Raw genomic sequence first — 135,886 nt, forward strand, 5'->3', positions numbered from 1 at the left:
ACTGCTGGCTCCCAGTTAACTTGTCTACCAGAACTCACAGACCCTTCTGCACAGAACTGCTTTCCAGCAGGTCACCCCCTAACCTGTACTGGTGCAATTCCTCTGCCTGTCTTTACCTTGGCATGAGGTGCTAGAAAAGCCCTCTAACTAACTAGGATGTGAATAACCAAGAGGTGTGGGGTAGCAGCAAAGATAATTTGTCACGTGAAATCAGCCTGCCTTTTCTGACAGGGCAGAACTTCTGCACTGAATGCAGTGTGCTCACAAATTATCTGTGGGACGTTCTTCCAAGCAAGCTCGAGAGACACAGCAGCACGTTCATTCAAAGGCAGAGATTGTCAGACTGGAAGTGTGGGGCAAGCAAGTGCCAGCTGCTTGGCTATACTAAATATTTCAGTAAAGTCAGTGTAAGGTTGACTTCATCTGTTTGACTTGCTGCTGATAAACACTGAGAGCAAGCTGAGTGAGAGGGTTAAGTTAACCCATCCTATTGCCTTCTTGGGCGTGACTCAGATTTGCAATGGCAGGAACTGAGCTTTCCCTTTTGAAAGTCTGCTGTGGAGAAATAGGTAAATGTTGGAGAGAGGAGTGTCACTTAACTGCTTGCACTGGAAACTCCCACTGCTTCAAAAGCTGAGCTCATCACAAGTCCCCCTTCACACCAGAGATTATTTTCTTTACAGTAGAGCTACAAGCTGTGCTTCTCCCAGTAGCTGGATCACATCACATCAGCCTTTCAGTTGTGTCTGTCCCTGTATGGCAGCTTGGCAGCAGAGCTGTACTGCCAGGGGGGTGTGAGCCACTCCACTGTGCACCTATCACTCAGGAGGAAAAAGCATGCTTGGAAACAACTTAGAATTGTCAGGGTTGGAAGGGACCCCAAGGCTCAGTCAGTTCCAACCCCCCTGCCATGGGCAGGGACACCTCACACTACAGCAGGTTGCTCACAGCCACATCCAGCCTGGCTGCAAACACCTCCAGGCAGGAGGCTTCCACCACCTCCCTGGGCAACCTGTGCTAGGCTCTCACCACCCTCATGGGGAACAACTTCTTCCTCACAGCCAATCTCAATCTACCCATTTATTTTTTTTCCAATCCCCTCAGTCCTGTCCCTCCCTGACACCCTCAAAAGTCCCTCCCCAGCTTTCTTGTAGCCCCCTTCAGATCCTGGAAGGCCACAATGAGTTCTCCTTGGAGTTTTCTCTTCTCCAGACTGCACAACCCCACCTCTCTCAGTCTGTCCTCATAGCAGAGCAGCTCCAGCCCTCTGCTCCTCCTCCTGGCCCTTCTCTGGACACCTTCCAGCACCTCCAGATCCTTCCTGGCACAGAGGCTCCAGAACTGGCCCCAGAGCTCCAGCTGTGGTCTCAGCAGAGTGGAGCAGAGGGGCAGAATCCCCTCCCTGGCCCTGCTGGCCACACTTCTCTTGCTGCAGCCCAGGCTCTGCTTGGCTCTCTGGGCTGCAAGTGCTCCCTGCTGGCTCCTGCTGAGCTTCTCCTCCCCCAGCACCCCCAAGGCCTTTTCTTCAGGGCTGCTCTCCAGCCAGTCCCTGCCCAGCCTGTAGCAGTGCTTGGGACTGCCCTGCCCCTGCTGCAGGACCTTGCCCTTGGTCTTGTTGAACCTCATGAGGTAGTCCTGGGCCCAGCTCTGCAGCCTGTCCAGGTCCCTCTGGATGGATCCTTCTGCCCAGCTGTCAGCAGCATCACACAGCTTGGTGTCACCAGCAACCCTGCTGAGGGTGCCTCAGTGCCACTGTCCATGGCACCAACAAGCTTGAACAGTGTCAGCTGAGATTTCTCTCAGTGTTTTTCTTGGTACAATCAATGTGCAGAAGGTCAGGAAGGAGAGGGGAGAGAGAATGGAGAAATTTAATCTGATTTATTTGCAAGATTTTGTTATGGTAATTTGAGCCAAGAAGAAAATAATATCTTGGCTCAGTTTCCTACAGCTTTTACCACAAAAGGGCTTTTCTGTTAGAACAATGAAGCTACTTGTTAGCCTGATTAGCTAGCAGCTCATCATGTTACACTTCACTGGAGTCTGGAGAAGTCTAGCAGGGAGGTATCCCTCTATCCCTTCCTCTGCTTTTAAATCTGCTCCCTAGGCATTCACTGGTGGCTGCTGTCAGAATAAAAGGGCATTGGGCTAATGAGATTTTTGGATCTGGGTCTGTACAGCCACCTCTATGGTTCCTTTCTAACAGATCATTAGCAAGAAGTGTGTGCAGCTAAATCCTGTGAACAAACCTAACAGACACGACAGCGTGAACTGGGAACTGCTGATCCGGGTGACAAGTTGTATGTCAGTGCAGTGACTTAGTGACATGATGTGGTGGGTTGTAATCCCCCCACCCCCAACATTCCCTTTGCCAGCCCAGCTCAGCTGGAAGCAAATGGAAGCTGGATTGACAGGCAGAACTACAACCTGCAATGGAATGCAAGGAAGATGTACAAAATATACAGGGGTTACAGGATTTACAGGGATTTGCAATCAATAAACAGCACAAGAAGGTTGGGAGGGGAGGGGAGAGGGGAGGGGAGGGGAGAGGGGAGGGGAGAGGGGAGGGGAGGGGAGAGGGGAGGGGAGAGGAGAGGTTCAGTTCAGGGGAGGGGAGGGGAGGGGAGGGGAGGGGAGAGGAGAGGAGAGGAGAGGAGAGGAGAGGAGAGGAGAGGAGAGGAGAGGAGAGGAGAGGAGAGGAGAGGAGAGGAGAGGAGAGGAGAGGAGAGGAGAGGAGAGGAGAGGAGAGGAGAGGAGAGGAGAGGAGAGGAGAGGAGAGGAGAGGAGAGGAGAGGAGAGGAGAGGAGAGGGGAGGGGAGGGGAGGGGAGGGGAGGGGAGGGGAGGTTTGGAGAGGAGAGGAGATGGATTGTTTTGGTACAACGAGTTTCAGTTCCTTATCTCTCCAATGGGATTGTTTAGAATTCTCTTGATTTTCCTTTTTCTGCCCAGTAGTGATTTATTTCCATTTTACTCCTTTTCTGCTCAAGATCTGTGGAAAAAAATGTGAAGGCATAGCCTCAAACTACCACAGATGATTATCAGATGGGTTGAAGAAAGCTTCTGATAAATAATGGCTGAAAGATACAAGTGGTTGAGCTGCGTGGGGTCGTAAGGACAGTGGCAGGTTATGGTTTTATCCAGGAGCTATGGGTCTTGTCATGGTGAAACAGCAATTGATTTCAAAGCCAGTCTCCTGCTAGCCCTCTTCATGGCTCTGTATCAGTGTAATGACACTGTTCTAGTTCCAGCTCATTTAAGTTTGTGTTGCTTAGTGTTTGAAAAACATGCTGGGGGAGGGACAATGAGGTTGGGGGTAGAAAAATACCTCTGAGGGCATGCTGCCTGTTTTTCTTGCCGTGTTTCCTAGGGCAAGTGATGTGTTGGGTGGGTTTTCAAGAGTGGTTTGAGTTCAACTGTGAGAAAGAAGTTTCTAGCAGGCTTACAGATGACGTGCAGCATATCCAGAAAGCTCAGACTCTATTTCTAGCCTTTCCAAAGCAACTTTCACTGTTATTTAATGAAGTCTCTTAGCCAGGCACAACAAATCTTTCTTGTCCCACTCCCAATTTGTGAAAAACAAAACAGTAGCAGAGTTGCCTAGGCAGGCAGCAGGGGGTTGTATATTATTTGCCCCCCCAGATGTTGCCTGTGCAGTGTTACTGCAGTATTTGGGGTCTCTCTTTTTGTCATGTGCCTCTCATGGCTTTTCTTCTGATTGTTTTTAATTTGATGCCTGTGTGGCAGTTTTAGGCTATGCCTTTACAATTGCGTTACACATTTCGAGCGGAAAAGCAGAAGAATGTCAATCAGTCACTGCTGGCTGTGCAAAGGGGAAACAGAGACAATTCTAAACGATTCCATTGGAGAGATATCTACCATAAGACTGTTTGTACTAAAACAATCTTCCCTCCCCTCCCCTCCCCTCCCCTTCTCTCCTCTCTCCTCTCCTCTCCTCTCCGAACCTCTCCTCTCCTCCCTTCCCAACCCTTCCCAACCCTTCCCAAACCTTCCCTTCTCTTCTCTTCTTTGCTCTGCTCATATTAACCTGCTTCTGCCTGACCTTGGCTGCATTGTTTTGGTGAAGTCTAACAGCTACTTTTTCTCTGCTCCTTTCTTCCCTTTGGACAGGGGGTAGGGGGGGCAGAGAGACAGCTTCCCTGCTCTCTTGACCAGGGGGGTTCTTGTGTTGTTTGCCAATTGTAACTCCTGTATATTTTGTACATCCTCTTTGCATTCCATTGCAGGTTGTAGTTCTGCCTGTCAATCCAGCTTCCATTTGCTTCCAACTGAGCTGGGCTGGCAAAGTGAATGTAGGGGGGTGGATTTCAACCCAGCACAGCCTGTAACTGATACTCCTGTGTGCACTACCTGCCAGTTTCTCTTAAACTTTTGAAATGCACTGAATTCTTACAACATTCTGAACATGTTTTCTAACCATCTCAGACAAATGAAACCATGAGGCCCCCTGAAGACATGAATCTCAATCTGAAAGGTGCAGCACACCTCCTGAGAAACTCTGCAAGCTTGGAGCCTCTCGCCCCGAGCAGGAAGCCCAACACCCACCAGCTGAGCCAGCAGCAAGCATCCAGGTTTTCACTCGGGCCCACTGACAATGCAGTCACTGGCTCTCACAACCTGGCATTCTCTGATTATTTCTTTCCATCCAAGCTTACTCAGCCAGCTCTAATCCGAGGTGGAGAGGGCTGAAAGAGCCTACAGTGCTATTGATAGTTTGTGTACCTTTCTTTTTCCTGTTAACCCAAATGCACACTCTTCTTGTTTTGATGGTAAGGTCAAGGAATAGAATAGAAGGAGTGCTTTAGAAAATACTTGCCTAACATTTCCATTCTCTGAGCTTTAATTGTCTCTTATTTCTGTTTTGATACTTAGAATGTCAAACATGAATTTTTTAAGACACAAGATTTCCACCCCAAGTGTCTCAGGCACATTTTCTCTGCATTCCCAGCTTCAATAGCACTGCTCTTCCAGGAATGAGAGCAGAGGGACAGCTGCTTCCTTGTGCTCAAATCAAAACACAAAGCCATAAAACGCCAGCTGTCCCTGCCCCATGCTTTGGAGCAGTTTGGCAGGATCAGATATTGATAGACATTGATCAGATCCCTCTCAGCCTTCTCTCCTCCAGACTAAACAGCCCCAGGGCTCTCAGTCTCTCTTCACAGGGGAGATGCTCAAGTGCCCTAATCATCCTCATGGCTCTCCCTTGGACTCTCTCCAGCAGGTCTCTGTCTCTCTGCACCTGGGGAGTATTGCAGATGTGGTCTCAGCAGGGCAGAGCAGAGGGGAAGAAGACCCTCCCTAGCCCTGCTGGCCACACTTTGCTTGGTGCACCCCAGGATGCCATTGGCTCTCCTGGCCACCAGGGCACATTGCTGTCCCATGCAGAACTTGCTGCCCACCAGCACTCCAAGGTCTTTGTGGAGCTGCTTTCCAGCAGGGCAGCTTCTAACCTGTCCTGGTGCCTGCTGTTATTCCTCCCCAGATGCAGGACCCTACACTTGTCCTTATTGAACTTCATGAGGTTTGCCTGCACCCAAATTTAATGTTATGATTGCCTGAAGTGGACACTAGGAAACTAGTGGAGCTAAGCAGAGCTGTTAAAAACCCATGCAGAGTACAAAGCAATAAAATAAAACATGAAGCAAACCAAAATAAAGTAAAGTAAAATGAGAGCCTGCAATAAGGCAGCTAAATTTCCCCTCAGAGATCTGGCTCTCACAACAAGAAGAAAGTAAGTTTCTTGTCATTGTTATGCATTAATCTCTTTCTAAGTTGGTGTGCAGTCAGCCCTCTTTATAGCCCTGACAGGGCTGATGGAACACAGCACTGCGTGCATCACCATCTGCCTGCTGCTTTACCCACTCCTAACAGAACTGGCCTCCAATACAGATATTTGATTCTGATTAGAACAAACCCAAAGTGTTGGTGGCTTTGCATGCTGCTGAGCAGGGCAGCTGCTGCAGGTTTCCTGAAAAATCATTAGAGTTTGAATTTCTATTCAAAATACCTCCAGCTTTGCTGCAAAAGCCCTGTCACCAATATCAGAGGTGACAGGCAGTAGACTTCATTGACTGGTGGCCTTGCAGCAGACAAAGAGGTTTTGCAACTGGCAGCAGTGAGAAGAATCACAGAATTGTTTAGGGCTGGAAGGGACCTCAAGGCTCAGCCAGTTCCAACCCCCCCCTGCCATGGGCAGGGACACCTCACACTACAGCAGGTTGCTCACAGCCACATCCAGCCTGGCTGCAAACACCTCCAGGGATGACACAGCCTTGCAAATGTGGGGTTTCTCCAGACAGGGAAAACCAGAATTGGAGCATCATAGAATCATAGATTATTTTTTTTTAAACACCCTTCTTGTGTGTTTTTATACCTGCTCAGGGTCAGAGACACACTGAATTGTGGATAATTACATCCCAGAAGAGGCTGATTTGATCTGGGAGACTGGAATGCTGAAATCATGGCTGCATGAATTTAGTGAAAGTTTTGGACTTCTTTTTTGCCTGGGTTTGAGCCAGAGTTCCACCTGCTCTTGGTGTAGATTCCTCTGCTCTGAGTTCTCACATTTGATACATCTGTCATAGCTGGATTGCAAGACTTAAAAAGCATAGAATCATAGATTGCTCTGGGTTGGAAGGCACCTCCAAAGGTCATCCAGCCCAACCCCCTCTGCAGTCAGCAGGGACATCCTCCACTAGATCAGGTTGCCCAGAGCCCTGTTGAGCCTCACCTTGAACTTTCTGTGCCCAGGTGGCCAAGAAGACCAATGGCATCCTGGCCTGCATCAGGAACAGTGTGGCCAGCAGGAGCAGGGAGGTCATTCTGCCCTGTACTCAGAACTGGTCAGGCCACACCTTGAGTCCTGTGTCCAGTTCTGGGCTCCTCAGGTTAGGAAAGATGTTGAGTTGCTGGAAGGTGTCCAGAGAAGGGCAACAAAGCTGGGGAGGGGTCTGGAGCACAGCCCTGTGAGGAGAGGCTGAGGGAGCTGGGGTTGCTTAGCCTGGAGAAGAGGAGGCTCAGGGGAGACCTTATTGCTGTCTCCAACTCCCTGAAGGGAGGTTGTAGCCAGGAGGGGGTTGGTCTTGATGGGATGCTTGGTGCCATGGTTTAGTTGATCAGATGGTGTTGGGTGATAGGTTGGACTCGATGATCTCAAAGGTCTCTTCCAACCTGGTTAATTCTGTTCTGTCTCCAGGGATGGGCCCTCAGCCACCTCCCTGGGCAACCTGTTCCAGTGTTTCACTACCTACATGGTGCAGAACTTGTTCCTAACATCCAATCTAAATCTGCTCTGCTCTAGTTTGAAGCCATTGTCTCTTGTCCTGTCACTGCAGGCCTTTCTAAACAGTCTCTCTCCATCCTTCTTGTAGCCCCCTTCAAAATGTAACATAGCAGCTAGAATCAACCCTCAGGTGTACCAGACTACTGTCCCTGACTTTGCAAGGGCAGAAGTGGCACAGCCATGAGGTTATCCAGTTCTGTGGTCCCATCTCTATGTTACAGTTCTGTACCTGCATCTGTGGCAGGAAGGTCAGCAAGACTGCTTTATGCAGATTACCACAGTAAAAGTTAGGGACAATACACATTTTTTTGTCTTCACTTTTGTTTTAAAGTGAAACACAGAAGACATAATCTGTTAAACAGAGTGGGTTTAAACCAGTGTAATTAAACCAGAACAAAACCATTCTGCAGCCCTCCTGTTTCAATGTCATTGAAAACAAACATTTAGTGCAATTGTCTTGAAAACAAATAACCCAATGAAACACCTGTTGGGGTTGGGCTTTTTGTATAAATCCAAAGTGACAGCCTGGGATTTGTCTCATTTGGGGAGCCTGTAAATGAAAGCTTCCCAAAGCTTCCTTCCTGGTGAATTACACAAAGATTATTGCTGCCTCCTCAGAAAAACTGCAAAATTCCGCTTGGCATTCAGCAGGGAGCAGACAGAGCAGGTCAGGAGTGTGGAGAGCTCAGAGCCACGCTCCAGTGCCTCTGGGGGAAGCTGTGCTTCTGTCACGCACAGAGCCTGGCGCTGCGGGGGGCGACACTGCCCTTCTCTGCACCAGAGATGGAGCTGGCTGGGGCACGAGCTGCCCATTAGCACAGTGACAGCGCCAAGAATTCCAGCACTGACAGAACAGGCAGCATTAGCCTACCACAGTTCATACTCTCAGCTGGTTTTTCATACAGCATTAAGAGTAGTGGATTGTTTCCAAGAGCGATTTGCTTTCTGAGAACAGGCAGAGGAAGAGGAAAAGGATAAGATGTACAATTTCAGTGTTTATATTTGTGAAGTTGAATTTATTTCCCTACTAGGATTATCTGCTTTGGGTTTCACACTTGTAAGTGCAGAGGCTGGCTGAGCCACAACAGCTTGAATGGAATTTTCAAGTAACAGCAGATCCTAATCTTGGCTTGAAGGAAAGCTGTGGTGTGAGCTGATTTAATGAGCTATTTATGTGAGCTGATTGAACCCTAAGTTTCCTCTTTTGTTATTGTTTCTGGAATCTTTGTCATTCTTCTCATCTATAATCTTTCCTGGATTGATGAGGAATATATGCTTTAATTAATATAGGCATTTCTTGCTCTTTGATACTTTTTTGCTAGAGGGATGTTCATAAGAGGAACATCCTCTCTGACCATTCTCCAAGTAATACTCTCTCTGGTTACCTCTCTCTCATGTCCAGAGAAGGGCAATGAGGCTAGTGAGAGGCCTCGAGCACAAGCCCCGTGAGGAGAGGCTGAGGGAGCTGGGGTTGTTTAGCCTGGAGAACAGGAGGCTCAGGGGAGACCTTCTTGCTCTCTACAACTACCTGAAGGGAGGTTGTAGCCAGGCGGGGGTTGGTCTCTTCTCCCAGGCAACCAGCACCAGAACAAGAGGACACAGTCTCAAGCTGTGCCAGGGGAGGTTTAGGCTGGAGGTGAGGAGAAAGTTCTTCACAGAGAGAGCTGTTGGCCATTGGAATGTGCTGACCAAGGAGGTGGTGCAGTCACTGTCCCTGGAGGTGTTCAAGAGGGGATTGGATGTGGCACCTGGAGCCATGGTTTAGTCATGGGGGCTGTGGTGACAGGTTGGACTTGATGATCTTTGAGGTCTTTTCCAAGCTTATTGATCCTATGATTCTCTGTAACATTTTCTGTTCAGTACAAGGATATGGCAGCGTTTCGGGGATGGCCACGTTGCCAGGTCGCTTGGATTCAAGAGTTAGGATTTACTTATCTTGCAAGAAATGGTGTTGCTGATCAGACACTGATACCACTGGAGCCCTTGGAAGTTGCTTTTCAGGAGTGAGATCAGACTGAACAACAACTTCCTGACCCAGGGAAAACATGCTTAATGTTCAGAGTAGGACAGTGACATCCATCTTCAGCCTCCAAACCCGCTCTGGTTGAGGGCTGCTGCAGCAGCTCACAGAATGATTTCTCAAGGAAACTGCTGCCCTACATACAGACTTCTGTGGAGAATGGCTGAGAAGACTCCTTCCAAAGCATCAACTTCTTAATTGCCTTTGTGCTTAATTAAAAATTGGATTAAAAACTAATTAAATCTGAAAACAAGTTATGTGTGTTGATTAATCATTGCAGAATCATAGAATGGCTTAGGCTGGGAGGGACTGCAGAGATCACCTACTCAACCCTCCCCACCATGGGCAGGGAGGCCTCTTAACTAGACTCAGCTGCTCAAGGCCTTATCCAACCTGCCCTTGAACACCTCCAGGGAGGAGGCATCCACAGCCTCCTGGGCAGCCTATTTCAGGGTCTCACCACCCTCATACTGAAGAACTTCTTCCTAAGATCCAGTTTAAACCTAGTCTCCCTCAGCTTAAAACCTTTAAACTGCAGTTAGCATGCTCTTACAAAGACTATTCCAGAAAGGTTCAGGTTTCTCATAAACCTTGGGTTTAAGTGCCAGTGGCAGCTGAAAGCATGACAAGAGAAACACTGGCCTGGAAACCTTTCTTGCTTGGACAGCCTTTGAGGAAAAATGTCACTTTCCCTGCATCTTACATAAAGAGACTTTAAATTGCACACTGCTCTGACTATGCCTGGAGAAGAGGAGGCTCAGGGGAGACCTTAGTGCTTTCTACAACTACCTGAGGGGAGGTTGTAGCCAGGTGGGGGTTGGTCTCATCTCCCAGGCAACCAGCACCAGAACAAGAGGACACAGTCTCAAGCTGCACCAGGGGAGGTTTGGGCTGCTGGTGAGGAGAAAGTTCTTCTCGGAGAGAGTTGTTAGCCGTTGGGATGTGCTGCCCAGGGAGGTGGTGGAGTCCCCATCCCTGGAGGTGTTCAAGAGGGGATTGGATGTGGCACTTGGTGCCATGGTCTAGTCATGAGGTCTGTGGTGACAGGCTGGACTCGATGATCTTTGAGGTCTCTTCCAACCTTGGTGTTTCGGACAACGGAGGTGATTGGAATCAATACAGCTGACCAATATGATTGGGTATTGATCCTTTATTGTTCCAGTATTGCAGGCCTATGGTGCAGGCCTAAGGTGAGAGTATAGCACAGTAAAGCAGGGAAGGAGAAGGGATAGGACAGGCAGAAGTGCGTAGCAAGGGAACTGCTACAACTGATATAAACTGGGAGTGCCTTGCTGGCATGGACTCATTGGTTCCCTATGGGTGACCACACATCACACTATTGTAGAGTATTGGTCCAACTACTGGTGATGCAGGTGCATGTCCTGTTGTCCCAAGATAACTTGCTGTGTTTATAGCTACCAGTGTCCTGCTTTAGTTCCATGCTGCAGGCACAGCACTGTTTGGTGCACTGCTAGCTGGCTCTGCATGCTGAGCATGGCCTAGCACCATGTCAGGCTCCGGGCCTGCGCTGCCAGACTGCTCACACCGCTCGGCGCTGGCAGTGCCACAGTGGTGATTCTGTGATTCTATCTTAAACACTAAATCTCAATTAAAGCTTTTTGTTAAAGTATTAATCACCAACACTTATTATTCCAAATTTAAAACCCCCAACTTGCAAATACAAGCTGTGGTAGAGAGACAGAATGTACTGGTATCATTTTTTTCCAGACCAAGTCATATTAATACTCTGCCCTGGTGAAGCTGCATCTGGAATACTGTGTCCAGTTCTGGGCCCTTCAGATCCAGAAGGACCTCAGGGAACTGCTTGAGAGTCCAGTGCACAGCCACAAAAATTATTAAGGAAGTAGGACATCTTCCTGATGAGGAGAGCCTGAGGGAGCTGAGCCTCTTTAGCTTGAGAGCAGAGGAGACTACGGAATGACCTCATTCATGTTGATAAAGATGTTCAGGGTGAGTGCCAAGAGAATGGAGCCAGGCTCTGCTGGGTGATGCCTAAGGACAGCACACAGGGCAGTGGTGGAAGCTGAGGCAGAGGAAGTTCCATGGAAACAGGAGGAAGAATTATTTCACTGTGAGGGTGACAGAGCCCTGGAGCAGGCTGCCCATGGGGGTTGTGGAGTCTCCCTCTCTGGAGATATTCAAGACGTGCCTGGATGTGTTCCTGTGTGAGCTGCTCTAGGTGACCCTGCTCTGGCAGGGGGGTTGCACTGGATGAGCTTTCCAGGTCCCTTCCATCCCCCAACATTCTTTGATTCTGTGATACTTTTAAAGCCCTTGAAAGTAAGACTCATAAATGAAAACAAAGGAATGAGCTGCAGCTACTGTGTGTGGCCAAACACCTCTGTGAGGCATGCTCAGAGACTGGTTATCAAACAGCATTTCCTACACAGAAATGAGGACTTGATCTGATGAGGTTTCTTTGATGTTCCCTTTTTATTTTAGCAAGATAAATTGAAAGCCCTTCAGGTATTTTTGCCTGTCTGGGGCTGCATTCTGTGCTTGTTCTCAGTAATGCCAGAGTGCCACTGTTCAGTTTGCAGGCAGTGAATGCTCTTCCAGTCTGCAGACTGAAAAAAAGAGACTTTCAAAAAACCAAATCAATTTTAATTCTTGGGTTGCTTGCAGGGCTTCAGCTCCAAAATAGGGTTTGTAAGGACTATTTTTGATGGGGATTTGTGATTTGGGTTTTGTGGGGTTTTTTGTTTGGTTTGGGGTTTTAATTAAGCCTGTGTTTGGTTAACAAAAGCCTTAACTCCTTTGTTTCTGGCCTGCTTGTGTTCCTTATTCTCATTTGCTGTTTGGTGACCTTTGCTTTTTCCCTACCTTTGCCAGTGTTTAAGACACTCAGTGAACTGCAAGGTAAGATCCAGAGCATCTGGGTGAGAGAAGAGGCCTTGGCCAGAACAGCCTGCAGGTCCAAGGCAGGTAAAGAGCTGAGGCTTGATGGGTCCATCGCTGCAGGGAGGTGGCAAGCTCAGATAGATGAAAGTAAACCATGGAGCATAAGCTGCAGAGTTTCTGTTTGAGCAGGGTAATCTCCAGCAGGCAATGCCAAACCAAGGCCCACAGCTTTTCCTTGGTGTATGCCAGTGCAAAACTTCACTTGCCAAAGCCTTCCTGCTCCTGGCATGAAGCTGCTACTGCAAGGAGCCCCTGCTCAGGCAGGAGTTCTGCTCTTTCTGGCAGAGGAAAGGCAGGCACTGAGTGCACTGAAGACACTGCCAGTGCTAGACTTGTGCCTGGATTCCTCTTAACTGCTATATCTCAGATCACTGCACTCTCTTAGTTCTCTCATGCTAGTTAGCATGGCAAGAAATGGCAGTTCCACAAAGCAGAGAAGTGTGTGCTTACACATCCAGTCTGCAACACCAGCCACATCATCCCCATGCTATAGGTAGGGGCATGCTCCAGACTCTGTTCTAGGACAAGAATGAGGCTCTTCCTGTGCCTCTTCCTTTCCTTACTCCCAGAGTGAATGAGGAGTGGGAACTGCACAGAGGCTGCAGTTCTCCCTGTCCTTCTCTACCACCATCACATCTGCTGGACAGTCCATGAAGCATTCTCTGTCCTGCAGTATGTGTACAGGTGCAAGGACAGAAAGGGCTGTAAAGCACACCTGCTGTACAGCGCTTCTCAAACACTCCCACACAGAAACACACACAGTGCTCACTACCAGAACGGGACACTACCACCTAGCACAGGGTGAACTGACTTAAGACTGACACTAACTTAAAAGCTAGAGAAATATTAATCTCTTTCCCTTGTCAGTATAATTGCAGTGGTACTGTAAGAAACTTTATTCTGATTCCTTAGAAATCAGCCATACCTCACCTTTAGAACAAGTTAAATGAGGTCAGAATGATTCCATTCCAACATTTGGGAATTTAGCAATTTTACAACAACATAATTCAAGGTGACAAAGCAAATCTGATTTTCTAGGGTGCATCACAGTATCATCAAGGTTGGAAGAGACCTCAAAGATCATCGAGTCCAACCTGTCACCACAGACCTCATGACTAGACCATGGCACCAAGTGCCACATCCAATCCCCTCTTGAAACCTCCAGGGATGGGGACTCCACCACCTCCCTGGGCAGCACATTCCAATGGCTAATGACTCTCTCGGTGAAGAACTTTCTCCTCACCTCCAGCCTAAACTTACCCTGGTGCAGCTTGAGACTGTGTCCTCTTGTTCTGCTGCTGGTTGCCTGGGAGAAGAGACCAACCCCCACCTGGCTACTGCCACCTTTCAGGTAGTTGTAGAGAGCAATGAGGTCTCCCCTGAGCCTCCTCTTCTCCAGGCTAAGCAACCCCAGCTCCCTCAGCCTCTCCTCACAGGGCTGTGCTCCAGACCCCTCCCCAGCTTTGTTGCCCTTCTCTGGACACCTTCCAGCATCTCAACATCTTTCCTAAACTGAGGGGCCCAGAACTGGACACAGGACTCAAGGTGTGGCCTGAGCAGTGCTGAGTACATGACAGGATGACCTCCCTGCTCCTGCTGGCCACACTGTTCCTGATGCAGGCCAGGATGCCATTGGCCTTCTTGGCCACCTGGGCACACTGCTGGCTCATGTTTAGGCGGCTGTCAATCAGCACCCCCAGGTCCCTCTCTGTTTGGCAGCTCTCAGCCACTCTGACCCCAGCCTGTAGCTCTGCATGGGGTTGCTGTGGCCAAAGTGCAGCCCCTGGCACTTGGATTTGTTGAATGCCATCCTGTTGGCCTCTGCCCATCTGTCCAGTTGGTCGAGGTCCCTCTGTAGAGCCCTTCTGCCCTCTAACTGATCAACTCCTGCCCCCAGCTTGGTGTCATCATCAAACTTGCTGATGACTGTCTCAACCCCCTCATCCAGATCATCAATGAAGATATTAAAGAGGCTGGGGCCCAGCACTGATCCCTGGGGGACACCACTGGTTGCCTGGCTGCCAGCTGGCTGTGGCACCATTCACCACCACTCTCTGGGCTCAGCCTCCAGCCAGTTCCTAACCCAGCTCAGAGAGCTGCTGTCCAAGCCAGGGGCTGACAGCTTGGCCAGCATTTTGCTGTGGGGGATGGTGTCAAAGGCAGTGAGAATGGATTCAGTTACAAAGGATCCGTTTTTATTTAGGTGATTCTTACTCTCACATAGAATCATAGAACCACAGAATTGTTAGGGTTGGAAAGGACCTCAAGGCTCAGCCAGTTCCAACCCCCCTGCCATGGGCAGGGACACCTCACACTACAGCAGGTTGCTCACAGCCACATCCAGCCTGGCTGCAAACACCTCCAGGCAGGAGGCTTCCAGCACCTCCCTGGGCAGCCCGTGCCAGTGTCTCACATGTGCATACACACTTCTGACCACATGACAGTTTTATTACCTTGAAATCACACTTCCTGTTCAGCATGTAACCTAAAATTGTCAGCTGTTTTGGTATCCATTTTCTCTCCACAGCCCTGACCTAAAGAGATTATTATCTCAACCCAGGAAAAGATGAATGCATAGTTTTAATGTGTGTCACTTTTCTAATCACTACCCTTTTGCACAGCTAATGTGCTTCCTTCTGTCACATTCCAAACTTGCCTTTTCCCCTCCCACCCCCTGTTATGCTCTTGGTCCTGCCTCTTCTCTCCCCATTTTACTGTCTCTTTAGCAGCACAGGTTGTGGTGGCATTTGCTGAATCATGCTGATATAATCTGAATCAAAAGGTAGCAATGTCTTACTCCTAAGACACTACACATAACTCCTGGTATTAAAAGCTGTATCAACAATCTCAGTGTAAGAACTAAACCCAATTCCCATGACTCAAATACTGGAAAGCAAAATGCTGCATTCTAGTGGAAAATGAGCTGATTTCTTCTGAAGTTTCTTTTCAGATTGAGAGGCTAACTCCAGCATATAGAAAGATTTTGGAGTGGGTCCAGAGAAGGGCCAGGAAAATGCTCAGGGGGTTGGAGCACCTCTGCTACGAGGACAGGCTGAGGGAGCTGGGGGTGTTCAGACTGGAGAAGAGAAGGCTCTGGGGAGACCTAATAGCAGCCTGCCAGTACCTGAAGGGAGCTACAGGAAGGATGGAGAGAGATTGTTTGCAAAAGCCTTCAGTGACAGGACAAGAGGCAATGGCTTCAAACTAGAGCAGAACAGATTTAGACTGGATGTTAGGAACAAGTTCTGCACCAGTAGTGAAACACTGGAGCAGGTTGCCCAGGGAGGTGGTTGAGGCTCCATCCCTGGAGATATTCAAGGTGAGGCTCAACAGGGCTCTGGGCAACCTGATCTAGTTGGGGATGTCCCTGTTGACTGCAGAGGGGGTTGGGCTGGATGACCTTTGGAGGTGCCTTCCAACCCAGAGCAATCTATGATTCTATGCTTTTTAAGTCTTGCAATCCAGCTATGACAGATGTATCAAATGTGAGAACTCAGAGCAGAGGAATCTACACCAAGAGCAGGTGGAACTCTGGCTCAAACCCAGGCAAAAAAGAAGTCCAAAACTTTCACTAAATTCATGCAGCCATAACTTCATAATTCCAGTCTCCCAGATCAAATCAGCCTCTTCTGGGATGTAATTATCCACAATTCAGTGTGTCTCTGACCCTGAGCAGGTATAAAAACACACAAGAAGGGTGTTTAAAACAAAATAAACCTGTCTGCTAGTAAGTGTCTGTGCACACAGATAACAAAGCTTTGTTGTTCTGTACAATGATAGATGTGGATGAATTTTCATTGATTGTTCCATGCAGGAGCACAGATCTTTTCTAAAGTCTTTCCTTTATGCTTTTGGTAATACCAAAAAAATAACTAAAGAGCAGATATCTTCACACTTTCTAACATCCCCTCCTTCATATACAAAATTAGCAGATCAAGCCATTAGCTGCAATCTAGCAACTTGCCTTCTCTAGGGATCAACTGTCCCATGGCATCTTCTTCCACTATCCAGTGCAATCAAGGCAAAACAAAGCTCTGCATTTGAGACATGCCCAAGAGAGACACCATTTAGCCAGCCAGAATTAAAAGGGCAGCCTGAGGAGTGTGCAGGTGCAGGCAGTAAGAGCAGGCTCTGGTATCCAGGTAAAACTCTTGTGAGGTAACACATCCTTCAGGTTCCATGGGTGTCACTGCCTTCTAATCCTCCTGCCAGCAGCTTTGGGGATCCCATTTGGGAAGCAGGACATGCAGGTGGCTTTTCAGCACCATCAAGTAAGGTCAGTTGAAATTTTGTTGTGCAGGGTCTGCAGTTACTGAGAATATTCTGTTCACACATCACAAGCACCTCATTGGAATGGGCTGCCCGAGGAGGCGGTGGGGTCACTGTCGCTGGGGGTGTTCAGGATGAGGCTTGACAGGATGCTTGGTGCCATGGGTTAGTTGATTGGGTGGTGTTGGATGATAGGTTGGACACGATGATCATGAAGGTCTCTTCCAACCTGGTCTATTCTATTCTATTCTATTCTATTCTATTCTATTCTATTCTATTCTATTCTATTCTATTCTATTCTATTCCATTCCATTCAGCTTAGGTGCAGTAATTAACCTCTGCCACTCAGTGCTGCCATCTCTCAGTGATGAGAGCTGAGCAAGGCAGAGAATGCTTAATCTGGAGATGTCTTGTAAGTATATATGAATAAAAATCCTTTTGTTTGCCATTGGGGGATTTTGGGGGTACTCTTATGGAGCTTTTGAGCCAAGATTTCTCATTGCATTCAGAGAAAAAAGAGATTTTGAAGAAAAATGTGGAGGGTCTGTTGTAATTAATGATCCCAGAATGTGAATTGAAAGAAAACTACAAAATCCTAATCCAAGAGAAGCATGACAGCTGACAGAAGTAAAAGGTTTCTATGTGAAGAAAATCTATTTGCATGTATCAATGGACCTAGTGTTATATGCTGATCAGAAACATTTAAACCTCTTTTTACTTAAACCTGGTAAGCACTAAATGAAGCAATAGCTTCCCACTTTCAATCCAACTCTCTAGTCACAGTATCACAGTCTCACAGTATAACTAAGGTTGGAAGAGACCCCAAGGATCATTGAGTCCAACCTATCTTGGCAGAGCTCACGACTAGACCATGGCACCAAGTGCCACATCCAATCTCCTCGTGAACACCTCCAGGGACGGTGACTCCACCACCTCCCTGGGCAGCACATCCCAATGGCAAATGACTCTCTCTGGGAAGAACTTTCTCCTCACCTCCACCCTAAACTTCCCCTGGTGCAGCTTGAGACTGTGTCCTCTTGTTCTGGTGCTGGTTGCTAGAGAGAAGAGACCAACCCCTTCCTGGCCACAACCACCTTTGGTGAACGACTCGCTCGGTGAAGAACTTTCTCCTCACTTCAAGTCTAAACCTCCCCTGGCACAGCTTGAGTCAAAAAGAACAAGCTTAATACTCATGATTAATAGCCTGAATTGTTGCATCTATTGAAAGAACAGCATCAATATAGTGCATAGTTCAGCTGAAGGAACAGGCACTCTTTCCCTGGGCTGCCAGCACAGGACATGTCACTAGTTTAGCTGGAGCAGCCACCTCACAAATGTACAAGTGAAATATTCATATACATATCTACTTACATGTACATTCTGTTCTCTAAGTGTTCTATGAGCTGACTAATCAAATACATAACAGTGGAAATAATGTTTTGGGGGGTTTTGGCTTTGTCATGACATTGCTTTCAAGGTGGTTTTAGGGAAAAAACCAACAACTCCTGTAAAAGCACTGCTGAATGGAATAGAATAGAATAGAATAGAATAGAATAGAATAGAATAGAATAGAATAGAATAGAATAGAATAGAATAGAATTAACCAGGTTGGAAAAGATCTTCGAGACCATCAAGTCCAACCTGTCACCCAACACCATCTAATCAACTAAACCATGGCACCAAGTGCCTCATCCAGGCTCTTTCTAAACACCTCCAGTGATGGTGACTCCACCACCTCCCTGGGCAGCACATTCCAGTGGCCAATCTCTTTCTCTGAAGAATTTCTTTCTAACATCCAGCCTAAACCTCCCCTGCTGCAGCCTGAGACTGTGTCCTCTTGTTCTGGTGCTGGTTGCCTGGGAGAAGGCATTGCACAGGCAAATAGGCTAACTACATTTGACTGCACAAGAGACTGACAAATTGCACTGAAAATGCCTTTTTAAACTTGCAGCTACAAGTCTGCCCCAAGGCTGACCCAGGAGTCCTTTAATTTCAGCACCAAGCCATTACTTTGCCATCCAGTGCCATCCATTACCAAACTCAAATCACATGCACTTACAATTACACGCTCATTGAGGTGTGCAATTGCACATCTAAATCTCGTGGGCAACACTGATACTGTCTTTCATAAATCTTTTATGCTCTCCTGAAACCCACCTAGTAAAGGAAGCAACTGTGAGTGGGTGGCTTCCTGCAATCTACAGCCTTAGGAGCACAAGCACTGTGTTAAAAATAAGGGAATTAATCCCTCTGATTAATTCACCAAGTCAAAAAAGCTAGTTAGTGTTGGGGTGGCAACTGAACCTTGAATATTGTGCTATATATAATCTCTCTTGGCTAGACCTGCCATTGGCTCTTCTAATTAATTATTGTTCATGTCGGGTATTGGAGAGAACATGAGATTATCATCAAGTCAGGTAAGAACACACACAATAGCAAATGAAGCAGAAATTTCCAGCAGGGTAATTACCAGCACCAGACAAACTGGGAGGCAATTGATAAAGTGGGAAAAAACATTAGCCCATGTTTTCATTTCCTACAGTCAGAAGCAGGATTCCTTCTAGGCATAAGCAAAGTTGCTTAAGACAGCAGGTTGCTGGGATCTGGGAAATGGCTGCAGTCCAGTGCTCCCTCTGCCCAGGCCAGCCTGCAGGAAAGCTGGCCCCGCTGCTGCTGTTGGCAGTGCCAGCTCAGGGGTGGCAGTGTGGGAGGTGATAACTATGCCTGCTGGGACAGCCAGTGCCTTGAAAACCTGCCATTACCAGCCCTAATATTCCCATCTTCCCAGCAGGCCCAGGAGCAACAAGCTTTCAAAATATCTGGCATGCTCTATTTCTTTCCTCTTGCCCTGTTTCTGCTCCTGCCCCTTCTCTTGCCCTTGTACATTAAAAGCAGCAGCCCAGTCTACAGTCCCTGTGAAATAAACAAGTGAGGGGTTGTTTAGTTTACTTCATCCTTAACATTGCAAAATGTACTGGAAGGACATGCATTTTATCTGACTGTACATGATCCCACGCTGATGTGCCAGCCACAGAAAGAGTTGTGTTGATCCTGCGCAAGTCTGGTCTGCAGCACCTGCCACACTTGAAAGCCCCATGAGAAATTGTGCCTTTATCTTAGTTGCCCTATTGACCTTCCCATCAATCACTGTTCTGGAGTAGCAGCTGACATTCAATATTTATGTGCACTCTCCTACTAAGAATTAGTCTGATTTAGCTATTGGGAATGGTTGGCATGAATGGAGTTTTACCTGACCACTGTTTTACCTGACCATCTTGTGAGACTAGACGGTGGGTCTGAAGAAATAAGTCTGAGTACAAACTAATTCATTCAGGAGAAATTACTTCAAACCAGATTCTACGTGGCACCACGTGGGTTAGTCAGTATGCAGATGTGAGCATGCAGCAGCATCTGCAGAAAGAATGTGATGGTGCATCACGTGCAAACAGCTCAGGAAACTAACTGGCAGATGATGTGTTACGAGAGAAGGCTGTAGGAGCATGAAAGACATTGAGGTCCTGGAGTGTGTCCAGAGAAGAGCAATGAGGCTGGTGAGGGGTTTGGAGGGCACAGCATACAAGGACCAGCTGAGGGAGCTGGGGTTGTTTAGTCTGGAGAAGAGAATGCTAAGGAAAGATCTTACTGCTCTCTAACAGCTACCTGAAAGGAGGTTGGAGTGAGGCTGATGCTGGTCTCTTCTCCCAAGTAACCAGCAACAGGACAAGAGGAAATGGATTTAAGTTATGCCAGGGGAGGCTTAGATTGGACATTAGGGAAAAAACTTCTTTACCAAGGGAGTGGTGAGGGGCTGAAACAGGCTGCCCAGGGAGGTGGTGGAGTCACCATCCCTGGAGGTATTCCAGAGACATGCAGCTGTGGTGCTTCAGGATACAGTTTAGTGCTCATGGTAGATGGGTTTGACTAGATGATCTTAAAGGTCTGTTCCAACCTTAAATATGCTATAATTCTATGATCTATGTATGTTCTGCTTTCAGCTGGGGTAGAGTTTATTTTCTTCCTAGAAGCTGGTACAGTGCTATGGTTTGGATTTAGTATGGGAATAATGTTGCTAATACACTGATGTTTTAGTTGTTTAAGTAGCATTTATCCTTGCTTAGGGATTGTTCAGTTTCCTATGCTCTGCCAGCCAGCAGGTGCACAAGAAGCTGGGAGGGACCATGGCCAGGACAGCTGAAGGGATATTCCATACCACAGGATGCCATGCCCAGTATAGAAACTGGGGGAGCTGGCTGGGAGAGGCAAATTGCTGCTTAGGCATCAGTCAGTGGGTGGTGAGAAATTGCTTCACTGGTCTTTCTGGGGGGTTATTTGTATCTCTTTTTGTTATACTAATTTAATTACCATTATTGTTACTATTACAATCACTAGAATTTATTATTCTTATTATTGTATTGCATTTCATTTTAGTTATTAAATTGTTCTTATATCAACCCACGGGTTTTGCTGGTTTCTCCAATTCTCTTCTCCATCCCACTGGGAGCAGGGAGGAGTCAGTGAGCAGCTGCGTGGTGCTGAGCTGCTGGCGGGGGTTAAACCATGGCAATATATTAGTCTCTCTTTCAGGGTAAGTATTCACCTCTCCACACCTGGCTGAAGAAAAAAAAAGACCAGAAATTTAGAATAGAATAGAATAGAATAGAATAGAATAGAATAGAATAGAATAGAATAGAATAGAATAGAATAGAATAGAATAGAATAGAATAGAATTAACCAGTTTGGAAGAGACCTTTGAGATCATCAAGTCCAACCTATCATCCAACACCACCTAATCAACTAAACCATGGCACCAAGTGCCTCATCCAGTCTCTTCTTAAACACCTTCAGGGATGGTGACTCCACCACCTCCCTGGGCAGCACATTCCCATGGCCAATCATTCTTTCTATGAAGTTCTTCCTCACCTCCAGCCTAAACCTCCCCTGGCACAGCTTGAGACTGTGGCCTCTTGTTCTGGTGCTGCTTGCCTGGGAGAAGAGACCAACCCCCACCTGGCTCCAACCTCCCTTCAGGGAGCTGCAGAGAGCAAGAAGGTCTCCCCTGAGCCTCCTCTTCTCCAGGCTAAGCAACCCCAGCTCCCTCAGCCTCTCCTCACAGGGCTGTGCTCCAGACCCCTCCCCAGCTTTGTTGCCCTCCTCTGGACACCTTCCAGCATCTCAACATCTTTCCTAAACTGAGGGGCCCAGAACTGGACACAGGACTCAAGGTGTGGCCTAAGCAGTGCTGAGTACAGGGCACAATGACCTCCCTGCTCCTGCTGGCCACACTGTTCCTGATGCAGGCCAGGATGCCATTGGCCTTCTTGGCCACCTGGGCACACTGCTGGCTCATGTTTAGGCAGCTGTCAACCAGCACCCCCAGGTCCCTTTCTGCCTGGCTGCTCTCCACCATTCTGACCCCAGCCTGTAGCACTGCCTGGGGTTGTTGTGGCCAGTGTGTAGAACCCAGCACTTGGAAGTGTTCAATCTCCTGCCCTTGGCCTTTGCCCATCTGTCCAGCCTGCCAAGGTCCCTCTGCAGAGCTCTCTGACCCTCTAACAGATCAACTCCTGCCCCCAGCTTGCTGTCATCTGCAGATCTACTGATGATGGACTCAATCTCCTGTCCAGATCATCAATGAAGAGTGCAGCAAAGGAAAACCAGAGTGCTTGGTGGAATGGAATTAAAACCAAAACAACAAAACCACCACGTAGTTCTATTCAGCAGCCCAGGATGTAAATCTTAATGTTGGCTATGAATAATTAAATGCCTAGTGATTCAATACTTGGTGTTTTTATAATTAAGTTACACACTTGATCTCTTCTGAACCTCTGGAGTCAGTTGCTAGGTGCTATGAAATCCTAAACCAAATAAAATAAACACTAAAGCAGATGGGCTCTTCCCCGCACGGTGTAACAGGCAGGTGCCCAGCCGGACCCCAGCCGCTCACACCCGGGCGTTTCACAGCCCGCCCCTGTGGGCAGGTGTCGCAGGGCGTTCTCATTGCTGTGGTGGATGACATGTTGTGAGAAAAAAAACCCACTTTAATTTCCAAAGCATGCAGGAGGCCACCCGAGAGAAAGGCAGAGCCACGGTAAGTGGCTGCTGCGGTTGGGCCGGCTGGCGAGGGCTGCTCTCCCAGCCGCACACCGCGCCGGGCAGTTTACATAGAATACATAGAATAAACCAGGTTGGAAGAGACCTTCAAGATCATCGTGATCCACCCATCAACCAATCCAACACCGCCCAAACAACTAACCCACGGCGCCAAGCACCCCATCAAGTCTTCTCCTGAAAACCTCCAGTGATGGCGACTCCACCACCTCCCCAGGCAGCCCATTCCAATGTGCAATCACTCTCTCTGTATAGAACTTTTTCCTAACATCCAGCCTGAACCTCCCCTGGCGCAGCCTGAGACTGTGTCCTCTTGTTCTGGTACTGCTTGCCTGGGAGAAGAGACCAACATCCGTCTGTCTACAACCTCCCTTCAGGTAGTTGTAGAGAGCAATAAGGTCACCCCTGAGTCTCCTCTTCTCCAGGCTAAGCAACCCCAGCTCCCTCAGCCTCTCCTCACAGGGCTGTGTTCCAAACCCCTCACCAACTTTGTTGCTCTTCTCTGGACTCGTTCCAGCAAGTCAACATCCTTCCTAAACTGAGGGGCCCAGAACTGGACACAGGACTCAAGGTGTGGCCTAACCAGTGCAGTGTACAGGGGCAGAATGACCTCCCTGCTCCTGCTGGCCACACTGTTCCTGATGCAGGCCAGGATGCCATTGGCCCTCTTAGCTGCCTGGGCACACTGCAGGCTCATGTTCAGCTGCTGTCAACCAGCACCCCCAGGTCCCTCTCTGCCTGACTGCTCTCAGCCACTCTGACCCCAGCCTGTAGCTCTGCATGGGGTTGCTGTGGCCAATGTGCAGAACCTGGCACTTGGATGTGTTCAATCTCCTGCCCTTGGCCTCTGCCCATCTGTCCAGCCTGGCAAGGTCCCTCTGCAGAGCCTCTCTACCCTCCAGCAGATCAACTCCTGCCCCCAGCTTGGTGTCAGCTGCAAATTTACTGATGCTGGACTCAATGCCCTCGTCCAGATCATCAATAAAGATGTTAAAGAGCATGGGGCCCAGCACTGCTCCCTGGGGCACACCACTGGTGCCTGGCTGCCAGCTGGATGTGGCACCATTCACCACCACTCTCTGGGCTCAGCCTCCAGCCAGTTCCTAACCCATCGCAGTGTGCTCCCATCCAAGCCATGGGCTGACAGCTTGGCCAGGAGTTTGCTGTGGGGAACGGTTTCCCAGGCACCGGTCTATCCTTCCTGTCCTGATCACGGCGCTTCCCCAAGCCACTTTCTGCTTGTTTCCCCTGTAGGGCCCAAGCCCCAGGCGTCGTTCCCAGCGATACAAACGCCGCCACCTCTCCTCCCGCCCTCCCTCCGCCCCGGCGGCAGCGGCCCCGGCGGCCTCACGCGCCTCCCCTGCCCCCGCGACCGTTAGGCTGCGGGCGGCCGCGGCGGAGCCGTTACGCTGCGGCAGGCTGCGGCCAGTAGCGCGGTGCGAAGGCCGGGCCGGCGCCGTCCCGCCGCCGCTGAGGGAGAGCCGCCCGCGGAGTCCGCGCCGCGCAGGCAGTTAGAGCCGGGCTGCAGCCCTTGGGATCCTCGGCCTAAAGGAAGGTCGGAGGGCAGCCGGGTGGTGAGGGGAAGGGGCCGGCGGGCACTGCTAGGTACTGCGCGGGAAGGGGCAGTGGGCGCCTGCGGGGCAGTGGGCGCCCGGGGGGTCGGAGAGAACCGGTGCTGGGGGGTGGTCAATTTCAGGTCACTCCCAGCCTGCTGGCCGCAGCGGGTTTCTCGCAAAAACGGGGTTAATTCTCGTTAATGTGTCTGGCACGAGTCTCCCAGGGGAGGTTTCTTGTAGGCCTTTTAAAGCTGCCTGCTGTGTCAGGTGTCACTGATGTCACAGATTGCAGTGGGTTGGAAGGGACCCCCAAAGGTCATCTTGCCCAACCCCATCCTGTCCAGTCAGCAGGGACACCTCCAGCTACATCAGGCTGCCCAGGGCCACATCCAGTCTGATTTTGAATGTCTCAACCACATCCCTGGGTAACCTGTTCCAGTATTTTACCACCTTCATTGTAAATGTCCCAACTTGTTGAAGTGCTTGAAGAAAGGAAAGGTTCCCCCCAAAGTCCTGCTGATCTTGTCTGCTGCTGCAGAAGGCTTCTTTTCCTTGGGCAGGTCCCCAGTTGGGAGTAACCAGTGAGAAGAAATATGGTTTTTATAAGAAGGAAGCCCTGGGTTGCAGGAGGTTCCCCTGCAACAGCAGTCTCTCATGGAAATGGTTTATTGCTCAGCCATGAAAACTGATCTTTCTCCACTCTTCTTAATATTAGTCAAACAGAAAGGTGTATTCATCCGGAAGGTTGGGCTGTAGAACTGGAGATCTTTTCTAGCCTGCTCTTTCAGCTTAAAGGAGGAGGAAATAGAGCTGTTCTGTCGGTGCACTCAATTTCACCCCTGCCCAGACTCCCCTCTCTTTGTCATTCTCTGTTACTGGTTTGCTTGCTGTGGGAGTTTCCTCATGGAAATTTGGGGGGGGGCACAGAGGGACGAAGTGTGTTGTTGTGCTGTCACCTCAAGCCACCTTGCTTTCATCAGGAGTGCTGTGCTCTAGAAGTCTAGCCAGGCTCTTCAACAGCTTCTCCTGCTTTTAAAAGGTGTGTGTCTATCATTTACTCTCAGAGTATGGAGGAAAACTTGCTTTTTAATCTTCCAGTGTGGACATTTAGTGTCTAGTATAAATATGATTTAAACAAGTGTTCTGTGTCTGGATAGAACTAAAGACATCTTCTATGGCAGTAGTCTCAGGTCACCCCCTGGCAGGAATTTTCATTGTTGCTGTTGAACTGCAGCTTTCAAGTCTTTAGTTTTTAATGAGAAAGTAGGAAACCCAAGGAATCAAAGCAGAACTTTTTTCCCTGCTTTTCGCTCAAATTCACACAGTAACCATTCAACAGTTGATTTCTAGACCTGAATGTGTTTGGATTGGCTATGTTGGAAAACTGTTACTTGGATATACTAAGAGTTCAGTGTACAGGTTCAAAAGATAGTAACACAGTAAATTGCCAGAGTATTTTGAATTTCATTTTGGGGGGGTGGGTTTATGCTGCACAGATCAGCTAAGATGGAGAGTGATACTGGAAGATATTTTAAACAGCCTAACTTTTCCATGCTGGAATTGGATAATAATCTCTACAAGTCGAGTTTTGATATATGATAGTCTTCTTTTAATCTTTTGTTGATACACCAATTGCACCCTTGTATTGGAAAGTCTCTTAAGGAGATCAGAATTCAGTGCCATTGCTGTTCTGTTGGCTGTTGTTTCTGCTATTATTGTTCTCTAAAAGCAGCTGAAGTGCCTACAAATGATGACATTTCCCAGCCAGCAGTGGAGATGGGGGTGGGAAGAGTTAAAGTATAGATATTGCAAATGAAGATTTTACAACTGATGGTTTACTTACACTGGGAGATTGGGCAGCCCAGCACCACTGCAGCAGTTTTTGCTGCCTTCTGTAGCAGCTAAACTGAGTGGGGAGATGCAAAACTGTATTAGTTTAGCCAAAGTAGGCATTAAAAAACAGTTATGCAAGTTTATGTAGATGGATAGATCTGAAAGTAACTCTTGTGCAGCCAGCAGACTGTGAAGGCTACACTGGTGTTAATTAATTAAAACTTCATTGAGTTAATTATTTAGGCAACACTTTCATTTCCATCACATGTCCCCATCTCCTTTCTTCAAATACACAGAGAAAATACAAGGCTTTTTGAGAAGAAACTTGGGTAGCTCAATTGGAAAGGAAAGTGAGAGCCATGCTGTGAGTCTGTCGTAATGCAAATGTTATCCAGCGTATTCTGCCCTCTAAGCACACTGCTGTGTCAGGCCTTGCTGCCGCTTTGTGCCAGATACTAAAACACAGTGCATCCTCTTGTCAAGTGCAACTAACAAGTGATAGACTGCTCTCCTACATCTGTGCGTGAAACTCAACATTCTGTGTTGGTTTCTGCTGGTTTTTTTAAAGTGTGACTCTTCACAATGTTAAAGAAAACAAGGAAGTTTATTGGCAAATCCCTGCAGCCAGCACGACCTGTGCATCATCTGCCTTCGAAACAAGGTGAGTAGCGTGCCTGAGGTACAGTTCACACTGCCCAAGTTTCAGCTGCTTTTAAGGAGTAACAAGGTCATGTAAGGTGACTTGGACTTTGTTAAAAATTGTTTTTAATGTGTTGGACCAAGCTGAATTTAAACTGCATTAGGTTTATGCAGGGCTCTTAGAATCTTAGAATCATAGAATTGTTAGGGTTGGAAGGGACCCCAAGGATCAGCCAGCTCCAACCCCCCTGCCATGGGCAGGGACACCTCACACTACAGCAGGTTGCTCACAGCCACATCCAGCCTGGACAAAAAAAACTCCAGGCATGAGGCTTCCACCACCTCCCTGGGCAACCTGTGCCAGTCTCTCACCACCCTCATGGGGAGAACTTCTTCCTAACATCCAATCTCAATCTACCCATTTCTATTTTTTTTCCAGTCCCCCCAGTGCTGTCCCTCCCTGACACCCTCAAAAGTCCCTCCCCAGATTTCTTGTAGCCCCCTGCAGATACTGGAAGGCCACAATGAGTTCTCCTTGGAGTCTTCTCCAGACTGAACAGCCCCAACTCCCTCAGTCTGTCCTCATAGCAAAGCAGCTCCAGCCCTCTGCTCCTCCTCGTGGCCCTTCTCTGGACACCTTCCAGCACCTCCACATCCTTCCTGGCACAGAGGCTCCGGAACTGGACCCAGAGCTCCAGCTGTGGTCTCAGCAGAGTGGAGCAGAGGGGCAGAATCCCCTCCCTGGCCCTGCTGGCCACACTTCTCTTGTTGCAGCCCAGGCTCTGCTTGGCTCTCCGGGCTGCAAGTGGTGGCTGCAAGTGGTCTTTTTGGTGGTGTTCTTCTGGCTTGGCATCTAAAATTCTGGCTTCAGAAAGCTGGACTTCCTTACTGTATTTTGGATTTTGGGGGTTAGTTGAATCCTGCTACCAAAGACATCAGGTGCACATAATTTAAAAAGTAGATTGTTGTTTAGATTTTATTGCAAGTGCAGTACACTGCACCATGCCATTCTTATCTAGCCTTTGATCAAAACCATCAAAGCCTAACTGGTTAGGCCACACCTTGAGTACTGTGTTGAGTTCAGGGCCCCTCAGTTTAGGAAGGAGGTTGACTTGCTGGAATGAGTCCAGAGAAGGGTAACAAAGTTGGTGAGGGGTTTGGAACACAGCCCTGTGAGGAGAGGCTGAGGGAGCTGGGGTTGCTTAGCCTGGAGAAGAGGAGCCTCGGAGGAGACCTTCTTGCTCTCTCCAACTCCCTGAAGGGAGGTTGTAGCCAGGTAGGGGCTGGTCTCTTCTCCCAGGCAAGCAGCACCAGAACAAGAGGACACAGTCATAAGCTGTGCCAGGGGAGGTTTATGCTGGATGTTAGGAAGAAATTCTACACAGAGAGAGTGATTGGCCATTGGAATGGGCTAGCCAGGGAGGTGGTGGAATCACCATCATTGGAGGTGTTCAGGAGGAGACTTGATAGGGTGCTTGGTGCCATGGTTTAGTTGATTAGGTGGTGTTGGATGATAGGTTGGACATGATGATCTCAAAGGTCTCTTCCGACCTGTTCTATTCCATTCCATTCCATTCCATTCCATTCCATTCCATTCCATTCCATTCCATTCCATTCCATTCCATTCCATTCCATCTTGCAGTATTTATGTGAGGTGTATGTATTCTATTTTTGTTTTACATCTCCACGTGCCTTCTAGATAGTGCAGTATTGCAGCTATCATTATGGTTGAGTCAGATGGTTTTGGTGGCTGGAGAAGCAGTGCCAGCAGTGATGATCTGCCCAGAAGCTAAGTGCCATGATCAGTTTGCATGTCCTTTAAAGTTCATGGAATTTTGAATGGAAAAATGGTCTGATGGCAATTTAGAGCTTTTGAGTTGTGAGTAAATGCCTGGTTAATCTTTCTGCAGTTGGAGTTCAGGAAGGTTCTTGTGGTAAGTACGACACAATACAAATGTGGAGTCTGTTTATTTGCTCTCAGTGTTCCCTCTCCTCTCCCCACCAGCTGCCATCGCCTTGGACTTTCCGACTGAGCTGCCCAGCAGCACTGAAGTGTGTTTGCCCGGCAAGGTTGACCTGGTGAGTACGGAGTGGTGGATGACAGAGTTGATCGAGTATGTTCTAGAGTGCTATCAACTGGAGGTCAGCTGATCTCTTATGTTCCCAAATCAAAAGTAAACTCTGTTTCCAGCTAGGAGTGTCCTTGAATCCTTAACTTCCAAACCAGCAGTGTTAGAAGCGTTAAAAAGAAGAATGAGTTTCAGGAATGTCTTTCCCTGATAGCTGTGTACCAGTAGTTGAAAAACAAGAGTTACATCTTCAAGAATCTTACAGAAGTCTGTGTGGTTTTTCTTCATTGAATTTAAGACATATTTTAAAGTTCCAAGTGCACATGTTCCATCTTTGCTTATTATGTGTGAAGGACAACATTAGAAGTAATTATTTTTTAAGTATGTTTTAGTTTTGTAGCACAGGCTCAAATTAATCTGAGCCTGCAAACCTCACAAAACCAGATCATTAAACAGCTCCAGTACACTCTGTAGCTCTATTTCATGGACCCTGCTAGACCAGGCAATAAATGGGCCTTGGCACTCAGAAAAAACCTGAAGCGCTGTGGTGTTTTATTGCCTGAAATAACTGTGTTTAGACATGCTGTGATACCGTTGTCAAACTTGACATTGTAGCTGTTAGCTGCAAAGAGATGTTTGTAGGGTTCTGAATGGAAAGCTTAATAATATTTCATAGTCTGAATTTGACTTTTTGTGGATACTGAGTTGAGAAAGGCTTGAAATGTCTCCATCAGTCAGTGTCAGCTTCAATTACTTAACTACCATTGTAAAATGATGTTCAGCTTTAGAAACACATGCCCTAGACAAATGATATTCTTTATAGATGGATTCCACTCTTTGCAGATGGACTTCAGGTAGGGATATGTACAAGAGTATTGTTGTGAGAGATGATACTCAAATGTGAAGTGTTGGACCAAAACCCAAGCATAATAGAACTCTTGATACTTTAAAGCAGTTGGCAGGATGTTGTGATGGGAGATGGTGCAGGAAGAAATGTGAAAATAGTGTGGTGACATTGTTTGGCACATAGCTTTAAATTCTGCTGTCATGTATGTCTTTTTCTGGTGGATCCAACAATGTGTTCTCAGGATCACAGGATGTTAGGGGTTGGAAGTGACCTCTGGAGATCCATTGAGTCCAACCCCCCTGCCAGAGCAGGACCACAGAATCTAGCACAGGTTGCACCCGAATGCATCCACATGGGTGGATGACTTTCAAGTCTCCAGAGAAGGAAACTCCACAACCTCTCTGGGGAGCCTGCTCCAGGGCTTTGTCACCCTTACAGTAAAGAAGTTCTTCCTCATGTCAAGGTGGAACTTCCTGTGCTGTAGTTTACAACCATTGCCCCTTGTCCTTGTCACAGGGCACAAGTGAGCAGAGGCTGTCCCTTCTTGACACCCAGCCCACATGTATTTATAAGTGTTTATTAAATCCTCTCTCAGTCTTCTCCAGACTAAAAAAGCCCCAGGTCTCTTAGCCCCTCCTCATAATGCAGTGCTCCAGTCCCTCAATTATCCTTCTAGCTCTCTGTTGGACTCTCTCGAGTAGATCCCTGACCCTCTTGAACTGGGGAGCCCAGCGCTGGACACTATTCCAGTTGAGGTCTCACTGAGGCAGAGTAGAGGGGTGGGGTAGAGTGTTAAGTCCTTGTTTGTACTTGGAAAGAGCCTTTGAATAGCTAAGACTTGCAGTGAAGGTGAACATCACAAAGGAGTTAGAATTAGCAGCGTGGCTCAGTGTTAACTTCATTCTCTGGAATCCCTGGATTTTTTCTGACTTTTTTCCTCAGAAATTGTAGATAAATGAGGTAAAGATAACTAAATTTCAAGCACAGAAGATGGAAGTGTGAGCAGGGTGGATAATAACCCACAAATGCTTTGCCAGTTTACAATTTGTGGTCTTACTGCACCGTGAAAGCTGATGGTGCAGTTACAGTACAAAGTGTTAGCTGCTGTGTCTGTCCAGAAACTGGGCTCTCTCCAGCTTTCAACAAATGCTTCCCAAAATGTTCAGGTCTTCCTGCCCCACCCACTCTCCCCTAATCTGTCTCAGGATGAGATTAAAGCTCTTCAGCCAAACCTGTGGGGCCTTTAGGGAACCAAGACAAAGCATTGAGAGTGAACTGCTTTCCTACTTTTCAAAACACTCACTTCAGGGCTTTGGCAGCTAGCAGGAGCTCAGTGTGACGCTGTAGAGGATGTCTCTTGGTGCTGAGGAAACCTTTTACTAAGTGAGAGAATCTCTCTTTTGGTCTTAAGGAAAGACCTTCCTGCTTTTATTATTCCCCAGTGTATCAGCTTCTGACTGAATGAATCCTTTATAGTATGTAACCGAGAGCAGCAGACACCCTGGAGGTTCAAATTCAAATGCTTCAGACATCTTACCAGTATTCCCCTTTTCAGTTTTCTGCAGTTCATTTGCAGGACCTTCATCTTCCAGGTTAGAGATGCATCAGCTGTTAGAAATAGCTACAGTTCTGACCTTTTGTGCAAGGTGGTTGTTTCTCAGACCCTTCTTACACTGTAAAGAAGATTCAGTTGTGAGGAGTAGAGAACCCGAGCAGAACTCAGTTTCCTTTGTGCACAGAAAGTACTAATTGCTCAGAGTCTTGGTGACTGGTGAAAACAAAACTGCTAACTGAAACTGTGCTGCATCTGTTGTTTTCAACTAAGAAACCCCAAAACATACACCCTTGGTTTAATATGCTTAAAGGAGAGAAGCTTTGGTACAATGTCTTTTAAAAGTTTAACTCTTTCCTTCCTATTTTAGTTATCTGAAGCGACCGAAGCAAAGAGCTTAAGTGAAGCTATGATGGCCTGTCAACCAAAGCAGCACCAATCAGAAGAGAAAAAAGGTGAACTATTGTGTGGAGTTCTGTGTCAGAATTGTATTCTGTGGGTTGAAGACAGCTGAACTGTGTGGCTTTCTCCTGAGAGTTTGCATTCCTTCTGTAGCACAATCTGGGAGGAAGCCTCTCTGGTTTTCACATAATGCTCGAGGAAGTGTAACACTTGGTTATGAAGTGGCAGGTTTCCACTGATAGACTTGCTTGCCTGTGAGAGTGTACCTTGGGAGTTTCTTCTTCTCTCTCTCTTTTTTTTTTCCCTGGGGGAAAAAAGCAAACCAAAACAACCAAAAAAGAAAACAACCCCCCCAACACAACAAACCCCTCAGCATAAAATATTTCTTCACACAGAGCCCCGTTTTGGTGTCGGTTGCTTCTGTGTGAGTATGTGAGTGTCATCCCACAGCCTTTTTCACAGGTTGGTCTTGGTATACAGACTATTGCCTGCAAACAGGTGTGGTGGGTTTAGAGGCAGACCCCCTCCCCACAACAACCATCCTCTGCTACCAGGAATGTGCTGGGTTGCGGGAGGCAGCCCCCTCTCTCCCCACCACGGGCAGGAATAAAACACTCAGACAAACGGATTGCAAAAGTGATGAAAGTTTAAATAGAAAGCAGTGAATGTTACAGAGAACCCAAAGCGCAGTGACAAAGAAAGATCCCAAAGCAAACCCAGAAGCATCCCATCCCCACCTGAGGGTACACCCGAGACCCTCAGGGCTCCTTCTTCCCCCTCCCTCTGCTGGGCTAGTCTCAGCTGGCCAGGCCTGGGACTGCCCATCCCCCCGTGGCCTTGGGCCTAGCCAGGCCCAAAGCCAGGAGACATCTCCCCCAGTTACCGGCTGGCGGAGGAGGAAGAAAAGAGAAAGTGCCAGACCCGCACTGGATCTTATAGTGGTGCAAAGAATCATGGTAGGAAATACACAATTTCCTGTGTCCATCCCTCTGGGCTGGACTTCTGGACACAGGAAGTGAACACACCAGGGGGGCACCCAGCTCAAACTGCAACAACAGGTTAAGAATTTAGTAGTTTAACTTCCTGCTTCTGATGGTTAGAAATAATTTAATTTCACTGATAAGTCCTGGACAGTTTGTTCATCTGTCAACACTGTCTGTAAGGTTTGCTTCTCCTGCTTTTCTTCCTATAATCCCTTTCACTGGCTGCTCATGAAGCATATTTTTTTTTGTCATGGGTTTTCAGTTTAAGTAAGACAAAGTTTTTATTTTCTTCCTATTAAGGGATAATTTCAGATTCCAAGCATGTTCTCACAGTCCTCTGCACTGCTTCCTGCCCAGGTGGATTCTCTTGAACATTTCACAGGATCTGGAACAGTGTTCCAGGTTAGGTCATCAGCTCTTGAGTCAGTTCTTGTTGTTAACGTCTTCCTGTAGTCAGGCATCACAAATCTCTATCAGTAATCTCCAATCCTTGAGGAATCTCTGGATCTTTCATTTCTTCTGTTGCCCTTAGAACTAAAAACTTCAGTTTTGTTGAGCTTTTCTATTTTTCCTTGCTCTGAGGTTAGCATCACCCAGGTTCTTGAGCAGTAATTCTACACTGTGATGTGTTACTGACTTGAAAGTAAGTCTTCTGTGTATCCCATGTTCTTGGTCTTGGTAAGTATAATAACATTCTGTTCTTTCAACCTAGGTCGGTGTCAGGCTTGTCAAGTTCTGTCTGTTTGGTGATGCCTTTCTGATCTTTTCTGTGATTCTGCTTGTGGTGTGGAGACCTTTTTACAGGATCTTCCATGGCTTTTCATCTGATCCTGCTCTCTTGTATAAGCCAGCACTTTTCTAGTGGTTAATTTCTCTGTGATGCCTTCCTGAGTCTACTCCACATTTGTCTAGAACGTCAAACTTTTCCCAGCATTTGTTTTCAAAGAGCTTTTGTTTTTTTGCTGATAGAACAATAGAACAATAGAATAAACCAGGTTGGAAGAGACCTTCAAGATCATCGCATCCAACCCATCAACCAATCCAACCACCTGAACAACTAACCCATGGCACCAAGCACCCCATCAAGTCTCCTCCTGAACACCTCCAATGACGGCGACTCCACCACCTCCCCGGGCAGCCCATCCCAATGGGCAATCACTCTCTCTGTGTAGAACTTCCTCCTAACCTCCAGCCTAAACCTCCCCTGGCGCAGCCTGAGACTGTGTCCTCTTGTTCTGGTACTGGCTGCCTGGGAGAAGAGACCATCATCCATCTGTCCACAACCTCCCTTCAGGTAGTTGTAGAGAGTGATAAGGTCACCCCTGAGTCTCCTTTTCTCCAGGCTAAGCAATCCCAGCTCCCTCAGTCTTCCCTCATAGGGCTGATGTAATCCTTTCCTTCAGGGTAATGGAACTTCAGAGGTCATGTTGTTCAGCTACTGCCTACAAATAAGTATCTTTTTCATTTCCCCACACATACTGTGAAATTTACCCTGGAACTTCATTTTTATCCCCAGCTGCACCTTAAATTCTAGATACCTGTTCAGTGGTGGTATGCCCTCAGTTACCTGTCTCTGCAGTTCTTTCGTTCTACACCCACTGAACAATGCAGCCATCAAATCAGTGCCTCTCCACTTCAGAGAGAAGAATGTTGTGTGGGACTCTGTCAGAGGCCTTAGGAAGTTGTCTTCTTTGTATGTTTTTAAACAAGTGGAAAAACCCCTAGAGCTGTGAGTTTATAAGTATGCTTCTGTTCTTTAAAGTCTTTTAAGGGTATCCTCATGCCTTCTCAGAGTTTTAGCACTTACTGCAAACATTTGTGGTTGAAAGCAATTCATAATTGACTTTGTGACTTCTCATATCAACAGCCTGAGAAGCAGAAAGTGTAGTTATTCAGCTGACTGTGCAACAGTCTTACAGGTGGCTTCTTGTTCCTAAAGGAATAAACTCTGCTCACCAAGGACCAGAGATAAAGTTTGTCCCTTCTTCACCTAATTCCTCTTGTTTAAGACTATTATCTGAGGCTATGCTAGAGAAGAGAGAGTGGTACAAACTCACATGATAATATGCATGTTCTCAGCAAAGCTCTTGACTCATGCTGCCCTCAAAATGAGTTCATTGGTCCTAATCCATTGGACAGTTTACATGCAGCAGATCTCACAATTACGTTTAGCTGTTGAAAAACATTAACTTAATATCTCCAAGGAAAAAGACACTCAGTATTTGTTATCTGTTCCAAGGAAACATATGCTGCTTTGGTGGGAGCTATAAACAGATTTTCTTCTAGGCTTCCAATACCAGTCTGTGGTGGTTCTGTTACTTAGAGCAAGGTGTAAGGAGTCTGTCTGTAATGTAAGTTTTCATTCATAGAATCATAGAATGGTTTAGGTTGGGAGTGACCTCTAAAGCTCATCTGTTCCAGCCCACCTGCAGAGTGCAGGGACATCTTCCACTAGATCAGGTTGCTCAGAGCTCTGTCGAGCCTGACCTTGAGTATCTCCAGGGACAGGGCCTCAACTCCCTCCCTGGGCAACCTGTTCCGGTGTTCCACCACCCTCATGGTGCAGAACTTGTTCCTAACAGCCTGTCTAAATTCAACTGGTTTTGTTCTTTTGCATTGAAACAAAGAACCCTTATTAGCTTGGAACACTCCATATTTACTGTCAGTTTGATGGAGTTAAATGCCTTGAAGTTTACTAGCAATTGTCCTAATGCAAGGTGAGACTTAACATTCCTGCTGTTTTAATACTCCACATGCAGCATTCCTACCCTCCTATAAGAAACCAAATCAGTTCTCTGAATTCCCAGCCTTGTTGTCCTAACAGTGTTGAACTTGGTAATTTTGTCTGTTCACAGAAAGGATCAAATACAGCAGAGATTTCCTTCTGAAACTTTCAAGTGCTTCTCTCTCTCAGAAGAAGCCAGAGTTTCTTTCTGACCATCCAATTATACTTGAAAAGCCAGTAAGTGCATTTTTCATATTAAGTGAAGTGACAAAATCAGTCATGGAGCTTTTGACAACCCTTTTGATAAGGAACATTTTTCTTCAAACTAGCCTGCCAAACTGATAAAACCTTCAAAACCAGACTGTCAGGTTCAGCTCTGTTACTTTTGTACCTAGCTTCCCCAGCTGGTATTTGGCATTTTACCGTGGCAAGTACCATACAAAGGAAAAGGCCTTTCTTTCCCTTCCTCTTGCAGGGAGAGAATCAGGTATGTTTCCAAGTGTCAAGTCAGTATGAAATCATACCAAAGCTTTTCCTTGAAATCACAGTGCACAGGCTTGGTGTCCTGTGTGAATTCCATCTCTGTCTTTTTCAAACAACAGAACAGTCTTGATACATTTATAGCTGGGTGAAAGTCTAATTGCAGTGAGTTGTCCATGCATCAGGGTCCACTTCAAAACTATTAATGAGCCTGGTGCAGTTTGTGTTGCCATTATCTGTGTTGTTGGGGAGGAGTGACTAGAGATGAATGACAAGCTTGAAGGATGTCCAGGAGTGCCACCTTGCCCTTTGAGCTGCACTTCATGTGCAGAGAATTAAAAAGCTCCTAATGGTTCCCACAGCAAGGCTGGGAGGACATCCTTGGGTGTAAGCATTCAAACGTCAAACTGGGCTACACCCTGGGCTGCTTTTGAGGCTGTCAGGCTGTAGTTCTTCTAGACATGGAATTTCTGCCCAGGAGAACTATGGCTACTCTCTAGGCCAGAATTTGACCAGTTTTAAACTTTTAAATTGCATATTCTTTGCAAAGCCAAACTGCTGTGTAACAATCTGCCTGCCCACAGCTTGTCTGTACATCTTTGTCCTCCCTGTGACAGCTTTGAAAGCCTGCATGCAGATAGGGGGTTTCCAATCAGGAATTTCCTAGCTGCTTCCCCCTTCCTCTCGCTTCCTGTTGACTGCATTTCAAAGGAGGACAAATCCTGATAGCACATACAGTGCCACATGGTTATGTTCTGAGGTAGAAATGGAATCAGTGGGCAAAGGAATGCTAAAAGACATGGCTAAATTGTGAAGGGTTTGGGGAGAGGAAGAGAAGGACAGTAAAAACTGCTGCAAGCCAGGATGGGCTGCACGTGTTGGAAGAGATTGATTTGGGGCTGGAGGATCTGTGCCTGTAGAATGATGTCATAAATGTAGCCAGTTTATATATAGTCTTGGAAGGAGGAGTATGTCTCTGGTTCTGAGGACTGCTCTTCAAGTCTTTCCTCTGCTTTGTGTTAGCCATATGTATATAAGGCCCCACCTGCACATGCCACTTCATCATACAGATTGAAAAAGGCATCAAAACAAATTGCATAACGTACATGGAGCAGAGACAGGTTACAAGCAGACTGATGAAAACTGACTGAAATCCTACCTGCAGTGCTTTGGGGGTTTGTCTGTCTTGCAGGAAAAGAGAAACCCTTTTACTGACATGTGTAAGAAGTGACAGATTGTTTGGAAGACGAGGACTCGATCAGTGAAGGAGCTACATACCATGTAGATCTTCCAAGATTTTTGAAGACACTTTGGTGCCTGCAGGTGAAAGCAGGACCATGTGAAACTTACAGAAATGCTGTTTCTTCCTGAAATGGGCTGGATGCTTTCATTTGTATTACCATCTTAGGGGTTATATTTACAGTGAAATAAACAATTTCACATTTTGCTGTGAGAGAATTTTGCCTTAATTGTCTGTGTCATGTAGCCATATAGTTTGACTACAGATTCTAAGCCAACACTTGACTGAAGTGTTTTGCTTGCTACCTTCCCTTTGCATCTCCCTTCCTTGGCAGTGATAATGGAAAACAAATACTGGCTGTGTCAAAAGACCAACCCCCACCTGGCTCCAGCCTCCCTTCAGGGAGTTGTAGAGAGCCAGAAGGCCTCCCCTCAGCCTTCTCTCCTCCAGGCTAAACAAAGCCAGGTCCCTCAGCTGCTCCTCACAGGCCATACCCTTCACCAGCTTTGTTGCCCTCCTTTGGTCACGCTCCAGCATTTCAATGGCTTGGAGTTAGGGCCCCTGGTAGTGCATCCTGGCTGCCTGCCACAAACCAGCCATGCTGTGGTGCCTCCTCAAACAGCAAGGATGCTGCAGGTCTTCTCTCACTGTTGGCAAAGGGTTTGATTCAGTTGCCTAAAGGTAGACATCTGGTGTCATCTGAGATGTGCAGCACAAGTAAAAATACCTGTGTGAGGCTGGCACAAATGACACACAACCTGTAGGTAGCTCCTGTCCTCCCTGGGAGCTGGAGACCGTTTGGGATGCTCCACAGCACCTCCCATGTTCTAGGTGCCTTTGTTCAGGTGACTAATTTGCCTCAGAACTCCATTGCCACAATGGGAGCTAAGATGCCTTGGTCACACACCCAAATGTGACAGCTTTCTGAATCTTGAGCTGCATCCTTTCCTGGTTTCTGGAATATAGAGCCTTACTGCAATGAAGATGCTTGACTGGGGTCTGAATTCACCACTTTTCATTACATAGGGCAATGTGTTGTCATAGTTTGATAGTATCAGTCAGGGTTGGAAGAGACCACAAGGATCATCTAGTTCCACCCCCCCTGCCATGGGCAGGGACACCCTACACTAGATCAGCCTGGCCAGAGCCTCATCCAGCCTGGGCTTAAACACCTCCAGGAACAGCGCCCCAACCACCTCCCTGGACAACCCATTCCAGGGCTTCACCACTCTCATGGGGAAGAACTTCCTCCTCACGTGTTGGTTGACTTGAAATAAAAACAGGTAAGAAGATATTTTACTGAATATGAGTTTGAAGTGACATTTTGGGTGCTGTTTGTAACCTTGGAGTGCTGGAGGAGCGGAGGCAGCAGTCACTTAGCATGTAGAGTTTGTCAGCCTGTCGCAGAGCTGTGACTTGCCTTTCATCCTTGGGCTGGAGGCCACAGCTTGGGCTGGAGACCACACGGACTTAGGGAAGAAACTATTTCCACTTCCCTGGCTATTTCTGCTCTGAAGCAGTTTCTGTAATGACTTTTGAGTGAGCTGTCTGTGATCTAATGAAAGTGTTTTCTGAGGGGGCAGCACAGAGGCTTCAAAGCAGACAGGTTGTGAAATAAGTCTGTGGCCTGACAAGCCCTCTTGTGAGGGGAGGGGCAGAGACTGCGCCTCATCAGGGCAGAAAATGTCACAGAAAGGTAGAGGTTGGAAAGGACCTCTGGAGATCATCTAGTCCAACAGCCCTGCCAGAGGAGTATCACAAGGGCAAGTTTCACAGAATGGCATCCAGGTGGGATTTTAATCACTCCAGAGATGGAGACTCCACCACCTCTCTGGGCAGCCTGCTCCAGTGCTCCACCACTCTCAACCTAAAGAAATTATTCTTCATGTTTAGATGGAACTCCTGTGTTCAAGTTTGTGCCTGCTACCTCTTGTCCTGTCCTGACCCCATCCCTCTGACACCTATCCTTTTAACTATTTGTAAGCACTGGTAAGATCCCCTAGCAGTCCCCTCCAGACTAAAAAGCCCCAAATCCCTCACCCCTTTTTGTAAGAGAGATGTTCTGGTCCCCTGATCTTCACAGCCCTTTGCTGTACCTCTGAAGCAGTTCCCTGTCCTTGAGCTGAGGATCCCAGAACTGGACACAGAACTCCAGATGAAGCCTCACCAGGGCAGAGTAGAAGGGGAAGAGAACCTACCTTGACCTGCTGGCCACACTCTTCTGGACTGATCTTCTTACTCCTGTATATCCTATATGAGTGCAGTTCTGCACTGAAACCTGCAAGGATGTTGTAGACAGATTGGTGCTGGTCTCTTCTCACAGGTTATTAGCAATAGAACAAGAGGAAGCAGCCTCAAACTGCAACAGGGGAGGTTTAGACTGGACATTAGAAAAACTTTTTCACAGAAAGAGTATCAGACATTGGAGCAGGCTGCCCAGGGAGGTGGTTGAGTCTCCATCCCTGGATGTGTTTAAAGGTGGTTTAGAGGTGATGCTTGGGGAGATGGTTTAGGGGTGAACTGTGTAGAGATGGGTTAATGGCTGGACTTGGTGATCCCAAGGGTCTTCTCCAACCTGAATGATTCTGTGAACAAATTACCCTTGTAATCTCCTAATTAGAATAGACTAGACTAGAATTGAATTGAATTGAATTGAATTGAACCAGATTGGAAAAGACCTTCGAGATCACCAAGTCCAACCCATCACCCAACACCATCTAATCAACTAAACCATGGCACCAAGTGCCTCATCCAGTCTCTTCTCAAACACTTCCAGTGATGGTGACTCCACCACCTCCCTGGGCAGCACATTCCAATGGCCAATCTCTCTTTCTGGGAAGAACTTCTTCCTAGCATCCAGCCTGAACCTCCCCTGGCACAGCTTGAGACTGTGTCCTCTTGTTGTGGTGCTGCTTGCCTGGGAGAAGAGACCAACTCCCTTCTGGCCACAATCTCCCTTCATGGAGTTGTAGACAGCAATGAGGTCACCCCTGAGCCTCCTCTTCTCCAGGCTAAGCAACCCCAGCTCCCTCAGCCTCTCCTCACAGGGCTGTGCTCCAAACCCCTCCCCAGCTTTGTTGCCCTTCTCTCTGCCCTTCTCTTCCAGCAACTCAACATCTTTCCTAACCTGAGGAGCCCAGAACTGGACACAGGACTCAGGATGTGGCCTAACCAGTGCTGAGTACAGGGCAGAATGACTTCCCTGCTCCAGAACAGCTCCTCTGAAGCAGAAGATCTTTCTGAAAATGTGTCTCCATGTCCCCCCCTGTTTGATCTCTGAAAGGAGAGAACAGCAGCAGGAAGTAACAATTGTTTATTAACACGAGACTAAAACTTGCACAAGTACTTAGTCACACCACTCGAGATGCACTTTTCTGTGACAGTTTGGGCTGAACATACACAACGAACAATTTAGCACAGTTGTCTTATTTCACCTTTTGGAATGCATCAGCTCACTGAACTAGCCACAGGAGGAGAAGGCAGTGATTGTGCAGTTTTCCTTACTTGAAGGTGGAGAAGCTCACATCCATAACAACAAACGGCACCACATCACAAACCCCTACCCCAGCACACCTCAGGCTGCTGGTGAACATCACTGTAATGAAGAACATTGCAACATTAACATTCACCCACAGCTGCTAGTTGTTGTTGAGGATCCACCAGGAGGCTGAAAGAGAGGAGAATTTATTGGTTTGTTAACATCAATGGTTCTCTTTCTACCTCTTGTCAAACCCCTAAATAAACCAGCTCTGATGTGTATGGAGTAGCTAATGGTACTTATTTGAATGCTTTCAAAGACAAAACCTCTCCATGCAAGGGGGAAAAAAATACTCAGAGAGCTGAGGATAACTGCTGGGGGCATGGCTCCTGTGCAAGATTTCTCTCTCCTGTTGATCTCATCCAAAGAAGCATTAATGTGGAGTAGGGAGGGCTGCATAGAATTAAGGGACTCCAGAGAGCAAACCACATCAATTCTCACTCCTGCTCCGCTGCCTGTGTCAGTGTTTAAGCTGAGTACTGTGTTCCCTCGGTGGTTGTGCTGCCTTTAATGACTTCCTTTCCTGGTGGCATTATTCAAAGCTGGTTTACTTTTGACACAACTCCAGGAATTAAGAGCAGTTTGCCCCCAAAGTAGCTGAATTGATGGAGTTGTAAAATGCCATTCCCCTACCAGAAGAGTTTCATCACCAAATTATAGACAGGGCTGGAGTGATACACATCTGTACTTCCCAACAGTCCCTACCCTTTGGCCTTTTGAACCTCATGCAGGGAGGAACCACAAGGTTTATGGAGAGAGACAGGAAGGAAGGAAAGGAATTGTGAGTGTATCCAAGATGCCAAGTCCCCTTAGCTCAGAAGCTTTTGCACCACACAGTTTGGGGGATTAAAGCACTTGATGCAACTTGTTTCTCTGAATGTCTCCATCTATCCTTCCATTTATGCTTTATTAATGGGAATTACTGTTCTTCAAGAGGAATATTGAGAAGCTGCTTCTGAATCCTCCCTGAATTTGGGCTGTGAAAACCTAGTAGCCTCTGACACATCAGTGGATTCATGAATTTTGGCCCAAAAAAATGCCAGTTTAACAATTGAATTCATGGATTAGGGTGTCCTAAGTGTTTGGTGGGTTGCCATAGCTTTGGTTTCCCTCACCAAGTGGTTCTCCACTGTCCTCAAATCCAGATCTTATATCAGCAGTAGGCATTGACTGCTGAACTGAGTGATTCATGCCACCCTGCTAGATTGGCCTGGAGCTGCCTGGGGGCAGTGGGGGGTGGTTAATAGGTGTGCCCGTGACTCTAGAAGGTTGTGTTTCCTATTAACTGATGCTGAATGACTTTGCTTTAGGAGAACATGGCACCTAACAGTCTCCAAAGCCCTGGTCTTCCTGAACCATTCTTGACCACGGAAGTTTATCCTCAGTCATTTTGATTAATCAGCAGGGTAAAGGCTCTTGGTTGTCATCCTTGGCTCAGACCCAGGCTGCAGTTCAGAGTTGTTTCAGTGAGTTACCTAGATGTGTGAAGCAGGTGGATGTGTCTGAGCTGGGGTAAATTTGTTTTGAGAAGAGAGCCTGGCTGTGTGCTAGTTGCAGGCTGATGTTATTTTTCTGTCCTTATTTTACAGTGATACAACTTTATGGTGCCTGAAAGTCTGTCTAAACCACCCTGGTAAGACTGCAGCCATAGTTTGTTTTTCTACTTCAAGCATGTATGTTGTTGGGGTTTTTTTACTTGAAGAACATTTTCTGTCTTTCAAATACAGATCTGATTTGTGCATGATGTGGGAAGTGCTTTCCATGAAACAAAAGCTGAGATCTCAGCGTTACAGCCAAGCTCTACACCAGTCAGAACACCTGAGAGCGCAGTACTTCCCATTGCCCCCCAGCGAGGAGTGCACAGGGAGAAATGCTGTTTCTATGGCAACTGTCTGCCAGGACAGAGTGCTGCAGACCGAAATCCTCCTTAGCAGGCAGAGTTGATGCATTCTGAATCTAATTTCAGATGCTTCTCTATGTTTAGGGGATCAACAATCGTGCTTACATTTTATTTAATGTTAATTGTGCTCTAGCTGGCAGTAAAGCAGCCCTGGAGCGCTCCTGGGTCACCACACATGGGTCTAGCTCTTAGAAGTTGGGGAAGGCTGCATTGTTTCCTGCAGCCAAGTTCCTCTTACATCCACCCAGTAAGATAAAAGATCTGAAGGGATTCTTGGTTCATTAAGTGCAATCTCCTGATACTGCAGGAATCCCTGACAATATTACTGCGTGCCCAGATCAGGCTCATGAGGTCTGAAAATGTCTTGGCTGGTTTCTGTTAAGGAGAAACCCCAGGTACAGGCTTACATCATTTATTTATGTATTTCCCTACTAGGTAAGGTTTTATTAACTTAAAATCAGCCTCTGCTCAGGCAGAGGGGAACCTGGGCTTTCATTGTCATAGATAAAGCATTTGCAGTCCTCACTCTGTGCACATGGTGCTGAGGCTTGCTTTGTTTCACCCTGCACTGTCTCTTTGAACTGCTGTTTCTAGGAGGAATAAGATCACAGTGTCACAGTATCACCAAGGTTGGAAGAGACCTCAAAGATCATCAAGTCCAACCTGTCACCACAGACCCCATGACTAAACCATGGCACCAAGTGCCACATCCAATCCCCTCTTGAACACCTCCAGGGATGGGGACTCCACCACCTCCCTGGGCAGCACATCCCAATGACGAACGACTCTCTCAGTGAAGAACTTTCTCCTCACCTCCAGCCTAAACTTCCCCTGGTGCAGCTTGAGACTGTGTCCCCTTGTTCTGGTGCTGGTTGCCTGGGAGAAGAGACCAACCCCTTCCTGGCCACAACCACCTTTCAGGTAGTTGTAGAGGGCAATGAGGTCACCCCTGAGCCTCCTCTTCTCCAGACTAAGCAGCCCCAGCTCCCTCAGCCTCTCCTCACAGGGCTGTGCTCAAGGCCTCTCCTCAGCCTTGTTGCCCTTCTCTGGACACCTTCAAGTGTCTCAATGTCTTTCTTAAACTGAGGGGCCCAGAACTGGACACAGGACTCAAAGTGTGGCCTAACCAATGCAGAGTACAGGGCAGAATGACTTCCCTGCTCCTGCTGGCCACACTATTCCTGATCTAGGCCAGGATGCCGTTGGCCCTCTTGGCCCCTGGGCACACTGCTGGCTCATGATGTTGCATACTCAGTGGTTTGTATTAGAAATAATAATTTGGAACCTTTAAATAACTTGTAGTCGTGAACACCTTGCTCTTTCAAAGTGGTTTGTGGGGGTTTGTAACATAGCAGGAAGTATATACAATAAATTGGTTGGTAAATATCAACTGTTAGTAATTAAGGCTCCCTTCAATGATGAAGTTGATGAAGTCTTCACTAGAAAGCAGTTTTTTGCCTGAAAATCTTCAATGAGGTCAGTGTTGCTGTTCACAGATAGTTGTTTATTCTAGATAGATGCTAGCCTGACTTTGCACTATATAAAGTCAAGCATTTTGGGTCTTACTCTTGCTGATGCATTTTACAGTTCTGTGCTTAAAATAAGAACCCTTGGGGTGGTCCCTTTCTCCTCCAGACATTACCAAGGAAGATCTGACTAGAGCTGGTGGTGTGCAGTGGTCCTGCATAAGCAACACACTGGTGCAGCAGAACTCTTCATGCAGAACAAAGCAAATCATGTGAGCAAATGCTATTTACCAGGGACCAGCATTGTTGTGATGAGCTCTGGAGTCTCCAAGAAGTCCACATTGCTTTTTTGGAATGTCTTGCTGTAATTCATTTGAAGGTGGCTAGATAATTGGGGGAAAATAAGAACATATCAATGTTTTTTAAGGGGCTGGTTTGCTTGCTTGTTGTTTGCTTGGGTTTTAATGAGCATTAGAATTTTCACAATTAAAGCTGTAAGACAGACTTTAGTGCCTCAAGGCTTAGGCAATATGGCAGTGGAAGAGGAGACCAGACAGGCTGTGAAGTGCTTGCAGGTCATATTAAGCACAGATTTTCCTTTACTCTGACGGTCATCTCTTGCTTGTGACCCAGCAAAGTGCTGAGATGTGCTGCTGGGGTTCTTGAGCCTGTGCCTGGGCTCTTGAGCTTTGAACTGGGGGGCTGTTCAAAAGGAAAGCAACCAAGCTTCAAGAGAATTCTCCATCTTCCTTCAGTATGGATCCTGTCCACAGATGTAGGATCATAGGGTTTGGTTGGTTGGGGTTTAGTAGTGAAGGTAGCTAAGGAAAATCTTTCTGTCTCAGTTTCTTAGCCATCTGTCTGCCACAGGCTGGAATTTGTTAGGTAGGACTTTTAATGACCATAACTTCTATTTTGGGCTCAAAAGAGATGCTCCTGGAATCCGTCCTTTGGGTTTTCATGATGTGGATTTGGGAAGCTTGGGAAGAGCCCCCCATGATGGCACACAAGTGTAAGTGTGGCCATCTTCTGTCCCACTCATTGGCTGCTTCTTTGTCTTTCATTATCACAACACCGTGGTAGTGCTGCGGTTTCCCTGGCCTTTTGTCTCTGCTGAACTAAGATCCACTGGGGGCCACAGCTTGAACTATTGGCTATCAGACCTCTTATGTTCTATTCAAATTAGTTCTTCTAACATTTTAATGCATATGTTTCAACATGTTTTGGCCTTTGATGATCGAAGTATTGTTCTGAAGTGTGATACAGTGAGCAAGAGATTCATCAGCAGTATTTAAAGCAATTTGCATTCAGCCTTGACACAGTTGCTTCCTAACATTCAAACATTTCTTACAGAAAAAAAACAAAACCAAAATCCCCATAAACAAAAAAACCAAGCCAAACCCCCAATAACAAAGCAAAACCAAACCAAAACCTGAAACTTACCTATTCCAGGCATTGCTGTTCTCCCAGAACTCGTACACAATGAAGCGGGAGTCACTTGGAAGCTTCTGTATGGAAACACTAAGAATTGTAGCATAGAATAGAATAGGGTAGAGTAGAGTAGAGTAGAGTAGAATAGAATAGAATAGAATAGAATAGAATAGAATAGAATAGAATAGAATAGAATAGATTTAACCAGGTTGGAAAAGACCTTTGAGATCATTGTGTCCAACCTATCATCCAACACCATCTAATCAACTAAACCATGGCACAAAAAGCCTCATCCAGTCTCTTCACCTCCAGTGATGGTGACTCCACCACCTCCCTGGGCAGCACCTTCCACAGTCTCACAGTATCACCAAGGTTGGAAGAGACCTCAAAGATCATCGAGTCCAACCTGTCCCAACAGACCTCATGACTAAACCATGGCACCAAGTGCCATGTCCAATCCCCTCCTGAACACCTCCAGGGACGGTGACTCCACCACCTCCCTGGGCAGCACATTCCAATGGCAAACAACTCTCTCAGTGAAGAACTTTCTCCTCACCTCGAGTCTAAACTTCCCCTGGCACAGCTTGAGACTGTGTGCTCTTGTTCTGGTGCTGGTTGCTAGAGAGAAGAGACCAACCCCCACCTGGCTACAACCTCCCTTCAGGTAGTTGTAGAGAGCAATGAGGTCTCCCCTGAGCCTCCTCTTCTCCCGGCTAAACAACCCCAGCTCCCTCAGCCTCTCCTCACAGGGCTGTGCTCAAGGCCTCTCCCCAGCCTTGTTGCCCTTCTCTGGACACCTTCAAGTCTCTCAACCTCCTTCCTAAACTGAGGGGCCCAGAACTGGACACAGGACTCAAGGTGTGGCCTAACCAGTGCTGAGCACAGGGCACAATGACCTCCCTGCTCCTGCTGGCCACACTGTTCCTGATCTAGGCCAGGATGCCATTGGCCTTCTTGGCCACCTGGGCACACTGCTGGCTCATGTTCAGCTGCTGTCAACCAGTACCCCTAGGTCCCTCTCTGCCTGGCTGCTTTCAGCCACTGACCCCAGCCTGTAGCACTGCATGGGGTTGTTGTGGCCAAAGTGCAGCAGCCAGCACTTGGACTTGTTGAATGCCATCATGTTCAACTCTGGCTACCTGCCCAGCCTGTCAAGGTCCCTCTTGGAAGGGGCCTCAAGAATCATCCAGTCCAACCCCCCTGCCATGGGCAGGGACACCTCACACTACAGCAGGTTGCTCACAGCCACATCCAGCCTGGCCTTAAAAACCTACAGACATGAGGCTTCCAACACCTCCCTGGGCAACCTGTGCCAGTGTCTCACCACCCTCATGGGGAAGAACTTCTTCCTAACATCCAGTCTGAACCTACTCATTTCCAGTTTTTTTCTATTCCCCCTAGTCCTATAATTTCCTGACACCCTAAAAAGTCCCTCCCCAGCCTTCTTGCTAATCAGTAATACAGAAAACTAATCAAAGAGCTGTGGTTAAGGGAAAAATCAGTCAATAGTGCACAGAGAGAACAGAAGAAGTTAAGTTTATAGAGCAGCTTGCACTGTTTCATTGAAAAATTACACTGTGAGCAGCTATCTTTTATATATGAGAGATGCATCCGAGTGGCACAGTGGTTAGATGCTGTGAAAGCAAGCACATGATGGAGTCAAAGGCTGACAGGATCAAGCCTGCTGCAGGCACACTGTAAAAATTATCCTCTTGGCTACTGTTTGCTGTTCAGCTAACAATTTAACATGGGTGGCAAATGAACCACTAGGTATCTGCTGATCTCCCTCACAGAATCTCCCTTATTGTAGTGAGCACAAAAGCTTTAGAGCATGTAGGCTGCTTGTGGATTTGAGTACTCAAGCAGGCGTTCAGATGCATAGCACAAAACGTCTCCTTGCACACATTTGTCCTAGTGCCTAAGGGTGAGATCTTACTACTGCTGTGCTTGGAAACTGAGCTGAGGTTATATTGCATGCAGCTAGAAGACAGAAGTTGTATGAGTTATCTGTTTTCTCTTGCTGTGTGTGGAAGCTCACTGTAAGATTGCAAAACCACCAAGAGCTGCGGGGAAAAGCGAGTCTGCGTCAAGAGCTGCAGCAAGCGCCAGCCTGTAGATGGCATCACTGATTTACCGAACCCCTGCAAACTCAGGCGAGAAACCAACTTCGAGCCATCATTCCTGAAGCTGATCACAGTATTACAGTCTCACAGTATTACTAAAGTTGCAAGAGACCCCAAGGATCATCGAGTCCAGCCTGTCACCACAGACCTCATGACTAGACCATGGCACCAAGTGCCACATCCAATCCCCTCTTGAACACCTCCGGGGACGGGGACTCCACCACCTCCCTGGGCAGCACATCCCAATGACAAACGACTCACTCAGTGAAGAACTTTCTCCTCACCTCGAGTCTAAACCTCCCCCGGCACAGCTTGAGACTGTGTCCTCTTGTTCTGGTGCTGGTTGCATGAGAGAAGAGACCAACTCCTTCCCAGCTACAACCCACTTCAGGTAGTTGTAGAGAGCAATGAGGTCTCCCCTGAGCCTCCACTTCTCCAGGCTAAGCAACCCCAGCTCCCTCAGCCTCTCCTCACAGGGCTGTGCTCAAGGCCTCTCCCCAGCCTTGTTGCCCTTCTCTGGACACCTTCAAGTGTCTCGATGTCCTTCTTAAACTGAGGGGCCCAGAACTGGACACAGGACTCAAGGTGTGGCCTAACCAATGCAGTCCTGCAAGCTCTCTCTCCTGACAAGTCTGCAGCCACTACAGTCTTTGGCAGGGGCTGGGGGGGAGCTCTCTTCTTGGTTTTCTCCAGCTAGCTGCTCACAAGAAAAAAATATTCTCCTCATCAGCCTCCCTTTGCAAGTGGAGCACAGCACAAAGGTCACTCTTTCCTTCTCTGACTTTTTCTGGCCTGTGCGAGCACTGCTGGCACTAGTAGAGGGTACTAGTACGGTGTACCTGTGTACCTGTACTAGCACTGCTGTGATGATCATAACTTAGGGGTGTGATAGGCAGCCTGGGGATGTATGGGAAGATCCTGGGCTGGGCACACCTGATAAACGTCTTCATGTCATTATGGGCTGCTGAATTAAGAAATTCAGCCCAGTGGTGAGTCACTGAAATGTGTTCTTAACCCAGTTCTAATGTTTTGTTTAATGCTAAGGGTGGCAAAGCAGACATACACTGTTCCATTGGGGACTTTTGCTTTTCAGTTTTTTCCTGTTGCTTACAATGAATGGCAATTTAAGGATGCCAGCCTGAGGGGGAGATTCTGACAGCTCCCAAACAGAGCACTGGCAGGGGAGTTGATAAACTGATCACCTGCCAGGTGAGCACAGAGGCAGGCTGGCAAGTGAGTTTTCCAATAGGGAGTGTCGGCCTGGGAGCTTCCAGAAGTCATGAACTGATGGCTTGAAGAGCTGAGAAGGCCTAAACGTTTGGTTAGCGTCTCTGAGATAGCTGTATTGTCATTCTGTGCTGCACTTAAAGTCTGCAGTGCAATATCCTGTGACGACTTCTGGTTTTTGTTCTGTTTGAAGAGCTCTGCCTTACACGTGCATAACCAGCTGGGCACAAAGGTGCTCCAGGTACTCTCTTCGCAAATAATCCAACCCCACTTAAATGTAATTCAAGAAATCAGGCTGCATTCCTTCCTGCAGCCCCCGGACAGCAGCTCTGTACTTACTGCAAGCAGCCGGCCTGAGTAGCGGCAGATTCCACGTACTGCTTGAGGGCAACCCGGAATGGCTCTCTTTCTTCTTCTATCACAGACATTTGACGCTGAACGATCAGTATGTGCTGCTACAAAACATGGCAACAGTTACTGCCACAGCAGCTTCTCCTTTCCTTGTGCTTTAAACTCAGAACCGTTCATCATAAAACAATACAACCCACAATCCATCGAGGAATAGAATAGAATAGAATAGAATAGAATAGAATAGAATAGAATAGAATAGAATAGAATAGAATAGAATAGACCAGGCTGGAAAACACCTTTGAGATCATCAAGTCCAACCCATCACCCAACACCATCTAATCAACTAAACCAAGGCACCAAGTGCCTCATCCAGGCTCTTCCTAAACACCTCCAGGGATTGGGACTCCACCACCTCCCTGGGCAGCACATCCCAATGGCCAATCTCTCTTGCTGGGAAGAACTTCTTCCTAGCACCCAGCCTGAACCTCCCCTGGCACAGCTTGAGACTGTGTCCTCTTGTTCTGGTGCTGCTTGCCTGGGAGAAGAGACCAACCCCCACCTGGCTACAACCTCCCTTCAGGGAGTTGTGGAGAGCAGTAAGGTCTCCCCTGAGCCTCCTCTTCTCCAGGCTAAGCAACCCCAGCTCCCTCAGCCTCTCCTCACAGGGCTGTGCTCCAGACCCCTCCCCAGCTTTGTTGCCCTTCTCTGGACACCTTCCAGCAGCTCAACATCTTTCCCAAACTGAGGGGCCCAGAACTGGACACAGGACTCAAGGTGTGGCCTGAGCAGTGCTTAGTACAGGGCAGAATGACTTCCCTGCTCCTGCTCCAGGGATGGGGCATCTCTGGGCAGCCTGGTTCAGTGTTCCACCACCCTCATCATACAAATCATCTTCCTTACATCTGGTCTTTCCTCTTTTAGTTTAAAACCATCAGCCCTTGTCCTGTTGCAACAGGCCTTGCTAAAATGTTTATCCCCAGCTTTCTTACAAGCCCCCTTTTAAGTACTGAAAGTCTGCAATAAGGTCTCCCTGGAGGCTTCTCTTCTCCAGGCTAAATAACCTTAATATCTCTCTCAACCCAAGGGGTTCCAGCCCTCAGATCATTTCATGGACCCTCTCTGGACCAACTCCAGGAGGTCCCTGGCCTTCTTCTACTGAAACAAATTATTGTGTAATCTTATTTCTAAAAAATACTAAAACCTAATGCAACTCCTGTGATGAACTAAGGAATTTGATGGATCATCTGTTAGGGTTATTTTTTGTGTGTGTATTGGATTTGCATTTTGTTAGGTTCAAAGCTCTGAATTTAGGAATCATAGAACCACAGAATGGTCTGGGTTGGAAGGGACCTCCAAAGCCCATCCAGTCCAACTCCCTCTGCAGTCAGCAGGGACATCCTCAACTAGATCAGGCTGCCCAGAGCCCTGTTGAGCCTCACCTTGAAGATCTCCAAGGATGGGGACTCAACTGCCTCCCTGAGCAACCTGCACAGTATTCCACTATCCTCATGGTAAAGAATTTGTTCCTTACATCCAATCTAAATCTGCTCTGCTCTGGTTTGAACCCTAGTGTATTTGAAGAACTGGGGACAATCCTGGGACATGAGTTTATTTCTGATCATGGTTCTGATTTTGTAAGTGGAAACATTGCTTAGCACTAGATGTTCTCCCACCTTTCCTGGGAAGGGTCCCTACAGCAGTTCTGGGAGGGAGGGAGGCTGCACAGCTAGGATTTAAAGCTTGCATACAGCATTAGGTGATGGAGCGCAGAGGACCTACCACCTCATAAAGGCTGCTGCCAAATTGGGTGAGTCTTATTAATGATACCTTATCATAGAACCATAGAATGGTTTGGGTTGGAAGGGACCTCCAAGGTTTTGGCTCAGTCTGTCCTTTGAAAACAGCACAAAAATGAATATAGCATTTTGCCCAGATATTCTAACCCATGGGTTGTTGCCTCTTGCACAATGCATTCTGCTGACTACCAGTGAGGATGGTGATTTTTGTCATGCTCTTGTCTGACAAAAGAGATCAGGTGAGATTGATCATTATGTTGGAAAACACTTACAGGTCTTGCATTTTCTTCCAGAACTTCCTCTTCAAATGGCTCAAGCTTTAGGTCCTTTGAGGCAGTGGAAGGAAATAGAAACAAAAAAAGGTAAATTTCCAGCTGTATTCTGCTCTTAGCTTGCCAACAAACCACTGCAACAGCCAGATCCTGGTTTATCTCCAGAAGCTGTCATTAAATCTCTTCTTTGTTAGCTGTAGGTCAAACACAAGCATTGTTTGCAGAGTCCTGCATGCTGCAGTGGTTAAATCCAACCCAGGCTATTCTCTAAGGTCTTATTTATAGTGCAGAGATTTCTCATTTGTAACAAATCACAGAATCCCAGAATGGTTGGGGGCTGGAAGAGACCTTGAGAGCTCATCCAGTCCAGCCCCAGTGCCAGAGCAGGATGATCCTAGAGCAGATCACACAGGAACACACCCAGGTGGGTTTTGAATATCTCCACAGAGGGAGACTCCACAACCCCCCTGGGCAGCCTGCTCCAGGACTCTGTCACCTTCACAGGGAGAAAATTCATCCTCCTGTTTCCATGGCACTTCCTCTGCCTCAGCTTCCACCACTGCCCCTTGTGCTGGCATTGGGCATCACCCAGCAGAGCCTGGCTCCAGCCTCTGGGCACTCACCCTGCATATCTTTATCAACATGAATGGGGTCACCCCTTCATCTCCTCCTTTCCAAGCTACAGAGCCCTCAGCTCCCTCAGTCTCTCCTTGTAAGGAAGATGTTCCACTCCCTTCATCATTTTTGTGGCTCTGCACTGGACTCTCTCAAGCAGTTCCCTGTCCTTCCTGAACTGAGAGGCCCAGAACTGGAATCCATGTGTTGGACTTCACTGAGGACAGACAGACAGCTTCTCACACTGTCACCTGGGCTCTGGAGATGAGCTGAGTAGTCATTTGAAATCAGCTATCAACTGCTAAGATGCCATCATAAAACTTTACACTGAAGAAACTTTGCAAGGGGGCTGTGTTTGGAAGGAGTTGTTTTCTAGCATTGCAAAAGATGTGTGATGCTCCAAGTCAGGTTTCTGGACTGCTGCACTTGCTGCTGAGGACAGGCTGGGCAGCAGCAAACAGAGGCAGCAATATGTTTCCTTGGCACATGAACTGGCTGCACACTTCATGAATCAGTGATTCATGCAGACAGCATCTAGTGCTGCACACAAAGTGATTGTTTGCATGCCAGGCACATGCAGAACCTCCTAACCCAGTGCCATATGGACATTCTGAAAAATATAGATGTGCCTGAAAGCAAGCAGAGCTCTTGGCAGCAGCAGCAGCAGCTGGAGCAAAATGGTCTCCGTCAGTGGTGCTTTGCTTCTTTCTGCATGCAGATAAATTTTCATCTGCTTCCAGCTGCAAGTGGCTTCATGAACTGCAGGTAGCAGACATTTTGCCAGCACAAATTCTGTACTCACTGAAAAGCCAGCAAGGGGGATGAAGGTAGAATTCAAATGGAGAGGAGACCTCCAGCAGCAGCAGGTGGCAGAGCAAGGCAGGGCTAGGTGGCAATCACACAGCAACTGCTGTGCGGCTGCACCTCTCCTGCAGCATGTGTATAGAAAGGCCTGAAGTGTGTGTGTGGAGGGGAAACCACCCAGCCTCAAGAGCTCATTTGTCGATACAAACACTTCAGATAAAAGCCCTGAAGGAAAATGCATGTTCCTGGGGTGCTTCTGTAGTTTCAGTGCAATGTTTTTCTAAGACAGCATAGAAGAAGAGAAGGAATGATTCAAGTTGCACTGCAAAATTTCTCTTAAGGTAGCCAGAAAAGAAATCTGTTTTTTCTAGTCTATATAAATGTATAACTTTGAGTGGGGGGGGGGGGTGTGTAAGATGAATTATAAGGCTGATTCATGGCTGAATTCACCTTTGGCAGATGGCAGCAGATAAGACAGACAACACTAAACCAGCCCTTCACCAGGTAGTTTTCTGCTAGGAACCACAGAAGGGGAACTTGCTGGCCCACTCAAGAAGTTACAAACAGTCCATAGCAGTTCTTCAGTTATGTCATCAGGCAGGGCATGAGTACACAGGGCAGGGGTAAGTCTGCAAGCCAGCCTGCTGTGACATCAGAGCATGCATGCAGGGCACATGGTCCTACCTGTGCCGAAGGGCTGCCTGAGCATGAGCTGGCTTGGTGTTGAGCGTGAGTGAAGCAGCCCAGCATGGAGAACAGAGCTCCTGCCAGACAGTTACCACACAGCCTGCAACTGCTGCAGCTCAGGCTTGGGGCATTAAAATGCCTCTGCAGTCCTACTTCACCTCAGCTGAGAAGTGGTAGCTTCTGGAGATTGCCCTTTAGCAGGACTGTGTGATCCTTCCCAACCTGTCTCAGGGCAAAGGCAAAAGGAGGAGCTTCAGCAGCTGCCAAAAGACAGCTGATACTTAGCAACTCTCACAGTTACACCTGGCCCTAAGACACAAAACCAGGGGGATGCAAAGGTGGCTGTAGCCTGTCTGCTTGCAAAGGGAAGTTTATTTAATTGCTGGCTTACTCATCAGTCTTGTGTTGGTAAGGAGATAATTGAGGAAGGTCTGTGTCCTGTTTGCCTGTGGCACTGAGCTCCTTTTCAGACTGACGTTCCCTGGCATTTCTCTGTAGCTGATCTGATCATTTCCTAGCATCTGTGTTGTGAGTTTATCTACAACAGAAAGCCTGGCTGTGCTCTGCAACCTTTGCACACTGCCACTGCTGAGTGCCAGCTTTCTTCTTGCAGGAACATTATCTTAAATGTTAAGCTTCCTTAAAGGCTGTTTGGCATCAGCCTGCGTTGGGAGGCAGCTGGGGCAAGGCAGCAAGCTGCTGTTTCCAAAGCAGAGCTGGGAGTAAAGCTGGACCAAAAGCAAGATGCATAGCATGATGGACTCTGACATTTCAAAGTCCAATGTCTATCTATTCAGAAACAAATCAAGTTGCTACTAAAATGTCATTAATGTGGCAGCTGCTGTGAAATTGCTTTTCTCATACAGAAATGACCTCTGGGAGGTGCTGCTGTGTGAGGAGTGTGAGTATGCCCTGGCCAGAGGCTTCATGGACTGGGCAGACCATGAGGAGCTGCCTGAGCATAGCAAGGAGCAGGGTGAAAAGCTGACAGAAGTTACAGACAGTGCCACAAAGAGTGGTCCAGTTTCACAGCTGGTTAAGGACAAGCAGTGTGAGAGATTGGCAGGCCTCATGGATAACCAAAGGGAGTACTAGGCTGCTTTTGGAGATCAGAGTCTAGAGAGGCCACCAGTGCTGGAGGCAACCCAATCAGTAACACAGCTAATGAGCAATAAGGTGGAGAGAACAGAAATATCAAATTTGGCCTCACTCTGGGACCAAAGAGGAGGAGTAATTAGAGGCAGTTTGTTCATTTGGGAGTGAGCAATGTCAAAGAAAGTCGGTGTGCTTGTCTTGCTGAGCCCTGTGCTAGGTCACCATCACTTTGTCTCCTTGTTAAAGCCCTTACTTAGCTATTCTGTGTGCATAATTTGCTGCTGAAGTGGACAAGCAGGTGAGTAGGAGACCCCTGCCTGCCAGAAACCGTCTGAGCTGGTGCCTGGCTAAGGGGCATGGGTTCAACCATACACCATGGACTAAAACCCATGACAGTGTTCAGGAGGCAACATCCATCCTGCTCAGCTGGAATGAAGGAGCAGGAGCAGGCTATTGGTGCTCATGGTTCCACAAGTGCTGCCTGTTTGTGGGTGCTGGTGAAGGCACCAGCACTGGTGCCTGTGAAGGGCATGCACAACCTTGCAGCTGGTGAGCACTCACCTGAAGGGAGGAGCATTGGCCACAATAGGCCTGGAACAACTGCTAGGTATGAGAGCACCTCAACCCAAGACATCACCTCTAGTGGACCAGAATGACTCATGGAATGGCTCAGGTTGGAAGGGAGCTTGGAGATCATCTCCAACCTCCCTGCCATGGGCAGGGGTACCTCACAACTAGACTCAGCTGCTGCAGGCCTCATCCAGCCTGGCCTGGAACACCTCTCTGAAATTGTCTGTGCTTCAGCAGGGACACTTTATGCAGAGAGCAGCTCAGGAATTTATAACCTTTATAACTTTTTCCCTCTGCTCTTCATTCTTCTCCGGAAAAGAAGATAAAAGAACTCATCACAGACAGGCATAAACCAGCTGTCAAAACTTAGGCTGGCAATCTATCTGGCTGAAAAGACAAAAAAGGCATAGCTTTTTCTGTACAGTGAGATGTTACTCAGGTTTTTACAAGCCCTGGGAAGCTTTCTTCTTGTTGGATCCGATGAGTCATTTGTCAGGCTCCTGGAGGGCTCTGCTTTGGTGTGGGAGCTGCAGGTGGGCTCTGGGGCTGGTGCAGTCAGCTCCCAGGGGGATGGTGGGACTCACACCAGCTTTGGGTTGAATTGTACTTATTGGGAAAGTGTTTTAACCTTTATGAATTAGTGTTCTCTGATGGGAAAGAGGAAACTGAACTTTTTGTCAAGGTTTAGCGGGAAAGAGTGGGGAGAAAGAAAAGGAAATCAGATCCTGAAAAGAGAGGCTTGCCCCATGTTCCCCCAAACAAGCATAACTGAATAGAGTTAACATCCTCCAGCCACAGAGTGATGTGACTTGGATCCTTATGAACAACTGGATCTGCAGTGATGGGGAAAGGGAGTGTGGAAAAACCATGTCATGATCTCATGACATACAAAAGAATAAGGTGGAAGGGAAACATTGGCATTTAATCATTGAATCATAGAATGGTCTGGGTTAGAAGGGACCTCCAAAGGTCATCCAGTCCAATGCCCTCTGCACTCAGCAGTGACATCCTGCACTACATCAGGTTGGCAGCGCACTGCCGAGCCTGAGCTTGAGTATCTCCAGGGATGGGGCCTCAACTGCCTCCCTGGACAACCTGTTCCAGTGTTCCACCACCCTCATGGTGCAGAACTTGTTCCTAACATCCAATCTAAATCTGCTCTGCTCTAGTTTCAAACCATTGGCCTTCATCCTATCACTGCAGGCCTTTGTAAACAGTCTCTCTCCATCCTTCTTGTAGGCTCCCTTCAGGTACTCGAAGGCTGCTATTAGATCTCCCCAGACCCTTCTCTTCTCCAGGCTGAAATGAGTGTTAGCTCTCTTAGGTGGTGTCTTATGGATTGGAAAGTCTGTGACCAGGACTTGAAAGCCTTCATGATGTAAGCATTGCTTTACTGAAAGTGAGAGATCAAGCAGGAGAAAAGAAACACACACCTTCTTTTCCAGCCTGTCAATCAGCTTCTGGAGTCTGTTGATCTGGGTCATCCACTGGCTGTCTTCCTCAATCCAGCCTTTGGAAAACAGAAATAACGAACAGTTACACACGTTACTAAATGCTGGAACACAGCTTGTACACTGGTTTTAATTCATAAAGAACTTTAGCCCAGCTTGCCAATCACTTTTGCTTCTGATGTTCACTTAGGTGTAGCTAAAGGGCAGCATGATTTTGACTGGATGAATTGTTTAAGATGCAATTGAAATCCAATACAGAATGAGAACTACATTCTAGATTGATGCCAGTGCTCTTGAAGTCATGCTGGTACTTGAAGAAAGAAATTGCTCTCCTCTGCAGATGGAACCAGCTCATGACCTGAGCAGCTTCTACTCAGAATGCAAAAGCATCTTTGGGGGTGTGTGGGGGTCACACGCGTGCACACGTTTGATTTCCTTACGGCTTGAGCTACTACCCTCTGTATTAAACGGAAGACTGGTTTCTGCCACTAAAGTATCTGAGTTAGTCAGCATGTCTAAATTGAGTTTTTGAGAGGAAGCCAGGTGTGTGTTTGTGTGTATCCGTGTGTTTGAAACGCCTTTACACTATGAGCACCATACCTGTGCTAAACTGAGGGCTGGTTGGCACCAGGCTGTTGTTCCTCTGAAGCCTTCGAGCTGAGCGTTTTCTTGGCCACTCGACCGAGAGCACTTCTGGTTTTGTTGGGCCTTGTCTGCACAGAAACACAGGAGATTGCATGAGGTGAAACACATGGGAGTGCTCCCCTCACGCTGTTCTCACAGCAGTGCTTGCTTGTTCCCTTTTGAAGGATCAAATGAGAAATACCTGTTGAGACCACTGAAGTACTTGACAGGCTTTCACCATTAATAATAAATTGTGTTTGGGTTGGCAGTCATTAGAGAAGTTAAAAAGAGGAATAAGATGGCTTAAACAATCTCAAGGTCCCTGTGTGTCCGTGGTGTGGTTCTGCCCTGAGCTAAGGAACTATTTACACCAGGTCTTCATTTACAGCAGTTTCATAGCATCTCTGCAGAGGAACTGAGGCCACAAGAACAGCTAAAGGTGAGGTATGGACACCAAAAAGTGACTCCTTCAGCCTAAAGATTGACAGGATGAACAGCAACGTGGATCTGCTCATAAGGAAGGAAAATCTATGAGAATTAGCTGGTGTTGGGTGGAGGACAGATGCATTGCTGGGAGCAGTATGGAAACAGAGCAGATACAGAAGTTCTGTTTGTACTGTGATGATGGAGTCACAGGAGCTTGAGGGTTTGTGTGGGGACTGAAGATTGTCTGCAGGGCTCTTCCTCATCATCCAGCTGGAGAGCAATGAAGGAGCAGGACTGCAGTTATATTTGAGCACTTAGTTGGATGAGTGGTTGCAAAGAATATTAGACAGCAGCCTAACCAGTTCAGTAGATAATTCCCAGGTCATTGCTTGGGAAAGCTCTCTAGTCTCCTGAAGCACAGAATGAAGGCTCACCAAAAATTAGAATTTAGAATTAGAATTGGAATTAACCAGGTTGGGAAAGACCTTTGAGATCATCCAGTCCAACCTATCAGCCAACACCATCTGATCAACTAAACCATGGCACCAAGTGCCTCATCCAGTCCCTACTGAAACACCTCCAGTGATGGTGACTCCACCCCACTAAATGAAGATGTTTTAGGGTGGCATTTTCTGCAGCATAAAATCCCTTGGCAGCCAGCCAAATTATGGTCTTTCCCCATGATGAACACTCTTAAATTAGTTCAGGAATGTCTTAATGGGATTCTGATTTGGACAGTTTGCCCCTGAGTTAAGTTAAATACAACTGAAGATGTAAGCTCTGGGGCACCTGCACTAGGGAGTAACTCATTTTCCAATGCTACCTTGGAACAACTGTACTGATAGAAGTGGAGAAAGGACTCTAGACAATGTGCATGCAGAGGAGAGCACTGGCAGCAGAAGAGGTGTTCACATCACCCAGCTCTATGCACCCAAAGTAAACAGACTGTGTTACTCAGCTGGTCTTTCTACACTGTGTTTCTAGAGGGTCTGTCTTAAAAGGCAACTCAGAGAAGAAGTCAGTGATTACTCCAGAGGGTGTAAGAGAACCTAAGTTAGGCTCCCACTCTGAACCCACTCTTCAAGACTTCTTTCTCTCCCATCAGTTGTGTGGGGAACCTGGAGCTGTATGCATGAAGGAGGGGAGGTCTATAATATGCTCACACTCAGAATCCATCCCAAGCCTTTCAAAACCTGCTTGATTCCTGCAGTCAAGTTTCTGGCACAAAATCACAGGGTGTCATTCAGGTGCTTCAGGAGTTCCAGAACCAGCATCCAATAATAACAACAAAAGACATTTCCAAAAGCAAGAATGGGGAAAACAATGCCTTTTACAACAAGCAAGTGCCGAGGTCATCTTTGTCCTTCAAACACAACAGCTTGTGTTTTGCTTTCCCCTTTGTCTTTCACAAGAGCCTACTGAGGAAGAGAAATCCATAAAGCCACTATCTTTTCAAAACTGGTTTCATCCTTCATCCTACAAACTCTTACCTCTGAGGTCATGGTATCAAATCCAGCTTGGAATTTGATATCAAATCAAACTCCTTGGATGGATGTAGGTTACCCTGGTGACTAAGAGTTTATAGTGTTAGATGCTAAGAAACACCATGGCCCTATGTCCTAGGAAGAAGCTGTAACAAGCTAGAGCCTTGCTATTTCTCCTCTTAACCTTGGCATCCTTGTGCAACCAGGAATGGAAACCAATCCTAAAGCCAGAAGAAACAACCAAGGAGATAATAAAACTGTCTTGGTAATTTCAGAGCTTTTCACATTGCAGTGCTCTGGTTTCAGCATTTGATATTAAATAGTCAATGGATTTCAGAAGAAGTCAAAGGAGAAGAGCCTAGGATGTAACAAAATGGTCCTCCTACATACAACCCACCCCAGGATTGTATTGGAACCTGCTTGTATTCAATTTCAATTCCTATCAGTGAGTTCCCATATGGAATAAAAACTGTATCTGTCTTTCTGTTGTTATTCCCTACGTCAGGTTGCTGGGTGAAATGCAAAATGGTTTTGGAGGTCCATGGTGACCCAGCTCCTCCTTCACTGCAGCTGGGCAGCAGGTTTGCTCACCTCTCCTGTCGAGTCTGCTCCTCTGTGGTTTCCATGGCACACTCCAGGGAGCTCTGGAGGGACTGAAGCTGGTTGAGTGTTTCCTTCAAAAGAAAGCGAGTCACAAACTGCTCCAAATTAGAAGCTTCCTGGTAGTCCTAAACCAAACCAAACAAACAACACAAAAACAACACACAAAAACCAAGGATTTGCTTACTGGATTAGAAATATGTCAGGGAAGATTCAGACTTCATTCAGAAAGGAAGCAGCTTGGATGGTTTCATGTTTATACATCGCATAAGCAACCTCTATGTTTCTGGGCAAAGAGCTCTGAATTTCCAGACATAGATCCTGATCCCTTCTCAGATCCCTTCGCTGGAGACTTTCAAAACCTGCTTGGATGCAGTCTGTGCAACCTGCTCTAGGCAAACCTGCTTTAGCTGAGGGGTTGGACTAGACAGTCCCTAGAGGTCCCTCCCAACCCCCACTCTTCTGTGAATCTGGGGTTAAAGATCATCTGGAATGGTCCTTTAGTGCCAGCTTTCAGTGTGTGGGTGCCAGTGACAGAGAGGACACACAGAGATGGTCCTGGCTGGAAAATGCCCCTGTAATGTTGGCAAAAGGGAAGGCGGGAGGCAGAGCATAAGGGTATGCTCTTCAGCTGGTGAGAAAAGCTAACTTCAACTGGGTGTTATGACTGATAAAAGACACTGTGGCATCAGGATAACTCAGAAGCAGCTTTTCCTCTATCAGACAGCTCCTCGCCTGAGAGATACAGGCTGGATGTTAGAAAAAAGTTCTATACAGAAAGAGTGATTGCACATTGGAATGGGCTGCCTGGGGAGGTGGTGGAGTCACCATCACTGGAGGTCTTTAGGAGAAGACTTGACAGGGTACTTGGTGCTGTGGGTTAGTTGCTTGGGCGGAGTTGGATTGGTTGATGGGTTGGACGCGATGATCTTGAAGGTCTCTTCCAACCTGGTTTATTCTATGTATTCTATGTATTCTATGTATTCTCTGGGAAAAAAAAACAACCTCAGAGACTTCAGAGCTATGGAGTCTGATGCCCCACAGACACCCTCCTGGTTTCCAGCTGCTGCCCTAGAAGAGGGTCTCATCCTGCCCCGGGGTCTCCTGGAAGTCCTGCATGCTATTTGCCAGGCCTTAGCAGACATCTTGGGCATCCTTGAATATCCCAGGTTTTCTAAAAGATCACTAGATGCCTGTTGGAACCCCTCAATCCTTCTGTATTGTTGACTTCATTTCATAGGAAAATTCCATTTGGGGTGGTTAAAAGAGCTTTTGCCAGTTTCCTGAGCACTGAGTAGTTCCCAGCCACCAGCAGGTTGCATTTCCAATAAGCTACAGCAAGACTAAAAATAAAAGTGATAGAGCTAAATTGTCCTCACTGAATAGCTAACAAACAGCAACAGTTCCCTGCCTTGATAACTTAAGGAAGGAAACTCAGTCTCTAAGCTTCTGATTTTCAGTATTCACAAGTCAATAGAAGCAAGATGTCAAGCACTTGAAGGGAACTGGTCTGGCTTCATCTATCTGTGCACATCATTCCTCAGTGACAGACTTTATTTCCTGTGCTTCAGGCTGGCAAAGTTTCTCCTCATTGTATTTATGTGTGACTGTAAGCAACAGGCTGCAATAAAAATGCAGCTTGCTGAAAATGTTTTGTTTATTTGGGTAGTAAAAAAGTTGAGATGATGTCTTTTAATTAAATATGCTTCTGTGTTTTGTTCTAAAAGGTGTCAGGAAACAAGCAAACAAAAGGCTCACAGAAACAAGCCTTCTGTAAAGTTCTGCTGAGGTTTTCATTCTTAATGCTTCCTGCACATAAGATGAAGAAGTGAGATGAACAGAACTACCCAGATTGCACTTTGATCAGGAAAGTATCAGCCTGGCAGGTACAAAACACCCAACCCAACTGACACCAATGATTAATTGGTCCTCACCACTCCTGTATAAGCAACTCATGCAGACTCCCTATCTTCAAGAGAGAAATGAGCAAATATCTAATGCCACACATCCCTCTAAAAACCCTCAGATTTGTGCTTCCCTTCCTTGTGCACAGATAAAACACAGGAGAGCAGCTTCAAAACAGACAGGCTGTAGCTCCCCTAGCATCCTCTGGTAAGATGATTTATGTATTAAAAGAGTGCTGCTCACAAATGCAGCTCAGCCTTCCCCCTGCTGAGAGATGCTCCTGGCTGTATCTGGTTTCTCTGTATGTTTAGCTTAGCACCTTCCCGTCAAGCAGCAGAACATGAACCACTCTCATGCCTCCAAAGGCTGCCTTCCCAGGTGCTGTTTGGTTTGGATAAGCTGAAAGGATCTGAATACTGAGAAGAACTGTGGTTTCAAAGCTTCTTGGATGCTCTAACACACTGGAATATTTTCTCCCACAGATGATATTTTCACTTTCAGATAGCACAGGACTAGAAAATGGGAGATTAGGGGGAATGAGTTTAAGCTGAGGGAGAGTAGGTTTAGACTGGACCTTAGGAAGAAGCTCTGCAGTACAAGGGTGGTGAGACTCTGGAAGAGGCTGCCCAGGGAGGTTGTGGATGCCTCCTCTCTGGGGGTGTTCGAGGCCAGGCTGGATGAGGCTTTGAGCAACTGAGTCTAGTTGGGAGGTGTTCCTGCCCATGGTGGGGAGGTTGGAGGAGATGATCTCTGAGCTCCCTTCCAACCTGAGTCATTCTGTGATGCTATGATTTGACTTATAGGCAGCTCTAAGGTCCCTCCACAGTATTCTCTTCTCCAGGCTCAACAACCTCAGCTCCCTCAGCCTCTCCTCATAGCAGAGCTGCCCCATTCCTTGGATCATCTTTCTGGCCCTCCTCTGGACTCTCTCCAACAGCTCTGTGTCCTTCTTCTGCTGAGGACACCAGAACTGGATGCAGCATTCATGGATTAGCACAGGCAAGAAAGGGAAGAAAAGTCTCTTTACTACAAACTCGACATGTTAGGAGATTCTACTGTCTTGTTCTGTATACACAGAGTCAGGAGGGTTTATAACAGAGGGGTTTCAATTTTTCAGACATGCTGTTCAGCTTCTCATTGAAGCCTGGCACATCTGCCTTTTTTGAGGTTTCCTTGGAAACTGAAGCTGAATAATTTTACTAAGGCTCCAACTTCCCAGCTGCCTCCCATGCAAAGTGTCTACTGAGTGTGGGCAGTCTGAATTGGTAGGAAAGGGAAGGACAGGTGGGTGTAGGAAGGGCTGAGTGGTGATGGCTTATCTGCCTCTGATGGACTGGAGAAGTAAAATCCATGAAGTCCCAAGTCCCTGCTTTTCCCCCCAAGGTATTTAAGACTGATGACTCTTGCCTGCCTTATCTAATGGTAGTCATTAATACACTTGAAGGCATTAAAACCTTTTACCAGCATGTTTTCTGCTTCAAAAATTTGGATGATTTTTCCCAATTCAATCTATTCCCCACATTTGGTGTGGGACAGGGAACCCTCTCACAGTATCACAGTATAACTAAGGTTGGAAGAGACCCCAAGGATCATCGAGTCCAACCTGTCTCCACAGACCTCACGACTAGACCGTGGCACCAAGTGCCACAAGTGCCATAGTGTGACACTGTGTAGAACATTCCTGTGGTCGACTGAATTTCCCCCCCAGCATTCACTTTGCCAGCCCAGCTCAGTAGGAAGCAAATGGAAGCTGTGTTTACAGGCAAAACTACAACCTAGAATGGAATGCAATGAAGATGTGCAAAATATACAGGAGTTACAAGATTGACAGGGATTTACAATTAATAAACAACACAAAAAAACCCTGGTCCAAGGGGAGGGAAGCTGTCCCTCTGCCCTCCCCTCCCACCCCTTGTCCAAAAGGGAGAAAGGAGCAGAGAAAAAGTAGCTGTTAGACTTCACCAAAACAATGCAGCCAAGGCCAGGCAGAAGCAGGTTAGCAATCCCTTCAGAGCACAGAGAGAGCAGAGAAGGGATCAGAAGAGGGAAACATTGTTTTGGTACAGCCAACCTTATGGCAGATATCTCTCCAGTGAAATTGTTTAGAATTATCTTTGTTTATTGTTTAGAATTATCTTTATTTTCCTTTTCACACCCAGTAGTGATTGATTAACATTTTTCTACTTTTCTGCTCAAAATCTGTAACCAAATCTTAAAGGCACAGCCTCAAACTGCCACAGGCCCTCACAGCACTGGGAAGAGTCCAATGGGATGGCATGTAATAAGTCCAAGTGCCGGGTGCTGCACTTTGGCCACAGCAACCCCATGCAGAGCTACAGGCTGGGGTCAGAGTGGCTGAGAGCTGCCAAACAGAGAGGGACCTGGGGGTGCTGATTGACACCCGCCTAAACATGAGCCAGCAGTGTGCCCAGGTGGCCAAGAGGGCCAATGGCATCCTGGCCTGTATTAGGAATAGTGTGGCCAGCAGGAGCAGGGAGGTCATTGTGCCCTGTACTCTGCATTGGTTAGGCCACACCTTGAGTACTGTGTCCAGTTCTGGGCCTCTCAGTTTAAGAAGGACATTGAGAGACTTGAAGGTGTCCAGAGAAGGGCAACAAGGCTGGGGAGAGGCCTTGAGCACAGCCCTGTGAGGAGAGGCTGAGGGAGCTGGGGTTGTTTAGCCTGGAGAAGAGAAGGATCAGAGGTGACCTCATTGCCCTCTACAACTACCTGAAAGGTGGTTGTAGACAGGAGGGGGTTGGTCTCTTCTCCCAGGCAAGCAGCACCAGAACAAGAGGACACAGTCTCAAGCTGTGCCAGGGGAGGTTTAGACTCGAGGTGAGGAGAAAGTTCTTCACTGAGCGAGTCGTTCGCCATCGGGATGTGCTGCCCAGGGAGGTGGTGGAGTCACCGTCCCTGGAGGTGTTCAAGGGGAGATTGGACGTGGCACTTGGTGCCATGGTCTAGTTGTGGGGTCTGTTGGGACAGGTTGGACTTGATGATCCTTGGGGTCTCTTCCAACCTTAGTTATACTGTGAGACTGTGAAAGACGATTTTGGTTCTATCTGCCCTGTGAAACTCTGCAGGCTGAGCTTTACCAGCTTCACCGCTTTGGCAGGCCTGGATTGTGCTACAAACACGGATGTGGGGAAGGACTCAAATATGAATTATGACTTTATCTAGACAGGAGAAATGCTGCATGCATGTTCAAGGAGATCAAACATACAATGTACAGAAAATGTCACCATTTTTACTTACTTTCTTTGTCTTGTCCATAGCCTTCAGTATGGTCATGTTTAAGTCTTCCAAGACAGAAAGAACATTTTCATACTCTCCCAAGTGCTGGGAGAAGTATTCTAAAAGAAGGAGAAAACCCACATCACCTATTAATGACCTGAAAAAAATCATCATTATTCCATTAAGCATCAATTCTACCAAGCTGAGCTCAGTCATGGTACTATTAACTATTTACATGTGAAAAACAAAGAAGAGTTACAATGAAAAGGATCTTTTTATATTTAAATGCTGTATTATTTCCTCTCAAAAGCATTCCTGGACTACTTAAAATGCCAAATCACTTTCAAAACATTTTCTTTCAGTAAATGATTTGCCACACTGACAAGGAAAAAAAGTTAAAACAGAAGTCTGAGAGCTGGAACAGACCTGTTTTCAAAATATCTACATTCTCTTTCCAAACTGGACTCCAGTCTCATAGCCAAGTTTATTCTTTTCCCAGTTATTTAGAGGAAATGAAGTTTTCCTGTGTATGTTCTAAATCTGGTTACATTGATACAAAAATGAGCAATTCTGGTAAAGCCCTTGGAGGAGTAAGCTCAAATGGGGAGAGGAGAGGAGAGGAGAGGTTTGGAGAGGTTCGGAGAGGAGAGGTTCGGAGAGGAGAGGAGAGGAGAGGAGAGGAGAGGAGAGGAGAGGAGAGGAGAGGAGAGGAGAGGTTCGGAGAGGAGAGGTTCGGAGAGGAGAGGAGAGGAGAGGAGAGGAGAGGAGAGGAGAGGAGAGGAGAGGAGAGGAGAGGAGAGGAGAGGAGAGGAGAGGAGAGGTTCGGAGAGGAGAGGAGAGGAGAGGAGAGGAGAGGAGAGGTTCAGAGAGGAGAGGTTCGGAGAGGAGAGGTTCGGAGAGGTTCGGAGAGGTTCGGAGAGGAGAGGTTCGGAGAGGAGAGGAGAGGTTCGGAGAGGAGAGGAGAGGAGAGAGAAGAGAATTAACCAGGTTGGAAGGGACCTTTGAGATCATCGCGCCCAACCTATCACCCAACACCATCTAATCAACTAAAGCACCAAGCACCCCATCCAGTCTCTTCCTAAACACCTCCAGTGATGGTGACTCCACCACCTCCCTGGGCAGCACATTCCAATGTGCACTAACTCTTTCTATGAAGAACTTCTTCCTAACATCCAGCCTAACTCTTCTGTGAGTTGGGGTTAGCTGAGACAAGTTGCTTCTCCCTGGGAAATGAGAAGAGCCCAAGCTGGCAGGGTGAGCTTCTAGTCCCAGCTGCTGTGACTGTCTTTTCAACACATGTGGTGCATGCAAAATACCTGTGGCAAAATTCATGGAAATAAGTTGAGATGCAGGATGTCCTTGTGTAGCTGCCCAAAGCAAAGGACATTGTAACAGAAAGAGCTGGCTGGCAAATCAAGGGATTGCAGCCAGATGAGAAGGAAAAGCTGGGGTACCGTGACCTGAGTTCCCATTTGGTTGATGCAGCAAATACAATAGAGGGAGGCAAAGAAAGGAAAAAGTGTGGAAATTAAGGAGGGAGGGAAGGAGGGAGGGAAGGAGGGAGGGAAGAAGGGAGGGAAGGAGGGAGGGAAGGAGGGAGGGAAGGAGGGAGGGAAGGAGGGAGGGAAGGAGGGAGGAAGGGTGAGCATGAAAAACAACATCTAAATGGCAGAGAGGAAGAACAAGAATGGCCAGGAGCTTTTAGAAGTACTGACTAGCGATGCTTTGAGGCTTTTAAGAGGTCATCCCGAGCTTCTCAGGGCAGTCATGAAAGCATAAGGTGTCAGGAACACTGTGATGCAGCTTCTCTTGTTGAGAGGCTGAAGGAAATGATTTAGAATGGAAAAGTATTGTGAAGTGGTATCCTGGAAGTGAAGCTTCATTTCTCGGGGGAACAGAGACACGTGTTGAGCAAACTCAGTGCCAGATTCAGAGAAGAGCCTAGTGGCAGTCTGTGAAAGGTGTAAAAGGCTACTGAAGCAGCCCCTGTTGAATCCAAACAGGCAGTTGAGGGAGCCAGTGCTGGGCTGACCCTCTCCTTTGGCCCGCTTGAGTTAGCTGGCGGGGTCTGAGGTGCAGAGCAAACCTGCCAGCCTCCAGCACAACACTAACAGCAAGAAATCCCTTGTGGAACAAACCCACCCCTCTTCCTTGGCTGCTTTTACACCATTGTGGCCAGGTGCTCGATCAGCACAAGGTGTCAGAGTGCAGTCCACTGCATCTGGGTTCCTTGTTGTGCATTTATGAACCACAGGCTGAGGAGCCTCTCGGTGAGCTCCTGGCCACTGGTGCAGTGATCCCATGGGTAAGTAAATGAGCTGGCATCCAACTTGCCAGTATTTTCAGCTTTTATTGTTGACCATTGGAAAATTCATCAGGCTACCATCAGAAACAGGCTGGGTTTGACAGCTGTAGCTGCTCTTTGGACATTTTGTGGGAGGGCTTGCAGAAACTTACTCTGAATTGCTTCCTGGTGCAAGCAGCACTCTCACTTCAGGTGCTGTAAGATTAGCTGGAGAGCAAAGAGGGTTTCACAGCCCAGAACAGGGTAGTGAAATGGGGACCTGGGCCAAATCCTAAGCCTGGAAGGATTAAGGATGATAGAAGTTGACAACTGCTGGTCTCACTGGCTCAGGTTGGAGAGCAAGGATTTTTCCTCCAGTGGGGGACTAATACGACAATCTCTTTCAAAACTGCCAAAGCACTCACACCTCTGAAAGTGATCAACTAGCTAGAAAAAACCAAACCATCCTTCACATGAAAGGCAAATGAGATAAAAGTGATCTGCCTTTACATCAGAACAGGTCTTGAAGCTCAGAGAATGTAAAATATTGATTAGGAAAAATATTTTCAAAGTAATTTCTGCAGGTAAGGGATGACAGAGCCTGAAAAGATTACCAACCAGCTGCATTTTCCCAGGAGTTCTTTCAATGGGAATTATTTTCTGTCTGAGCTACAGAGATTAAACAGGAAAAAAGTATTAAAACCCCATCCTATCACATGGTGTATCCACTTGCACAGGGCTGCTGCCAGCACAGATTATAGTCTTGCCCCCGAAAGAACTTACCACAGAGCTCTTCTGTGTCGAGATTGCTGAAAAGAGAAGAGTGTGGAAGGTTAGTGAGCTTAGGAATGCTTTTCTGATGAACTGCTACATAGCAGGATTCAAAGATTAGCCTGACTGGGATATGAAGCCTCCTTGCCTGGGCTGTAGCTGGAGCTGTGAATGCCTGGCCCTTGCTGGCTTTGCTCTGCTGCAACATGGAGGCTTGTCCTAAGCCAAAGGCTGCAGTGGGGCTGCAGCCTTTCTGAAGCTGGCTGCTCCCTTCCCAGTCACGTTCCCACTGGCACCTTCCTACTCACCAGCAACCCTCTTTGAAATTCCCTGCCCAGCCTTTGTGCATCATGGTGCAGAGTCAATGCTCCTCAGGCTTTATACATTTGGTCCCAGTGCTAGCAGAAATCCATCTAAACACCAGAAACTGCTTGGTTTGAGGTTTTCTTCCCCCTACCTGTGCTCTTCTGTGGCTGTCATGCTGGACAGCAGGGCTCAGAGAGCTTGGGAAGTTAATGGTCAGCCCAATAGCTTTCTCCTGTTTGCAATCCCCATTGTGCAATAGTGCTTCAAGGGAGAGAGTACAATAGGAGAATAAACCCAGACACAGCCCATCAGCACACTCAGTTTCTAGGACTTGCTGGCCATATAAAAGACTGTTTCAGTGGTATTCATTTCAGCAAAGTAAGTGATGTGGAAAGTATAGCTGTGTTGTCGTAGTCCCAGCTTGTACAGGCAAAAATGTTTTCTATACAACCCAAAACTGTTCACTTCAAAGAGATTTCATCTTGATCAACTTCTAAGCACTATCTTTCTGAGAGTTTAATAGTCAAAAGAAAAAGCATTTGACCTAGAGCTCGATTCTGATGTTAGCACATCGACTTTCTTCCAAGGAGGAGAACAAACTGATTATCAAAGAATCTCAAAAGCATGAATGTCTTATTTTTGTTTGAACCTTGCTGAGGGGGGAATATTGCTCAGCTGCTTGCACTGAGGACTCTTTTCACTTCTCTTCTTAATGGGATTTTTTTAATTGATCTTTTCATGATGCCACAGTGTTATCTGCAAGTCACCTCCACCAACACTGACTGTCATGCATCTGGCTTGTATTTCATGAGAGGCAGACAGAAACTGCAGGATCCTGGTTTGTCACAAATTTGCATACTCAAGGCTATAAAACCTTCTGAACATTTTTAATTGATGATATAGATGACATTTCCCCCACATCTTTTTTTAACTGCAGGTGACCTTGTCTGCATCTGAACAGGCCAGGCTGGATGGCTGCAAACGAGTCTTGCATCTGCTTTGTCCAACAACCTTAGTGGCAGGTGTAATGAAACTGATAGTATCACAGTCTCACAGTCTCACAGTATAACTAAGGTTGGAAGAGACCCCAAGGATCATCAAGTCCAACCTGTCCCAACAGACCTCACAACTAGACCATGGCACCAAGTGCCACATCCAATCTCCCCTTGAACACCTGCAGGGACGGCAACTCCACCACCTCCCTGGGCAGCACATCCCAATGACGAACGACTCACTCAGTGAAGAACTTTCTCCTCACTTCGAGTCTAAACCTCCCCTGGCACAGCTTGAGACTGTGTCCCCTTGTTCTGGTGCTGGTTGCATGGGAGAAGAGACCAACCCCTTCCTGTCTACAACCACCTTTCAGGTAGTTGTAGAGGGCAATGAGGTCACCTCTGATCCTTCTCTTCTCCAGGCTAAACAACCCCAGCTCCCTCAGCCTCTCCTCATAGGGCTGTGCTCAAGGCCTCTCCCCAGCCTTGTTGCCCTTCTCTGGACACCTTCAAGTGTCTCAATGTCCTTCTTAAACTGAGGGGCCCAGAACTGGACACAGGACTCAAGGTGTGGCCTAACCAATGCAGAGTACAGGGCACAATGACTTCCCTGCTCCTGCTGGCCACGCTGTTCCTAATACAGGCCAGGAGACCATTGGCCCTCTTGGCCACCTGGGCACACTGCTGGCTCATGTTTAGGCAGCTGTCAATCAGCACCCCCAGGTCCCTCTCTGTTTGGCAGCTCTCAGCCACTCTGACCCCAGCCTGTAGCTCTGCATGGGGTTGCTGTGGCCAAAGTGCAGCTCCTGGGACTTGGACTTGTTGAATGCCATCCTGTTGGCCTCTGCCCATCTGTCCAGTCGGTCGAGGTCCCTCTGCAGAGCCTTTCTACCCTATAACTGACCAACATCTGCTCCCAGCTTGGTGTCATCTGCAAACTTGCTGATGACTGACTCAACCCCCTCATCCAGATCATCAATGAAGATGTTAAAGAGGATGGGGCCCAGCACTGATCCCTGGGGGACGCCACTGGTGCCTGGCTGCCAGCTGGCTGTGGCACCATTCACCACCACTCTCTGGGCTCAGCCTCCAGCCAGTTCCTAACCCAGCTCAGAGAGCTGCTGTCCAAGCCACGAGCTGACAGCTTAGCCAGCAGTTTGCTGTGGGGGACGGTGTCAAAGGCCTTGCTGAAGTCCAGGCAGACTCCATCCACAGCCTGCCCCACATCCACCAGGCAGTCACCTGGGCATAGAAGGAGATCAGGTTGGAGAGGCAGGACCTGCCCTTCCTAAATCCATGTTGGCTGGGCCTGAGCCCTTGGCCCTCCTTCAGGTGCAGTTATTGCCTCCAGGATAATCTGTTCCATCACTTTCCCTGGCACTGAGGTCAGGCTGCCAGGCCTGGAGTTTCCAGGTTCCTCCATCCGTCCCTTCTTGTGGATGGGCACCACACTGGCCAGTTTCAGTCATCTGGGACCTCTCCAGTGAGCCAGGACTGGAGGAAAATGATGGAGAGCGGCTTGGCAGCTCATCTGCCAGCTCTCTCAGCACCCTAGGATGGATCCCATCCGGTCCCATGGACTTGTGAGTGTCCAGGTGGCTCAGCAGGTCCCCAACCAATTCCTCATGGATTTCTGGGGCATTACACTGTAAGAATAGGTGCTGAAGCTTGAGAAACTTCACTCTTAGATCAACAAACTATGTGATGGGAAAATGTGTCTGTGACCTTAAGGCTGCTCACTGTGGCATCAACTCTCACCTGTGTCAGACCAACCACTTCTGCAATTCAGCACTTTTGGAACATTCCAGATGTTCACTCCTTGAATGTAAACTGCAATACTGAAACTGGAAAATTCCCTGAGGCATAAAAAGCAGTGGCTGGCTAGAATGCTGTTAAACCATGGAATCATGGAATTGGTATGCTTGGAAGGGACCTCAAGGCTCAGCCAGTCCCAACCCCCTGCCATGGGCAGGGACACCTCACACTACAGCAGGTTGCTCACAGCCACCTCCAGCCTGGCTGCAAACACCTCCAGGCAGGAGGCTTCCACCACCTCCCTGGGCAACCTGTGCCAGGCTCTCACCACCCTCATGGGGAACAACTTCTTCCTCACATCCAATCTCAATCTACCCCTTTCTAGTTTTGCTCTATTCCCCCCAGTCCTATCCCTCCCTGGCACCCTCAAAAGTCCTTCCCCAGCTTTCCTGCAGCCCCCTTTGGATACCGGAAGGCCACAATTAGGTCTCCATGGAGCCTTCTCTACTCCAGATTGAACAACCCGATCTCCCACAGTCTGTCCTCACAGCAGAGCAGCTCCAGCCCTCTGCTCCTCCTCGTGGCCCTTCTCTGGACACCTTCCAGCACCTCCAGAGCCTTCCTGGCACAGAGGCTCCAGAACTGGCCCCAGAGCTCCAGCTGTGGTCTCAGCAGAGTGGAGCAGAGGGGCAGAATCCCCTCCCTGCCCTGCTGGCCACACTTCTCTTGCTGCAGCCCAGCCTCTGCTTGGCTCTCTGGGCTGCAAGTGCTCCCTGCTGGCTCCTGTTGAGCTTCTCCTCCCCCAGCCCCCCCAAGGCCTTTTCTTCAGGGCTGCTCTCCAGCCAGTCCCTGCCCAGCCTGTAGCAGTGCCTGGGATTGCCCTGTCCCAGCTGCAGTACCTTGCCCTTGGTCTTGTTGAACCTCATGAGGTAGTCCTGGGCCCAGCTCTGCAGCTTGTCAATGACAGGAGTTTGCTGTTATGATGCCTGCTCCTTGTTCATTGTCTCTACATTTTCTGCCCCTTCACATCCTCTGCCCTAATGCCTTCTCTTTGTCAAAACCATTCCTTCATTTCTCAGTGTGCAGCTGGATAACTGTTGTTTTGGACAGCCTTTCACATTGCCAGCCAGCCAAATTCACCCTCCCTTTTCAAATTTCCTATTGAAATCCTTTCTGGTCATTGTTCTTCTGCAGTGCCCTCAGCATCTTGGTAGCAAAATAGCAAGGGAGTGGCTGGGAGGCTTCCAGCCTTGCTGTCACCAGAGCATTGCTGTTTGTCCTTGTGACAGAGGCAACACAGCTGCAAATGGACTGCGAGTAACAATGGAAACCAATTTGGGGGCTGAATTCATCTTCACTTACAACTGAGCACCCGAACAACAAGAAAGTTACTGTCCAGAGTGATCTGTGCAGCAGCTTTCAGGAAGGCTGTGACAGAAAGAAATGCTATAAAGAGCAGGATTTCCAGCCTAGCATGCTCACAGGATTTCCTTCTCTGTTATAGAGAGCAGCTCCGTTGTCCCTGGCATCCTGTGTGAAGAGAATGCTGTTCTAGGCTGAGAAACTATAATTTAGTGTCACTGATTGTTTCATGCTCTGAGAAGTAATAACATACTGCTTCAAACAACCTGGGAATTCTTTTTCTGTGTACAAACAATTCTGAGCTCCCTGCAGAATGCTCCATAAGCAATTAAAGAGGTTTCAAACACATTCAGTAGTACAGGAGTGAGGTGCACACCAGAGGGCTGCCTCTGCAGCTCTGCACACGTGTTTAGAGGGGGCACCTGCTCATCATTTCTGTGGGTACATATGCCAGGGATGCTTCTGCCAAGACTGATCATCTGGCAACACTGAACATGCTATTTGCAACATTTGTTGGGTGACTCACACCCAGGCACCAGCACCTTGCTCAGGATAGGTACCCACAGCACACAATGTGCATTCACATCATGTCTGCATGATCACCTGTTAAATTCTGCTCTCACTTTGCTTTCTGACTACCAAATCACAGAATCACAGAATGTTAGGGGCTGGAAAGGACCTCAGGAGATCATCCAGTGCAACCCCCTGCCAGAGCAGGGTCACCTAGAGCAGGTCACACAGGAACACATCCAGGCAGGTCTTGAATATCTCCAGAGAGGGAGACTCCACAACCCCCATGGGCAGCCTGCTCCAGGGCTCTGTCACCCTCACAGGGAAATAATTCTTCCTCCTGTTTCCATGGAACTTCCTCTGCCTCAGCTTCCACCACTGCCCCTTGTGCTGGCATTGGGCATCACCCAGCAGAGCCTGGCTCCAGCCCCTTGGCGTTCACCTTTCATGTATTTGTGAGCACTAATGAGGTCACCTCTCAGGCTCCTCCTCTCCAAGCTACAGAGCCTCAGCTCCCTCTGTTTCTCCTCATAAGGAAGATGTTCCACTCCCTTCAGCATTTTCATGGCTCTGCACTGGACCCTCTCAAGAAGGTCCCTGAGGTCCTTCTTGACCTGAGGGGCCCAGGACTGGACACAATATTCCAGATGTGGCCTCACCAGGGCAGGGCAGAGAGGGAGGACACAGGGCTCTTGACACAGCCCTTCTAATCCACCCCAGGATGCCATTGGCCTTGGCCACAAGAGCACATTGCTGGCTCATGGTCAATCTTCCATCCACCAGGACCCCCAAAAGCAGCCCTTTTACCTGTCTGACTTTGTGTCCAAAATGAGCTACATTTAAAGGACTGTTACCAATACTCCAGCTAGCAGTGCTGGTCTCTGCAAAGCTGATGATACCTGATGCTCAGTGGCAGACACACAAGCAAGTTCACTTGAATGAGCTGTGGCAAAAGTGCCTATTTGTGGGACCTCTGAAAATGGTCCAAAATGTAGGGGTGCAAAGTAGCTGTGGTCGTGCTCTTGTTCTGCCCATCCCAGGCAGCTGTGGACTGGGGCCAGCCAGGGAGGAGGGAAGGTTAATGCTATTCTGTCCATCCACTGGTGTGAATCCACTGATCCACAGCCCCCTTCACTGCCCTGGCACACACCATTCTCTGGTATGAAAGGCACCTCAAGGCAGAGGTATCAGCAGGAAACCTGCATGTTTTTGCTGGGCCACAAGAAGCAGTGATGACATCCTTTCAGCACAGCATGGACTCTGGAATCTAAAGCAGGTCTCTTATTGAAGAATTCAACACCACAGGAGAAACCATGAACTAGCTGAATGTAGCAAATTCATTGCCATGACTCTCATAGCTGGAGAAGGGGAACTTTCTTCAGATCTCTCCTCATTCTCAGATATGAGAAAGATTTATTTCAGAGGCTTGGGCCAGCTCTTTTTTTAGGTCACACTTGCACGTCTCATTGCTAAATTTGGATTTAGGGAGGAAAGTTTGAGGCAGCTATCTCCTATTGTTAAGCAGAAGCATATAATTTGTGACTGAAAGAAGTTAAGTGTTACTTAGACTGTGCAAGGATAACTGAATAGTCATCCATGGACAATCTCAGCCAAAAAGCTGTAAGCTCTTTGCACATGAAAGCCTGCACTTCAAGTCATCAAAACAAGGCAAGAGCTCCGACATGACAGAGGGTGTTGTGCAAAGGAGTCTCATGTCTGCACTTCCATTTTAAGGATATTCTGCTTCACAGCTCCTTTGCAACAGCAAAGATCTGTTTTGTCCAGGTTTGTTCAAGGTTTCTTATCAGTGGAGGGAAAACTGCCTTTTGTCATCAGTAGGACGTGGTGCTGGGACAAGCCCAGGCATGGGCTTCCTGCCACAAAAAAAGGGAGAGAAGAAAGGGGCAGAACTGGGACAGAACTCCTAGGGCTGGTCCCTGGGGAGCCAAATTTCCTGCTGCCTTGAGAACACTGCTGCTCTTCAGCCTCAGGGTCAGCTAGGCTGTGCACCCTCTGAGCTCTCCAAGGCAGCAGCCAGCTTGGCTTTCTGGGCTCTGACACGAGCAGGGGGGTCACAGCTGCTTTAATGTGGCACATTTTGCTGCACTAAATAATTGACTAGCTCGCTTATGCTTAGCTCCAGGCCAAGTGATTTACTTCAGAATTGTCACTTACTGCTCTGCATGTGGCAGAGCTACAGCAGAGAACACAGGGCTTTTTCCTGGCTAACAACTCACCTGAAAAAGAAATCCCTAGTCCTTTGCATTAGGCAGTGATTCACAGGGATGCAATGACTACCCAGCTGGCCAGCCACCATACTCACCCCAGCTCTAACAGTCTCCCTGCTGTTAGAAGAGCCTTAAAAATACCATAAAAGGTTGTGGTGCATGCTCAGATCAGTAGAGAACTGTGCAAGAGTTGCAGAGCTACAAGTTTTTAGCAGAGTTTGAATGACACCAGTCTAAACAAGCAGATGAGAGGCAACATCAGGGTGGCTCTTTTGCCACAAGGAGCAAATACCAGTTTTCAGCCTGTTGAAGATGATAACATTTCAGCTGAAGTAGTTTATTCTACTCTGTTCTGTTCTATAGCAATAAAGAAAAAGATTAAAACCCAAACAAAACCAAAACCAAAACCACCTGAGGTTAAATTCTTTATTGTACTGCATCCAGTTCTGGAGCCTCTATGACAGGAAGGATCTGGAGGTGCTGGAACATGTCCAGAGAAGGGCCACAAGGATGGGCAGAGGTCCAACCCTAACAGTCCTATGATTCTATCCTCCTCTGATTGTTACAGAAAATAAAATGTGGGGGGTTGGTTCATTAAACTCCCTGGCACTGCACATGATGAGTTGCCAAACCTGCTGTGGCTCTCTGGGCAACCCAGAATATGGAAGGCCCTCAAACTACACCTACCATTGCTAGGAAGCCAATGTTCTGAAGAACTGACCTGACCTGACCTGGAACATTCTAGGTCAGCTCCATTAGGTGAGTGCAACTGAAACTACTCACTACCAGTTGCTTTTCCCAGTGTGAGTGATTCTCATTATTTCTGCAGAGAATTGAATTTCCCATTAAAAATAACCACTCACATGGAAAATTTCCAAGCAGCTCTCTTTGCAGCTGGCCTGTCTGGCCAGAGGATCAGTTAGCACCAGGACTGTGTAAATCATTTGCAGTGCATTTGTTCTGGTCAGTCATGAAATACTGAACTGCATAACCAACTCATTCTGACCAGCTTCTTGCCTTGTTCTCTGCACTTCATTTCCCAGATGATTTCTGCAGCTATTTTCTTGAAAAGCCTGAGAGTTACAGCCAAGAGCTGCAGTTAAATCTCTTGAGTTGTAGCAACCACACCTTTTTGATGTCAGTGCTGCAGCTTGGGCTTGAAATCCTTACCTAATCTGAAAGGAGTCTGGCAAAAAAGAAAGGGTCCAAGGCCAAGGTGTTGTTTTCCTAGTGCATGTTTTTGCATTTATTAATTCCTTTATAGAGAAAAAAAACCACAACAACTTCTCATTCACTTTTAGTTCACCTAATTAAAGAGCCTGCCTGTATCTCATGCTGGGTCTAATGTCTGGGGTTTTTTCCTCATTGTTCATCTATTCTTTTTCTGTGTGCTTGTACTGAACTGTGATAAGTGATCAATAGCATGAGACTCAAACATGCTTTCCAACTGAAACAAAAGAGAACCACCCAAGGCATAGGTAATGACTGTCCTTAGACTGCTGTTAAACTGCTGAGGATTTGTCACAATTGTCTTTCCAGCCAAAGCCTTGAAGGACAAACCATGGTCCCAGTGTAACATGCATTTCAGGTCTCAGTGCCTGGTACTAGGCTGCAGTTAATGAAGTGGGATGGGTTCCCAGGACTGTAAGGCTAATGCTCACCAACCTCTTGCTCACACACATCAAATTGGCATCCTTTTGGAGCTTGCTGTTAGGGTTGATGATCTCAGCATTTCTTTTTTGACCCAAGGGAGGAACTAGCACTCTGCCTATGAAGATCTGGGCAGGTGGGAGGGAGGTGGATTCACTTGGGGAGAGTCCTGCATGTGCATATTTGCACTGGGTGTCCAACCTCCCCTGCCAGGCAAAGCAGCCATAGAATATTCAGTGGATTTGCTTTGGGTTTTATTTCAGTAGTTCAACTAGCAAGAGGCTGAGTAATTGGATATGACATAGGTGTTTCAGATTCTTTAGCATTTCCTCTACCACCTATGTCCCAACTGCTGCTCCTGTGTCATTCTGTCCACCTTGGGCTGATGTCTCAGATGAGAACATCCTAAATGCCTTATTCCTGGGCAACAGTGCTGGAGCTTATATGATCAGAATTACTTTTTAGGTCCTGGTGACTTCATTGACAGTGAGGGAGCCTTAGACACCCTGCTGCCAGACAGACATGCAAACTGAGTGTCTCTCCATAGTGCCAAGTCCCATTCTTACACGTGCAGCACCAGCGGCATGACAGACTCTGCCACAGGCCTAGCTTAACCTCGGTGCTGCAGGACCTTGGGTCCTCCCCAAGTTAATCTCTGACTTGTGCAGAGTTTTATAGTTTTAACTGGTGCCACACACAAAGGCTTAATGGTCTGACCCTACCTTCGGCAGGCTGCCTGTGCCCTAGGACCAGTTCAATAGTCTAGCATCCCTCCTACCTTGTAGCTGTGGTCCTGGATAAGGACTTCCTTTTGCCAGTGAGACAAATGAGACAAAGAAGTCTGATTCCCCACTGACCCATATGAAACATTTATAGAATCATAGAATCAATAAGATTGGAAAAGACCTCAGAGATCATCAAGTCCAACCTATTACCCAACACCTCATAACAACTAAACCATGCAACCAAATGCCACATCCAATCCCCTCTTGAACACCTCCAGTGATGGTGACTCCACCACATCCCTGGGCAGCACATCCCAATGGCCAATCTCTCTTTCTGGAAAGAACTTTCTCCTCACCTCCAGCCTAAACCTCCCCAGGCACAGCTTGAGACTGTCTTCTTGTTCTGGTGCTGCTTGCCTGGGAGAAGAGACCAACCCCCACCTGGCTACAACCTCCCTTCAGGGAGTTGTAGACAGCAAGAAGGTCTGCCCTGAGCCTCCTCTTCTCCAGGCTAAGCAACCCCAGCTCCCTCAGCCTCTCCTCACAGGGCTGTGCTCCAGACCCCTCCCCAGCTTTGTTGCCCTTCCAGCATCTCAACATCTTTCCTAAACTGAGGAGCCCAGAACTGGACCCAGGACTCAAGGTGTGGCCTGACCAGTACTCAGTACAGGGCACAATGACTTCCCTTCCTCTGCTGGCCACACAGTTCCTGATGCAGGCCAGGATGCCATTGCCTTCTTGGCCACCTGGGCACACTGCTGGCTCATGTTTGGCTTCTGTCAACCAGCAGCCCCAGGTCCCTTTCTGCCTGGCTGCTCTCCAGCCTGTAGCACTGCATGGGGTTGTTGTGGTCATCAGTACTGCAGCCTGAATCCTCTTGAGATCCTCTGCATTTCTCTTAGTTTGTAACTTTGCCAAATCTTCTCATTATCTTCTGACACCTTTTCCCTGAGGATGCCATTAAGCAAAAACAATTTCCAGAAGGTTATGAGTGGGAGGAAGGAAGGGAGAAGGATAAAAAGGGAGGTTTACATTTGCAATGGCTGCTGAAACCTCTTTGCTAAGCCATCAACCATGGCAAGGTTTCCTGCTCTGCTGCACTATGAGCTATTCAGAGTTGACATGAAAATTAAGCAGGGGCAGATGTATCAGGGAAATACATCTGTTGTAAAAGCATTCCCCTCATGAGCCACAAATCTCAAACTTCCTGCATCCCTCTCTCCATGTGCAATCAGACTTGTGCTGCTGATCCTTTACTTCCAGCACAACTACTCAGGCAGTAAGACATGTAAATCATTCAGCTGTTTCTGCAGAACTGCCTTCCCTGCAGCTGAGCTGTGCTGCAATACTGGCTTGCACAGAAGCTGTTCAGCATTCAGTAAAGGCAGATGTGGCAAGGTAATGCAATCTATTCATTGCTTAGAGCATGCTAGCCCCACAAGTAAGTGCCTTCTGAACTGAGACAACTAGGAGTTTACATAGCATCTTCTCCTTATCAATATTACAACCCCCAGGCAGCTGCACCAAACAGGCACACAGATGAGAGCTCACTGAAATGCTGAGACACAAACTAGGCAGCGTTATTAAAGTACTTAAAATATCAAGTTTATGACAAAAATATGACTTCTGTACCTGGTTAGATCCAAGTATGGGAGGAAGAAGATCTTCAGGTTTGGATTTGGTGTATACATTATGACTTAGTGATTCAAAAAGTTAAATAGCAAAGAAAATAACAACAAAACCTGTTCAACGTTTTTCAAGTGGAAAGTCAGCAAAGCCACTCACATTCCACCACTCTTCTTCTCAATCTGCTGAATATTTTTGTGCTCCAATCTGCTCCTAAAAAGTGTGCTTAGGAGAATATGTTAGGCAGCACAATGCTGAAGACTGCAGGAAAGCTGCACTTTTCTCAGCCATAAACTCCTCAGGTACTGCCTTTGGAAGAGCCTGCACTCTTTGAAAACCTTACAAGTCCATCTTCAGGTGGCTTTGAGCCTTTTCCTTGGGCTGTGGCAGTACAACTTGAGACACAGCCAACACTAATGCCACACTCACTTGTTAGAGGAATTGCTAGCCAGAGCATGTGGGCCTTCAGCTTCAGAACTGCTTCAGCTATGACCCGCAGACCATGTCCGTCATGAGCTGTGTGTTTTCACACTCCTTGTGAGCCCTGGAAAACACTTGTGGTACACTTACAGCACCTGCATTTGCCTGCAACACCCTTTCCATTGCTCCCAACAGCCCTACAGAGCCTTGCTGAGCACTGTGTATCTTGGAGCTGAGGTTGTGGAAAGAGGGAGGAGGAAGGAACCACACCGAGTTTCCTTCACCCTCACAACACTCCTCCAAAATGATAGAATGCATTGAGGGGTTTTGAGGTCTCAGGACAAGAACTGACAAGCTTACACACATGATATTACAGATGTATAACACAGATGTTATTGGAAGTATGTGTCAAATCACAGGGCAAAGATAAGCTCTTCCTCTTGTTCATTTCCTGCCCACAGTCATACCCTATTGTTGGTCTAACTCCTACTGTGCTGGCTTGATTCCTACCCAATACACTGTGGAAATCTACCTTGCCTCATGATACGTTCAACAAAGCTTAAGATTCATAGAATGAGTTGGGTTGGAAGATCATCCAGTTCCAACCCCTCTGCCATGGGCAGGGACACCTCACACTAGATCAGGTTGCTCAAAAAGCCTCATCCAACCTGGCCTTCAGCCCTCCAGGGACCTCCCTGGGCAAACCTGTTCCAGTTTACTTCAGGGAAGCCTCCAAATCGACCCCAGACCATGTTTTACTGTACTACACTCCAGCAGCAAAGTTGTCCAGATGCTTATAGTGTGCTTATTTCTGGGCTACCTGCAAAACTCTTAAGCCATTCTGAATAAGGGGAGAAAGATCATTGGATGAACTCTAGGTTGCAGCTTAAAGCTTTACAAAAATCACTGCTCTCGATTGCTTGCCTATACTTTCATGTTTAAGGAGTTTTAAAATGCAAGATACTGCTTTGCTGTACATGTGAGTTCATGCTAGGAAAGAGAACCTGGAGACCTAGATGTCACAGCCCAGACCTAATCACTGCTGCCTCAGCCAAAGCCTTTTGTTACGCTGACACACCAAGGGCACGAGTGGAGATCCTCTGTAACAGCCTGTTTATTGTGTTGAACGGTATGAGACTGAATAGGGATTTCCCAGAGGTTTCATGAGGTCCCATAGAGCACAAATGGAAGTGGCTTTCAGTGAAAGTCAAAAGCCTAATTGGCTGTCAGCTTCAGTCTCAAGGAAGGACAATCCTGGAAACTGTATTTAAGGAAAAACAGTTAGCAGTCCTCTAACGCAGTCACCTTACGCTAATTACATGTCAGGGATGCTAGAGCTAGGGCCTAATTACAGCATTCTGCTGCCTCTCCAGCTTTTGAAGCTCCCTGTCTCTGAACAATCACCAGTTGCTTGTTTTGCTAAAGAATGTTAAAATGAATTGAACATATGAAAACTCTTTGTATTACCTCCCTGCCTTCATTAACCAACAGGAGACAGGCATTCACTGTGTCACCACAGGGGCCCACGAGGGTCCTCTTGTTTCTTTGTGGTCATAGGAAGCTTTTCATAAAGCCACAACTTAGGTTAAGGCCATTTTGATCAGGTCTGATCAAGTCTTTTGGTGGGGAGAATTTCTGTGCAGCTCTGTGTCTCCAGCAGCTGGCCTATAAACTAATTCTTATTTTGGCTTATCATCCAGATTCTGCCACAAGTTGAATTGTTTGCAATTAACCTTTTGATTGCTGGATCTTGCAAATATAATCCCTGTCTCAAAACACCTTCAAGAAAGATAACCCCAATATACTAAAATATGGGGGGAAATAAATGTGGGCACACCACCTGACCTAATTTGGTTGTCTAGATGGTGGTAGGATCATTAACAATCTCTGTTGTGCTTGGTTTATATTAGCTTATGCTTTTGTTCCTGGCTGTATCAAAAGGGAAAAGGAGTGTCAGTTTAAAACTTCAGGCAATTGATTTGCATTGTATTTATTTAGTATTTCAAATGGATTAATGTAGATTTTATGAACTATCTACACTTCAGTACATTCCTAAATTGCAAGTGATATGTTCAAACTATGCACTGAGCAATGATCTTTAGCTAATACAAAGGCTCAGCAAAGGCAGTGATCTGCCCTGCATGAATAACCTGTACTTTAGTGTCTAGACAAATCGGGATTTTAAGTTTATCCTGGCATAATGAACCTTTCTCTTGGAAACTTTGTGCCATGGTAACTAATTCCTACTTAATTCTTGGGGTATTTTGCTGGTAGTTATGGTTACTGCAGTACCTACTCACTCTTCTCTTACTTTGTAGAAAGTTAGCACCTCCTTGCTCAAGGCAGCATGGATCGCAGTCAGTTCGGCAGACGCAGCCTCGATGACTGGGAAGTTAACCCCCCTATTATTTGCCCCATTATCACCCTGAACATGGTAATTGCTCATTTTAGCCTCTCTCCTTTGTAACAGGGAGGTTACATTAGCTTGGCTTGGTCTTCTAAAAAGTGAATAATCTTCCAAATCTCTCTTCAACAAGACTGACTTCAGGACCTGTGTACCATGGAGGGGTTCCATACTTGGTTAATGTAGTTCCCTTAAAAGTGTTTTAACTTTGCATGGTTTTTTGAAAGACTGCTGCAGCAGAGAAGGGAACTCAGATTTCCTGAGCTCCTGGATATCACCTCAAGGGCACGTCTTCTTTTTTATCTTCAGGCTTTGAAGTACAAAGACACACACACAGAGGCAGTGAGGGTTTGAATGCTGGCAGAGCTAAAAGATCTAAAGCAGGTGGCAGGAACCCAAAGTCTGCTCTTCTGTCAAGCCGGCCACGAAATCTTGAGACACTCCAGGAGCTGATCTAGCAGATCACGACCTGCTTCCCTTGCCATCTCTCCCAGGCATTTACATGTAGTGCAAATCACTGCACAATCTCACTGCTTAAGAAATATTTCTGAGAGAGGGAACTACAGTCTGCATTTTGTGAACAGTGGAGTGAAGCAGAGAGAAGATGAATGATTTGCCCAGAGTTCAACAGAGGCTGGATAAGAGAGTCAAAAAATAATCTGTGCAGATCTTATCCTCTAAAATGTGCAACTGCATAGAATTTCTCATCCTCCCCTACTGAAAAGCAGCCATGAGCTACTTGGGAATTATAGGCACAAACCATGATTTAAATGTCATTCCCTTGGGTAATTTGCAAGTGAAAACATCACAAAGTAGGTGGTTCTCAGTACCCAAATCACTTTTACTGGAAGGTGCATTCCTACAAGGTTTATGAACACCTGTGCAATTTACAGCCAGCTGACACAGCCTGGCTTGCCTGAAGCACCTTTCTAATTGACTTGCTTTCTAAAACCAGCCTGATGTCTTTTCTGTTCTTAGGCACAGTGAGTAGCTCTGTAATTGTAAGAGGGGAGCACTTACTCAGTATTGTGCGTATCAATGGTGTGAAAAAGTTCATGCAGCTCTTCTCCACTCAGAACTCCGTCATCAAAGTAAGCCTTGAATTCATCAAAGGACAGCTTTCCGTCGTCTGAAACAATGGAGAAAAGGAAAGTGCCTCAGTTTCATTTATGGATTTGCTTGTTTACTTCATGCAATAGAAGGGAAAACCTATGAAAACCTCTAGCTCTGCAGATTAAATGTAGAGACTTAACATGTTTGATCAAGACACCTAAAGAACATGATGCATCGGCTTTAGTATGAGAGTTCTCAGTTTGCCTACTAACTTATTCTTCCTCCATTTAATCTGTCACACAAATATGAGTTTGGGTTTGGGAGGTCTCTCCTGAAGTACATCAGCACAGTCCTGTCTCTGTCCTGATCCCATTCACTGTGGCTTTTCTTCATCCTACCCCATGCTTCCTCTATGTACTTTCCACTCCCTTGTTTCTGTGCAGATCAGTGATCCCCTGAGACTGAGGACAGAGAAAATGCAGGGAAATGCAAGAGCAAACATTTCTTGAAAGAACAGGTTAGTTCAACTGAAATTTCTTCAGCTCTCTAGAGCTATCTATTTCCTTTCCCTTTTCTTCCTCTTTCTTTCCTCTGCTCCCAGCATCTCACGTGGGAGACTGAGAGTCCAGTGCACAATTCAATAGCAGCAGGGATCTGACCCTGACTCTCCTCTCTAGCTAAGGACACGAATCAACACACTGCACTGATCTGCAGCACTCTGATTTTCTTCATAAAACACACAATTTCTACTTGCCAGCTTGCCATTCATCTGGAGATTACACTAAAATACAGAAATGTGAAAGCTGGTTTGGGCCTAAACCGGAGGTTAGCCAAAATCAGATGGATTTTCAGATGCAGATTGAATTGGCCTTTTAATGCACACTGAAGCTCAATGACAAAGAAGTGAAGTTTACTTTCTAGGTATCTGCTGTCCTCATGTGTTTGGGACAAACCCAATCATCATCACATGGGTGCTGATCATCATCTGTAACATGATCATGTAGTTAGGAAAGTTTGTAGGACTAAGGGGAATCAAAGGAAGGGGAAGTACCATTTAGAAGAACAGTGATGGGATGCACATTAATTCAAGAGGAGAAAGTCCTCATTGCAATTTCTGCTCCATTATTTAGTGGAGTCTGTTTCATCTATTTTTAAAGTTAGCCTTAATTACAGCGAGCCCTTGACTACAAGACAGGTTTCCTGAGATGAAATGTGTTAAGCAGATTAATTCATCTGGAGTTTTCAGGATGTCACCACTGTAGACTGAAACTCTACCCTCCTTTTGTCAGACAAAACTCTGCTCAACACTCAATATCTCTAAAGGGTATTCCAGTAATTCTTACAGCATTTCACCAAAGAAGGGATGATGCTTATATCTTGCCTCACTTTGGCATGTCTGATACTGCCAGAGAAGTCGCTGTACTTCAGATGTTCCTTGCCACAACTTGGACAGCCTGCCCCGCTCACAGGCTGGCTGTGGTTGCAGTGACAGAAGTAGCAGACTTTGACTGTTGTTTGGTTTGGAAAGCAGGCCCAGTGCAAATCAGAGAATACCAAGTTGGAAGGACCTCAAGGATCACCTAGTCACCTAGTTTTGGGAAGAGCCCTAGCCTTTGTTCACTCTGGCCTCTGCTTATAGGCCAAAGACTATTTAAACAACACACAACAGCCAGCACAACTGTCTTTTTCCTGACTATATGATTCAAAGCTGAGGAGAAGGAAGCTTCTGTGTGCTGAAGGGATCCAGAGCCCAGATGGGGATTTGAATGGCACTGTACAGAAAGTGATGTGAGAAACTAACCAGCACTTGTCAGCAGGATGATAAAAAATGAAAGAGGTTTGTGAAGTTGTCCCCACAGAAGGCCACAAGATTTCATCAGGGATCCCTCGAGCAGCAGCTGCCATCTGCTTCTGTCCTGAAGAACAATTTTCACTTCTTCACTCTACAGGCTTCAGAAGTGCACATGTCTGCAGCTGCATGGAAACAGGGCAGCTGGTTCCTCCTTGACCAGCGTAGTGAGCTTTAAATGCAAGACCGATAACCACTAAGCAAAGGTCAAAGCAAGAAGATCCACCTTTTGCATTTACTTACAGGTTTGGTTAAATGGTAGCAAAGTAATCATTTACCTGAGCTGAGCCTTTGCACAAAGCATGAGGAAGAGTTTCAAACCCCAACACTTTTTGGCTCTGTTGTAGCTAGCCCTAAATCTAAATTCACAGGTCTTTCTCTTCTACTAACACAATGAATCACTGTAGGGCAATAAAAACCATAGGGGATAAGACTGAAATGTCCTAAGCACCAGACTGATACACAGCATAGCACGGCCTCGTTTTACAGTGGTGAACAACCTATGACAGAGGCAGGATCTGCATCCCATGACTAGAGGCTGCACTACAGCATGCGGATTTGAAGAGCAGAGCTGAGGAGCTTCCTCACTCTTTTACTTACTGTTGTTTCATCATTTCTTTGACTTGAGTATATGGCTTCAAGTACCTAATCGTAAAGAGGCTTCCAAATTGTATAAATGGCTGCTTCAGCAAAAACATTTTGAAGTGTTTAACGTGAAGAGACAGATTGTAGCTGGAGATAATCATCCTTACTATCAAAATAGAACGTCAAGATCTACAAGAGCTAAACCCCAAGATGGCACAGTGCTGTTGTTGAAGGTAGGCAATTTTCTTTGACAGAGCTGCCATGATTACCTAATTGGGAAGCTAAATACATCTGCCATTTGGCACCAGTTACACAGAAGGAAGAGCAAATACTGAGTGTCGAAGTGGCGTCTTTTCACAGCTCTGCTTCCTTTGGCTCACACAGATGCAATCAATTGTTTCATTAAACTGCCTCTGCAGCTCCAGCCTCTGCTGGGGAGAGTGATTTGCATGGAAGTTAAACACATGCTTAAACCAGTGCTTTTTGGCAGCTTTCCTGAGATAAACATATGATGAGTTTGCTCACAGGACAGGCTGGGTATGACACAAAACCAAACATGTCTGTTCATCTCTCAAGATCATTGTCTTACACCAGTCCAGAAAATCAGTGACCTGCCAATGACCAGACTGGGCACTTTACCTGTTTTCTTTACATTTTATCATCCAGGAGCAGACCTTGCCTTTTGCTTCATTGCTGTTTGCTCCAGGTGACATTTTGAATGCTACTGATATCGACTGACACATCACTGAGCTCGTTGCTGGCAAATCCTGGGGAGGTTTGAACCTGCTTGGTTACCTACAGACTTCGTACAGTTCCATTTACTGAAGAAAGCTCTGACTCTCCAAGGCATTTCTTTGATTTCCTATAACTGTTTTGTTAGTAGAGCTGGGGACTCAGGCACTGGTGGCCCCAGGCTTTCACAGTTCTCAGATGAAGCCCAGACCCAACCCCTGACAAGTGCTCCCTGTGATGTTTAATGGAAGACACATTTGCCAAGCCAGGGCTGTTTTTTTCAAGTGTCAAGAATGACTTTTATTTGAAAGGCTGCATTACACATTCTCAGCACCACCTCTCTGGGGCACACCTCACTGCCCTCAGAGCACCCAGATAAATACCATCTGCTTTAAGTGCTTCAGAGCAGCTGAGCAGAAAGTTCTATTATAGATGCTTCAATCCTTGCCACTGGCAAGGCGAGGGGGATGGATGATTCATGAAAGACAAGCTTCTCTGAAGCCATGCATCCCTCAAAACAACCTTCAGCAGTGTTTGTCTTGACAACATTATCTCCAAGAAGCTGTTTTGCCAGCCTTGCTTGCTTCCCTGTATCTTGTCTGACATCTTTCAAATGCAGGGTTTCTTGAGAAACAGGCACGGCTGCCCACCCTCCCTGAATCCAGAGCATTCCTTGACTGGCAGGCAAAATTACAAACAAAAGCATTTCTCTCCCTGTGTAGCACTCCCCAGTCTAGAAATGTATTTACAGAGTGTTTTAGGAGAGCCTTCCTCTGGGGTTCAATTTCATTCTTTCTGTTTATTTCAGTAAAACTCCTCTCTGTAGATGTTTTTGTGTGTAAAACATGACCAAGCTGTATCCCCTAGCCAGTCCACTCCAGAAAGGGGACACGTTTTGAATATCTTATCAATTCAATAGACAGCAGCATACCTGACAAAGGAAAGGGCTTAGGTTTAAAAGTAGGCTAGTTGGGGACATCTCTACTTACTGCTGGGGGGTTGGACTAGATGGCCTTTAAAGGTCCCCTTCAATTCAATGCATTACATGATTTTGTCTTTATTGGAATAATAATGTTTGGAACTTGGAGCACAGAGTCAAGGAGATGGGGTGGGAAATTAGAGCCTGGACTCTGAAATGTGAGCTGGGCTGCTGGAGGCAGCCCACAGGCTAGCCAAGAACCTCATCAGATGCCAAAGCATGATAGAAAATACTGTCTGAGGGGGAAATGCTGAAATCAAGGCCTTGGCAAGCCTGCCTTTGCTGCAACTAGAATTTTCCTTGCTACAAAGTTTAATCTCCTACACGGGGAGTCACCATCCCTGGAGGTGTTCAAAAAGGGACTGGACGTGGCACTTGGAGCCATGGTTTAGTAGTCATGAGGTCTTGGGTGACAGGCTGGACTTGAGGATCTTTGAGGTCTTTTCCAACCTTATTGATTCTGTGATTCTATGATTCTTTGCCATAAATTTCAGAGAGCATTCAGGCCAGCTCTGGAAGTTCGCTTCAGGGTGATTCAAGAAATCCCCTTCCTGAGGTGCTTCTCCTGCCTCTAGAAGGCATATTCACTCACTGCTCTGGGATGGCTTAAATTGGCACTCTAGGCTACAAGGCATTTTCCCTCAGGAGTCACCACCTGAGGACTGCTCTGGTAAGGCAGCTATAACCCTGCCAAAGCTCACTTGGAGACCTGAGAGCAGATGCAGCTGGTAGAAGAGTCTCCTGCAAAGTCAGTGTTTTTCCTGCAATGGCACTGTCAATAAACAACAAATATGAAAACACTGATTTTGAGCTCTACAAAACTGCCTCTGGAGTGAGCATTGTGAGATTTCCTCTTGATTATCATATAGGTGCAGCTCAGTGGCTTTTTGGTCTTGTTGGATGACTCAAGGGTGCATACTGCGTGAATCAGAGCATTTGGAAGTGAGAGGATGCTGCTGCTCTGTGTGCCTCATTTCAAACAGTTTTGTATCTATAACTTCCAGGGTTTTGTTGGGTGTGTTCACATGGGGGTTTAGAGCTGCACTGAAACTTGCAGAGAAGAGGAGATTTAGGTTGGATGTTATGAACAAATTCTGCACCATGAGGGTGGTGGAACACTGGAACAGGTTGCCCAGAGAGGTACTTGAGGTCCTATCCCTGGAGATAATCTAGGTCAGGCTCAAGGCCCCAAGCAACCTGATCTAGTGGAGGATGCCCCTGCTAATTGCAGGGGGGTTGGACTGCATGAGCTTTGCAGGTCCCTTCCATCCCAACCCATTCTGGGATGCTATATATTCTTAGGGGGATAGAAAAGCTTTCAGTGAGTGTTTGTTTGAAATTGAGAGAAAAAGTGAAACCAGCTATGTGCTGGTTCTGGCATTAATAACATTTTATTGCTGGTCTGTGCTGGGTGTTTGATATTCAGGTTTGGGCATCTCTAGAGCTTTAGTCTTGCTTAGTCAGTTTGAAAAAATTCCCTCATTTAGTTGCAGTCCTTCCTGAGTGCCTGCAGCATGCAGTTTATTGTGCCTTTTCATAACACCTGACTTGTAGTTACAAATCAATGACAGCTTCTGCATATAAACCATCTTTCCCTAACCTGTCATATCAGAGCTGCCCTTTTTAGGGCTCCTGCTTGGAGCTGATCTGAGAGCTTGGGGGCAGGAGCTGTAAGTTTGGAGCAAGGCCCTAACCAAACACCAATTCCAAACTTGTGGAGAGAGGCAGCTGAGAAGTCCTCCTTCTGGAGGCCGTTCTGGGGGTCATTCCCTCCTCCCTCCAGCTTTGACTGGGTGTCTCTTTCCACACTGAAAAGTGCTAAGAGGAGTTTCATACACCAGGACAGGAGGGGAGGCTCTCTCATTTGTTTCCACTATCACCAGAGATTTGCAGCAGCCAGGCTCCCCTCACCAAAAAGCTGGGTAAAGTAGAAAGACTCTGCTAAAAGGAATGAGCAGCCCTCTTCCCATCCTCCCAGGGAAAGGAGCCACACCTTGGTGGAGGCAAAGGCAGGGTACTGCTCTTCAGTTACTCTGTGGTCAGTGTCAAACCATCAGTGTTGGAGCACCTTCCCTCAGATGAGAGAAGACTCACCCTCTCATTCTCAGTAAATCACGACCGTTCTGCATCTCCATTTTGACTTCCAGACTGTTTGTGATCAGATTTCTGCAACGTGGCCCATACCTGGATTTCCATTCCTGTGCTAACAGCAGGGAACTGCAGCATGAGGCTATGGTAATAGAGCACCTGTCAAAGCTGCATGGTCAGGAGAGGCCCTTGAGTGATCCTTGCCAACACCTGCTCTTGTCTCATTTTGCTGCAAATCACTGCAAGGCCAAGGGGGTGCCCTGCATCCTTCTTAGCACACCAAAAGAGAAGATAAAAAGGCCTCCTGCATGCAGGTGCTGCAGTCACACTTACATGGGGCAACCACTGCTGCCTGTGAGATGAGGCAGGTTAAACATTCTCTTGATGAGGAAAGACTGTGTTTGGCAGTACCAGCTCCTCGTGTTTCTTTACTCTCTCTCTTGCAGGCTAGGGACAAGATTTAACTTTCTGAGAGGAATTTAATGAGGTTGATTTTGGTTTCAATTGAATTTCTCCTTGTAGCTGGAGTGTCTCCCTCTGCTTTCCTTTAAACACGTGGAGGTTTGTAAAGCAAATGTGACCAAAACTTCACATTGACATCCAAACCTGAAACTTCTCCTTGCCAAAAGGTCAGTGTGCAACAGCTCACCTTTATGAAATGACTTCTGGGTTTTTTTAGCTCCCTCAGGGTTTTCTGTTGCTTTTGTCAATATTATGAACCATATATATGCCTTGTCCTCCCTCTAATATAATCACACAACCTTTTCAGTTATTAGAGGGGTGTGGATCCACTCCACACAGAGCAGAGCTGCTCAGCCATTAAATAAGAACTACAGACAGAGTTTATGAAGCTGATCCTAACGTGGAAGCTGTGCCTAGCTGCTGTTTCCAGGAACAGAAGGGTAAAAAGATGTGTGCCTGGGCTGGCAAAGGAAAGAGCCAACATTAGTTTGGCTCTTTCAAATGGAGGAATGACTGATGAAAGAGCTCCTCAGTTGAACCCAGCTGCCACAAACCATTGCAGTATTTTCAAGTAACAGCAATGCAGCAGGATCTCTTGGCTTTTTGGATCTCTTATATTTTCCTTGCAAGAATGGTTGCCTTTCCTTGTTGTGGGAGGCTAACCTGAAGTCCCACAGTCCCTAAATTCCCAGTAAGAATGCTGTCTCCTCTAATACTCTTATTTATCAGCTTGATCCACTTGTTGCTTGATGGATTATTTTTCTTGCTGTCAGGGAAGTATCCAGTCAGGTTTTGGGGTGTTTTAATCTCAGAAAGAGAATTCATATGGCAACTTTGAGAGAGTCCAGCTAAAAGTGTATGGGATGAGTTACCAGGGCAGTGCCATGCGCAGTAACTTGGTACTCGTTACTGTAAGCCAGAGCTTGGTTTCCCTTAGCACAGAAGGGTGACACTGACAACGTATCCTAGTCATTAGCAAAAGCTAACCAGTGTTAATAGGTAAGTGTTCACATATTCAATAACCTTTCTGAGAAGGCTCTTAACTTCCCAGCCTGAAAATGGTTCTCCTCCATATGAGTGAAAAGAGCTCGTGCAGTGCTAGGTTTGCCTTCAGATACCTGAGCATACACTTTATTGAACCTGCACCATATCTGTTTTCTGGGGGCTGACTGTAAATATCTTGTCAGGGTTCATTCTGTCTGAGCTGTGGGTTTGACTCTCTTCAGTGCTCTGGGGAAAAGGCTGAAGTCTGGCCTGTGCTTCTGCAAGAAGCTGCACCTCTCTTCTTTGTGCACTTTGGGAATTACAGTGCCAAATAATTGTGAGCTTGTGTTTCCTTCTTGTGCTGCCAGATCTAACTCTGGTTATCTGAGTCAAGTATAAATACTGATATGCCAACTGCAGAGCTACAGCAGCTCTTCTTAGCCCCAGCCATACTGAATCTCACCCTCTGTGTGACCCAGGGATATAGTAGTGGTTTCATTTCCCTCTGGGCTTTGTGGCACAAAGATGACAAGGTAACTTGTCTACAATTGTGCACCGGTTCTGAGACGGGAAAAGCTTTCAAGGCAGACTCAAGACCATGACTATGTACACAAGCAAAAAATACCTAGCTGTTACACTTGTCCCTAGAGCAGGGAGCTGCCCCTGCTGCAGCCAGAATAGAAGCATTTGTGAAGCCTTACAGCATTATGCTTCAACCTGTGGAACAGAAATAAGGGAAAAAATATATGTGGGGAGAAATCAGACAGTATCACGAGGCAAAGCTTTTGATTAATAACAATAAACTCATGACTTTTGTGTTATGAATATGAGTTGAATGCAATGCAGAGTAAACACCTAGCTGCAAAATGTAGGAAAGAAGCCTGATTGCTGGATACAGCCCACAGTGGTTTTAAAAAGTGATCAAATATAGCTACTAACAGGCATTTCAAACCTTCCTGTGAAGACAATGTCACTCACAAAACACGTGCACACCCAAAGTGCCAGTCAAACACACCTGCCAAACCATGATAGCACAAGATCTGCCCATAAAGAACCCACAGGGAGGATCACTGCACAACAAAACACATTGCATTGAACCTGTAGAAAACACAAAATGTCGTGAGGGATGGCTGGCTTTCATGTTAGCATGCTTAGAGAATGACTTGAAGTGTTTCAAGAATGACATAAAATGCTGAATTAATGATGGATTTACTTCTTCCCTGTGAGAGGAGGGAAGACACATGACCAGTCTTACCATTCTTGTCTGCTCTTCTTAGTATCTAAACAAACAAAAAAAGAGAGAGAGAACAGAATCACTGGTTATTTTAAGGGGTAGTAGCACAGAATGTTAGTGGACACTTACAGTCTGAGCTCTACATCATATTTCCACAAGGCTACATAAAATTGAAAAGCCCTCAGCATGTCTCCATTCTTCCCTCACAGGGTATTGCAACTCCTCTTGTGCTGTGTGCACTCAAATCCAAGACCACAATGGGAAACACCTTTGTGTATGGCTTGTAAGGGCACAAGATCTGTGCTACCACAACACTGCATTCAGAGCTGAGATGTGGTTTGAAGAAGCAGAGCAAAGATGATAGCTGGGAGGATGTGCTGAACATCTGAGATGGTGAGACAGGCTTGGGGTACTGTGGGTGGAAGAAGCAAAAGAATAAGTCAAGAGAAGAGCTGGGTAGCATGAAGGCATCAGAGTGGATGTGGGAAGCAGTGAGATGAGATGAGATGTGTAGGAGCATATCTGAGGATTGCTGTGGTAGCAAGTAGAAACCAGATACAGAAGAAAATGGAGAGGGAAACTTAGAGGTTTATAAGCTGAGAAGGTGCCTGCTGTAGATCTTTCCCTGCAATACTTCTGTCACAAACTTCTTGTGGCCCTGGCTTACTCTCATGGTGTGCAGGTCTGCCTGTTCTCCTCACTGGAAAGGGCACCTACTGGCAAAGTTATTTAAATGTAGTTGAGTCTGTAACTCCTTATGCAAAGACCAGGACTGATCCTGGGGGCTGCATCCTGTGAGAAGACGTGGCAGATCCCTCCAGGCTGCCATCGGCAGAGGGACACAGCACCAACCAGAGCTGTATGCAGGCGTACTGGCCCTGTCCTGCTGCCTCCGACATGCCAGCATGCCTGCTGGCCTCTGGTGATGCCTCACCACAGGTATCACCACAGGAGTCCCTAGTTTGGAGAAGAAATTGTGGATACAAACTGGAAACAATGGGGAGGGGGGTCTCCTCCAATTTCTTTGCTTCCTGCTCTCCAGATGAGGTGGTTCTGCTGTGGCACAGATCACAATGTGACACTTCTGACACATGCAATTGCCACCTGCTATTACTCTGCTATGTTTTCATAGCCCCCATTGCTGCTTCAGCCTAAGACACAATTGGGAATCCATGGGCAATGCTATAGCAAGTTTAGGCAAGGGAAGAAAGAAGATATTCCAAATAGAATTTCTGTTGATGCTATGAATCATAGAATCGAACAGGCTGGAAAAGACCCCAGAGATCATCAAGTCCAACCTGCCACCTATCATCTCAATACAACAAAACCATGGCTTCAAGTGCCACAGCCAGTCCTTTTTTGAACACCTATGGGGACAGGGACCCCACCACCTCCCTGGGCAGCACATTCCAATAGCCAATTACTCTTTCTGGGAAGAACTTTCTCCTCACCTCCAGCCTAAACTTGCCCTGGTGCAGCCTGAGACTGTGTCCTCTTGTTCTGGTGCTGGGTGCCTGGGAGAAGAGACCAACCCCCACCTGGCTACAACCTCCCTTCCCTGAGCCTCCTCTTCCCCATGCTAAGCAACCCCAGCTCCCTCAGCCTCTCCTCACAGGGCTGTGCTCCAAACCCCTCCCCAGCCTTGGTGCCCTTCTCTGGACACGTTCAAGTCTCTCAATGTCCTTCTTAAACTGAGGAGCCCAGAACTGGACACAGGACTCAAGGTGTGACCTAACCAGTGCTGAGTACAGGGCAGAATGACTTCCCTGCTCCTGCTGGCCACACTATTCCTAATGCAGGCCAGGATGCCATTGGCCTTCTTGGCCACCTGGGCACACTGCTGGCTCATGTTCAGCCTATTGTCCACCAGTACCCTCAGATCCCTTTCTGCTTGGCTGCTCTCAGCCACTCTGACCCCAGCCTGTAGCACTGCCTGGGGTTGTTGTGGCCAAAGTGCAGAACCTGGCACTTGGACTTGTTAAATGCCAGTAAAGGAAAGAGTTTCAAAATGGGCACATATATTTTTGAGAGCTGACAGTAATGGAAATGTTCTCTGGTTTGGTAAACTTCCTGGAGCATTTAAACAGCTCTTCCAGCACATGCTGTAAGTGCTCCACTCCTAGAGGTGAAACCAAATGAGAAACCTAAGGATGGAGGTGCCAGGCTGTAGCAGAGCATCTTCATGACTGTATTCTGTAGGGTGGGCTTCCCACTCATGGGAACCCACATCCAGGATGGGTCACTAAAGGGTCTCTAACTAAGTTTACAGCACATAAAGTGTGTAATAAACTTGGTAAGATGACACTTTCCCTCCCTGTATATCCAACTAAAATCATAAAATGCAGCTCTGTTTTCAGTATCCAGATTTAGAGGTTTTAAGTGCTCACTCTTCAGCTGGAAATTTTCTCCTAATAAGAGCTCTTAGCAGCACAAAGGAAAGATCATTAGAAGCATTATTAGAATAAAATGCAAGTTCCTACAATCCCTAGCAGGTAAAATACAGTCTTAGGTTTCTGGCAGGTTTGGCTGGGTTTGGGGGGGAGCTGCTGTTTCTCCTATCTCACTGGCAAGGAGCCTGGTTTCGATTTTGTGCCACCTGAAGGAAAGGTCAGCCTGCTTCCCCAGGTACCTGCTTCCATGCTGCCTGTAGGATTTGGTGCTGCTCTGGAATTATTGAGTCTGTTAACAGAGGGCAAAGCCAGTGTGATGAAAGGTTTTAAAGCCTTTCAGCTGGAAGCTGTGTGAGATTTGGAGAAGGTGGAAACCTGTGATGCTCTGAGATTGAATGGCTTTCTTCTGCCCACGAGTGGATACATACCACAGGGGCTAACCCTGAAACCCTGCTCCTCACCTCTCAGGTGCCTGTGAGATGCTGAACCCTTGGCACAGCATCGCTGAGGGGTAGGAGGGTGTGGTGCACAGGAGGGCATCTCTCTGGGCTTTCCCTCAATGGGCTGAGGGGCTCAGGGATGCACCTCAAATCCATCAGGGTTTAATGGGAGTGGAGGGACCCTGCACAGTTTGGGGCACAGAAACTTTTGCAGGATGTGAAACTCTTCAGTGAAAAGGACAGGAAAAAAATGAAAATAGTATCAATCTGAGCAATGCATTGAGGAGTGACAGCATTTCCCCCCAGCCCCTCCCCTCACCACCCCCAGCTGCTAACCTGCTCCCCTCACACATGCATGTCATCGACAGCAAACTCATTCCTCACATTAACGTTTACATGGTAAAGACACTTGGAAGGAAGAAAGAAACGAAAGGGGAAGGAAGGAAGGAAGGAAGAAAGGAAAGGGGATGGGAGAAAGGAAAGGGAAGCCCCATAGCTTTGCTGGACTTCACTGCCTTGCACCCTAAAGAGGAAATCGCCCCTCCGGCGTGGGGAGGGGGATGGAAAAAAAACCCAAACCCAAAGAGGTAAAGGGGCAAGTCAGGGGGAAAAAAGGAAACAAAAATTGAAACCCGAAAGTCTCTCCGGGCCCTGCCGCTTGCACTTGGTGCCTGTGCTGGAAGGGGATGCTCACGCCAGGGTGCCGCGTACTCACATCGCGGAAGATGCGCATCCCCGCTCCCAGCTCCGCCGCCATCCGCCCGCCGCAGCCGCCAACACCTCCCGGGGCGGCGGGGCCGGGACAGCGGCGCAGGGGCTCCGGGGGGTGCGGCAGGACCGCCCCTCCGGCCCCGGGGATGGCTGCTTTGCCGGGGGGCCGAGCCACACGCCCCGCCTCGCATGGCTCTGGAGCAGCAGCGCCGAAGAGGCTGGAAAGGAGGCGATGCTGCTTCCCCTCCTCGGGGGCTGCGGGAATCATCGGTCCCAGCCCGCTCCGCAGCCGCCTTGCCGCATCTCAGTGCCTAAAGTAGCTTTCTCCCCATCAAAGCAGCTCGTTTCTTGCAGCCTGTCTGTTGAGGTTTTCACCTCCATCGTGGCTGCTTTTGCCTTCCGCAGGGTCACTGAGCATGTTGTGGAGTCTGCAGAGCGGAGGGGTGATGGGGCATGGCTGTGCTTTTGCAGGCCTGTGGCCCACACCACGGTAAGCTGGGCTCTGCAGAAGCACTGGAGCTTGAAAAGAAGGTCTTTGAGTATCATGTAGAGCTGCGTAGGTTTAAGTTTGGCGTTAGGAGGAAGTTCTTCACAATGAGAGTGGTGGAATACTGGAACAGGTTACCTAAGAAGGTGGTAGAGGCTCATCCCTGGAGACATTGAAGGTCAAGCTCGATGGGGACCTGAGAACCTGAAGGCATCCCTCCTCAATGCGGGGGCAGTTGGACAAGATGACCTTCAAGGGTCCTCTCCATCGTTCTGTGATTCTACATACCTCTCAAAGTGGCCTGTCTGGAAGAGAGCAGCTGTGAGGGACAACCCCACAGTGTTATTTCAGACATGTGCCAAGCAGTTACTGGGCACTGTGTAAGGGGGGGCTTTGTCCTCTCACCACACACCACCAGGGAATGGCATTGCAGTTATACATTATATACTCCTACAATATTCTCTTACTCCATATGACATATTCATTTCATATTATACTATACATTATGTTGTTGTATGATTATATTCCTTAGAGTGATGTTTTTCACTTTAACACATCTTCAGGTGTGAAAAGCCTCTGCTGTAGTGGGACTTGCTGTGTGTGGATGTTCCTGCTTCTTCCACCTCCTTTTCCACATTTCAAAAGGAAACCTGAGAGAGGATGAAGAGAACTGTCCAAAAGGAAAACCAAAGCATTTCACCAGGTGAGAAATTTTTATCTCACTTCCTAAAGATGGCTTGAAAAGAAAGAGGGGAAAATCATCCCAACCTATTTTTGCTCTTTAATAATTCACAGAGTCACAGATTGCATTGGAAGGGACCCTCAAGGGTCATTTTGTCCATCCCCCCTGCAGTCAGCTGGGACACCTCCAACTAGATCACAGTATCACACACAGTATCACACAGTAACTAAGGTTGGAAGAGACCCCAAGGATCATCAAGTCCAACCTGTCCCAACAGACCTCACAACTAGACCATGGCACCAAGTGCCACGTCCAATCTCCCCTTGAACACCTCCAGGGACAGTGACTCCACCACCTCCCTGGGCAGCACATTCCAATGACGAACGACTCGCTCAGTGAAGAATTTTTTACTCACCTCGAGTCTAAACCTCCCCTGGCACAGCTTGAGACTGTGTCCTCTTGTTCTGGTGCTGGTTGCCTGGGAGAAGAGACCAACCCCCTCCTGTCTACAACCACCTTTCAGGTAGTTGTAGAGGGCAATGAGGTCACCCCTGAGCCTTCTCCTCTCCAGGCTAAACAACCCCAGCTCCCTCAGCCTCTCCTCACAGGGCTGTGCTCAAGGCCTCTCCCCAGCCTTGTTGCCCTTCTCTGGACACGTTCAAGTGTCTCGATGTCCTTCCTAAACTGAGGGGCCCAGAACTGGACACAGGACTCCAGGTGTGGCCTAACCAATGCAGAGCACAGGGCACAATGACCTCCCCGCTCCTGCTGGCCACACTATTCCTAATACAGGCCAGGATGCCATTGGCCCTCTTGGCCACCTGGGCACACTGCTGGCTCATGTTTAGGCGGGTGTCAATCAGCACCCCCAGGTCCCTCTCTGTTTGGCAGCTCTCAGCCACTCTGACCCCAGCCTGTAGCTCTGCATGGGGTTGCTGTGGCCAAAGTGCAGCACCCGGCACTTGGACTTATTAAATGCCATCCCATTGGACTCTGCCCATCTGTCCAGTCGGTCAAGGTCCCTCAGGCTGCCCAGGGCCACATCCAGTCTGATTGTGGATGTCTCCAGGGACAAAGCCTCAGCCACATTTCTGGGCAGCCTGTTCTGAAAGACTCTGATTTTTGAAATCTCATTTTTAGGATGGAAGTGTAGGAACATGTTGCTTTCTAGAGAGAGAAAATAAGAACAAAAGTCCAAAGGTTCTCAAGAGCCAGAAGGTTGGGTGGCAATAAGGAAAATCTTTAGGCTGCAAGGGATTTGTTTTGGTTAACTTTTATAAAACTAACAACAGTAACTCTTTGCATATTTAACTTACAGAAGCATAGAATGCACTGAGTTGGAAGGGACCTCTAGAGGTCATCTTGTCTAACTCATCTGCAGTAAGCAGGGACACCACATCAGGTTGGTTAGAGCCCCATCAAGCCTGGGAGGACTCCACCACCATCCTGGCCAACTTGTTCCAGTGTTCCACCACCCTCATAGTAAAGAAATTCTTCCCAATGTTCCATCATCTAAATCTACCCTTGTCTAGTTTAAAACCATTGCTCCTTGCCCTATCACTACAAGCCCTTGTAAAAAGTCCCTCCTCAGCTCTTTTGTAGGCCTCCTTCAGTGCTGGAAAGCCACTAGAAAGTCTCTCCGGAGCCACCTTTTCTCCAGGCTGAACAGCCCCAACTCTCTCAGCCTTTCAGCCATTATTCAACTTTATTGAACAATTACTATCTTGTAATGAAGACTTCTGTTGAAGCAGCAGAAGCTTTCCCTTTGATTAGTCTTAATCTGAGTATTTTGAGCTTGCCTCAAGAACACAAAAGGGATCATAAAAACAATAATCCTGGAGACAATTAACCTGTACCATCCAGTTCCTGTCAACTGCTGCCAGAGTCATGATGGGGTGAAATTTCCATCATATTTTCCAGGTCCATTAATAAATCCATATTATTAACATCGCTGTCTCACAGAGTGCATTCATTGCCTTGTGGGCTGCTTCACAAAAAGGCTGCTTTCAAAAGGTCAGTGGTACCGGACAGCTAATGAGGGATTGTTCTCAAACTCTTTTGCCATTCCGAAATTGCAAGTGGTTGCCAGTGGAATTGTCTGCAGGATGGAGAGGCTTTGTTGGTGTTAAAGCATTTTCTATCTGAAAAGAAAATAACAAATCACCAAAAAGCTGTTCCATAATCATGGTAACATTTGACTGAAAAAAAAGAAATAAATCTAAAGGCACAAGTTTCTGTTACACCTCAGACAACAGTGGATCTAAAGTCCTTTCTGCTTTGAAATGCTGGGGTGGTTTTTTTTGGCAAATACATAAGCAGTTGGTCATTGTAAATGAAAGATGTCTGCACTGCCTGTGGTTTATAGGCTCAGGGAATGCTGCCCTTCAATGAGGAAGAAGAGCTGTTTCACTGGAATAGGATAGGTTTTGCTCCCCTCTTATCCCTAATGAAATAATCCTTCATATTAGCTGCTCTGTTAATTTTTATTTCTAATGTGCTCAAGCCAGGCTGCTTAGCCAGTTCTGTATAGCCACAACAGCTGTGCCATCTTGTGGTCTGCACAAAGCCTGTCATGTTTTGCAGCTTGGAGATCCATCAGAAGCGTTAACGCCTTGTCGTCAGTCACAGCCAAGGCAGCACCAATCAAAGGGCACCCCCGAAGCAATGGTCCAAGCGCTCTGTCAGCAGAGGATGCCTCACAGACCTGTACACACCCAAGCCTATGGTTCGGGTCTGCAGGCTCCTGGTTTGGTGGATGAGCACAAGCTGTCATTGTGCTGGTTTCCAGAGGGGGCTTTTCACTCTCAAAATGCATGCATGTCCTGCCTTCAGTAAGCCACAGCAAAAGTGTATGTTAGCTTTTCCATAAGATCTTGTCTAGTTGTGAGACATCCCTGCCCATGGCAGGGAGGTTGGAGTAGATGATCTCTAAGGTCCTTTCCAATCTAAGCCATTCTGTGATTCTATAACCAGCCCTCTGCTATTGCAGTTCAGCTCCATTGAATGTTGGCTGAATCTACTTTTTGTGGGCTTGATGCCTTTGCTGCCATTATTCTTGCTCCTTGCTTTTAGGAGCAGCAGCAGATGGCTCTACAAGGACTAGATAGATCTGATTCCAGTTTTCCAGAGGAAAGAAACTGCTTCTTCTGATGTATTGATAAGTTCTGCTTAGAGAGCAGTCTCTACCACGAGAGAAGAGGTGGGTTTGCTTACTGCCACGCAATTTGGTATCCCTTGGGCTTCTTCTTTATGTCCAGCTGCAAATTAGAAATTCCTTATGGTTTCTTTTTCCTGTTGCAGGACAAGTTTTCAAGGTGGCCCTTCCACATATTGATTAGCTACTGTCCTAAATTGCATATGCTTTTGTTTGCTTCTACTGGGAGACAACCTACTCCCTGATGTGTGGTTTTTTTCCCCCCTGCTATTTTCCATCCTGAACATATTCATGATTCCCATGTCTTCCTGTGCTACCTAAAAAGTCCTTTTCCTTCCCTGAGGTTTGGTCTTGATAGCTTTACAGAGAATAATTGCTTTTTGTTTCAGCCTTGATTTTGCAAGATTGACTGAGTTAAACTCTTTGGTGTTTCTCTCATTAAGAGAAGCTGTCTGTTCCCTCATCGTGTCTGCCTTCTCTGCACTGGTTCATGCTTGCTTCTCTTTTTCAAAGTCAAGCACATGGGTTTCTGATGTCTTCTGGATGCCTTCCTTACAAGGAAATTTGTCACTATGTGTTTCCCCTCTTTGCTCAGACTATAATTTCTAGGTACCTTTGTTTCTTTGAAAATAAATCCCTGGTCCATCATCCCCCCAAAATGATGAACTCCCTCCCAGTCTGTAACACAAATCTCATTGTAGGTCCAAAGGGCATAGACTTAAGACGCTTTTGATGGAAACTGATCCCATTGCTGTGAACGCCATGCCATAAGGGCCTTTTGTTTTAGTCTTCTGCATTGTCACATCTGCAACTTCAAATAAAAATAACATTTTAAGGTTACAAGTGAAAGCTTCCCAACACAGGAGCCTGCATTTTTTACCAGTTGAAAGATGACCTGGCAGTGCTATCAACTGGAAATGAGTCCAGAAGGTGTTGTCATGTTTGCGTGGCCCTATGGAACCCTTCTGATAGTGGCCATGCTTGAGGAAAAGTGGGAGGCCATCACCATCTCTGCACTTGCTGGGTTGCAGCCCAGGTGAGGATTTCCCCAGGAAGGAGAGGAGGGACTTGTGGCACAGCCATCCACCAGCTGAGCGATGCAGCTCGGGGTCTGGGGCAGTGTTGTATTCGTTTGCTGAGCATCCTTGGAGCATCTAATAAAAAAACCCTCAGGAACAAAGGGGCTGGGAGAGGAGGAACAGTGTAAGTAGTGTTACAGAAGGTGACTAAACCCACCACAAATCCACAAGGATCTCTACTACCAATCTCCTTCCAGCACAGTAGTTTTCCTTCCAACAAAATCAGATTGTCATCTGCTCTGTTTTGAACCTCATGAACTTTTACAGTTCTTTTATGAGCTCCTTTCTCATTCGTCTAACAGATACACTCTCAAGTGGCAGCACATTAAATGTTTTCCTGAAGTCCAGATAGATGAGATCTGCATTTCCTATTCAGATCTCTTACACATCAAAGAAGCTTAGTCTGGCATGATCTACCAGTGGTAAACACATGCTGCCTTTGATCTCATTTTCTATTAACCTCTGGGAGCTAAAATTCTAACAGAAGCACAGTGTTTCTAATTAGAAATCAGAGTTCCCAGGAGTCTCATTTTTATACTTGCTTTATGAGTTTCCTTTTGTTCCCTTCACATTTGCTTATACATTCATGAGTACCAGTGTGAGTATAAATAAATATAAATATCATGCTTCTGAAAATGGGACATTGACAGCTGGGCTGGCCAAACAGATCAGGCACAGCACAGGCTACAGCTTTAGGAAATGCTGTGCTCACATCTGCTGCAGCTTGCCCTGGAGAAGCAGACAGAAACATGTCACACAGAAGGTTCTAGAACTAGAGTTCTTCCTGTTGGGCTGCTGGTACAGCCACGGGCTGTCCTCTGGCCATAAAAGCAAATGCTCTGCCTCCAGTGGGCCCCACCACCACCTCTGAAGAGCATGTGGCTCTCACATTTTTATTTTAAATGGAATCATGGAATTGTTTTGGTTGGAAAAGCCCTCTAAGATCATTGAGTCCTACCATCGTCCTAACACCACCATGGCCACTAAACCATGTCCCCACATGCCATGTCTACATGTTTCTCAGGGCCAGTGACTCCACCACCTCCCTGGGCAGCCTGCTCCAACTCCTGACCAAATAGTCTACTCTTGTCTTAATGCTCAGAGGACTCTGGTTTTCCTCTTCTCATCTGTTGCACTTATACTGTAAAGAGTGTATGAAACCCAACTTCTTTTTCTTCACCATTTGAGCAAAATGAGCCAGGTTGCAGGCACCCTCTGCTCTCTGAGCTCTAATCTGCCATGAGAGGAGTGCTCCTTCTTTAATTTAGATTTTATTTGTTACACTGCAGCCTAATACTGTCTAGCCAAAAGCCTTAGGGAATTTTCTCCAGTCTCTCCTAATGAAAGGGCTAGAACAGCAAACGTGCCTTCTTCTGGCCCTCAGCCAGCACTGCTTGAATAGAATAATAATCATGTTTGAATAATCTTTCTAGCTTTCTACACTGAAGAGTTTGCTCAGCACTAGACAAGTAAACCATGCTGCTCGTGAACACTGTTTCACAACTTTTGTTGTGAAACATTAACATGACATTGACAAGTACTCTGATTGCTCTCCCTCAAAGCCTAAGAGGAAGTTTGTTTCCTTTTTAGAAACTGGAGTTTATAAATCCCTAATTTGTACTAAAAGTGGTGCCTGTAGTAATTTTCACTCATTTTGAGCTCATTTGATTGAAATAACAATCAGAATTGTGATCTGGTGAAACAGCAGAAAGCTGGTGGGTTTGTTTTCTTGGCTTTGGCATTCCCAGTCGGTTTCTGAACCTAAAATGCTTTATAAATTCTGAATCTTGTCCACCAAATAATTAAAACCAGAGATTTAAAGCTGTGCAAAGCTAGGCTCCCATTCCCCTCTGCATGACACTCAGCAGTTATGTAGAAAGCTGTGGTGCACGGAAAGAAGCGTAGCAGTCATACCTGATTCCCACCTTACATTCTTGTCTTTCCCTCCATTTTGCATTTAAGTGTCCCAGGTTGAAAGGATATGAACAGGTTAGATCAGAGCAGTGGAAATCAGAAGCATACATAGACAAACTGGCTGCACCAAGAGCATTGCCCACGCTCAGCCTTTCTCCCAGATACGAATTTGGGAATTAACAAGGGCTGGTAATATTTGTAATGGATTTGACTAAACTGTGAAAGCAGTCAAGAGGATGATGACCTAAGATACCTAATGGGCTATCAATGCCTACAAACCACAAATTAAAGCTGGGAAAGTGCTTACACAGGGTGTGCTCTCCCCGTGGATCACATTGAGACAAGATTGTGCACCGGCTGCAGAAGCTGGCACGGTCTGCTGGATGCTCTCCTTCCCTCTGTAAGACTGTGTTTCACTGGATCATCTTTAATAACTCAGAGCTGTTGACTTCAGTGACTAAATCATCAGAGAAGTTTATGAGAGGGGAGCTTTAACTCTGGTGAATGTAAGAAGAAAGTCTGTGATGGATACAATGCACAAAAATGTACAAAAGTGCCAGATTTCATCTTTTCTTCTGCCTTTACTGAGCACTTGATTTGTTTCTTGACTGAGAGAGGATTTCATCTCGGAAACTCTCATCTGAATAAGAAAGTCCATGGAGATGTATGGCAGCTGTATTTTCACCCCTTTAATCTTCTACTTTTTAAGTATGCATGGGATGCCAGCTGACATCTCTTTTATCTACAGCAGACAAGATCCTTACAGCCCCAGAGTCTTTGTCCAGAGGAGTCTCTCTCTTCAGCTGCTTCTGCAGCTGTGTTATCCTTATGCCAGCTTCCTTCACAGAATCAGGGAATACTGGGAGTTGGAAAGGACCTTGAGAGATCATCCAGTCCAACCCCACTGCCAGAGCAGGATCACCTAGGGCAGGTCATATGGGAGCACATTCAGGCAGGTTTTGAATGTCTCCAGAGAAGGAGATTCCACAACCTCTCTGGGCAGCCTGTCCAGGACTCTGTCACCCTCACAGTGAAAAAGTTGTTCCTTAAGTTCATGTGGAACCTCCTCTGCTCCAGCTTGCACCCACTGCCCCTTGTCCTATCGCTGGACATCACAAACCTGCCTGCTTTGGACTCTGTGAAGGACTCATGGACCATTCTGGTCTTGCCTACCCTGCCTACCTGCTCAGCAAACACATGTAGAAAACAGGAGTCTGCCCAGGAGCTGGCATGTGCCAGGGGAACATCTACACTGAATTTAAGGCTAGCTGGCATCAGAGTAATATAATCTATCCTTTCCTATTTTGTAGAACACACCTCAATGGTCTGTGCTGTGCTCCTTGTTCCCTGAATGTGTTCAGTAACAGCCATTTATGGTGGAGTCCTTCATGCTTTTTCTCAACAATGAGCTACAGGTAGTTGCATAGTAAACATAAGCAGTTATTGGGTGGATATCACTTGAAAAGGACATAAAGTTTATCTATGACTTTTCCAAGCCACTAAAGCAGCCTCAGCAAAAGAACTTCACCACTGTCTGTGGAAGCCTGGGAATAACTCCTTTGCTAACTCTGGATCTAGAGTAAGGGCTAAGAGGAGTCCACAGAAGCGTAAGACCCTGGGCTTGCAGGAGAGGCTGTGACCAGATCTTCCAAGTCTCACCAACCTGGTGAGGTGCCAGAGCTGCAAAGCGGGTGTGCACTCTCTCCTCCTCCTGAAGCTAGCAGCATTATTTGCTGCCCACGTGGCCCACGCACAGGCTGCCTTGCTCTCCACTTCATAACCCTGGTGTACTTCAGCTGCTCCTAAAGCACTCCTCCAGCGGGAGGAGCCTGCAGGGCACGCACGCTCTAATCCTATCTTCTTGCCAAAGGTCAGGCTTCCATATGTGTGCTCAGTAATGAATATCCCTTATCTCTGGTCAATAAGCCTTGATTCTTCTGTTGGTATTTGGTTTGCATTTGTTTGAGTTTTGTATGTTTGTTTGTTTTTCCTGCCCTTCAGAACAGCTGTTGGGTCCAAAACCAGTCTGGCAAATATTTATCAGTGGTTACCTCTGATGGTTTCCCAACCACAAATCCTTAACTTCGATTCCTTTCAGTCTTTGTTCTTTACCCCGTCTCTGGGAAAACAGACACCCAGCTGAAGCAAATCTCCATCAGCTTCATTTGTAGGAGCAGACAGGGAAATTATGCAAGAGGTCAGCGATGCAGCTCCATCCTCTCTCTAATTCCCTATTAACCTCAGGAGAACCAAATCATTTTTTTCACCAGGCCCCAAGTACATCCGTTCTTTAGAAAGCTTTTGCCTGTCAATTGAGATACTGTCTGTGTGCTTGGCAACTTCAAGCCTTACTCCTCCCTCTAATTATTTTGTTTAAGCTTCTTTTCCTAATCTATCCATTTCTCCCTGATCACCTCTTAAAAACCAGGAGGGCCTCGTTAGCTAGCACTCACTCCCAACATGCAAAACCAGATTTAAAGCTGGGGTGCACTGTAGACTGAGTGTATTTACTAGCACGGTTTGGTGTCTGCATTTAACCCTTAGGCAATCTTCAAACTATGAAATACCATATCCACAGAGCTACAATGCCTGTCTTGTAATACACTTCTGTGCTGGCAGATGGAGTGAAAGACTCATACCTAGAAAAAGTGGTGGTGGCGTTGGTGGTACAAGTGTCTGTCTTCAGCATTTGTCTAACTGAGTGTCGGATGGACAAAGAGGAGAAAACAAAGGATAAAATTTAAAAGGTAAGAAATTTACTGCAGAAATTTTTCTGCTTTGGGAAATGAAGCTTCATTAAAAAATGGACCATCTGAAAAATGCATTTCATGAGATTCTGTGAAAAGCATTTTAACAGGATCAGCGTGATTCATTTTGATCTTTTCTCAGACTACATTGTCACGTTTGGGACTCAGAGCTCATTACTAATTAATTATCTTAGGGTAATGCATTTCAAATTTCCTGAAACAGCATGTCCTCCAGGAACTTGTTGTAAGAAACTCAAAAAAGTTGGTTTTGTTCTCATTCAGAATGAACACAGCTTTCAGAAAGTCAGGATCTTCCCTAGAAATTCTGATTGCTGAGCAGCTGAAAATTATTATCAGGAGTTGATCTGCTGGAGGGTAGAGAGGCTCTGCAGAGGGACCTCGACAGGCTGGGCAGATGGGCAGAGTCCAAGGGCATGAGATTTAACACATCCAAGTGCCGGGTTCTGCACATTGGCCACAGCAACCCCATGCAGAGCTACAGGCTGGGGTCAGAGTGGCTGAGAGCAGCCAGGCAGAGAGGGACCTGGGGGTGCTGGTTGACGGTAGACTGAACATGAGCCTGCAGTGTGCCCAGGCAGCTAAGAGGGCCAATGGCATCCTGGCCTGCATCAGGAACAGTGTGGCCAGCAGGAGCAGGGAGGTCATTCTGCCCCTGTACACTGCACTGGTTAGGCCGCACCTCGAGTACTGTGTCCAGTTCTGGGCCCCTCAGTTTAGGAAGGAGGTTGACTTGCTGGAATGAGTCCAGAGAAGAGCAACAAAGTTGGTGAGGGGTTTGGAACATAAGCCCTACGAGGAGAGGCTGAGGGAGCTGGGGTTGCTTAGCCTGGCGAAGAGGAGACTCAGGGGTGACCTTATTGCTGTCTACAACTACCTGAAGGGAGGTTGTAGACAGACGGATGTTGGTCTCTTCTCCCAGGCGGCCAGTACCAGAACAAGAGGACACAGTCTCAGGCTGCGCCAGGGGAGGTTCAGGCTAGATGTTAGGAAAAAGTTCTATACAGAAAGAGTGATTGCACATTGGAATGGGCTGCCTGGGGAGGTGGTGGAGTCGCCATCACTGGAGGTTTTCAGGAGAAGACTTGACGGGGTGCTTGGTGCCATGGGTTAGTTGTTTGGGTGGTGTTGGATTGGTTGATGGGTTGGATGCGATGATCTTGAAGGTCTCTTCCAACCTGGTTTATTCTATGTATTCTATGAATGCTGTTACAGCAAAATTAACCTGAGAGTCTCAGTGGAGACAATAAAAAAGTTCAGAAATGAAGTCTAAGGGTGGTGAATTAGTAGCCACATTCTCCCATAAATTCTGCCAATGTAAAGTCTTGCAGGAAAGGTAATATTAACAGGTTTTGTTCCAGGACTCTTCAGAAAAGGCCAAGTCCTCTTGGTCTCAGTCTCTTGCTGATGTAAATTTAATACTGATTTTGGAATCATAGAATGGTATGGGTTGGAAGGCACCCCCAAAGGTCATCCAGTCTAATCTAAACTAGATCACATTGCCCAGAGCCCTGCCAAGCCTCACCTTGAATATCTCCAGGGATGGGGCCTCAACCACCTCCCTGGGCAAGGTCTACATGTGTAGTGTCATACAGTGATGTTGTGAGTGATGACTGAACCTGGCTATGTTATCTTCATTTTAATGTGGGGCCTTTCAGGACATCTCACAGGAATGTGCTGGTGTCAAAGGGTAGATATGTGGGACACATCACTGGGACCCATGTCAGAGCTGGTTAGTGCATTGTCAGTCTTACAACTCACACTCACTTGTGGGTCACCAGTTAAAACTTCTGCACCTGGAAATCTGCTGATTCTGGGGAACTTTACTAACAGATCATGAGACTGAGTAAAATCCTGGATGGTTCTGCTGCCTGGGCAGTTTAAACAAATGAAGTTAAAGCTTTGCTTTGTTCCCAAAATAAGCAAATTCAAGCAAACCTATAGAGAAGAAGAGTCTGATTAGTCTCATGATACTTGCACAAACTTCTACTAGAGTTAGCACATCTCCATCTACAGCCATAGACAATTTAGTTTAGACAATTATCTTTTAATTGGGTATTCATTATCACATATTACAAAGCATTTGCTGGTATTAGTGGCAACTGCATTCTGCCTTTTGATGGAGAATTTCTCTCTCCTTCACTCAGTGGCCCTTTCCTTCTGCTCACTTTATTAAGTCACATGAAGAACCAGCAGTATAATTGAGAGTATTGCTCAGTGGCAGTTTTACAAGATGGTCTAATTATTTGGCAGCTGCACTGGTCTCAGCCAGGCTTATGGGTCTAAATGCAAGTTTTCCCTTTGATTTTGTACTTCAGAACTAGCAACCAGAGGTGCTCTTGGTGCATGATTTCCACAAATAACTTTTCTCTTTCTTCCTCTTCCTTCCATCTTCCTCTCCCAGGTTCCACTGGCAAGTAGATTGTACAACTATGACATCTTTATTAATATAATTTATACTAATAATATACTATATAATATAATATAATTTATCATTTATCTCAAATGATGAAAGGGGTTCTTGGTCAGATAAAGCAAATGAGTAAGGATCATCACGGGCAGAAGATAGGGGCTGAGGTTGGGGCTGGGGGAACCCAGGTACAAAGTGCGCTGCATGCACTGCTCTGGAAATGCCATCTTCAGAACCAGGGAGTTTGGGACCCCAGGCCATCAGCAGAATCCCTTGCAGTCATTGCAGCTTTTAAATACTGGAGTTTGGCAGCTGTTGGAACATAAAAGAAAGTGATAAAAGAGCTTATACTTCCTTGTTGTACTGACAATTTTACCATCAAAGCAGGCAAGACAGTTTCATTCCTCTCTTTCTTTTGCTTTTGTGTGTCTATTGCAGGAACTACAGTTTATAGACTCTCAAACCATCTGTAAACACTGAAAGCAAACTTGATTGTATGGTTTGGCAGAGGTTCTGAGGAAAAAGCAGCAGTGGGAAGGCATTTGATGCTCATTTGTTGGCATAGCAGCAAACGAACAAGAACTAGGCATGGAAACATCTTCTGTGAGCAGGGAAACAGCACCAAGACACTCTGTTCCACTTAGAAATTCAATCAGTGTCAAAAATACAGAGAGGTTCAGGCATCCTCACCACTTGGCACTCCCGTGGGACACATTCAGCTCATCATTTCCAGCTGAGCCACTGCTGAGGTCTCTCATGTTCATGGGTGCCAAGGATTTGGGCTGGGCCAGCCACTGGACAAGTGACAGATGCTCTCTATTAACCCCTCTCCCTTCCCAAAGGGAAAAGAATGACGATGAGAGACTTATGGATGGGGAAACCAAACAGTAACAATACAATTAAATGTACACAAATATGTACAACACCAGCACTGAGTCTGTTACGAAGGGGCCACACAAGAAAATGTCTAAGTTTCTTGTGAGAGTTGTTTTATTAAGAAAGGAGAAGCAAGGGAAAGAAGTGACATGCCAGGCTGCAGAGACTGCCCTCCAGCACACCTCCAGTCTCTGCCAAAAAGCACCTTACAATTACCATCTTTTCTTTATATAGCTACATCATCTACATATGCATGCTTATGCTTAATAGAAGGCAGGGACATGATAATGAGTTCTAGCAAATTCCTGGGCTTCTTGAGCATGTGTCTTCCTGGCGGTAAAGGCCTTTCAGGGGTGGCAGATGAAGCAGGGGAGGCCTTTCTCCTGTATCCTTTGAAGAGCCACATCTTCTCACACAGGCACAGCTGTTTAGGACTTACCTAAGGTAAACATTCTGCGGTGTTGGAGAATGGCTCAGAGAGAGAAGACGGGGACCCCTAGAATAGAAGCGCTGCACAACCCAGGCTTTGACGCTGATCAGGCTATTAGCATAAGAATTGGCCGAGCTGGAGGTCGATCAGCACATTGGCCACAGCAACCCCATGCAGAGCTACAGGCTGGGGTCAGAGTGGCTGGAGAGCAGTCAGGCTGAGAGGGACCTGGGGGTGCTAGTCGACGGTAGACTGAACATGAGCCTGCAGTGTGCCCAGGCAGCTAAGAAGGCCAATGGCATCCTGGCCTGCATCAGGAACAGTGTGGCCAGCAGGAGCAGGGAGGTCATTCTGCCCCTGTACACTGCACTGGTTAGGCCGCACCTCGAGTACTGTGTCCAGTTCTGGGCCCCTCAGTTTAGGAAGGAGGTTGACTTGCTGGAACGAGTCCAGAGAAGAGCAACAAAGTTGGTGAGGGGTTTGGAACATAAGCCCTACGAGGAGAGGCTGAGGGAGCTGGGGTTGCTTAGCCTGGAGAGGAGGAGACTCAGGGGTGACCTTATTACTCTCTACAACTACCTGAAGGGAGGTTGTAGAGAGACGGATGTTGGTCTCTTCTCCCAGGCAGCCAGCACCAGAACAAGAGGACACAGTCTCAGGCTGCGTCAGGGGAGGTTCAGGCTGGATGTTAGGAAAAAGTTCTATACAGAGAGAGTGATTGCCCATTGGAATGGGCTGCCTGGGGAGGTGGTGGAGTCGCCATCACTGGAGGTTTTCAGGAGAAGACTTGATGGGGTGCTTGGTGCTGTGGGTTAGTTGTTTGGGCGGTGTTGGATTGGTTGATGGGTTGGATGCGATGATCTTGAAGGTCTCTTCCAACCTGGTTTATTCTATGTATTCTATGTAAGGACAGCCTGCCCTTGAGAACTTGGTAAACAACTTGGGCAAAGCTGAGAGCCAGGTAGAAGAGGAAGTAAACCACAAGTAGGAGGGTATGTGAGCATGACCTTTTGGGTTAGAGCCAATAGGACAATGACGAGTAGGCATACATTATCGTACGGTTACAAAAGACTGAAGCGAACCCAATAAAGTTGAACTTGCTTTATCGCTCATATTGAGTCGGCCGCTTGTTCCGCCGCGGGAAAAGTCCTCCGCACTGCGGTGCTGAGAAAGCTGGCATTTATCCATCATCTTTCAAACCAAAACAGTCTGAACATTTTACCCTCTGTTCTCAAAACAAGCCAACTGTCCTTCCACCCTGAATATTGTAACTTGTAACACAAATCACAAACCACTATTGCATTTATAACAAGTCTTAACTCCCTTCAAGTGTCATCACTGAAACTGTGGACAGGCCCTAGAGGAGCCCCAGACTGGACTTGGTGGCAGAAGTGAACCAGGTTCAAGAGCTTGATTCTGGAACTGGATTTAGGAACACAGATTGGGTCGAAGGGCAAAATGGACACAGTTCTCCTTGGACACTGGCCACGGAGGAGGAGGTTTGGCCCTTGTGATCCCTCAGATTGTACTGAATATGAGGTACATGGAATGCAACACTTTTAGGAAGTGTTCAATGCTGTTTCCAGTTTACATAGAGAAGCTGAGGGTTGGTGTTTTCATGAGTGCAAATTAATTCTCTGTATCTCGGAAGTGTTCATTAATAACACTAATCAGTATTACCATGAGGGTAAGGGAACACTGGAACAGGGTGCCCAGGGAGGTTGTCAAGTCCCCATCCCTGGAGATATTCAAGGTGAGGCTTGACAGGGGTCTGGGAAACCTGATCTAGTTGAGGATGTCCCTACTGACTGCCAAGGGGGTTGGACTAGATCACCTTTGGAGGTGCCTTCTAACCCACACCGTTCTATGATTCTATGACTAGATTGGTAGCCTGAAAAATGGCACTCCAGCCCAGCAGACCCAGTACAGATGCATGCACAGTTTTGCATTAACTCACAAGGGAAATGTAGTGTTTATACTTGTACAGAACACTGATTTGGTCAAGGATTTGGGGGACTCTGTAAAGAACACAGCTCAAAAAAAACAACCCAGAAGTTAGCTTTACATTGCAATGATGTGGGAGTTTCAGGCTGTGCCTTGAAATTTTCCCAGAGATCTTGAACAGAAAGTAGTTGAATGTAAATAAATCACTATTGGATGTGAAAAGGAAAATAATCCCATTGGACAGATAACAAACATAAAAGTTAGGTATGCAAACTAGCTTTCTCTCTCTTTGCTTCCTTATCTCTGGCAGATACTGCTGCTGGTTTTTGCTGCCCTTGGCTTCATTGCTTTGTTGTGGCTAAGTACTAACAAAACTCTCTTCTAACTCATGTACAGGGGGGTAGGGAAGGCAGGAGGGAAGGGGAAGCTGTTAGTAGCCCCCCAGGGGGGGATCTTGTGCTGTTTATAAATTGTAAATGCCTGTAAATATTGTCTATTTTGTACATATTCTTTGCATTTCATTTTAGATTGTAGTTTTGCTTGTAAACACAGCTTCATTTGCTTCCAACTGAGCTGGTCTGGCAATTTGATGTTGGGGGGAATTTTCAACTGTTGTGAATATGCCCTCAGAAATGAGCGGCAGATATATCAATGAAAATATATGTTAAGTTTATCTCTGTATATATATATATCTCTCTCCAAACTCTGTAACGGGGTATTTACAGTCACCCTCCACAGGTATCGGTATTCGGCCAGTGGAACTATCTTTACAGAATGTTTATGTATGGGCACTTGAATCAAATGATTCACAGAACTTAGAATCGAAACTGAGCCAGAGAGCGGCGGGGAAGGGGCTGGTCAGTGACCGGCAACCCCCCACCCAGAGTAATTTAAACGCTACCTTAATTGGAACTCTCTAAAGAAAGGCTTGGCTTACTCACAAGCTAAGAACTTGTGGAGGGTTCTGAAGGAAAACTCTGCTTTCCCTCCCCCACTGAGAAAGAAACAGCAGCTAAAACTCAGTCGGAGAAATGAGAGTATATTGTACAAGGAAACAGATTCTGTGTAACACAACAAATACAGGTATTTTACAATATATACAGGAATATACAGCAAATGAACTCAACCAGAAACCAGACCCCCAACAGAGGGGGCTTCCCCCTGTACCTCTTCACCCCCCTACCTCCTCCCCCAAAGAGGTAGAAGAAGAGAAAAAAGGGGAGTTAGTACAGCAGAGGCCTAAGCACAGTGAGTTAGTTAGTTCTTATCTCTTGGCAAGAAGCCCAGAAGCAGTCCAGCGTGGAAGGGACAGCGAAGGAAGGAAGACTGAGAGAAAGTTCCCAGCTCCCCTGGGTCCAATCTCACCTCCCACAATCCTACCAATGAAATTCGTTTAGAATACCAAAATATTTTATAAACATTTAGCCAGTGTGCCCCTTCCCTAAAGGCACAGCCTCAAACGGTCACAGAACTTCCTGAAGTCTTCCCTTAAGAATGTTTATAGTCCAGAGAACGTGGCACGGATGTGCCGTAAGACGGAGACAGGAAATGGCGCTGGCCGCGTGGCTGCGCCGCGTGGCTGCTGCTTCTCCCAGGATACAAAGGGGGGTGTGCTGTGGCAGGTCAGCGACGCTGGTTCACACGGGCTACCAGGTTTTCTCCTGTGGCGATGGATCACGCAGCAGTTGATCCCACGGGGTACTGTCCAAGCCACCGCATGCAGCTGGGTGATGGTGGCAAAAGACCGTGAGGCCTCTTGGAGCACTGGTTTGAGTCCTGGGCAAGGTGGACAGCACTGGCACGCACACACTCACAGGTTCCAACACGATGTGGGGGGGCTCATTTACCAAACGACCCCTATTTACCCCGGTGAATACTGGCCCAGTGAGCATCTCTTGCTAACGCAGAGATTAACCGATGAACTGACACCTACCAAACAGGGCATAAATATGTGCTATACCCAGGCAAACAAACATACAGCCTGGCCCTTGTGTACCACAGGGGTGAGACCACGCCCAGGTAGGCTGTTACCTGGACTCAGTGGCACCAGGATCCCCCCCCCCCCCCCCCCCCCCGCCACCTCCAGAAAGGAGGGGGAACAAAGTAAGGTTAACGCATAGAGAAGTATATCCTAGAAATGTTTGGGGCACAATCCTGACCATAAGCATCATTCACTACATCAACCCATCACAAATGGCATATCTGGAATGTGCCAGGTGTTTAGGGGGGCAAATTCTGAAGACCTTTGGAATTTAACTTCAAGGGAATGGTTTGGGTTGCAAGTGATCTTAAAGATCATCTAGTTCCAACCCCCCTGCTATGGGACACCTCCCACTACACCAGGCTGCTCAAGGCTTCATCCAACTGGCCTTGAACATCTCCAAAGAGGGGGCATGCACAACCTCCCTGAGCAACCTGTTCCAGTGTCTCACCATCCTCACTGTAAACAATTTTTTCCTAATCTCCAGTCTAAATCTGCCCTCTTCCAGCTTAAAGCCACTCTCCCTCATCCTATAGCTACAAGTCATTGTAAAAAGTCTCCCCCCAGATTTCTCATAGGTCCCCTTCATGTGCTGGAAAGAGTAAGTGATAAAAATTGCCTTGTCTTTGTTCTCCAAGTAAAATAATCCTTGCAGTGTCACTCTGGTGACTGAAAAGCTGTCTGTTGATGCTACTTTTTAGCACTTGCAAATCATTTTGGTAGCAGAAAATACTCTGAAGTACATTGATAGCAGCACATATTTGTGTGAGAGAGCAGTCACATTTATTTAGATTCTCCTTTTTCTTTCCCTGTTCACACTGACACCACCCCTTTTGCCAGCACAGTTGGTTTGCATGGGTAAAGTGCATCCTTAGATGATGTTGGTAAGAAATGAGACCAAATGGGGTGAAGGTAGAGCACATTTAATATTTGATTGTTTTCATCCAGATCTCCTTGCCGGTCCAGGCCAGGAGAGGGAGGGAAGGCCTTTGCTCTAGGACAGCAGAATATCATGAGAATGAATATCATCAGAGTATGTTAATGAAGCAATGCCTTCCCTGAAAATAACTAGTGACTATGGGTTTTGAAAGCACTGTGATTTGACTTTGCTGAACTTACCACTCTTACCCTGCCTGGTCATGCAATGATATCCAGGTATTGTCTACACCCTGCTTGTCCTGAGGTGTGATGTACTCTGTTTGACCTGGCTGTTCTCATGGGACACCAAGGGCATGATACATCTGTTTGCTACTTTGGTCAGGTTTTATATCAACTACAAAACCACACAGTTTTATAATTAGCACTCTTTCCATTCATTAAAGCATCATCTCCTTGGTCTGCAGCAGTGGCAATACAAAAAATAACCATCAAATACTTTAGAGCTAATAAATTAATGACTTTGTCATCACTAAATCAAATTAATGATCTCTTTGCTATATGGCTTGTAAACATAATGACTTTTCATCTGTGCTTATATCCTGATGCTTCAAATCTTTCATCTTGTCTCTTTTGGGTTCTGTTTTCTGTGCTCCCTGATTCAGGGGCCATTGGGTGACAAATGAAGGCACAAACCCTGTTGCCATATAACAATGAGATTCCAGAAATGCAGAGAGCAGAGAAGCTCAGAAGCTCTCCCAGAAGTCCTTTATTATAGTGCTGTAGAATCCCCAGCATTACAGAGTCTTGAGAGTGTCCTTAACAGCAGAAGTCTGGGAAGCCCTTAACAGATGAAGCATCTAGCAGAAGTCCCAAGCATATCCCTAGCAGCATCCCTACACTGAAGCCCTTAACAGAGGAAGTAGCTAACTGACAGAAGGAGAGGTCCCTAGCAGCACTAACCCCCACCCAGCTACCTTGTAGCTCAGAGTGGCTGTTTTTTATACCAATCCCTTAACGAGTATAACCCAACCACATATCTAAGCTAAAATCATTTCCCAGCAAGAGATGCCAGCATGTCAAGGAGGTGGCTCCTGCAGCATGGGTGCCAAGGTGAGGATGCTGTTCTTGGCACCCATGGAATGTGATTGTTTTGCTTTTTGCAGCGTGCAATTGGTCAGCTAAGGAATCCTGCACTCTGCACGTGCCCAGAAGCTGCCCCCAGAACGGTGGCTGCAACAGTTTTCTTGTTGCATAATTTGAGCCTGGCTGTGGCAGAAGGGCAAGCCTGGCCATTTCACCATTTCTCTGGGTGTTCATGCAGCAAATAATTAAAACAAACAAACCAAACCCCACAAACCAACCAAACACACAATCCCCTTTGTTTCAGAAGTTGTATCTCATGTATTTCCTTAAATGTTCAAGAGCTTTGTGTCACACACAGATACTTGTATCACACAGAATCACCAAGGTTGGAAGAGACCTCAAAGATCATCATGTCCAACCTGTCACCACAGACCTCATGACTAAACCATGGCACCATATATAGACATTGATCAGATCCCCTCTCAGTCTTCTATCAAGACTGAACAGCCCCAGGCCTCTCAGCATTTCTTCACACCAGAGGTGTTCAAGTCCCCCAGTCATCCTCATGGCCTCCCTTTGACTCTCTCCAGCAGATCCCTCTCTCTCTCTCCTGAGTTAGGGAGTCCCAAACTGGACACAGATATTGCAGGTGTGGTCTCCCCCAGAGCAGAGCAGAGTGGGAGAACCTCCCCAGCCCTGCTGTACACCTTTTCTTGAGGCACTCCAGGGGGATAACCTGCCCAGGCTATTCAGACTGAAAAACCTCTCTCATACAGAGGATTTGGCATGGGGAAGAATAACCAACACCACAACCTTCTCAGCACTTCCACACACCAGTGCTGAATGCACCTCCATATCCCAACCATATCCCAACCCTCCATATCCCAACCAAAAGCAGCTCTCAGCTTATTCCTTCCCACAGCCTTCAGGTTGAATCCAGCTCACACAACACCCCTTGCTCACTGCTCTGCCACATCAGGAGAAACAAAGACAGTTAAAAGAGGATAAAAGGGAGGAAAAAATCCAAATCCAACTTACTTGTGAAAGCATGCAGCTTCTTGACAATTTATTTCTCTGAGCAGTACTTCTGATTGATTAATTATCTTTATAATTAATGAATGGAAAATAAGACTTGTTGAATAATCTCACTAAAATACAGTTGACAGGCTATACATCAGAGCTTCCTGTTGAATTCTAAGGCAATTGGCAGTCAGCTATGTGGGCTCTATTCAAAATGAAAATGTAAGAATGATTTGTTTTGTTCTTCTGACCCAGGTAACAGGCAGGTGAAGTGATGGAGTGTGGGGCTGCCAATCTGTGGTCAGCACACTTATCTGTAACCATAATTTAGTGTAAATCAAGTGTAATGGGTTGGGGCAAACCCTGCTCCCCACCACGCACAGAAATAACGACTCAGACAAACAGATTGCAAAAGTAGTGGAGAGTTTAAATAGAGAGCAGTGAGTGTGTACAAAAAGGAAACACAGTGACAAGAAAGAAACCAAAATAAACCCAGAAAGACCCCCAACCCCACCTGAGGGTGCACCCAAAACCCCCAGGGCTCCTCCTTCCCCCTCCCCCTCCCCACTATTAGGCTGGTCTCAGCTGGCCAGATCTGAGACTGCCCGTCCCCCCGTGGCCTTGGGCCCAATCAGGCCCATGGCCAGGAGATCTCTCCCCCAGTTACCAAGTCTCGGAGAGGGAAGGAAAGAGGAAGTGCCAGACCCCGCTGTAAAATGTATAGTGGTGCAAGGGATTATGGTAGAAATCCAGAACTGCCTGTGCCCACCCACTGGGCTGGGTGCTGGACACAGGAAACACCCCCGGAGCAGAGGGCACCCAGCCCGAACTACAACATCAAGTTAGTGGGGTTTTGGTTTGGTTTGGTTTACCTTGTCTTTTGTACTATTATTATTCATGTTCTCATGAGTTGTAAGATGGAAAGTCTTAGTTTTCTGTACATTCTGTTTGTGATTTAGTTTTCAGACTGAGAAATATGTAAATAAGGGTGGATCAGGACCCCATAATTCATGACTTGGCATTCAGCTCTGTAACATTTCAAAAGCATCAGCTTTACAACTTATTGCTGTCTACAACAACCTGAAGGGAGGTTGTAGCCAGGTGGGGGTTGGTCTCTTCTCCCAGGCACTCAGCACCAGAACAAGAGGACACAGTCTCAAGCTGTGCCAGGAGAGGGTTAGGCTGGATGTTAGGAAGAAGTTCTTCCCAGCGAGAGAGACTGGCCATTGGGATGTGCTGCCTGGGGAGGTGGTGGAGTCACCATCACTGGAGGTCTTTAGGAGGAGACTGGATGGGGTGCTTGGTGCCATGGTTTAGCTGATTATATGGTGTTGGGTGATAGGTTGGGCTTGATGATCTCAAAGGTCTTTTCCAACCTGGTTTATTCTATTCTATTCTATTCTATTCTATTCTATTCTATTCTATTCTATTCTATTCTATTCTATTCTACTCTATTCTACTCTATTCTACTCTATTCTATTCTATTCTAACTATACAGATCCCCAGGAAAATGTCTTTTTTGTTGTTTGTTTTGCTGTTTAAATTTTTTTTTCTCCTGAGTAAATGGAAATGAACATCAGGAATATTTCAGTTTGGAAACACTGCTCCAGAATTGCAGCAATCCTTTGTTTGTTGTCTTCTCTCACCACCCCATCTTTGAACAATTTATCTTGTTACTAATGAAGATCTCTTCCACTAAGAGAGAAAGGGTCTGACAGGAGCCAGAGAATCAGAGAGAACACAGCTCAGGCTGCAACACACAACCCCTTTGTCAAAAGTTCCACTTCTTGCATTTCCTTATAAAACATGTCCACTTCCTAACACTCATCCCAAGGCACAGAGCAGTATTTCTTCAGGACTTGCCCAGAATTAACCATCCCCGTGGAAATTGCTCATCTATCCTTAGTTTTGCCCCCCAAAAATGTCATTTGAGTATGTTTGATATGTTTCTGCCCAAAAGAATGTCTGCTGTTTCACACAAAGATAATTGATTAGGTACCAAGAAATCAAGATTAAAATTATGTTGCACGGACCTTGGTGTGCATAGAGCCAGCTACACTTCTGGCTGGGTTCTGGAAATAGCATCTACAGTTCCATGGCTCATAGAATGAAGCACTGGGTTGGAAGCGACTTTTAAAGGTCCTCTAGTCCAGCCTTATATTGAACTAAGCAGGGTCAACCACAACTAGACCAGGCTGCTCCAAGCCCTGTCAAGCCTGGCCTTGATGGATCAGTGCTGTTGAAAAGTCACAATTTGTAAATGGATGGCAACAAAGGAGCTGCTTCTGCAGCACTCTGTTGTCTATGGCCTTCTGAAGAGAGTGTAGAACAAAGAAAACCAAGGCACCTCTTGGGTAAGAACTTGGGGTTTACCTCATTCTGCTGAGGCTCAAAGGATACTGTGTAACATCCCACAGAAAACAGCTTTAGTATTTTGAAGCTCTGCCCATTGACCACATTTCAATTGCTCTACAAATATTCATTGCAAGAAGGATGCCTTAGTCTCATGTATGTGCCAGTGTGGTCCCCATCCACAAGAAGGGTTGGATGGAGGAACCTGGAAACTCCAGGCCTGGCAGCCTGACCTCAGTGCCAGGGAAAGTGATGGAGCAGATTATCCTGGCAGCAATAACTGCACCTGAAGGATGGCCAAGGGCTCAGGCCCAGCCAGCATGGATTTAGGAAGGGCAGGTCCTGCCTCTCCAACCTGATCTCCTTCTATGCCCAGGTGACTGCCTGGTGGACGTGGGGCAGGCTGTGGATGTGGTCTGCCCGGACTTCAGCAAGGCCTTTGACACCGTCCCCCACAGCAAACTGCTGGCCAAGCTGTCAGCCCCTGGCTTGGACAGCAGCACTCTGAGCTGGGTTAGGAACTGGCTGGAGGCTGAGCCCAGAGAGTGGTGGTGAATGGTGCCACAGCCAGCTGGCAGCCAGGCACCAGTGGCATCCCCCAGGGATCAGTGCTGGGCCCCATCCTCTTTAACATCTTCATTGATGATCTGGATGAGGGGGTTGAGTCAGTCATCAGCAAGTTTGCAGATGACACCAAGTTGGGAGCAGATGTTGGTCAGTTAGAGGGCAGAAGGGCTCTGCAGAGGGACCTCGACTGACTGGACAGATGGGCAGAGTCCAATGGGATGGCATTGAACAAGTCCAAGTGCCAGGGGCTGCACTTTGGCCACAACAACCCCATGCAGAGCTACAGGCTGGGGTCAGAGTGGCTGAGAGCTGCCAAACAGAGAGGGACCTGGGGGTGCTGATTGACAGCTGCCTAAACATGAGCCAGCAGTGTGCCCAGGTGGCCAAGAAGGCCAATGGCCTCCTGGCCTGCATTAGGAATAGTGTGGCCAGCAGGAGCAGGGAAGTCATTGTGCCCCTGTGCTCAGCACTGGTTAGGCCACACTTTGAGTCCTCTGTCCAGTTCTAGGGCCCTCAGTTTAGGAAGGACATTGAGATACTTGAACGGAGAAGGGCAACAAGGCTGGGGAGGGACCTTGCACACAGCCCTGTGAGGAGAGGCTGAGGGAGCTGGGGTTGTTTAGCCTGGAGAAGAGGAGGCTCAGGGGAGACCTCATTGCTCTCTACAACTACCTGAAGGGAGGTTGTAGCCAGGTGAGAGTTGGTCTCTTCTCCCAGGCAACCAGCACCAGAACAAGAGGACACAGTGTCAGGCTGTGCCAGGGGAGGTTTAGACTGGAGGTGAGGAGAAAGTTCTTCCCCGAGAGAGTCATTTGTCATTGGAATGTGCTGCCCAGGGAGGTGGTGGAGTCACCATCCCTGGAGGGGTTCAAGACGGGGTTGGATGTGGCACTTGGTGCCATGGTCTAGTCATGAGGTCTGTTGGGACAGGCTGGACTTGATGATCTTTGAGGTCTCTTCCAACCTTGGTGATACTGTGGTACTGTGATGTTATCTTTGAGATGACTGTCACAGATGAGAGATGAATCACAAATGAACCCAGCAGCCTGCAAGCTAAGTTTTGCATTTAGGTGCAGCGTGTCTGACTACCCTCACTGGTAAGAATTTCTTCCTCATTTCCAGTCTCAATCTGCCCTCTCCCAGCTCAAAGCCATCGCCCCTCATCCTGGCACTGCAAGCCCTTGTCAGAAGTCCCTCCCCAGCTCTTCTTCAGCCCCGTTCAGATACCAAAAGGCTGCTCTAAGGCCTCCCTGGAGCCTTCCCCATGCTGAGCAGCCCCAGGCTGGCAGCCTATCCCCACGGGGGCGGTGCTCGAGCCCCCCGATCGGTGATGATCTTTTGCAGCCTTGACGATCCGTGGCTCAGCAGGTGAGCGGGTTTGTCTGATTGGTGCTTTCCTCCCTTCCTTCTAGAAAGCAATGATGAGTTTGTCCCTCAAAGAGCGCCCTCACTCACCCCAGCTACCTGTAACACCTGCTACGCACAAAAACCCAACGGGGGCTGAAGGGCAGCGCCCCCCCCGACCCCGCCCCGCCCCGCCCCGCCCCTGCCGGCTCTCGCCGCCGCCCCCGCCCCGGGCTCCTCACGCGCTGTCGGAGCGGCCCAGAAAGGCGGGAAGGCGCTGGCCCCGCCCCCCGCCGCCGGCCCCGCCCCCCCGCCGGCCCCGGCGCGGAAGGCGAGCGCGAAGCCGCGCAGGGAGGCGCTGCGGGGCGCGGTGAGGCAGAGGTCGGGCTGCCACGGAGAGTCGAAGCACCTTAACTACGGAGAGAGGATGCTTTCGGTTAAAATCTGAGCTACTCGCCTGTGTGAGTCAGTACAGTCCAGCACTCAATGGACTTCCGTGAGGGAGAAGACTGGTGGCGATGGCGGGACGGAGGAAGAAACTGAGAGGCGTTTGGAGGGACGGAGCCGACGTTGTTTGAGCCTGAGGTTGAGGTAGTGTATAGGGCACAGAAGGATGATTTTTGGAGGGAAATTCCCAGGTAAATTAGGAGCCAGGTGATAGGCAAAAGCTCAGGTGGTGTTAAGGCGCAGATTTTTGGCGGGAAAAGCGGCGTGGGGGCAGGGTGTGTGTGGCTTAGCATGGGCTCCTCCCTGTCACTTGGGGCTGGGGCTGCTCCCCTGCCAAGCTGCTGAGGCTCCTTCCTATAGCTGCGGGACCAGGGCAAGCTCCCTACCCGCTGGGTGTCACCCTGCCCGTAGGCGCGGTCGGGGTCCGAGTGCCTTTGCGCTCAGCTGGCAGCCCGTGTGGGGTGCCCGCCCCGTCAGCAGGGTGGGGGCAGAGATGCTCCTGAAGCGAAGGAGCCTCTGTGGGCTTTGGGGCCAGGGCTGCCTTGTAAGTAAGGATCATCACGGGCAGAAGATAGGGGCTGAGGTTGGGGCTGGGGGAACCCAGGTACAAAGTGCGCTGCATGCACTGCTCTGGAAATGCCATCTTCAGAACCAGGGAGTTTGGGACCCCAGGCCATCAGCAGAATCCCTTGCAGTCATTGCAGCTTTTAAATACTGGAGTTTGGCAGCTGTTGGAACATAAAAGAAAGTGATAAAAGAGCTTATACTTCCTTGTTGTACTGACAATTTTACCATCAAAGCAGGCAAGACAGTTTCATTCCTCTCTTTCTTTTGCTTTTGTGTGTCTATTGCAGGAACTACAGTTTATAGACTCTCAACACTGTAAACACTGAAAGCAAACTTGATTGTATGGTTTGGCAGAGGTTCTGAGGAAAAAGCAGCAGCAGGAAGGCATTTGATGCTCATTTGTTGGCATAGCAGCAAACATGAACAAGAACTATGCATGGAAACGTCTTCTGTGAGCAGGGAAACAGCACCAAGACACTCTGTTCCACTCTAGAAGTGCATGCCTAAACAGTGTCAAAAATACAGAAATACTAATTTTCTCCACTACTAAGGATATGAGAGAGGTTCAGGCATCCTCACCACTTGGCACTCCCGTGGGACAAGTTCAGCTCATCATTTCCAGCTGAGCCACTGCTGAGGTCTCTCATGTTCATGGGTGCCAAGGATTTGGGGTGGGCCAGCCACTGGACAAGTGACAGATGCTCTCTATTAACCCCTCTCCCTTCCCAAAGGGAAAAGAATGACGATGAGAGACTTACAGATTAGAAGAGAAAACAGAAACAATACAGTACACAAATATGTATAACCCCAGTGCTGAGTCCAGCCCCCTTGCAGTGTCATCACTGAAACTGTGGGCAGGCTGGAGACTGGACTTGGTGGCAGAAGTGAACCAGGTTCAAGAGCTTGATTCTGGAACTGGATTTAGGAACACAGATTAGATTTAAGGGGAGAATGGGCAGAGTCCTCCTTGGACACTGGCCATGGAGGAAGAGGTTTGACCCTTGTGACCCCTCAGATTATACTGAATATGAGGTACATGGAATGCAATGCTTTCTTGGTCAGTTTAGGGTTACCTGTCCTGTCTGCTCCTCCTTGCAGGTGTGACCTCTGAATCACCCCCAACTCGGTACACAAGATGTAATGGTGACCTTGTTCCCCACAGCATCAAGTATAAGCTTTTCTGCATGCCAGTTCTTGGTAATACCTGTAAACATCAAGTGTTACCACTCCTAGAAACAGACACTGCCAAAACATGATATTAACCTCAGACTAACTTCAGAAAGCGCAGGCACTTAGAAGAGCCTGGGCTGAAAAGTAAAATCACTGAACAGAACTGGTTCTGTCCTAACTCAAAGCAAGACAGTGGGCCAGAAATCCTGGCCTCTTGACTTAGAAATGCTTAAGACTCCATTGCTGGGTAGGCCTACTCTCCTGTCTTTCTGTCTTCCCTTTCCAGTTTCCTTTGTCACAGAGAACAAGGCGCTCATGATTTGTTTTTGGCAAGCAGTGGTCAGAATATTCCAGGTGCTGAATAGCCGGAACCCCTGGCGTTATTGTAGGCAGCAGCGGCAGGGATCGAGATAAAACACAGGCACCTCTTAACGGATGGCCTTTGTTTGCACTGCTCTTCCTCTCAGGCTCTCCAGCTCTGAGCTCAGCTGTTTTGTTTTCTGTCAGTGCCCAGGGCTGAAGCTGGATGGGTAAAGCGACACAGCCCATACAGAGCTGCAATTCTGCACAATCACTGCAGCTTCAACTTCCTTTCTATAAAGTGCCCGGTGATGGGCCAGTGTGGTAGTTTCAGCCTGTGCCTTCAAAATTTTTCACAGATCTTGAGCATAAAGTAGTAAAATGTAAACAAATCACTATTGAGTGTGAAAAGGAAAAAAATAATTCTAAGCAATTCCATTGGAGAGATAAGGAGCTTAAACTGGTTGTACCAAAACTCTCTGAACCCCTCCCCTCCCCTCCCCTCCCCTCCCCTCCCCTCCCCTCCCCTCCCCTCCCCTCCCCTCCCCTCCCCTCCCCTCCCCTCCCCTCCCCTCCCCTCCCCTCCCCTCCCCTCCCCTCCCCTCCCCTCCCCTCCCCTCCCCTCCCCTCCCCTCCCCTCCCCTCCCCTCCCCTCCCCTCCCCTCCCCTCCCCTCCCCTCCCCTCTTTCCCTTCCCATCTCCCTCTTCATTCTGGCGTGATACTAACTTGCTTCTGCTTGACCTTGGCTGCATTGGTTTTGGTATTAACATCCCTCTGCTCTTCTCTCCTTTCTTTTGTACAGGGCAGTGGGGAGGGGAGCAGAAAAGCAGAAGCTAGTAGCTTCCCCTGGTTTTTGAGCAGGGGGATCCTTGTGCTGTTTATCAATTGTAAATATCTGTAGATACTGTAACCCCTGTATATTTTGTACATCTTCATTGCATTCCATTGCAGGTTGTAGTTCTGCCTGTCAATCCAGCTTCCATTTGCTTCCAGCTGAGCTGGGCTGGCAAAGGGAATGTTGGGGGGGAAATTTCAACCCACCACAGCAAGACACCAAGAGTTTGTTTCAAGGTCTCATTCGTGGTTGTCTCTGCTCACCATAGCCAAAATCTCTCTTGATAATGCAATTAGAGATGCTAACTGCTGGAGCTTTTCCCAAGAGGGGATCTGGCCCCATTCAGGGCATGATTGAAGTGCATGTGTGTCCCCACCTGTGGCAGTGTGTGCAGTCAGCTGGCGCAGGGCTGGTCACACGCAGGGGCCTGTAATCTGTGCCACTTACTCTTCTTCCTGCATAGTCAGCAGCGTTTTCCCTTTCCTCCTACTCATGTGCTACAGGAAATCACAAAAGACATATTTTTTGGTCTCAGAAGAGTCCTTGTTGCTGGGCTGTGGGAGATCCATAGGGCACAAGTCCCTGAGAGGACCCTGGGCTCCTACTGTGTACAATACAGCTAAACCCAAGACTTTATTACAAAGGGCAAAGATTAATAATAGGCTCTCTGGCAAAATCTGATTGGCATGCTGATATTCTGAATATCAGATGGGGATGGGCAGTATAAATTATTGCGGGGTCACAATGGCTCTGAGCCGATTAGTTTCACTTTGAACCTCTCCCAAGAGGAAGTCGGTACCTTTTACTGACTGCTCTTTAACATTTCAAAGGAGTCTTACTGCAGGGTGAAGAGAGCCTGTTGTGAGAGCTGCCGTGGAGGTGGCCTTCAAATGTAGCTGTTGATTGTTGTCCAGTTGTTAAAAAAGTAGTCTTTCAAGGGCTGGCCCAGGCTGCCTAGCTACTAAAGCTCGGGAAGTAAAAACAGATGAAAAACTTCCTGTTTTTTTTAACCTGTCTCCTTACTTGATTAGCATCTTGATGCTGATACAGCCCTTGTTTAGTTTTGGTTATATAGGCAGAAATACGGTGTCTGAAGTAGGCACTGGGAATAACCTATTTACAGTTGCTCCTCATTTCTAGAGCTGCATGAGCAGCTCAAGCTCTCTTGCACAATGGCTAAGGCAGCCTTGCAGCCTCCAGCCAGGTTTTACCAGAAAAGTTATCTTCTTGGCTTGGGGCATACATTTCAGTGTCAAGTTACGCTGTCACAGAAGAGAGTTTGGTGTACACCATCAGGAGATCTTGTGTGTATTTGTTGGCAGTGGTGTTGCCAGGGGGCTTGGAGCATCCAAGGCATGAAGCTGCTGAAAAAGAGAGCTCCTGTGTGGGAGTCATTTGAGATGGCATGAGGGTCAGCAGCCAGTTTAAGTCACCATGACATAGTAATTTTGGTCTGCTATGCACTGAAATAGGACTATTCAGTTCAGAAGGTTGAAGAGATGATTTCCTGTGCAGGAGGCTCAACAGTGAATTTAAATCATGTTGACATAGTAGAAATTTTGGTCTGTGCACTGAAACAGGACTATTTAGTGCAGTGCATAAGGCTGAGGAAATGCTTTCTTTTACAGAAGGAGGCTCTCCTGTCTCAAAATCAGGTTCATTCTTTTAACTGCTCTGTTGCAGAAGTTTAGGAACTAAAGCACAACTGCTGCAGCAGTAACACCAGTTGTGCCAGTCCAATGTTTGTTTAGGCTTAATTCCCAAAAACCTGAAAATGGAGAATCATGTTTGTGTGGTAATACATACCTTAAAGGGTAGGACTTAATGTGGCACCATCTGTATATGTCAGCAGGGAGGAAGAACCAGAGAGTTCTGTGAGTTTCCCTGGAGACAAAGGTCTACTAGTGACAGACTAGTTGGCTTCCCACCATGTTGGCTTACATATTCTTGTCCTCTCTTTTCTGAGATCTTGGTATAAATTGTCTTCATCCCTCACCATGGTTTTATCTTGCTTTAGCTCTAAGAAGAAATCCCTGGGCTCTGTAGCTTGTCCCCTCAACTGGCCAGATTTACCTTCTTTTCTGCTCAAGGTAAAGCAGAGATGCTGTTCCAGACCACAAAGTGGTGATCTTTGCCACAGATGAGATGAATCTGCAAGTGTCCCACAATGGCAGGGCAACATTTTCACTCTTCCTCGAGACACTGGGCACAGCATCCTGAATGTTTCCTTCATGCTGTGTTGCTTTGAAATCACAGCTTTCCTCTTCAGTTCTGCTTGCAAACCAGAGTGACTGTTACAGTTTCTGTGGGGCTTTTCTGGGTCTTTCTACACATACTTTGCTCTGATGGAAGTCCCGGCATGTGGAGGAGCAGTTTCTTGTGCAGTTACACATTCTATACATCCACTTGTTCCAAGCATCAGTGACCTGCTCGAGATTCTGGTGAACAATCAGCTTCAGGCCAGCTGGTTTTACATTATCAGAAGCAAGTACAAGCTATGTATGTGAATCCACCTTCTGAGGGACTCTGTGACTCCTACAGCTGCTCCCTGGGAGAAGGGCCTCCTGCACTGTGTAAGTAACCCAGTCAAAACTGTGCAGGGAAAAGTGTATCAATAATGTTGGGTGCTTTTGTTTAAAAAAAAAAAGGGGGGGGAAAGGGGAAAAGAGAACTCTTCTCTTTAAAACTCTCCTTTTGCTGAAGCTTCTATCTGCTGTGTGCTTCCCTGGGACATCTCATTATTTTCCCACCTTCAGCCAGTCATACTCTGCAGTGAATCAGCTCATCCACTCATCTCCAGCTCCCTGTGATTTCCCAACGAGGTCAGCAACGGCACGTTGCTGTAATGTTAAGTAATAAAACTCACCCTTTTTATGACTTGTCTGTTGCTTCTCTTTCTCTAGTGGATACCAATAAAACAGAAAGAGCTCCCTTGAGCAGCACATCTAAGAAGCTGGGATGCTTTTAACTGTGGCAGGTTAGAAGAGGTCTTTAGAGACAATCTTCAGTGCTCTTTAAAATCCTTGAAGGAAATCCTAAATAATTCTTCACAATCAGAAACTCTGTAATTGGCTGCAGTGAATTTGCAAGTATTTTATTGCCCCCATTGTTGAAGCAGCCTTCTGTTCCACTGAAGAGGAGGTAAGCCTGCCTGCTTCTGTGTTTCCCTACTTTCCTGCTCATGCTGAAACCTGACAGCCAGGAGGATAACATGTCCTAGAGCAACTGTAACGCTCTGTTGAATCACATCAAGTCTTCAGCTATGTAACTTGTTCTTTTTAGTAATCTCTCTCCTCCAGTCTGTTACCTGCTTACAGAAATAGTTCCTGAAGAGAGGACAATAACCTCCAAGGTCTTTCTCCAAACAGCGTCTTAGTTGCTACACACCACGTAGTATGTTGGAGGCTATAATGAAAGTGCAAGTACTGGGTTTAGCAGTGTAACTTGATCTGCTTTTTGTACTGCAGGGTAATGCTGGCATCACACACTGTGCCTATTTGCTGGAGTTACTAAATACCAAAGTCAACTCCAAATATATCTTCATGCTTTTTGTCTTTTTCTTTCCCTTGTCAAATAATGATTCTGTCGACATTTCTGTGCCCTTTAGAGAAGGTGAAGCAGACTCTGCACTTCAACATTAATTTTTCATAGCAAACCATGCATGTTCTTGTATTCCTTGCTAGATGTGAGACTAAGGCCTTGATGCACAATGAAGAAAATTAGGAATCGCTCAGATGAAGGTGTATGTGATGGAGTGGTGTGGAGTTGCAGTCAGAACTCATTACAAAATCACAGAATGGTCTGAATTGGAAGGGAGCTCCAAAGCTCATCCAGTCCAATCTCCACTGCAGTCAGCAGGGGCAACCTCAACTAGATCAGGTTGCCCAGAGTCCTGTCAAGCCTCACCTTGAATATCTCCAGGGCTGGGGTCTCAACCACCTCCCTGGGCAACCTGTTCCAGTGTTCCACTACCCTCATGGTGCAGAACTTGTTCCTAACATCCAATCTAAATCTGCTCTTCTCTAGTTTGAAGCCACTGCCCCTTGTCCTGTCATGATAGGCCTTTGCAACAGTCTACAGAGCAGTGCTTCAGTATTTTCTTTGGCTATGAAATTAGTCCTGTCCTCTTGAAAAACATTGATAACACACATAAAGAAGAGTGAAATTAGATTTTAATGCAAAACACACAGCTGATTAGGTTATCCGGTTTCCAGTAAGGAATTCAACAGCAGAGATGCTGTAAGGATGGAATGGCATCTCAGCTGGTCCTGGCTCAGGACTGGTGTCTGCTGCCCATCTGGCAGTAAAGTGATAAAGCAGCAACAGCTGCTAAGGGGCATGGAGCAGTTAATTTGAAGAGGTCTGCATGCCTGAAGGAGTTGCTGTAACTGCCTGAGGAAATCATACACCCCTGATACCCCAGGGCTGTAGGCAGAGGTCCAGGAGGCCAAGGAGGAAGGAAAAGAATGGTGAGCTCCTGCTGTTACCAGTTGGAAATAGGGAATAAAGGATGATGTGGTTACCAATGGGATCAGATGTGGTGACTCCTAAAAGGGGAGCAGTGTGAGGTGTCTGTATATTAATGAAACATCTTCTTTCATGAAGGGATACTAACAAGGTTGAGAAAGTTATTTCAGAGCATGCTAAAAAAAGGTGGAAAATATGGAGACAATTGTGGGAACTTTCCCAGCTGCACAAACTTGCTTTTAAAAAATACATGTTCCTCTTTAAATGTTTCAAGAGAGAAAAAGAACTCAACTCAAATCTGAATTTGTATAATGAAAGCAAGGAAGTGATTTCAACCCCCAGGTTTGGTATCACTTCCCTGTATGTGTAACTTGGCCCTTCTGCAAGCAAACACTGCATAGAGGTTTGATAAAAATAGCCCCTCCAGTGTTGGAGAAAGCTTTCAAGGTGTTCTTTATGGGAAGAAGAAATACTCTACCTCAGTTAGGACTTGGTTCACGTAATCATTTCTGTTACTTTGGGAGGAATAATGAGGAAAGATTGGATTCTGAGGCTGAGAACATCTTTGGTATGCTGCTGCTGTGTTTATTTTCTAAGGGGATGGCTGACTTTGCAGACTGCCTGTTTTGCCTGATGACTCGGAAATCACTTTGGAACAGATTCACTTCAATGTACAATGTGTTTGATTAAATATATGCATATTTTATAAAGGTAACTTTAAGTGCTTCAAGGGACAGATGGAGACAGCAAGTCCAACACTTATTGCTTACCTAGTGTTTTGAGGATGCAAAGTACAGGAGTGCCAGAGAGTTGAAAAAAATGTTGCAGATCAATGAAAACTGTTGAAATTGTGACTGCTATAATAAAGGCTGAGCAGCAGTGGTAAAGGTGGCTGAAAACCCCAAACAGCCACCTTCACAAATTCTAAATCCAGATAAAGTTCTGAGCTGAAGAATACCTGAGCTATACAGAGGATGCTTTCAGGTTTTGTGGATGTCTGTGCCCGAAGGCGTCTACCAGCAACACACACAACTTTGCTGTGTGTTTAGTGATGCTGCATGCAACTATTTACAATATTCCTTTGGAGGTTTGCTGTGCAGAAAGCACAATTTTGCCCAGGATACAGTCAAAACAGGGCAGAACAAAGTACCTGCTTGTATCAGTAAAACCCATCAGCTGCTATATCTTTGCCAGATTAAGTTTGGAAACCTTTTTCTGGTTGTATCTAACAATGCAATTTGCAGCAGGTTTACTAAATAACTTCAGTTTAAACACATGCTTTTGGGTATCAAAGCTAGCAGTTTGTCAGTCTCAAATCAATAAATACTTTCAACATGTCCAAATATTTTCAGCTCTGTCAAAGCTGGTAAGAGGTGCAATTTGGGAATGTTTGCTTTTGAAAGTCCAAATTGCCATGCAGCTGCAATCCCACTTGCCTAAGATGTGTGCCCTATAGAGATCTGCTCTGTAGACAGGCTTCATAATTAGTGAACACACTAATCTTAATTACGGTGTGATCTCTCTTACAGCAGTCGAGGTTCTTCCTTCTTCTGCTTCTTATGGAAATGCTACCCTCGAGTGCAGGAAAAGAAAGGGTGCATGGAGGTTGCCTTGGGTAGAGTGGCTGGGCAGGAGGGACCAGGCTCTTCTGTGCACAGCTTTTGTCCTTCTGCCCTGTTTCTTGTACCTTCTCCTGTGTGAGTCCATCTAAGTAGTAGTACTAAAAGGTGTTTCTATATTTACAGCACCTCTTGTGGCTGGGGGACTGTCATAGTGGTGCTGGGACACAATCCCAGTCCAGTCATAGGCTGCAGGCCATTAGCAGTTCTGTGTTAGTCAGGACAGCTGACTCGAGTTGGCTACAGGTGTATCCCAGACCTTCAGCGTTGCACCCAGGATAAAGGGGCAAGTTTGCTAAGGAGAGGGGAGCTTCCTGCTTGGGCTTCTCTTTCTTCCCCTGCTCTTGAGGAGTCTTCCTGGATATTGCAATTGCTATGCTTTTGCTGGGCTTGAGTATAACTTTATACCGACCTTGGTATTAATGTGGTCATGTAAATAAATCTGCTTTCATTTTGATCTCTGGGTTTTCTCTCCTTTTCCTGTATCACCTTCTCTGCTGGGGAGGGGTCATCAGGTGACAGAGCAACTGCTGGAGTGTAGAGTCTTGCACCTGGGAAGGAACAACTCCATCCACCAGGATAGGTTGGGGACTGACCTGCTGGAGAGCAGTGGAGGCAAAAGGAATCTGGGGGGTCCTGGTGGATGGAAGGATGACCATGAGCCAGCAATGTGCTCTGGTAGCCAAGAAGGCCAACGCCATTCTGGGGTGGATTAGAAGGGGTGTGACCAGTAGGTCAAGAGAGGTTCTCCTCCCTCTCTACTCTGCACTGGTGAGGCCACATCTAGAATATTGTGTCCAGTTCTGGACCCCTCAGGTCAAGAAAGAGTAAACTGCTTGAGAGTCCAGCACACAGCCATGAGGATGATGAAGGGAATGGAACATCTTCCATATGAGGAGACACATTCCTTCGATGGGTGCAGTCAGAGGTTGCAAGATGCCTTCAGCCAGAAGTTCCTCATAGAAGCTTGAAAGGGAGCAAAGGCCAGGCAAGTGAAAACACAGCAGGAGAACACCAAGGGCAGCTGCTGCTGCTGTTCACAACTAACCTTCCGAGCGCACTCCCTTCCAAGCAGCTTTGAACGGGCTCAGAGCAGCTGTGCTGCGGGCCGGGCGGTGCACAAGCGGCAACCCCCGCCACGGAAGGACAGACAGCTCCCTGCTTCGCCAGGGGATGCCCTTCTACACCAGGCCGAGGCTCTCCACCGCGCCTGGCACCCAGCCGCCGGCAGCCTGACCGCAGCATTGCAGGACCACGGCCGGCAGAGAGCTCCAAACTCAGAGCTCCAACCCAGCTGCAGTCCTGCGTCCAGCCCGGGGCTCCTCAGCGTAAGAAAGACATCGAGACACCTGAAGGTGTCCAGAGGACGGCAACAAAGCTGGGGAGGGGTCTGGAGCACAGCCCTGTGAGGAGAGGCTGAGGGAGCTGGGGTTGCTTAGCCTGGAGAAGAGGAGGCTCAGGGGAGACCTTCTTGCTCTCTACAACTCCCTGCAGGGAGGTTGGAGCCAGGTGGGGGTTGGTCTCTTCTCCCAGGCAGCCAGCACCAGAACAAGAGGACACAGTCTCAAGCTGTGCCAGGGGAGGTTTAGGCTGGAGGAGAGGAGAAAGTTCTTCCCAGCAAGAGAGATTGGCCATTGGGATGTGCTGCCCAGGGAGGTGGTGGAGTCCCCATCCCTGGAGGTGTTCAAGAGGGGACTGGATGTGGCACTTGGAGCCACAGTAGTGGCAGTAGTCAGGTGGTGTTGGGGGACAGGTTGGACCTGATGATCCTTGAGGTCTTTTCCAACCTGGTTGCTTCTATGATTCTATGACTGAGGGAGCTTAGAGAAGTTTAGGCTGGAGGTGAGGAGAAAGTTCTTCCCAGAGAGAGTTGTTAGCCATTGGAATGTGCTGCCCAGGGAGGTGGTGGAGTCACTGTTCCTGGTGGTATTAAAAAAGGGATTGGATGTGGCACTTGAAGCCATGGTTTAGTAGTCATGAGGTGTAGCATGACAGGTTGGACTTGATGATCTTTGAGGTCTTCCAACCTGTGTTCTAAGAGGAGACTGAGAGGTGACCTCATCAATGTTTATAAATACATAAAGGGTGAGTCCCGAGAGGCTGGAGCCAGGCTCTGCTGGGTGGTGCACGGCGACAGCACAAGGGGCAGTGGTGGAAGCTGAGGTATAGGAAGTTTCACAGAAATATGAGGGAAAATTGTGACAGAGCCCTGGAACAGGCTGCCCAGGAACAGGCTGCCCAGGGGGGTTGTGGAGTCTCTCTCTCTGGATATATTCAAAACTTGCCTGGATGTGTTCCTGTGTGGTCTGCTCTGAGTGACCCTGCTCTGGCAGGGCGGGTGGACTGGACGATCTTTTGAGGTCCCTTCCAGCCCCTGAAATTCTGTGATTCTATCTTCTGAGCTGCTTGATGTGGGGCACCTCCCTGAATTCCTGAGTGCCTGCTGAGGGCTACTGAATGCCTCAGAAAGAAAGAGGACAGGATTGCTGCTCTTGCAACTACATTGTGCCCCTGATTTTCAGCTGTTGGAGTAATGGTGCAGACACCAGAGCCCAGAAGAAGCAGGTAAGAAGCGTGGGCTTCCATTTGGCAGTCTTAGCAGACAAGAGGTAAGACCAGAAGAGATTGGGAACTGTTTCTCAAACTCAGTCATAATCTGCCTCTCCTTTAAATTACACCGCAGTGGAGAGCCAGGCTGCCTACTGAACTCCAACTTTTGAGGCTTCTAGTCAGGATAGTCTTTTGCCTGGGGCTAGGGCCATAACAATTTATAAAGGGAGGCAAATTAGGCTTGAAAGCATGTTTTCACCAGTGTTCAATATAAAATGTGAATGTTCCCTCAGAGAAGGGTTGTAACTCATCAGTCTAGCTGGAAACAAAGAAAAGAAATGAAATAATTTAGTAGATATACTACCACGAGGAGTGTAAACATGTAGGCTGCTCTAACGATGCCTGATGTAGTGTAACACTGAGGCAAGGGTTCTGCCATTGATTTTAGAAGCTGGAATTTTTTCAGTCTCCATCCTTCTTCAGAAGCACAAAACCCTGCTATGTTCAATGCCTGCAGGCAGTTGCCACATTGTGGTTTCTCAGATAAGGGAGTAACAACAAAGATGGGAAAGTGCTGCTGCAACTTAGCTAAGTAAGAGCTAATTAGGATTCAAGACAACATGAAAAAATAAGCCCATGAGCTTCTCTCTGATCTTATACTACTGTAATGGAGATCAGTGCCCTGCTTCTTACCAGTAAACTTAAATAAGAGTTTGTTTATCCAACTCCCAAACTCAAATCCAACATTCTGCTTTAGTGATGACTTGAAGCTAACCTTAAAGCTGTTTGATAAAGCCTAATGGTAAAACTCAGTCAAATATTACTGTGCTGTTAAAACAGAATCCTTGGATCTTGGGTTAACCTTCAATGTTAAGTAATTTTACAAAAATCACTCATCTAAAAATACTAGGAGAAAGTGACCTCCATAGACTGCTAGGACTCTTTCCACTTGCCATGGAAAGAGAGAAAATGTAAGGGTCCTTGCTTTGATTGATTGAGATGTAGATATGTATCCGAGATAGCTTTCCAATACCCAAGGTGATCCTACAGAAAGGCTGGAGAGGGACTTTTCATAACAATGTCTAGCAATAGGACAAGGGGAATGGTTTGAAGCTAAGGAAGAATAGGTTTAGACTGGATCTTAAGAAGTTGTTCTTCAGTATGAGGGTGGTGAGAGTCTGGAACAGACTGCCCAGGGAGGTTGCAGATGCCTCCTCCCTGGGGGTCTTCAAGGCCAGGCTGGATGAGGCCTTGAGCAGCCAAGTGTAGTTGAGAGGTGTCCCTGCCCATGGCAGGGAGATTGGAGCAGGTGATCTCTGAGGTCCCTTCCAACCAAACTGTTCTATGATTTACATATGGGATTGGACAAGAAGTGTTGCAGATGTATCCAAAGGAATGTGGTATCTCCTTGAAGAATATCCAAGTACATTGCATGAAAACTACAGAAGTGGGAACTGATGAAAACATGATGTTAAGGTTTCCATTTTCCTGAACCCCTCCCATCAAGTGCCCTGAGCACGGTGTGTATTTAGACACACTTCTTACTAGGGCCGCTGTCAGGTGGAGAAGAATCTGAACTACTGAGAGGGCTTTTTATTCTTCAGCTGTGCTTTGCTCACCATACCTCATTTCACGACAGCCACAATTCATTCTGAAAGCATGCTCTGAATGTCAGTGCTCTCAAGAACTGCCTCATGTATTCTGCTGCATAAAAACTCCTGTTTGTGGTCCGGGGAGAAGTAATTAATTACAGTTTACATTTTGCATTGGTGATTTAGGAGGATACTATGAATGTAATAAACTTGGTCCCTTGTCTATAACTTATCATTTCCTAGGGCTTCCAATGCTAGTCTAGTCCTCATGGGCAATTTTGTGACTTCCAAGCTTAAGGCTGCTTTGCATTACACCACCAGTCCCTGACTAATGTGGCCTTTTGGCAACATAGCAGGTATTTCATGGAATGAAAAATTGGAAGGAGTTTCTTCTATCAACCTAAGGATACCCTCTTGCAAGGAAGAAACCCATGTGAGTCTGTAAGATGAATGAGCTTAAGTTTCCCATTACTGCCTCTGGGCTAGCACACTCTAAAGATTATCGTGCAAGTCCTCGTAAATTCTCAGTTCTACTGAAAGGAACTTGGTTTAGGTGTGCCACTATCTGTATAATAGCTAATTCCAGAGTGATGTCTCAGGATCTCCCCTCCAGTGAAAATACTTCAGCACATTGCCTCCTCTATTTAATGTCTTTTTTCATGCCTTACATCTAGTTGCAGTAAAATTTGTTTGAAACGTTCCTTTTAAGAATCATTGTATTGGTAATGTTTGTAGTGCACAAATGTACAGTAAAATAAACACCAGCTTTCTGAATTATGAGTTTTATGTATATCAAATCATTTAATGTTTGTAACATGACTGCAAGGCACCTATAGACAAAGTAATAAAGTTTCTAGTCATATATATGTAGACACTGAATCAATCGAGCTACAAAATAACACCCTAAGACTTAAGGCAGTGTTCTTCAAAGGATGAATTTATTGAGTTTTATGCTTTGTTGTGGTTTTTTTTTTGTTTTGTGTTTAATATGTTTGTACCTCTTACTTAAAGATCTTTGCTGATCTAGATGGCTACAAGTGAAAGCAATGGAAGCATTGATTGACGTTCACAGAATTATAGAATGGCTTAGAATAGAATAGAATAAACCAGGTTGGAAGAGACCTTCGAGATCATCATGTCCAATCTATCATCCAACACCACCCAATCAACTAAACCCTGCAACCAAGCATCCTGTCAAGCCTTGCCCTGAACACCCCCAGCGACGGCGACCCCACCACCTCCTCAGGCAGCCCATTCCAGTGGGCAATCACTCTCTCTGTGTAAAACTTCCTCCTAACCTCCAGCCTAAACCTCCCCTGACGCAGCCTGAGACTGTGCCCTCTTGTTCTAGTACTGGTTGCCTGGGAGAAGAGACCAACCTCCGCCTCACTATAACCCCCCTTCATCATCTATCCCAACCTCCCTGCCATGGGCAGGGACACCTCTCGACTCAGCTGCTCAAGGCCTCATCCAGTGTGGCCTTGAACACCCTCAGGGAGGAGAATCCACAACCTCCCTGGGCAGTCTATTCCAGACTCTCACCACCCTCATGCTGAATAACTTCTTCCTAAGATCCAGTCTAATCCTACTCTCCCTCAGCTTCGAACCATTCCTCCTTGTCCTACTCTAGACATCCTCATGAAAAGTTCTTCTCCAGCCTTCCAAACAATTTCTGGAGCTAATCAGGCCAGCAGTGGTTTTTTAAAGAACAGGCTAGGCAGCATTTTCTGGAAATTATGCACTAAAAAACCCAAAAGGGCATTGTATTTTGGAGCACAGAGTTTGTCCAGGAGCTGCTTTGTTTTATCAGTTGCGGCGCTGGGCCTATGAGAGGGTAACTGCTTTTCCTTACAGATCTTGCCGTGCTTATATCATCAGACCATTGCAGCTGCATCATCCACAGTATGGGAATATCTTATGATTCACTGACTGGTAAGTCTGCGAGTCAGACCATTTTGTCCATCCCTCTGCCAATCTGGCACACTTTCAAGGCTTTTCCCCCTTCAGATGGTAAGGGCATGCCAGGGAGACTTAGAGCCAGCTGACGCTGCCTCTCAGCTGTGTAGCTGCGTGCATGTGAGGCCCCCAGCTCTGCCCGAGTCCTGCCGAGTTCCTGCCGCCTCGCTTGGGTGTTAATCCAGGCGCCTCAGCTCTCGCTCCACGTCCGTGCTCCTGTGTCACTCAAAGTCTGGCTGCGCCTTGCCTTTCCTTCCTGAGCTACAGCTCCAAGGATCTGTACAATGCCAGGATTAGCTATTTTAAGGGGCCCAGAGGACAGACGAGGTC

The 135,886-nt window shown here is 47.1% G+C and overlaps 2 protein-coding genes across 3 annotated transcripts; one reads left to right on the plus strand and one right to left on the minus strand.

Annotated features, from left to right (window-relative positions):
* The first annotated feature begins 26,585 nt into the window (after nt 1-26,585).
* Nucleotides 26,586-37,107, plus strand: C14H8orf88 (chromosome 14 C8orf88 homolog). Its single transcript, XM_054167431.1, has 5 exons — nt 26,586-26,667; nt 28,651-28,724; nt 31,484-31,568; nt 35,354-35,460; nt 36,896-37,107. The coding sequence occupies exons 1-5, from the start codon at nt 26,589-26,591 to the stop codon at nt 36,932-36,934; spliced, it is 384 nt and encodes a 127-aa protein (XP_054023406.1). The 5' UTR covers nt 26,586-26,588; the 3' UTR covers nt 36,935-37,107.
* Nucleotides 37,108-40,245: 3,138 nt separating this feature from the next.
* On the minus strand, nt 40,246-95,153 carry NECAB1 (N-terminal EF-hand calcium binding protein 1). Of its 2 annotated transcripts, none has more exons than XM_054167408.1 (13): nt 95,090-95,153; nt 91,566-91,590; nt 82,599-82,707; nt 67,613-67,638; nt 64,567-64,664; nt 59,395-59,531; nt 56,870-56,982; nt 56,252-56,328; nt 51,048-51,101; nt 48,968-49,083; nt 45,291-45,368; nt 44,139-44,230; nt 40,246-40,610 (listed from the first exon to the last, which is right to left on the minus strand). In XM_054167408.1, exons 1-13 carry the CDS (start codon nt 95,129-95,131, stop codon nt 40,582-40,584), a joined length of 996 nt encoding a protein of 331 aa, XP_054023383.1. In that variant the 5' UTR covers nt 95,132-95,153; the 3' UTR covers nt 40,246-40,581. The 2 variants fall into 2 exon arrangements, with proteins under 2 accessions (XP_054023383.1, XP_054023384.1); XM_054167409.1 differs by having other exon boundaries at nt 48,968-49,080; nt 95,090-95,146.
* Nucleotides 95,154-135,886: the final 40,733 nt, after the last annotated feature.

This window comes from Dryobates pubescens, chromosome 14 (genome assembly GCF_014839835.1).
Source record: "Dryobates pubescens isolate bDryPub1 chromosome 14, bDryPub1.pri, whole genome shotgun sequence".
Taxonomy (NCBI): domain Eukaryota; kingdom Metazoa; phylum Chordata; class Aves; order Piciformes; family Picidae; genus Dryobates; species Dryobates pubescens.

Coding starts and splice junctions, on each gene's coding strand:
- C14H8orf88 (XM_054167431.1), top strand. CDS start 26,589: ATGTTAAAGAAAACAAGGAAGTTTATTGGCAAATCCCTGCAGCCAGCA. Junction 26,668..28,650: donor TCATCTGCCTTCGAAACAAG/GTGAGTAGCGTG, acceptor TCTCCCCACCAG/CTGCCATCGCCTTGGACTTT. Junction 28,725..31,483: donor TGCCCGGCAAGGTTGACCTG/GTGAGTACGGAG, acceptor TTCCTATTTTAG/TTATCTGAAGCGACCGAAGC.
- NECAB1 (XM_054167408.1), bottom strand. CDS start 95,131: ATGGCGGCGGAGCTGGGAGCGGGGATGCGCATCTTCCGCGAT. Junction 82,708..91,565: donor AAGAAGAGCAGACAAGAATG/GTAAGACTGGTC, acceptor CCATTGTTTCAG/ACGACGGAAAGCTGTCCTTT. Junction 56,983..59,394: donor GAGCAGACTCGACAGGAGAG/GTGAGCAAACCT, acceptor GTTTCTGTGCAG/ACAAGGCCCAACAAAACCAG.